The following is a 144,179-nucleotide window of genomic DNA, read 5'->3' on the forward strand; positions in this document are numbered from 1 at the left end:
TTCGTCTATGTGTCGCTGGGAATACAGCTAAGCGTCCTGAGCTGACTGGTTCCTTGATGGTATGGTTCCAATGACCCAACTACCAGCGGGGTGCGCATTAAAGGGCTGGTGTGCACATTTTTAGCAATTTCACCTATGTCTCGCTGGGAATACAGCTAAGCGTCCTGAGCTCACTGGTAGCTTGATGGTATGGTTCCAATGACCCAACTACCAGCGGGGTGCGCATTAAAGGGCTGGTGTGCACATTTTTAGCAATTTCGCCTATGTCTCGCTGGGAATACAGCTAAGCGTCCTGAGCTCACTGGTTACTTGATGGTAAGGTTCCAATGACCCAACTACCAGCGGGGTGCGCATTAAAGGGCTGGTGTGCACATTTTTAGCAATTTCGTCTATGTCTCGCTGGGAATACAGCTAAGCGCCCTGAGGTGACTGGTTACTTGATGATATGGTTCCAATGACACAACTACCAGCGGGGTGCACATTAAAGGGCTGGTGTGCACATTTTTAGAAATTTCGTCTATGTCGCGCTGGGAACACAGCGAAGCGTTCTAAGCTGACTGATTACTTGATGATATGGTTCCAATGACCCAACTACCAGCGGGGTGCACATTAAAGGGCTAGTGTGCACATTTTTAGAAATTTCGTCTATGTCGCGCTGGGAACACAGCGAAGCGTTCTAAGCTGACTGATTACTTGATGATATGGTTCCAATGACCCAACTACCAGCGGGGTGCACATTAAAGGGCTGGTGTGCCCATTTTTAGAAATTTCGTCTACGTCGCGCAGGGAACACAGCGAAGCGTTCTAAGCTGACTGATTGCTTGATGATATGGTTCCAATGACCCAACTACCAGGGGGGTGCACATTAAAGGGCTGGTGTGCACATTTTTAGCAATTTCGTCTATGTCTCGCTGGGAATACAGCTAAGCGTCCTGAGCTGACTGGTTACTTGATGATATGGTTTCATGGATATGGTTTCATGGATATGGATTTATGGTTTGATGATATGGTTTTGATGGATAAGTGTTGCTTTAAGCTCCCAGGTACAGCATGCGTAGGGTCCTTAACAAGTTCGCCCTCTGCGCAGCTCTTCTTCGGACGGCTCATCGTTCACGACCACGTTTGAAATAGCACTGAAGGTGCACGACACTGGCGCAATACGTTACTGGCCACAAGAAACACCCGAAATCACAAGGACGCCATGTTACCACCCGTATACGCGGCAAAATTATATTGCACCCACCGCACTAATCCTTTTTACTTTGTCATTTATAGCCCCGAGGTGCCTCAAACAAGCGATAACATCAGAAGGTTTCTCACAGCCTCGCTATGCGCAGACACACCGGCGTCGTCCTTGTGTCGCAGTTCAAAGAACTACAACCTTTCATAGCTTCGCTACAACCTTCTTAGTATAGCTACAACCTTCAAGGCTTACACTAGGACATATGCAGCGCTCGCCCCTAGTTCCGAAAAACGCGGCCCAGGAACCCTTCAAAGCGGTTGAAAAGGCTCCTATCGCGGTGCAAGAGCGATATCTGTAACCATATGGGACACTTTCCCACAGGGACTTCGGTAGTGTTGGCCGCGAACACCCGAAGAACGCGGCACACAGGCCCTTTAAAACGACCGGAAAGGCTCCTATCGCGGTGCAAGAGCGATATCTGTAACCATATGAGACACTTTCCCACAAGGACTTCGGTATAGTGTTGACCGCGAACACTTGAAGAACGCGGCACACCGGCCCTTTAAAACGACCGGAAAGGCTCCTATCGCGGTGCAAGAGCGATATCTGTAACCATATGAGACACTTTCCCACAAGGACTTCGGTATAGTGTTGACCGCGAACACTCGAAGAACGCGGCACACCGGCCCTTTAAAACAACCGGAAATGCTCCTTTCGCGGTGCAAGAGCGATATCTGTAACCATATGGGACACTTTTCCACGGGGACTTCGGTAGTGTTGGCCGCGAACACCCGAAGAACGCGGCACACCAGCCCTATAAAACGACCGGAAAGTCTCCTATCGCGGTGCAAGAGCGATATCTGTAACCATATGGGACACTTTCCCACAGGGACTTCGGTAGTGTTGACCGCGAACACCCGAAGAATGTGGCACACCAGCCGTTTAAAACGACCGGAAAGGCTCCTATCGCGGTGCAAGAGCCATATCTGTAACCATATGGGACACTTTCCCACAGGGACTTCGGTAGTGTTGACCGCGAACACCCGAAGAACGTGGCATACCAGACCTTTAAAACGACCGAAAAGGCTCCTATCGCGGTGCAAGAGCGATATCTGTAACCATATGGGACACTTTCCCACAGGGACTTCGGTAGTGTTGACCGCGAACACCCGAAGAACGTGGCACACCATACCTTGAAAACGACCGGAAAGGCTCCTATCGCGGTGCAAGAGCGATATCTGTAACCATATGGGACACTTTCCCACAGGGACTTCGGTAGTGTTGACCGCGAACACCCGAAGAACGTGGCATACCAGACCTTTAAAACGACCGAAAAGGCTCCTATCGCGGTGCAAGAGCGATATCTGTAACCATATGGGACACTTTCCCACAGGGACTTCGGTAGTGTTGACCGCGAACACCCGAAGAACGTGGCACACCAGACCTTGAAAACGACCGGAAAGGCTCCTATCGCGGTGCAAGAGCGATATCTGTAACCATATGGGACACTTTCCCACAGGGACTTCGGTAGTGTTGACCGCGAACACCCGAAGAACGTGGCACACTAGCCCTTTAAAACGACCGGAAAGGCTCCTATCGCGGTGCAAGAGCGATATCTGTAACCATATGGGACACTTTCCCACAGGGACTTCGGTAGTGTTGACCGCGAACACCCGAAGAACGTGGCACACCAGACCTTTAAAACGACCGGAAAGGCTCCTATCGCGGTGCAAGAGCGATATCTGTAACCATATGGGACACTTTCCCACAGGGACTTCGGTAGTGTTGACCGCGAACACCTGAAGAACGTGGCACACCAGCCCTTTAAAACGACCGAAAAGGCTCCTATCGCGGTGCAAGAGCGATATCTGTAACCGTATGGGACAGTCTCCCACAAGGACTTTGATAGCGTTAGCCCCGAATACCCGAAGGACGCGACACAACAGCCCTTTAAAACAACCGGAAAGGCTCCTATCGCGGTGCCAGAACCATATCTGTAACCATGTAGGACACTCTTCCTTGTGGGGAAAAATTTTCTTTGTGGGACACATTGGAGCAGTGTTAGCCGCGAATAAGCCGCGGGCCAGTAAAGGCACACATTTGAGGGCCGTGAGGTGAGGGCGAGAGAGGGCGTGTGTCCGTGAGGGTGAGTGAGGGCATGTTGCCCTGAGACCGTGAGGGTGTGGGCGAGTGAGGGATTGCGCTTTTGAGGGCCGTGAGGATGAGGGCGAGTGAGGGATTGCGCTTGTGAGGGCCGTGAGGGTGAGGGCGAGTGAGGGCACGCGCCCGTGAGGGCCGTGAAGGTGAAGGCGAGTGAGGTCATGTGCCCGTGAGGGCCCTGAGGGTGAGGGTGAGTGGGGGCTTGCGCTTGTGAGGGCCGTGAGGGTGAGGGCGAGTGAGGGCATGCGCCCGTGAGGGCCGTGAGGGTGAGGGCGAGTGAGGTTTCACCAAAATGCCCACCTACGTCAATACTATACAGAGTACATAATTAGCTTGTGACATCTTTGATATCGATTTTATATCAAACATAATCAGGCTGTAAAGTTGATCATATTGTCAATTTTTCGCCTCTACGAGCCCTCTTGCGACTGATTTTGTCAAACACGCTTTCTCAGTGTGCAGCAGCTTGCTGCGTCAATAACTTATTCTTCTTAAAATGACATGTAACATTGTTTTTTGATAGAAGTTATTGCGCGTGTGCTTTGTGACTTTCGTACTTGACCCACGGACCATGTTTTGAGCGGTACCTTTAGGTGGTGGTGGTGGCGAACCGGCTTGCCGTTGTTGGCCTCACGTATGTGGGCTGCGTCACGACTGTAGCCAGGATGAGATGATATGGTGTGATAACAGTGGTACCTTTAAAACCATACAAAGCCGTTGCGACCGCCAATTAAAGTATAGTGACGTTTAAGATGGCGATTTCTTTCGAAGAAAATAGAGGTGCTTGCCTGCTTTGTTTTTTTGTTTTTATGTTTCTTTTTTCAACATATTTGGGAAGACTTTAGCTTGCCTCTCGAAAGACACGCTTAGTGAACGTGAGAGAACTGATGTTCTGAGGCTCGAACATAGAAAGGACAAATACATACAAAGCCTCAATCCAAGCAGTAATCCAAAAGATGTGGGTTCGAGTCCTACAGCTGGCTAACGTTTTCAGTGACTTCCATCTTTGAACGCTTAGTGAGCCATTTCTCTTAAAGGTACTGTAATGCAGCATGCAAGCTGTTAATATTGGGAGCGGCATTTCAAAGCTTATTCCGAAACAAGCTCACACTAAAAGTTTTATGCGCGACAGAAAACTCGAAATATTTTTTTGAATCACGACTGAAATTGCGGTGAAAATGCGCGGGGAGAAGCCTGGTGGGAAACAATCGCCTATTCGTCGAGCAACAGACCCAGCCCTCTATTGGCTAAGTCATGGGCTACGTATCCGACTTCATGAACTTTCTTTGAAAAGTTTGTTCAAACGAGATAGTTCCTGACATATATTCTCTCCAAATTCAAGAACATTGGTACATCATGAAAATGAGTAACAAACTGTCAGCACAATCACCATGAGAGACACCTACGCAAAAATGCACAACGTCCTGCAAGCCCACATGGTGATGGTAGCGGTCCAGAGACTATGTCACTCTACGCTCCCATTGTCGTTGGCATGTTTATGTTCGCCGCCCTCTATGGCGGGAACTGCGGAGTTCATGTAGGGTCTTATACACAGGGTTGCCCGTAATATTAAATTTGAATTTTCCAAAAAACTACGAGGTGGATCTGAACGAAATTTGTGGCGTTTGTATACTGAGCGCACGTAACAGCCACTGCTGATGTCGGGTTGGACGTTTCAACCTCATATAAGCGATATGTTTTTTTTTCTTTTCCTTTTCGCAATTTAAATTATCGTAATGGAGCGTCACCACTCGGGAAAAGTATGGTGTATGCTATTTTCGAAGTGCCTTTCTTTACGAGTCGAACATTTTCTCCTGTATTTTCTTCTCGTGAACTCATGCCGATTTTTCATAAGCCTTCGTAACGGTGTAATTTGAGAGCCTTGTTTGACGTACCGTCATCATAGTATCATTCCAGCAAAAATGGGTAATTGGTCCAATGGAAGGGATATCCAAAAGAAGTGGACGTACACTCTCGAGCCCAGAGAACACCTCAACGCTTCCTGCATTAAGGCGGTCGTTCAACCTCTAAAACCAGCAGAGGATCGGCTGCAATCCACAGTGTTCAACTTCCTCCTTGAGGTGCAATAGAAGTTGGCAAACATACGAAAATCCAACGGCCTCGTGAGTGTAGAGTTCGACTTGGGCATCATTCGTTGGGTTTTCAAGAACAAAGGAGAGCCTCTGCCGAGAAGATGGACACTCTGCATTGAGTCAGACTTCGAGCGAATGTGTCTTCCTCCAGATTGGTGTACAACAGGAGCAGCACGTGAAGACGGCGGCATTGAAATACAGTTCCCCGTTCGAATCAGGTCAACTTGCAGCTGAAAAAATCACAACGTACTTCGGCCACGGCATTTCCTGTGGAGTCTCTCCACTTGTATTTTGTAACGAGAGGAGTTGTGTGCTCTAAACATGAAGTGGCATAAGGAAACCACAATCACAGTGGAAGATTGTCGGGTGTTACTCTCCTTAACAGGTGGAGCAGCTACTGACTTGCATAAGGAAACGCTTCGCTCTGGTCATTCTCTGGTCATTCGCTTGCTCATTCTACGAACTTGTAAAATCGAAAGTACTTCCTGAGAGCATTGAGCTTAGCATAACTACAGCAGATGCAAGCGAGAAACTGCGTCACTTCTGCTTGAGAATCATTAGTAAGAGACGGATGAAGACAAGAAGCCGTCCACGCAGTCAAGCTTCCTTTCGAAAATGTTTAATGTGCGGTTGTCCGTACAGCCATCAGCAGCACGGACTATCCTGCAGTTTGAAATACTGCGCATACACGATCAAAATAAGAATATATGCTACGAGGTCGCTAGACTCAAAAGCGAACTTTCTATAACGCTACCGAGAGCGAATGACCTGGAAAATGTTTTGTAAATTTTAAGCGACGAGGTTGCAAACCTTAAGCACTCGGCAATGACGCCGCTTCCAGCAGCGCCTCAAGCATGTTCCTCTTTTGCACCGCACCTGACTCGCCTTCCGCAAGTGAAGAGCTTTGCCATGTGGGAAGTAAGATAGAGGAGGGGAACCAAAGGACAGATCGCAGGCAGCTCGCAAAATTTGGGAGAAAAAAATGCAGGGCTCGCTGGAAGATTTGCTATGCCAGTACGGGATTTCAATCGAAGACATTGTAGTCGAGGACATTAAGGGTATCACGCACAAGGTTTCCTTCTCCTAGAGTAGGGTGTGACCAACTTCGCAACTGGAGGCAGTTGATGCCGCTTCTAAACGTAGGGCCAGATGGTATAGTTATTCCTGATGTCCTGCACATGAGGATTTGAATTTTCGATAGGCTGCTTGGCAACGTCCTGAAGGGAATTTCGGGCTATGGATAGCCATCTATGCATACAAACAGGGTCGCGGGAGAGGGGGATTCATTGGTAGAAAAAAAAAAGGGTAAGGTCAGCCATGCAGCACGCCGGCTTGCTACCTATTGGAAAAACGTCCTGAAGTTACCCCAGAAATCCTGAGGTTACCTCAGGATATCTTGAGGTTCTCTGAGGTTACCTCAAGAAATGCTGAGGCCGTACTTCAGGACCTCATACCCGGCTGTGGGTCCTCTAAGGTTACCCCAAGAAATTCTGAGGTTCTGCCTCAAGACCTCAGACCTCGTTTTCGCTTCTTTGAGGTAACCTCAAGCAATTCTGAGGTTCAATCTCAGAACCCCAGACCTGGCTGTGGTGCTTTTAAGGCTCTGCCTCAAGACCTCAGACTAGACCGTAGCTCACCTAGGGTTACCTCAGCGCATCTTCAGTATCAACATAGGGTCTCACACCTTGATACACCTTACATCTTTGGGAATTTCGGTGGGCATTTCTCAGGGACCCTTTTCGTTGGAGGGGTTCTCAAGGTGTTTGGAGTACAATCAATTTAGTTTGGTGACTTAAGTTAATCATGTTGACTTCACTAAACTGATAACGTTAACTAACCCTACACGAAACCGTAACGCCAAAACGTTACATGAAATTTCGGGTCATCCACATAGGAAGGCATAAATTCATTTATACCCGGTTAAAAATTAAAGCTCTGCTAGCACAGTAAACACAAACAAGTTCTACACCAATACGGATGTTATACAAAAATCACAATGAAAGAACTGCTAAAAAGCAAGTGAGCTGGTGATTATAATTCATATTGTAAAACCCGAGACTACATACGGAGCTACGAAAAGACACGAATACTTCCGTGCGTTTCTGTTCAGCTTCCTGGTCTCGGGGGGTTTTGGAAATGTGCAAACAGAAATCACACTACTCGTGTGAAAAATACACTTCAGATTTTTACGTGATGAATCAGCCCTGAGGGTATTATAAATCAATATTCTAAATAAAAATAATAAATTATAAATAAATAAATAAATTATCCTAAAACACAATCAACACGAATTTTATAGGATTAACGGAAGAAGTTCACGCGCTTAATTTTTGTTATAGGCCAGAAATAATAGACAAATTGCAAACAGGTGTTGTTGCGATACTCTCTGCTCCTATGAGCTTCAAACAGGTTGGCGACGCCATTACAATAAAATGGTCTGCAAATAATCTACAAAAGATGCAATATTTGGTTTACAAAAAACAACGCGGGAAACATGCAACCTCGGTGTCGTTTTTACAGCCGCACTAAGTTTCTCCGCTCGAGCGAAGCATCCCTCTTTCTCCCTGTTTCCTTGGTTCGAGAGTGGCCGTACAACAAGTTCCCGCTTTTGTGGTTCCTGGAATCGCCTCCACTCTGCTTAGACCAGTTACACGCCGGCTTTCATGCCGGGGTGTTTGTGTGCATTTGCTTTGCTCTGTCTGCTGTTTCTCATTGAGGTGCCAGGATAACGTGTGTATACCTGAGGTTCTTGACGACATTCGCGTTCTTGCTTCTGTGGAGAACGTGATCGTTTTTGCTTTGGACAATGATGCCACAGATTTTCAATCGGAACACGGAATATCCAGTGCACGCTATTTTCCAGAGGGATAGCGAAAAAACGTGTGGAGGCTTCTTTCAGCAAGGTACGTGAAGGTTATTTCTTGTATATTGGTTTGGTGGTATGTGAGTGCGTGCGTACGTATGTTTTGCATCAAAGAAAACAATTTGCTTGATTTGAATGGAAAGTAACACTTCAGGAGTAGATGCAACTTTGAATTTGAAATATTTGCGATATCGTATTTTCAGATTCCCTGCGACACATTTCAGATAGACTGCGTGTCTCGTGGTAGGTACTGAGGACGTTGCCAGTGCCGGCAGCGAACGATAGCGCTAGGAAAACCTTCAAGGCGTGAGCCGCAACCGCAGCAAATGCGGGATGATGTGTTTACATATCTTGAACAGTACGCTATCACCGTCGAATTTCTGTCCCTCTGTTGCTTTTCATATCATTCTTGATATGCATAGGGTTACTAAGCTTATTTGGAGACTACACATATACCAATGGTGAAAACCGTCTTTGTTTTGAGTATCGCAATTAACCGGTTTTTTTCTGAAGGCGGACATTTCGCACTGTGTAGGTGTCCAGAGTTTCCTATTAAGACACCGGAGAATAATCATTACGACATGCGACTAAAGAGTGCACTATTTTGACAAACGACCTTGGTGTTCCAGGGGGGGGGGCACGGCCCTTCTTGCCTCCCTCTCGGTACGCCATTGTTACGTGTATATTCGGTGTAAGACGCGTGGATTATCACGAGCTTCTTTTCATTTTGCACGGTGCTCAACCAAAATAAAATATTATGGTGCACGTCTAATGCACTCGCCATGTATGCAGAGGTTCACTTTCTCAGCGGTATCCAGTGTTACGTATATGTGTCCTATGTAAAAACATGTGTTGAAAAGCTATGCTGCCTGACATACGTCAATGCACCTTAACTGATTTGGTCTTTGTTGCTTCTTTTATGCAGCGTCACAATGCGCCTCTTGCATATATGTTCTTCTCTCATCGACGTCCTTTGTATAAAGGTAGCGTTAACGCTCCTGTACACACGTATGAGGTACACGTGACTGCTTTGCCCGCCTTTCCTCCTCACATCACTGTTTTGAATATGCAAAGTAAATCTATAATGGTTATGTGTAGTGTTTGTATCCTTCATTATGCAGTGAACTCTCATTAATATGACCACTGCCGTTTCCGCAGATTTTGATCATAAAGCGAATTGTCATATTAACGAGAAACGCACCCTTTGCGGACCGGACACAACGCTACGCACAACAAAAGCCGACGTAATTATGGTTTATTTTCTGAAAAACCTGTCAACAATGACTACGTCAAACAATTTTCGAATTAATTAATTAATTATTATTATTATTATTTATTAATTTTTCGAAGTACACAATAGCACCATCAATTGCGGACACGTTATCGACCTTTATCAGCTCAAAAAATAACGAGGGAACCTGTAGGGCTTCGCTTGCCCCCTCCGAGTACCGCCGCTCTTCTTTCCGACTGCCAAATCCCTCTTCCGCTTCGTTTCGGCCATCCTTACGTTAAAACAGCAACACAGTGTGACCTGGTCCCGTCCTTTTTAGCACTTCGGTTGTTCGAAAAGCGATATAAGTATAAATCCCGAGGTCAGCGATTTCAGGGGACATCCTAAACCTTGATGCCCTACTTTAACACGTGTCACCCTCTGAGCGAGGTACGAGATAGCCTTGCCCAGGGGCTACTCTGAGGGTCATATGACGCGGTGATAATAGCGGGAAGATAATGCCTGTGTTTGACCTTACTTGTGACAAAAATCTTGGTGATTGTCCGATAAGCGGATTGTTATATTAACAGGGGAGGATTTACATGGCGGCAGAACGGTTCCCGAGAAAAACGGTCATAAAGCGAGTATGTCAGATTAACGGGGGTCATATTAACGAGTGTTGACTGTATTTTCTCTAGCGCCCTTGCCATTTGCTGTTGTTATCGAACGTTCCTTATCATCTCCTACATTTTCCCCGTGTTGCGCGTTGATAGGCCGCGTTTGACAAGATTATCACCGGCACGCCCACTCTGAAGGGTCAAATGGCCAATTTTATCATTTTCGGCGCTTAATATCATTTGTTATAGAAGCGATATCAAAGGTGTCCTAAGCTGATTTTGTAACATGTATATGTGAAACTAAGATCACGGGGTTTAAGCCTGGGACATCTTTTCCCTGTTGCACCGTGAGAGGTCGCATTTGACAATATCGTTTCCAAAACTGCTCTCGTCAGGGTCATTTGGCCCACTTTATCAACTTCGGCGCTTAATGTCACTTGATATACAAACGATATCACAAATGCCCTAAGCTAATTTTGTAACATGTATATGTAAAACTAAGATCACCAAGTTTGAGCCTCGCACCTCTTTCCCCTGTAGCACACTGAGAGGTCGCGTTTGACAAAATCGCTTCCAAAACGGCACTCGCGAAGGTCAAATGACCAATTTGATCAAATTGAGGGCCTAATATCATGTGAAATAGAAATAAAATCAAAGATGTCCTAAGCCGATTTTGTAACATGTATATGTGAAATTAAGGTCACGGCCTTTGAGCTCCGTACCAGTTTCTCCAGTTGCACCCTGAGAGGTCGCGTTTGACAAAATGGCTTCCAAAACGGTACTAACGAAGGCGGAGTGACCAATTTCATCAAATTTGGGGCACAATATAATCTCATATAAAAATGATATTACAGATATCCTCAGCTGATTTTGTTATATTTATATGTGAACTTAAGATCACGCAGTTTGAGCTCCGTACGTCTTTTCCCTGTTGCACCCTGAGAGGTTGCGTTTGACAAAATAATAATTAATAATTCGTCATATAACAAACATCCCATCATTACCGACAACCCAAGGTTTGTTTGAGACTCTAGGCATAATAAAGGTAAATAATATGTATACCTATAAGTTACTGTCTGCATACCAATTTGGTAATGTTACATATCTACACTTCCTAAAAACTACTTCGAATTAGAAGAATTCAGTCGTACCATCCGCCACCGTGGTAACGATAAATGGAAGATTCCGTTCTTTCGCACAAATTACGCGAATCAATCACTTCGTCATAATTTACCACAGTTTCTCAATGAACAACTCAACAATAGACGAAGACGAAGAAGCATAGCGTTCGGACGTGTGTTCTCTTGGCTCTTGATCTTTGGATACATTTTCGTAGTCGCCCCTGACGTTGTCGTCATCTGAGTGACGCCTTCTACCGGGGCAGCAATGTCAGATCGCACGCCGTCGAAAGACTGGGCTTTTAATGTGTCTGTCCCTGCTGGGACGTCTGTAGATTACATCGTCGATGCAAGTGAGGCGGTCGCCGGAGATGCCACCGTTTTTAGCGTGCAACACCTGGGAGAAACGTCCTTCCAGGTGGTAGTCTACTCAGCAAGCGCCATGAAGAAGGTTCATGCGGCTGGCAGTATTAAAGTTGGGAATGAAAGTGTAGAAATCGTCCCCGTGGGTCACAGAGTCGTCAACGTCATCTGTCGATATCTTCCAGTTTTCATCCCTAATGAATGTTTTTGTAGTGCCCTTCATCCACATGGCAGGGTCCTGGATATTTCTTATTGTCGGTACAAGGGTAGGCCAACAGTGAGGAATGGGGGCAGAGTGGCGAAAATCGAGATGTCCGTGAACAACCCGGTTCCAAATATTCTTCGTGTACTTGGCCATCGCGTAACCTTTGATTACGTTGGCATGAAGAGAGTCTGTCGACGTTGCAAAAAAGAGGGTCATTTTAAGGCTGCTTGCCGCGAATAATTCTGCGACCGATGTAGCACGTTCGGTCACCCAACGTTATCCTGTCAGCGACCCTGTCAAAGGTGTGGAGCCAACCATGCTACCGCTGATTGCACGGAGAGGCGACCGTATTCTGAGGTACTGGTCTCGCCAGCGGTTGCTTTTCCGCCGCTACACGATGCCCCCGCCGATCCGCGGAAGCAGGAGGCTGAAGATTTGCCCGGTGAAGCACAAGTAGTGCTGACAGAAACTCAAGTAGCTCATCTGCCATCCAGCGCAGTACAAAAGGTGTCGCCGTGTGCGGAGAGGAATGATTCAATGGAAGTTTCATCTGATGACTCGAACACGGTTTGCTACGAATCAGAGGATGCAGCGCTGGATCAGAAAATGGATTCCGAGGGTGAGCCTCCCTTGACTTCTAGTCCTCCAGGTGACAACGTACCTGCCGGCGAGAACTTTGTGTCTCCTCCGCCATGCGCTGGTCCGCCAGCTGCTGCATCCTCAACGAATGGGTCACCTGTGGATACTGTTCAGATGGACTGTAGTCGGCCAGATTCCAAGAGAATAATGCGCTCAACGAGTAGCCCCAAAGAAGTGAAAAAGAAGAAGAAGCGAGTTGACAGCGACCACGTAATGGAGCTTAGTACGGACTCCGGATCTTCCCAGGAATGATGAGCCTTTTACTCTTCATGCGACTAAGCCTTCTCATTCTGAATGCCCAGGGATTTAAATGCCCGGATAAGCAGCGCGAGATACTGCACCTTGCTCGGGTGTCCGCTTGTGACCTATTGCTCCTCCAGGAAACGAACTTTAGTTCCCCCAAAGACGTATGTGATTTTCGTAGGCGGTTTTCTGTTAACCGTTTCTTCTCGTTGGGGTCTGCGCGGTCGGAGGGAGTCGGTGTAGTTGTCTTCCGACCGTCGCCGCTTCGTGATTGTATTTGTTGTTATGACGCTGCGGGCCGCGTAGTGTGTCGTGATATTTACATCTCAAACTGTAAAGTTCGTGTTCTTAACGTGTACGGGCCCGCTCGTCCTGGGTTATCTAACGCTTTTTTTCAAACCTTGCACTCGTTCATGCTTGAACCGCATCCACTTATATCAATAGGGGATTTTAACTGTGTTTTGGATTCCCGCAGGGATGTATCTGGCCCAGGCCCTCTCGACTTTTGAAACTCGAGGGCCCGGCTGGTGGAGGCTATAGATAGTGCAATATTACACGATCCCGAAGTTACTTCAGAAGTATAGGTGACAATCCGTGACTCTTTGCGTGAGATAGACTTCGACCCGGTCGTCTGGGACACCCTGAAGCGGCACTGGTCAGAGCTTTTGATCGTAGCTGGTAGACGCAGGAAGGTTGCTCTCACTGAACGTTTAAATGAACTTCGTAGTCGAATCCTCATAGTGAAACGTGGAGGGCCCCTTACGTTGTTCATGCAAGAGTATCTGGACATCCTGAAAGAGCGCTATTACCGAGCTTTGCGCTTTTCGTCCCGAACTGCGGCGGTTATGTTCAACCGCAAGCGTCCTATCTTGAACCCCGACGTGTTGTGCTACATGCGTAACTCCGACATTAGGCAACCTCGACAAAGTCATGTCGAACAAGTACACATGGCGGATGGGTGTGTCTCCTCTGCCCCATCAGACATCGTTCAAGTATTTCGCACTTTCTTTGTACAATTCTTCTCTTCTCAGAGCCAGGAAAGCGAGGTTGGCGAAGAGATGTTACGTTTCCTGGCTTCGTTGCCCGAACTTCCAGGTGATTTGGGATCGGCATTGTGTTGTTCTGTGACCTTATCAGAAGTTAAAGCCGCCCTTTGTGAACAAAAAGTCTCTTCTGCTCCGGGCCCAGACGGGCTGCCTGTGCCGTTCTACAAATGCTTTTTGGACAGCCCTGGGTCCGTCTATGGTCGCGTCATTCACTAGATTTCTACAAGAGCACCGTCTTCCGCCTTCTTTCAAGCATGGTCGCATTGCCCTTATTCCGAAGGGTGGCGATAGCAACTCGCCACAATCCTGGGGTCCTATTACGTTGTTGAATAGTGATTACAAGATCCTTGCTTCACTTATCGCAACACGTTTGAGGAATGCACTTCCCTACCTCGTCTCTCCTTCTTATCTTAACTATTATCTTAACTTATCTTAACTATCTTCTCGTCCTTGCTATTGACACGAGATGCCATTGAATATGCCCACAGCTTTCACCAGCCTGGTTCACTCGTCTCGTTTGATCAGGCCAAGGCCTTTGGTCGCGTGGAGCATTATTATCTTTTTGGTGTTCTGCGTATGTTTGGCTTTCCCGTAGCCTTCATCTCTCTGCTTCGGTCGTTGTACTCAGACTTGACAAGTGACCTCGTCGTTAACAGCAACATCGCGCAGCCGTTTTCAATAACACGTGGGGTTCGTCAGGGGTGCCCGTTATCCCTAATGCTGTTCATGTTGTGCATAGACCCGCTGTTACGTAGGCTTGCTGCTTGCCCTCGTATTCGTGGGTTTCCGCCCCCCTGCGGCGGTTCGGTGGTGGTATCTGCGTATGCAGATGACATTACACTCTTTCTCAGAGACAGAGATAGCCTACAGGTGCGAAGCGCTTCAGATTTTTGGCGAGTATTCGCGTGTTTCTGGTGCCCGGCTCAAAAAGTAAGGCATTGCCTGTTGCTGGTTTTAGTGGCAACTTCTTGGGCGGTATAGAGCAGTGCTTATCCCTTCGAATCTTGGGATAGTGTTTGACCAACGGGGCGTGGCACGAGAAAACTGGGATTCCCTGCTTCAGGACGTTGTACGCAAGGTTTGGATAGCCAGTAGGTTTGACCTACATTTTCAGGAGCGTGCATATCTAATCAAGAATGTGCTATGTAGTAAGCTGTGGTTCGTTTCCGGGTTGCTACACCGCCCCATGCTGTATGCACTAGGGTTTCTTCGGTGATTTTCTCCTTCATTTGGGGAGGAAGAACAGCTCTTGCTAGACGCGCGGTCCTACAACAGCCGCGATCTCACGGAGGCTAGAGCCTCCCGTGCATTTCTACTTATTGTACACTGTTTTCCCTTCGGGCTGTCCTTCGTGTTCTTGACGATACTGAGCATTCAGCGCGTGCGCTTGCATTGTACTGGATGGGCCACTTTCGCAGAGCATTAGTTCCTCGCGGACTAGGGAATAGGTACACTGAAGCCACTTCCCCGTCCCTGTTTTATCGACGTATCGCAGAGCGATTTTGCGACATACAGGCTCAGGACCCTCATGTCGATCCTCGATCGGTCCCTGCATCATGTATCTGCGAATCGCTATGTGTCTTGGATGAACCCCGATCGAATAACTTGAGAAACCTGTGTCTATCGTGGGGTGATATCCGGCCCGACAATTTCTCATGCGAAGTCTGACTTTTTGTGGAAGGCGGCCTGGGGAGATCTACCTACGCGTGATCGCTTAAATCGGTGGGGTGTTACCAATACCTCCCTTTGTCCGAATTGTCCCAACATTGAATCAGTGTCTCACGTGTTAGATGACTGCGTTGTAGCAAGGACGTTTTGGACTCTCGTTTGCCGGGTTTTCCCGTTCCGCTACCGTTTAGGGCACGGGATCATGGACAGGTTTGTTCTTCTGCTCGTTGCAGTGGCAAGGTACGTCTTGTGGAAGAACAGATGCAGAGCGGTAGCTCAAAGCAGGTGCCTTCGCGTTCAGTACCTTTCCTCATGTCGCTCCACAAGCAGGTAGTCATTTTCTTGGAGACCCAGTTTGTTACACTTGGAGAGACAGAGTTCCTCTGAAGATGGTCGACACGGTACATTAGTGTCCGCCGCGGCCGTATCTCCTTGAATTGCCACTGACACACTTGTTTACATTACACTTGTTTTAGCTTGTCTTAGAGTGTGACTTCTGTTGCGTAAGCATTTTGTGTATTTAGTTTGTGCTACATTATATTGGAACTGTATTGAACTTGTACTACACAAATTTACTTGGTTATATTAAATATCCTAATCGATGTATTAAAAAAAGATCTTCAAACTTTCTTTGTTAAGAAATAGAACTGTTATTTTTCACCATCACCAGTTATTGCACATTGTTATTTATTTCCCACGCTTGATATAAATAGTGGTTGTTATTTTTAGTTTGTGTGTATAATATATGACATGCTGTACGCTGCTGAAACTTTGGGCGGCAGAGCCTCGTCAAGTTACTTCCGGTAACTTTTAACTCTTAAGATCAATTAAGATCACGGAGTCTGAGAACTGCAGAACTGCACTCGTCACGGCAAAATGGCAAATCTATCAACTTCGGCTCTTAAAGGGACCATGAATGGATATTTGACAAGCCCATGATCATTTTCAATTTGTTCCCCTGTACTAAAGCAGTCACTCTGTGAAATATGAAGTTGAAAATGGTTCAAATAGCGGATGTATTCCATATGAACCACGTGCGTGAACAGGAGCTGCTACGGCCCGCCTCCGAGGCGAACTGGCCGTGACATCATACACAGAACATGTTGCCGATTCGTGGACAGGCTTTTGCGAGCAAACAGCAAAATTTGTAAACAAGCTTGCGTACTTCGCCATGATATATGTTTTAATTTGACCTGGAGACAAGATTGTATCTAGCCGTTGACACAGAATCCTACGAGAAATGGAATATAGCCGTTGACTGTCAGTATGCTTACCGGAGCACGGTTTCCTCTTTCAACTTCTTCTTCGTCAGAACATACCTCCGTCGGTGACATTTTACGAGCTGCTGAGTACCGTAGGATCCGTAGACGCTGTGTGTGTCGCATAATCTCCACCTCCATTGCTGGCAATTTGCCTTTCGCCATATTTCGGCAGATATACTTACAACGTCGTTCTTGTCCTTCTTGTCCAAACCGAAACCATGCACCCACATGGTCCCGCGGGGTGTGTCCTCCTCGTCGTTCACAGCTGGCTGAGAGAATTGGATGGCGATGATGTAAGCCCGCTTCGAAGGCATATATCCAGCGGTCACGCCCTGCTATTTTTTGTCTGATAACTGCGCCCCCGTTGTACTGAATACGGTTAAAAGTATATGCGTGTACGATAGTGAGAGATCATGAGAACGGTTTCCTGCAGAGTACTCGGAATTCGCGAAACTCATTTCATGGTCTCTTTAATATCATCATTACATAAAAATAAAATCCTAATGTCGTAAGCGGCCGAAACGACATATCGTGGTGCCAAAGAGATACCCTCAACGGGCTATGCCATGCCGTTCTACTGGGATTGTAACAGAGGTGAGCACAAAGTTCAGAAAGGCAGCAGCAGAGCCCTTTGAAGCGTGCGAAACGCCTTTATTAATTATGGTGCCAAAGCGTACCTACTTCCCTTGTTTCACCCCAAGAGGTCGCGTTTGACAAAATCGTCCCTGAGACATCATTCTGGTCAGTGGCGCCCCCCCCCCCCAACTCTCCCCCAAAACGCTAGGTTACACATTAGTTTTCCTCGTCCCCTCTCTAATTACGCGCTTGAAACTACCCCCGTCCCCAAAGCGCGGGTCTGGATCCGCTCCTGACCCTGATGGGTCATATTGACAGTTTTATCAAGTTGTATTGTTTAATATCAAACCGATATAAAAAGTAAAACTATCATTTTTACATAAAGCACTCCATGTTGCAAAGTTGTCTATTCGGTGAGCCCTTTGGAGATTCGCAAAGAATGTCCCATTGCTATTCAAACTCCTTCCTACCAGCTGTAGACTCTTAACGCATGCGTATTACGATAATACTGGGACTTAGTTCGTGGACCGTCCAGGAAGGGTGTAGTGTCTGGGTGACATTTTTGAAGGCCCTGGGTGCATCAGGATCAACATTCACAACGCGCGCTGCGGTTGGCATGGGGCCTGGATGACGTACTCACTCAAAATAGGAGATGACATTTCAATAATTTGACTTTTTTGTCGGAAAATAATAGTCTAAACATGGGCCGTGTGCAAAAATCGACCAAATTAAAATTCATGTGGTCAGGGTGCTCTCCTGTTAGCGCCTTTCGTGTTTGTTTCGGGTTGGTTACACGGTGTTCTTCCGTGTTAGACGATGACATCTTAAGACTTTCATTCCCTTTCGCTGTTAATTGGCATAAGCGCAATTTCCCACTGCAAGCCCGCCTTCCCGTATAGCAGCGGAGCGCGTAGAAGGGACGGGTGACCGGAAATTCTGCGAACGAGGACGCGCGGGCGACGTCTGTCTGAGAACAATGTGACATCAAGAGTGCGCGCAAGGCGGTGCCCTTCCCCGGCACCGAGATGCGGCTTCCTATCGCAAGCCCTGAAGAAACGTCATGCGAGCCGACCGCCCCCTCCCATAATATGCTCCTCCACAGGCGCTCGGCCGTGCTTCCGATGTCCTCAGGAAAATACTGAAAAATCAGAAAATACGTTCATTTCGAAAGAAAGCGATTGACGGGGAGTTATTCATTGCCTATTACACACGTCCAGCGCGTTTCCTCCAGTTTCGTTAGGGAACGGACTGTCCCTTTAAATAATGAATGGCTACAATTTTGCTGTCTCACAATTCCTGGAAAACTTAGTTACGAATTACAAAGTTAATGAATCAATTTTAGGTACTTCCAGTATGCACACACTCTCCTTGTCGGAGGATCCGCCTGGCCGCTTCACCCATTTCCAAAAAAACGGCACCTATGCTGCTGGCATAGCTTTTTTGTAAATAATCTATCGACTAAAAACAACACCCTGTGTACACATAAAAATATACATATAGATGCCAGACATAGCATGCAGCTGGGGAACTGGGGTTTTTGTTCGTGAGGCTCTCACCCTAACGGTAGCACCTCACGTTCTACGTGACCTTCTGACGCCACACCCTCAAACGTTGCTTGCTTGCGCACTGCTGACGATGGCCCAATAAGGTACGGCTGTCCTGTCCAGTGCTGATACGGCAACATTTGACTTATAAACTCCAAAGGTGCCCTGGGAGTATCCGAGTTACAGAATAGAGTGTTCAAGCAAACAGACAAAAAGCACATGTCGCCACAAAATGTGCGGTGATTGCATTTACTTGTGAAATTCACTTCAAACGCAACCATTTTGACAGAAAAAATACTCTGATTTCGTTAATGACAGTGTTCTTTATTGTATGTTAACTAAGGTGCACTACCAAATTCCAACCTTAGATATATAACTTCACCTGACACGAAGAGGCAGATTTGGCGGCTGCTGCGGCCCACCGTATCCCCAGAGCCGTACCCATTATCCTCTCCAACGGAGATAGGCGCTCCTACTTGTCTGCGTTGGTGTCACCCTTGGCCCGCGAGCAATGGCTCCATGACATCACTCAATGGTCGCTCCTCCATGCAGTGGACCCGTCATTATCATTTAGGATGCCAGGTGGCTTCCCTCGCAGCTTTACGACACTCCTGCGGCGTCCACGACTCAACGTCGCCTTCACTCCTGTGTTCCGTGTTAAGCTGGGTTACAGTAACACGGCGCTGTGCCTAGCTTGCCGCACCCCAGCTACGGTCCTGCATATCATCGAGGACTGTGAGCGGTACACGTGTGAACGCCGGGTACTTCGACGCCAACTTGAACTCCTCGACCATAGACCATTCAGCCTGTCCAAAGTACTTGGCCCATGGAGCTCCCCTGCGCATCAGTGCCGGGTTCTTCGCTCCCTTTTTGCTTTCATGCAAGCCACTGGACTCCTCGAAGAGCTCTAAACAGAACTCCGACCTGCCGTCGCTTCACTCTCACCATAATTCATCCTCTCATATAAACCACTGTGAAGTGGGGTAGGGTCCCGTGGCTACCACGGGGAAACATCCCATGTCATGATCACTTCTTCATTTATTGTTGTTGTTGTTGTCACCGGACACCTGCAACTTCTTTTCTCACCACCAGTGTCAATTCCACGAGCTGTTCAGCATTACGGTACACGTTATGATAACGGACACCATCTCGGAATCGTCTTTGATGCAGTGCACTCTTGAAACGTTCGAAGCAAACTCAACCCAATTGATAATTGATACAAGACAGAGTAGCGACCTAGACTGACAAGGGACCCGACCTGGTTTTCCATTGATGGCAACCTTGTCAAAACTTATTTTCACAAGGTTATTTTCGTGTAGTTTTTTTGTACGTAAAAACGTCTGTAGGTTCGGTTTGGTACGAGGCCAAAATTTGCGATGCTCCGATATTATGCCGAATTTTGTGATGCGGTACTCGGCGAGTAATAAACTGATAGCAACCAACCGGCTAAATCCAGATAGCTTACACGTGTAAGATGCTAGCTGACATTGCGGTGGCTGACGCAATCTCTGGGTGTGACGGGCGCGTGCGAGAGAGACGGAAATATAGCGGTACGCGTACCTTGCGGGCAGTCTGTCTCGCGAACGCGTGAAGTTAGGAGGCCGATCGAGATATCGTTGGAAACTGCTTGAGATGTTCTACCTGGACCTTCAGCGATATCGGCGTCAACAACAATAACCAGAATTTTATAAATTTCCAAATTTGAAATATCAAAATTTTGCCAGAATGTCGGCATATATGAAACTATAATATGATCAGAATCAAAGGAAACAGAAATCAGAAGAAAGGTCGTCTCGAGAGGAACCCAAAAAGCCCCAAAAGTCCAGCACCGAGTGATCGAGAGAACTACGGGAGCGCAGAAGAAGATCAGCGGCAGAACAAAATTCCACTGCCGGCGTGCACAGCGAGCCCCTACCCTCAACCAGCGGCGCAACTTCGACGCGTGCGAGTGTGAAAGTGACCCACGAGGACGGTGGAATGCATCCAGGGGGAGGGGGTGGGCTCAGCACCGTGGAGGAGCCAGAGTCGAGCAAATGAATTAGAGATCGTGACGTTTTCATGTAAAACACTACGGCTTGGACACGACTGAGCCAGTTACTAATTTTTTGGATTTGCGTATTCCTGTATCCGTTCCTTGAGTTTCTGGGTAGTACCTTGGATAACACTATATGGTGGTCCTTTAAACTTTTTGGCATTACATAATATGTCCTGCTTTTCCCTCTATTAAACAAAATTTCCAATTATTGGCCTTTTAGCTTTTCCGCAGTGCGTTCTTTGCGCATACTTTAGCACTTACAAAGAATGCGTTTACAAATGTTCACTATTGGGTAGTTTCATTTTAAATCGAAGAACGTGTGAAAGTCGTATTTTTTAATTCGGCTAGAAAAAATATATGTTAGATGACAGCTCAAACTACGCAAACCGCGCCACGTGCGACGCTCGTGCGTTGAGTAGTTTCCGCTTGGGAGAGAAGGAAAGTCCGAGGCTGATTGAGCGCGCTTTCTTCTGGACCGACTTTGACGGGATCTAGCACCGCTGATTTTTTGCGTATCAGTGCGAAGTTTTTTGTGATTATAGGCTGCACTATAGACACTGTCGACAGCCACCCACAGAATTCTGAGGGCCACAGATTTTCTGTAAAAAAATGTCAAACTTTGCGTAAACGTTCAAAAAGGCCCAACTTTGTTACCAATTTGCTTCATGACGGAACGTCTGAGGACATCGAGCTTAGTGCCATTCGATAGGACGTTGAAAGAACGTTAATGCTGTATAAAGTTCATTTTTCTCAGTCCAATGCTTTCTGTGTTATTAGCTTGAGAATAGCACATGGTAGGCGAAAATTGCCAAGTTGCATCTCAATTTTCTCAAAAAATGCCATCTTCGATTTCCTTGATTATTTTTGAAAAGGTGGCGTCATGCCTCTACTTTAGACGCCAAGTGAGATAATCTTTTATTTTTACCTGAGAAACGCGCAGCGATTTTTTTTGTCAGGCAGGGTCCACGAGGCTGCGGCCTTGCGCGCCCCACCTACGAGCACGCGAACTTCAACCTCTTCCTTGCTACAGGTCTCCCGTTGACGGAGAAATGAATGACCACACTGCGTGATCTTGTTGTAGTGTCCCCAGAGCATCACCTTACGTTTACCCAATGATCTCCCAGTCCCGTAAGGCTCATTCAAACCGTGGGAGAGTACATGAGTTGCCTGTGCGCCCTTGACGAGGAGCCCCAGTCCTCGAACATACCGACAAAGTAGTGAGAAGAAACGAAGCGCTTCGTAAAGATCTTTATCCAGTGGTAACATCGTAGCTTTTGTTTCAAATTGCCGCAAGTCCCCCAGGCAGTGTGAAAGTCACACCCTTTTCATTGGTAAAAGAACGTTATTGAAGTTTCGAAAATCGTAAAATGTGCCCATTGCAAGACCCCTGCAGATGATGGCTGCCACAATTTTATTAGTATCATCCGAAAGCTTTACAGGACCTTTCACATGATATAAGGTGACCAGGTTCAAACGCATTTTTCGTCCGCCTAGTATCGCAAAACCACGAGTGGTACGCGAAAGTTTTGCATGTTCGATCTTGATTATTTGTAAAACGCCAGAATATTTTTCACGATTTATTCCACAGGGGCAGAATTATGCCTGTACTTTGCGCTGCTGGTAAGGTAGGTACCTTTTTTTCTTTTTGATTGAGACGCTGGACTAACTTTCCGTGGAGCGATTTCTCCACACAAAGGCGCCCCTCGTATGTTTACGAGCGCGCTTTGCTTCGTAGTCTTTGCTTTGTAATTTATTGCCCAGATGTTGCATTCTGCACTTATTTTGCACTTATGGTACGTACGTTTATTTTTTCCTTTGGAGACGCAGGGTAATACTTTCGTGGGCGCCTTGAACTTGCTATTACGCGCTTTCATGGGAGTCGCACGCACGACGTGTGCGTATGCACGTGCGCATATTCACTATTCTCCCGCACATGTGCTTGAGGCAATGCACATACGAACGCTATGAGGCTGTCGTGCGAGTTAATATTAGGAAGGCAGAACTACGGACACAGGGGACAGAAAGTTACAACACGTGAGAATACAAATTTGTGGCCGCCTAGTTGCAGCCGTCTCTTAGCTTGGGCGCAATAAGTGATAGTTCCGAAGCTGTGTATGCTACCTTTAATTAGCTTTATGCCCCATCGCGTTATTCCGGAACCACGACGAGTACTATATACAAAGCCCGTAAGACCGCTGTGATGACAGTATTTTGCTGCTCTCAAGTATAACACGTTCACCGTCCACGAGCTGTGTCAGTGCCACCGTGGGAATCAAAATTACCGGCAGAACAACGCACAACTAAAATCCCTCGTTCCTGGTAGCCGTAGGTACCTTAAACCCTCGGTGTGGTCGTCAGTAACCCTTTTGGAATCCATGCGCTTGAACCCAGTCACTATATATCATGTGAAAGCTCATATCTAAACCTATCGGATGATGCTTATCCAATGGTTGCATCCATCAACTGCAGGGGTCTCGCAATGGGCACATTTTACGAATGAAAAGGGTGTGACTTTCACACTGCCTGGGGGACTTGCGGCAATTTGAAACAAAAGCTACGATGTTACCACTGGATAAAGATCTTTACGAAGCGCTTCGTTTCTTCTCACTACTTTGTCGGTATGTTCGAGGACTGGGGCTCCTCGTCAAGGGCGCACAGGCAACTCATGTACTCTCCCACGGTTTGAATGAGCCTGACGGGACTGGGAGATCATTGGGTAAACGTAAGGTGATGCTCTGGGGACACTACAACAAGATCACGCAGTGTGGTCATTCATTTCTCCGTCAGCGGGAGACCTGTAGCAAGGAAGAGGTTGAAGTTCGCGTGCTCGTAGGTGGGGCGCGCAAGGCCGCAGCCTCGTGGACCCTGCCTGACAAAAAAAATCACTGCGCGTCTCTCGGGTAAAAATAAAAGATTCTCTCACTTGGCGTAAGTAGAGGCATGACGCCACCTTTTCAAAAATAATCAAGGAAATCGAAGATGGCATTTTTAGGAAAATTGAGATGCAAAAACAAGGTTCTCTGATTTCAAGGTCGACGTTTTTAATCTGCTGGTCCTTGACTGGTTGTGTGAGCAATTAAATTTTGGTTTCTTGTTCTGACACTTCTTCATCAACAGTTTCAAACTGCGGCTGACTTTTGCTGACGTTAAAGTTATCGCCGTCATCATGGCCTCGTCTGCAATAATTCGAACCTCAATACACTATAGTTTATTATTGACAAATGCTTGACTGTTCTATAGATTTTTCAGCAATTCAATTTCGGAGCCACTAAAAGGACCAGCATTAAGTTCTACATCGCGAGAAATTAATATTGCAGCAAGATCATATAAAAGACCGGATTAGTGAAAAGGTGAAAGTGTCTACTACATCGTTGCACATATACCCTTTTGTGACAATAGACAAATACACTTATCATGGGTGGAATAGGAAGAGTAACCGAGATTTGATATAAATTTAGGAACCAATCTCCAAGATCAACAGTCGCGTTTGCTGCATGTCTGCGAGCGTGCCGGCTCCAAATCCAACGAAGCCACAGGGCTGAGCGTCTATGTAGGCGCAATTAAGGTCACAGGATCCTTATTGCTCGAAGGTGATTGGAAGGTCGATGATCCTTCCATCGAAAACTTGAAGTAGGAGTTTGCAGGCAATCTGTTGATGCAGTGTAATCTGCGAACGGCATGCCACTAGTACGCAGTCAGGATAGAAGTTTTCAAGGGGTGTGGGAACACGGCCCGCACGCCGATTCCAGTTAATATTTCAGAAACAGCAGTGATATGGAAGATCAACAGTGGCATTATCAACTACATCACGCATCTCATAATAAATTTGGAGTGGCACATTATTCATGCTACCATCACATTATCATCCCCACCAACCCCTGATGAAATTGCGCTAGTAACCACCCTTTAGCGCTACAAGTGAGCCGGAATAGCCGACTTCGCACTTGTGGAGCTATAATTCAGAATATTCTTTTAAGCGGCAGACAAGCAGTTTATGAGCAGATCATTAGAATGCAATGCAAAAAGCAATAGTGTATCGATGTGGACGGTATCATTTCGTTGAGCTTGACGGGGAGGGACAGAGACAGAGGAAGAGATAGACGCCGAGACACAGACGCACAGACGCACATGGGCAAACACAGACCACAACACAGAGAAAGAGACGCTTCTGTGCATTTCGCTCACGTCATGTCAGGTCTTCATCACGATAAAGGCATGCTACGCGGCTGTTCCCTATCTTACGCCAACGCCACCTGTGATCCAGGCGGATGACAGGTCCAAGGCCCAAGTTGAGGCTTGCAGTTTTAAAGTATCTGATTTTGTGACATTGATTTTTTTCTCTTGCAGCAATGTTTTACGCCACTGCTGTTGGACGAGCAACGCACCACTGTTTCAAGAACTGCATGAAGTACATTTCGGATTTGCATTACAAACCTGACACTAACCTGATTTTTGAGGTAAGCTGACGTTAACGGTAACGCTCCGACCGGCAGCACCAGCTTGAAAACCACCTAGAGTTACACGTGATGGCCAAAAACCAAGCGGGATAAAATCAGGCGCGGACAGTTATTTCTGATTAAATAACGTTTGTAACGTGACGTTAGCAAGTATACAAACATAAGGGCATATATCATCGTATATCATATGTGCACACCAATATCTCCTACGTTACATACAAAAAGGTAGCGTTGCGTCTGTAATATGACATCTTGTGGATTGCAAGAGGTGAACGTCCAGGCACCGCTTTAAAGATTACCCGTAATGTGAGTCAGACTACATTTGTGTGGCGACACGCTGCACGAACATGGAAAGTTTGGGTAGTCGGTATTCATGCATGGTGCATAAAAGCAGACGATGGCATAAACGCACGCAAGCTGGTTGACAAACTCCATGATGATAAACCTGACCTGTAAGCCTGTACGCATATATTGTCAAAAAATTCAGTGGCGATTTATGTTATGTTATGCGTAACTGCGAGAGAAATGCGGTAGCATTAAGCGCCTTTTCCGGTCGTACTTGGCTTTCGGGTATCCACTCCCGGTCTAAACTCAAATTCTGGTTGTCCACCTCTGGTCTGAACCCGATTTCCGGTTGTCCACTTCCCATCTATACTTTACTTCCGGGATCCACTTCCGGTCGAACTTGATTTCCGGTTGTCCACCTCCGGTCTATACTTGACTTCCGGTTCGACACTTTCAGTTACTATATGTAAGTCCATTTAATTAACCTTTAAGTAGCCTCAATTACTTTCAATTACCCTTTCACTACCCAAGGTAACCGCAGGTGACCTGAGGTAATCTTGAATATCATTTAATTCCCATTAATTACGTTTACTTACTTTATTTACTTTCAATTTCCCTTTATTTGACGTTGATTTTCTTTAATTACAGTTAATTACCTTCGGTGATCTATAATTTCATTTAATCTTTCTCTTCATTACATATATCTTACATTCATTACCTTTAAACTCAACTTTCTTGGTTTAATTTCCTCTAATTACCTTTAATTACTCTTATCTCTTACTCTAATTACCTCCAACTACTTCAATTTCAAATCACTTAGCCCCATTTACATTACCCTTATCTCTTATATCCCCTTTCCATGTCCACTTATACCTCGGCCTCGGTGAGGCTTCATCTCATACACTCACAAATACAGCTTTTTCCATTTTGACACTCTTAATTTCCAACTTGACACTTCTGTGGTGTGTCAATTTCCTATTTGATACTCCACACACTGCTGACGCATTAATAAACAGCTTTGCCGGTTTGAGCTACTGTGTGTGCAATTTTGCCCATCGCTCAGGTCTATCATCATGGAGCTTGTTGACAGCTTCTCCTGACGGGAATGGTTCTTCTAGATTGCGATGTAGATCTACATCTGTCATCCGTAGCCAATATCTTGTTCCTGTACAGCGACGTCGACAAGCAACAAGTGTCGCTGCCAGGTGTCAATATCATATATACTGATTTATAAAAGCCCTGAGGTTTGGTGAACCGCCTTCTTACGGAAGACTAGTGTTAGTGGTGTAGCGTGCCGGGGGTTCGGAGGTTCGCCCCCCCCCCCCCATCCGGAATGATACATTTGGTAGTGCATTTGGGAGCAGAACAAGAGAACTCCTACCAGTGCCCATAGAACCGTTCCCGACAGAGTTTTCTGGCTACGCCACTGTCCAGCATGTACCTCTTGGCCAGGGTTGATCTCTACCTACATGAAGAAGATATCCCAAGTTGCATACTTCTTTCGTTATGTACTAGTAATGCGGACAGCGGAGTGCAGGTAGCTCAGTGTAGAGAAGAGGCTAAGGCAAATAAGCTGCTGTGAAGCGCAGTAGTTTGGGGAGACGAGAGATCAACACACACAAAACTCAGAACCAGTACTGAATTTAATCGCAACTAAGAATTCGGACTCTATTCTACTATACTTACCGGACTACTGGGGCTTTACTTATATTTGTAGGCGGGCGCAACGTGAGAACCTAACCGACCCCAGCGACTCAAACAGCAGAGGCTTCGTGTTGTTAAAAGCATTTTGCTTGAGTATTTCGTACCAAAGTGCAAAGTTGGGGTAGTTGGTGTAACATAACTAATTCAGACTGCCAAGGGGACAACGGACAAAGAAGGCGACACACAACAGAAACAGCTTAATCTCAAGTGACGAATTTAATCGAAGGAAACAAAAAACAACCTGACCTACAAGATATGATGACGTCAACAGCAATGACGGCAGGTTTAGCACACTCAAGCGACAATATCAACTATCTGTTCATCTCTCAGTAAGACAATGAAATTCGGCAGAAGACAAGGTACTTGACGGGGAGCTGACACAATCGGGGCCTTGCTGAAAAATGTTGACGGCCTCGTGTATCTCCCTCACTGCCTGATTGGGATCCTTGGCAAGCGTGCACGTGCGTTCAAATAACGGTGTACAACCGCAATTCATAACATATACTGTAAGGTGACCACTGGGTGTGTTTTTCATCGCAGCCCCATGTTCAAGTAACCTAACATTAAGACACCTTCCAGTCTGCCCACTATCACTTGTCACATCTCAAAGGGATTTTATAAACCAAAGACTTTCAAGACATTCAACGAAAGGCCTCTTATGCTGGACATCCCAACCCCGGCGTGGCTTGGGGTTATTGATTTTAGAGCATAGCTGTTCTATAGCCTGACCGGAGCGGACAGAACCACTGGGACACCGTCTCTTACGGCTACTTTCTTGATGTTGTGCGATATTTTATGTACATGAGGAATGCAGACTGGTCTCCCTTCGGGCCGCCGCCTCTCTGTGGTCGAGGCCTGCCGCATCTCGATGATGAGAGTTTCCCACACGGAGTGGATGAGGGTGTCCAGGTACCCACCGACTGCCAACTTCCCCAGCTGTGCTTGGAAGCTATGCTGCATCTCGTGTTCACAGGACTTGTTGAGCGCATAGAGCAACATGCTTCGAACAATACCCCGCTTGACAATTTAGGTATGCCATGAACTAAAAGGGAGCACAGCCTTCCTGGACCTCGGAACCAGCATTGGAACCAGCAGTGGGATCAGCTTTGGTGAAAAACAGAGTCAACCATTCTAATGTTCAAAAACTGAATGCATCCTTCCACAGGCAGTTCGAAGGTAAAATCGAGGCCCGTGGCGTTAGCTTTGAATAGACCTAAAATATATTGCGTGTCCACCCTCGATAAATCCGAGACAGTGAAAAAAATAAAGTAATCGTCCGCGCGGCTCTACCTAAGTCGCGGTTACGACAAATGAAAGAAGTTGTGCAGTACTCCGAGTCTGCGGCGGTCAACCTATTTACGGCCGACAAAGAGGCCGAGAGTTGTTGTAGGTCCTCGACAACTTTACGTGCAGAAGAGCGAAGAGGCACTGGGCAAGAATTTCCGGACTGCTTTGGTGTACGATGAAAGGAAAGCACGGACCAAGGTGTTGGACATTTGTGGAAGTGCTGATCTGCCGCAGCTAGCAAAGAATGTTAGAAGCCGCAAGAGAAGTTCCTTAAAGTATTCTACACAGCAAAAACTCACAAAGAAGACACCCCCTTCAGCGCTATAATTTTGGAGAATGGAACCTGGCAAAAATGTGTGTCGTTTCTGCAGCGTCAGCTCTCTGGTCTCGACGTTCCAGACGTTCCGGTGTTTTCAATTGATGTCGTCGACTTGTTTTACTCACTGCCACACGTCGATGATACCATTGACCGCTCTGGAGTAATACGGTTCCAGAATAATGCGGGGGTCTCCATTTCAGGGTTCATGGAGCTATTGACACTTTATCACTCTTCGACCGTAGTTCGAAACTCTGAATGATTCTACATTCAGAAGAAAGGAACTCTCATCGGATCGTGTGTGTCACCGGTCTTTTGCGAGGTATTCCTGGCTGTTGTGTACACTCGAAGCATGTTGCGCTCTGCGCTCAACAAGACCTGCGAACATATGATATAGCACAGCTCCCAAGCACAGCTGGAGAAGTTGGCAGTCGGTGGATACCAGGACACCCTCATCCACTCCGTGTCGGAAACCACCATCACCGAGATGTGGCAGGCCTCGACCACAGAGAGGGGGTGGCCCGAAGGAAGACCAGTCTGCATTCCTTATGTACATAAAATATCGTACAACATCAAGGAAGTAGTCTTAAGAGACGGTGTCCCAGTGGTCCCCTCCACTCCGGTCAAGCTTCAAGAACTATGCTCTAGAATGACTAACCTCGAGCCACGCCAGGGTTGTGAAGAGGCCTTTCGTTGAATGTGACGTCTTTAGTTTATAAAATCCCTTTGAGCTGTGAGAAGCGATATATTGGGCAGACTGGAAGGTGCATTAATGTTAGATTATTTGAACATGCGGCTGCGATGAAATACACGCCCAGTTATCACCTTGGAGTACATGTTTGGAATTGCGGTTGTACAGCTTCGTCCAAACTTAACTTGAACACGGCGCCGGCCTGCGGAGCAAGAGGGACGACACCCTAGCGGCTCTAACTGGAATTATCGGGAGAGAGCGTTGAGGGCTGTCCTACTCGCATCACAGGGGTGTCCGTCTGAGAACTGGTGCTCCGCTTCGAACGGGCGCTGACTTTTACGTGGATACTTGTTATCTGCACATCGTTCCAGTCTGTTCTGGAGATTGCTGCGGGCAATTGAAATCTTCCATCTGAAATCCATCTGATAGTGATTGTCCGCGCCGTTAGCAACCATCCCAGGCAGCACAATGTACTGAAAGTCGAGTGCAATAGGGGTGGACGTGTAGGTGGAAGGCCTTGAACAGACTCCTCAAACTAAAGCACATTGATAAGACGCATACCGTGCACCCTTATTCCACTCGACTTTCAGTACATTGTGCTGCTCGGGATGTCATTGGTATGCGTCATATTGCTGTAGCGGCGTCACATTGATTGGAGTTAAGCAATAGAATGAAATCAATGGAATAATAATACACGTAAATGCAATATGCTGGAAAAGATTGTTGCTTAAAGCACTGCATTCCGCGCCACGCTGTATCATATGTTCGCGATGGCCAGCCAGTTGACAAGCTTGTTCCATTCTCCCAGTGATTCCCCTTGTGTCGCAGTGTGCTAGCGAAGAAGCTAAACTAAATAATGTGGAGTAGCCGGCGCTCTTATGAATGCTACCCTTTATTTCTTCAAACAACAACAACGAGGATGAGCAGCTTGCCATACGTCGAAATAATTTATGGTAAAGGAAGCCTTGTAGAAGGTCGTAAGAATGGAATTTTCCACGCTACATCACAATGTGGTTACTCGCTCGTATTATTCACGTATTCACTGTCCATTACCACTTCTACGCTGCTTCAAGAATAACTCGGGTTCGTTATGCGAGTGAAATTATCTTGTAGCCCCTGAACGCACAAAGCTTCTCCCGCGCAGTTAATAGCAAGGAAACGGCAGTTTTGAGGCAACTGATGTTGCTTCACAGCAATCAACGATATCAGGTTGCACAAGGTCACGTAACCACTACAAACAAGTTGAAGCTTTGCGTCTCCAATCATTGCCCATTCGAAGCGGAGCACCGGTTTTCAGACGGGCACCCCCGTGATGCGAGTAGGACAGCCCTCAACGCTCTCTCCCGATAATTCCAGTTAGAGCCGCTAGGGTGTCGCCCCTCTTGCTCCGCAGGCTGGCGCCGTGTTCAAGTTAAGTTTGGACGAAGCTGTACACCGTTATTTGAACGCACGTGCACGCTTGCCAAGCATCGAAATCAGACAGTGAGGGAGATACACGAGGCCGTCAACATTTTTCAGCAAGGCCTCGATCGTGTCAGCTCCCCGTCAATTGCCTTGTCTTCTCCGGAATTTGATTATCTTACTGAGAGTTGAACAGATAGTTGATAGTGTCGTTTGAGTGTGCTAAACCTGCCGTCATTGCTGTTGACGTCATCATATTGCCACGTATCGTCTTTGGGGCGACAACACGCAACAACAACAACTGGCAACCAGGCGTCGAACGACGGGCTGGGGCCCGCGACACGTCGCGCTACATGGCAAGCGGTCGTTCTGGAAGCATCTGCTCTGTCACTCGCATCAATCTCAAGGACGGGCCGACGACCTTGGAGAGGCTTCTGTATTTCTTTCTCTCCACCGACGCGTGTTTTCTACAATGTTCACCGCTGTGTATAAAAGCTTGTGAGCTCCCAGTCGGAGCATTCTTTTACCTTAGTTCTGTCTAAGAGCTACCGCTCTTGTGCTAGCGAGCTAAGCAGCTAGAATAAAGCGTTCGCTGATTATTCGCCGTCTCGCTCGTCTGTGTTCATCCGTGACATATCTGGTGGAGGGGCGGGGCAATCCCTGCTCAACGGCCTGGAAGAAAAGCAACGACTGAGTCGAAGACAGCTTGGTCTACCTGCGGAATTCGGCCCATTAGGACCCCCAACCCGCAAGAAGATGACTACGGAAAGCACCACCCAAACGGCGCAGCCGGTCACCGCGCCTGTCGCCCCTGCACGATCGCCGAAATCATTTACCGGAGTACTATGCGACGACGTTGACGACTGGCTCGACCATTTTGAGCGGATCGCTGGGTTTAACAGGTGGGACGACGACCAGAAGCTCGTCAACATCTACTTCTTTCTTGACGGGACGGCGCGGACCTGGTTCGAAAACAGGGAGGACTCTTTTACGTCCTGGAAGGTATTTAAAGACAAGCTCCGCAAGGCGTTGACTTTTGAGCAACGAACGGAACTCGCCGAACAACTACTCCAGAGTGGGGTTCAGCTACCAAACGAAAGCGTCACCGGCTTCGTTGAAGATGTCCTGCGGCTTTTCAAACGAGCTGATCCGAAAGCCTCCGAAGAAAAGAAAGTTCACCGGCTCATGAGAGGTGTGAAAGAGGAGATTTTTCATGCCCTATCCCGTAATCCACCCACGACGACAGAAGCTTTCTTGACTGAATCCGTCAGGATTGGGAGGGCTTTACTCTCTCGGTCCACCGTCGGACAGCGACCTCAGGACTACCAAGCCTTCACCGCGCCTGCAGGCTTCGACGTACACTCCCTCAGGTAATTGATCCGAGAGGTGGTTCGGGAAGAAGTTCGAGCTCTCCTCCGCCCAGAAGAAACAGGAGCTCCTATGGCCTCCATCGGGGCGATAATCAAGGAGAAGGTGCAGCAGGCACTCCAAGCGCCGCCAACCGTCGCCGAGGTACCCAAGCCAACCTACGCGGCCGCACTACGACAGCCACCACAGGCAGCGCGGTACGGCAACAACTGGGCGCATTCGTGACCCGCCCAACCCACACCACTCAGCTACCCGCCACGCACACAAGGCACTCGCAAGACAGACGTATGGCGAACGTCAGGCTTGAGGCCGCTTTGTTACCACAGTGGCGAAGCCAATCACGTCTACAGCCGTTGACCCGTACCGACGACTGGGTCTACCCGGATTTTCACCCGACGCCCCCCGCCCTCGGCGCGGTAGTCGCCCCGCCGCAATTGAAGACTATCTACGGCAGCAGAATGCTTCTGCTGGCTCACGACGTGACCTGTCCCCGAGCGTCCCCAACCGCAGCAGGTCGCCAGGAAGAGCACGTTCACCGTCACCGACAAGACGACCTGTGTGGCGCAGCCCTAACCGGGAAAACTGAAGACTGCAGCTCCGGGAGGTGAAGTTGCGGACCGACGAAAAGTTACAATTCCTTCAACTCGACGAACAGCAACGCAGCACCGCCGCGACGCTCAAAAAATTACCAATAACCTGCGAATACTCATCGACGGCCACGAGACGACCGCGTTAATCAATACCGGCGCCGACGACTCTGTTATAAGTGCTACGTTGGCTAAGAAGCTCCGCGAGGTGCAAACGAAGTGGGATGAGCCTGACATCAGGACTGCTGGTGGACACGTCGTAACACCGACTGGTCGATGCACGGCAGTCATACAAGTGCGCGACATCCAGTACGTCGTCAGCTTCGACGTCCTGCCGAACTGCACACGTGACGTCATCCTCGGAATGGACTTTCTACTTGAAAATAAAGCGGTCATCGACTTCACCAACGGAGTAATTTTCTTAGAGGAGCCAGAAGGGCAAGACGACGATAATGCGTGGCTGACGCGTATAAGCCCGGAGAAGCGCACAAATACGCATGTGGCAACTATAGCAAGTCAGCGGGTCAACCTTCCTCCCTTGTCATCACGTATTATTACTGCTGTGAATGACGCAGCCCCAAATGGCTCACTGTTGGCCGAAGGAAACATTCATCTCCTCCTACAACGCGGCATCGGGATAGCAAGAGGAATTGTGCCTGTCAGAGACGGAAAAATGCAGCTACTGATTACGAACTTTAGCCAGGAACCGCAGCATCTCACAAGTGGCACAAAAATAGCTGTCCTTGCGGACGATTATATCACAACAAGTATTTGTCTCCTGGACAGTGCACGCGCCGACTGCGCCACAGAACCCCACGACAGCCCGTTCAACGTAAACCCTCAACTAACTGCGGCGCAGAAGCACAACCTTCTGCAAGTACTACAGGCTTTCAGTGACTGTTTCGCCACTTCGTCCAAAGTGCGATAGACGACGGTGGGAAAGCATCGCATCGTAATCGACGAAGACGTCCGGCCGATTCATCGTATGCCGTATCGCGTGTCACCTAAAGAGCGAGAAGCCATCCGAGCACAAGTAGAAGAAATGCTGGACGACGACATTATCCAGCCGTCGACCAGTCGCCGGTAGTACTCGTGAAGAAAAAAGACGGAACACCCAGGTTCTGCGTCGACTACCGAAAACTCAACGAGGTCACGAAGAAGGACGTTTACCCGTCACCACGCACCGACGACACACTCGATCGTCTCCAAAATGCGAATTTCTTCTCCTCCATGGACCTCAAGACGGGGTACTGGCAAGTGGAAGTCGACGAACGCGATCGTGAGAAAACGGCCTTCGTTACTCCGGATGGGCTTTACGAATTCAAGGTTATGCCGTTCGGCCTCTGCAGAGCTCCAGCTACGTTTCAAAGAGTCATGGACACCGTACTGGCTAGGTTAAAATGGCAAACCTGCCTTGTGTACCTCGACGATGTCGTCGTCTTCGCAAGAACCTTCGAGGAACAGATAGAACGACTGAAACAAGTTCTCGAGGCCATCAGAGCTGCGGGATTATCGCTAAAACCTGAAAAATGTCGGTTCGCCTACCAAGAACTCATGTTTCTCGGCCATCTCGTAAGCAGCGACGGCATACGCCCGGATCCTGAAAAGACAGCGGCTATCGCCAATTACCCTGTTCCTTCTAACGTTAAAGACGTACGAAGCTTCCTTGGTCTATGCGAAGTATCGCCGCTTCATCCCAAATTTCTCGAAAACCGCGTCACCGCTCAACGCACTGACAAAGGATTGAGCTTCTTTTGAGTGGTGCGAAGCGCAACAACGGGCCTTCGACGAATTAATTACTCGCCTCCAGACTGCACCTGTGCTGGCACACTTCGACCCCAACGCCGAAACGGAAATACACACCGACGCAAGCAATGAAGGTCTCGGGGCAGTGATGGTTCAACTACAAGACGGCCTCGAACGTGTCATCGCTTAGGCAAGCAGAACGCTATCCAGGGCCGACAAAAACTAGTCGACAACAGAGAAGGAGTGCCTTGAACTTATATGGGCCATCACGAAGCTGCGTCCCTACTTATACGGACGCCCGTTCAAAGTAGTGAGAGACCATCATGCTCTATGCTGGTTCGCCGGCCTGAGAGATCCGTCGGGTCCATTAGCACGGTGGAGTCTTCGGCTACAGGAGTACGACGTCACCATCACCTACAAGTCGGGAAGAAAGCACAACGACGCAGACTGCTTGTCGAGGGCACCACTCCAGAGAACAGACAGCGGCGACGAGATCGGCGACAGTTTCCCGGGCCTCGTCAATGCGACCAGAACAGCACAGCGACCCAGAACTGAAGTCTCTCATCGACTACTTGCAAACTCGGGCTGGCAACGTCCCTGCCGTCTTCAGACGATCGCTCTCCAGCTTCTCCATATACGTAACGATGTCCTCTACAAGCAGAATCACGAGCCACAAAGCGCTACATGGCTACTAGTTGTACCTTCAGGGATGCGCCCGGAAATCCTCGCATCCTGTCATGATGAGCCACCTTCGGGTCACCTGGGGTACACCAGAACACAGGCCCGCATAAGAGAAAAATACTACTGGCCAAAGCTAGCCAAAGCTGTCCACCAGTACGTGAGAACGTGTAGGGAACGTCAACGCCGAAAAACGCCACCAGTGCGTCCGTCTGGATACCTTCAGCCGATTCCGCCGCCGTCGGCACCGTTTGAGCAGATGGGGATGGACCTACTCGGACCCTTCCCGCGATCGTCTTCCGGAAATCGTTGGATAATCGTGGCGACGGACTACCTAACACGCTACGCCGAGACAAAAGCCCTCCCTCAAGGGACTGCCGCTGAAGTGGCGAAGTTCTTCGTTGAAAGCATTGTACTCCGGCACGGAGCTCCCACAACCATAATCACCGACAGAGGAACAGCATTCACGAGCAGACTCACCCAAGAAATTCTCCGCCTCAGCCATACCGTCCACCACAGAACAACGGCGTATCATTCACAAACAAACGGCCTCACTGAGCGGCAACACAAAACTCTTGCCGACATGATTTCGATGTACCATCGACGTAGAGCAAAAGACGTGGGACGAAATACTGCCGTACGTCGCGTTCGCTTACAACACGGCAGTCCAAGAAACAACAGCAGGCAACGAGCCGTCGAACAACGGGCTGGGGCTCGCGAAACGTCGCGCTACATGGCAAGCGATCCATCTGGAAGCATCTGCTCCTTCGCTCGCATCAATCTCAAGGACGGACCGACGACCTTGGATAGGCTTCTGTATTTCCTTCTCTCCACCGACGCGTGTTTTCTACAATGTTCACCGCGGTGTATAAAAGCTTGTGAGCTCCCAGTCGGAGCATTCTTTTACCTTAATTCTGTCTAAGAGCTACCGCTCTTGTGCTAGCGAGCTAAGCAGCTAGAATAGAGCGTTCGCCGATTATTCGCTGTATCGCTCGTCTGTTTTCATCCGTGACAATATCTTGTAGGTCAGGTTGTTTTTCCATTGCCTGGATTAAATTCGTTAGTTGAGAGCAAGCTGTTTCTGTTGTGTGTCGCCTTCCTTGTCCGTCGTCCCCTTGGCAGCCTAAATGCTTGAGTATTTCGCTGGCGTAGGACATGTGAGTTCTCGATGCTTATCTGTGGAGCTGCTTGCCGCTGTTGCCAGTATTTCACGTTTTTTTTTATTTGATGTCACTTCAGCTGAGTAACTTCTACTGCGAGCACGGTGCATCGTGTGTGGAAGGTGTTCCCAGAGAAGACGTTCCTGAGGTAAGCGCTGTCCTTGGTTCAAATGTACTCGTAGTACGACTTCGCCAACCGCATTTAAAATGAGAAACAGGCTCATTTGTGTACCAGCCGTAGTGTTTTACATGAAAACGTAACGATCTCCAAGTCTTTTGCTCGGCTCTGCCCCTCCACTGCCCACTTTCACATGTAGAAGTTGCGCCTGCTGGTGGTAATAAGGGGTCGTGCCGGCAGTAGAATTTTCCTCAGCTGCTAATCTTCTTCTACGCTCCCGTAGTTCTCTGGATCGCTCGGCACTGGACTTTGGGGGCTTTTTGGGTTCTCCTCGAGTTGCCGTTTCTTCTCATTTACGTTTCCTTCGATTCCGATCATATTTTAGTTTCATATATATGCGGACATTCTGGCACAATTTTGATATTTTAACATTGCAAATTTATAAAATTATGGTTATTGTTGCTGAAGCCGATATCGCTGAAGATGAAGAAGGTATAACCTCTCAAGCGCTTTCCAACGACATCTCTATCGGCGTCCTAGCTTCACGCGTTCGCGAGATAGACTGACTGCAACGTACGCGTAACACTATATTTTCGTCTCTCTCGTACGCGCCCGTCACACCCAGAGATTGCGTCAGCCGCCACAATGACCTTGTTAGCTAAAATCTTACACGTGTAAGTTATCTAGATTTAGCCAGTTAGTTGCTATCGGTTTATTACTCGCGGAGTTATCGCATCATGAAATTCGGCATAATTTCGTTGCATCGTAAATTTTGACTGACCACCAAGCAGTACCTACCCAAGCAGCAATTTGTACTGAAAGTCGAGTGCAATAGGGGTGGTCGGTGTGTGTCTTATCAGAGTACTTCAGTTTCACGAGTCTGTTCAAGGCCTTCCACCTACCCGTCCACCCCTATTGCACTCGACTTTCAGTACATTGTGCTGCTTGGGTACAGACGTTTTCACGCAAAAAAAAAAAAAAAACAAAACAAGAAAAACACCAAGTTGTAAAAGCATGGGCACATTTTCGTCAAAATGCGCGTGCTACGGGCTTCAGTGGCAGGATGATGTAAAATGATGTTGAGCTGTTGAGATGTTGACGTGATGTTGATTTGTATTAAACTGCAAATTCCGTGCAGATGCCACACACACAAAAATTCATTCAGCAGAACGTTAGATAAACCAGAACAACGAACGACACGTTCACCTTTCGGTTTCGTCGCCACGTCAGCATGATATACCGCGCTCTGCCGGACATCTCCAGTGCATGTAACCAGGATAACGGTACTGAGGACCGTTGTAAGATACATTAAAACGCCGACATTTGACGTGAAAACGTCTCTAAGTTTGGCCGTGTAGCCAGTTCAACATTTACGATGCAACGAGATTATGCCGAATTTCATGATGCGATAACTCGGGAAAGTAATAAACCAATAGCAACCGACTGGCTAAATCCAGATAGCTTACATGTGTGAGATACGAGCTAACGAGGTCATTGTGGCGGCTGACGAAATCTCTGGATGTGACGGGCGCGTGCGAGAGAGCCGAAAATATAGTGGTACGCGTACGTTGCGGTCAGTCTATCTCGCGAACGCATGAAGCTAGGACGCCGATCGAGATGTCGTTGGAAAGCGCTTGAGAGGTGCTACCTGAACTTTAAGGAATATCGACCTTATCGACCTGCAAATCTGAAATAAATAAAAAATACCAGAACATCAGTATATCTCAAATCAAATCAAATAGAGTTTATTGTTAATCAAACAAAATACATACAGTACATATACAGATGGAGGTCCAGTGATGGGCAAAGTACCTCAAAATTATACTTAAAGTAAAGTACAAAGTACCCAATTCCAAATGTACTTCAAGTAAAGTACAAAGTACTAGACAAAGTTTGCATTTCACTGTTTAGTATCTGTGTCTTGTTTTTTTTTTTTTTTTTTCAAAACTTTAGCGAGTATTCTTGACAAATGCTCTGAAGCCATAAAGTTCTAGGTTAAGTGTTAACCCGTGAATATGAGTTTAATCAGATGTCATAATTTGCAGTTACATGTAGAGAGGTAATCAGTCAGCTGTGTCATGTCATTATCACGGTAGTCTATGTTCGGTGTTTGCATTTTCGTCCGGGTTAGTCTAAATTCCGTCTTGGCATTTTCCGCCCGCCACAGTGCATTTTAGGCAGCCTATTTTCAATCGGGGGTTCTACATGTCCAAACATTTATTTCGAGCTGTTTATTTTGCAACCGACATTTCGGTATTTTTTTTTTCTAGCACGCATCGGAATAGATTTGAATGCATCTGAACTCTGCCGTCTCACTTAAAGCAGACCTACGCCAATTTTCGAGTGTTACAGAACGGAACGGTGCTCACACGACGTGTTCATTAGGGAGCACTATGTGCAAAGTAGTTATCCCAAACTCTACGCGGTTTTTTGGAAAAGTGAATTTTTAGTTTCACTGACATTCTGACATGCTGCCCGCAAACCCTGTGTCGACATCACACTCGAGGTCCGTGATCTTTTGGCTTGGTTTCTTCCTGTACACTCTGCCAGGATGTCTGCTGCGGAGATTGAGGTTGAAGAAGTGATGTGCGATTAGTGAGCAATTATATTACTGTTGCTTTATTGAACCCACGAGGAACACAAGTTTTGCTCTAGGTCAGACTAGGAGGTTTCATGGTGCACTTCATGTTTCATGCTGCGTACCGAAAGTCACGAACACTTCAGCGTGCCGTTACAATGCTTCGTACCATAAGTTTCCGAAAGATGACACTACCAGCAATGGGGTAGAGTATCGCCCCTGGTGATGAAAGTCCCCATTCATCATCTCGCAATAAAGTTGTTGTTGTTTTCGAAAGACGAAAGGGGAAGCTTTTGGATTGCAACGATCAGTTACAGCTTGTATTGGGTGGAAAGCAGCGATTTGCTCCTGTTATTTCGCCCTTGGGTGGAACGGAAGGAACCCGCAACTCGAAGAGCAATTTGGAGTTTTCACACGAAGGTATCTCAACTGGGATGCAGTGCCAACTACACCTGCAGCTGGAGATTGCGGAAGAAGGAAAACACAGCGGATGGAGGTAAGTCGGAGTCACAATACTGTTCGCTCGATAAGTAGCATAACAATGATGCGGTGCAGTTGCTGCTTCATCTTATTGGCTCGTCTTCAGTAACGAAGTAGTGATAATCCATTTGTTGAATTGTTAGACACAATGGGAGTGAAGTGTTATACCTCCGTTTCGTAAAGGAATTGTGACGTTCAGCCCCCAACCGGTATATTTTCATGTTTTATTTTCAGTACTGATGTGTGCTGTACCTCATTTGTTAAATGATTGTGCCGGCATCCTGGCACAGCCAGAAAATTTGCTCTTGTCACCACGGTGGTCAGACGCTGCCTCAAAGTTAACCTGCTTTTGTTGACAAAACAGTAACACCTGCAGCTGTCACTGCAGACATTTCAATTTCTGATAAATCAGGTGGGTTGCATCACTTGCATTGCACTTCTGGTAGTTGTATACCCTTGATGTTGCTCGCTAGGTTAGAGCAATCATATCTGAGCTGTTCGTGGTTATCAAATAAAGTGCTCCAGTGCTTTCCGAGTGTACATTGAAACAGCATCATGTGTACGGCAGCACATTTTGTGCGTTTTGAGTAAGGTATAAATTTAAATATTGGTTCAGCTGTTGTATTTTGCACAAATTAGTGAAGGGGCTCACTAATAGGAAAGGGGGTCATTATTTCATTCCCCACATCACCACCAGCATTGGGGTATCGCTCCTGGCGATGAAACTAGCCAATTATCATCTCAGAATAAAGTTGTTGTTTTTCTCGGTTTTGATTAAGCTAAATCTAAGTCTGTCAGCTGTTGCGTTTCGGTCACAAATGAGCTGTTCTTCTTCCGGAGACTTAATTTGTTATATTCAAGCAGCGTTATGTGTGCAACAGCGCATTCTTCAGTTTTGATTAAGGTAAGTCTCAATCTGTCAGCTGTTGTATTTCGGTCATAAATGAGTTGTTCGTCTTCCGAGGCCGCAAGCCGTGTCATGTGTACAATAACATATAAGCCTCTGTATTGCTCCTGTTCTAATATAGTAAGTGCAGCAACATTCCTGCAGCACGTCTCGTGTACTATTGTTGGTACGATCAGCAGCAGTATAGGCTCCACGCGCTAACCAGAGGGCGCGGCGAAAATTTGACACGCGCACCACTTGTGCAGAAAATCGGTATGACTGAACTGAGCGCTGGCTGCTGTCGTGTGTTGCGCAATGGCGAACGCAGCAAGTAGCATCAAGCTCAGATGCGTCTTGCGACCTCCTAAAGAAGCAGGGTTTCTTTCTTTTTCTTTTTGTCGAACAACGGTGCAACTATAGAGCAAGGAAGGCTTTATGAGTCTGCACACGTTTCTGAAGTGGAAGAGTCTTCGAACACCCGGGGTGCGGACAATGCGGTGGTATGGGGCAGTGGGAGGTGGGAGGTGGGAGTAGGGGGATTTGGTAGGGGACAGTGCGGTGATAGCAACATGCTTTTTCTCACCTATAATCTTCCCGTTTCAGCTTCTTGCATATCTCAGACATAGGTTTTGTGGTTGCCGAAAAATGTCGAAAAACACTCCCCGAATTGTTTTCTTTTTTTTTCAAATTCGGCATATTCCGAAAAGGCGGACCGCTATGCGGACGTGGGTATGGTCATATACGCTTGAATTTAGTACAACAGAAGATAGGTTTTCCTTGTTTGCCTGTTTTGTACTGATCATAAACGGTATTGTTTATTTAGTATTTAACTTTTGCTAGTTGGTTGTTTCCCTCACTCACAAAACTTCACGTGCAACTAAATGGACGCTCGCATTCGGACATCAAGTCCGTTCAGACGGAACATAGAAGTAGGAAGAATCCGATTTTCAATAAACCATAAAAAGGTCGATAAACACACTCTGAATTCGATTAAAAGTTAATGCCGAAAACCACAAACCCTACGTATAATGAAGGGACACTGCGAGTGTAAAACGGGACCGGTCGGCAAATGTAAACACGGTGCTGCACTGGTGATATTCCTCAACCGGCACGTATTTGCGTCTGTCACCGATTTGCCACAGTGGCGGGGATCAATCCCAATTTCGAAAGAACTTACAGAAGCCTTATTGTTTTCAACACGAGTTATTTTCTGCTACGATGAAACTGCTGTGCAAACAATATACACAGCAGATGCGTGTGTACAGAAGTTTTACCTCGATGTTTTTGATACAACCTGGTAAAATAAATGATATGCAGACTGCAGAAATGAAGTCCTTCACATTTAACATAGAACAGGACGCGTGTATCACATAAGTAGAACTCGCAGGATAGATCATACTTCGCTGTCGCGCCAAATGACGTGTACCCAGCGTTTCCTGCTGCCTCGCTTGTACAGGCGGGCAGGGAAACGATAAAACCTCATACTTCCCTTGGTTCTGGAAGCTGCAAAGACACAGCAATGTGAGCCATGCGGATTTGGGGTTCCCGAAATGTACTGGTCATTGCAAAAGTAAGAAAGAAAAAAAGAAAAGAAAGCACCAACAGCAGCTGGATACGGCAGGAAGGAAACAGCGGATTCGCCTCCAGTGCAGTTTCACACCGCCTTGCCGCTTGGGTGGCTTGGGGCGCTGTCGTCTCCTCCTCGAAACACTAGCGCACGGAGCCTGTATGGATAATTTCTACCAGATAACTTGAGCTAACATTTACGTTCTCACTTTCAGATGAACCTGTCACGCTGGTTCCCTCCTTCTTGTTCTGCTCAGTTCAAGTTTACGCCGAAACAATCCACCTAGAGCACTATTTTTCAACTCGCAATGGTGTTACTATTACAGCACACCACACACTGCATATCGAAGATACATGTACAATGGATCAAACTTATTCTCATGTGGAAGTCATTTTGCCTATGCTGGCCAGCATGGGCAAAAACAGATGCCCTTGTTTTCGATCCCAAGATAAAATGAGGATGTGGGCCATAAATGCTATACCGCAACGCTACATCATGTTAACTAATAGTTTGGACTGACATGTTTGAACTTTTCATTCATGGAATTTATCTGCATGCACCATAGCATACAGCATGATATGGTGCATGCAGGATAAATCACACTGTTAAGATGTCCAAACATGAACAACATTATTATATAACATGATGTAGCATTGCTGTATAGCATTTATGGCCCGTGTACTCACTTTTTTCTTGGGATTGAAAGCAGTAGTATCTATTTCTTGCCACAACTGGTAAACTGGTAAACTACAGTACACATTTAGAAATACGGTATAATGCCGTAAATCACTACGGCAAATGGCAGTTTGAAAAACTGAGGGACACCGTCATTAGAACTGGGGAAATGTTCCACAGTGAGTTCCACATAACGCACTGTAGGCCAACCACAGTTTAGAATGATATAGCCCTGTGTACCGATTCGCTCAAAAAGGGGCTGTGTATAGGGACTGAAAAGGGAGTGTTTCTTATACCGGTTAGGATATTTAATACAACCAAGTAAGCTTGTGTAGTACGAGTTATATACAGTTCCAATATAACTAACTTATACTAACTTCCCCTAATGCAAAGTGGTACAAAAATATTTTCAGCCGATGGGGAGGGAGGTGGGGGATCATTTCGACTCTATTGACTCTATCTCGACTATTATCTATTTCGACTATCTATATCGATTATCTATTTCGACTATAGACTCGATCTATTTCGACTCTATCTCGACTACAGGTATTGTGCCATGAAGGTCATTTTGAACAGTGTAAGTGGTACAAGACTGCATTCCCATATTCTTGGCAGTGTTGACGAGTAACCAGAATATGATAAAAACTACATTTATTATGATGTGGTACGATGAAGTAGCAAAACACAGATAAAACAGTCAAAAACGAACAGAACAGGCAAAGTACCACACCACGATCTGTCACCAACTACTGCGACTCATACCTGTTGTGAACTATATTTATTGCAGCATATATTGGCGGCATGGCAAGATATTTGGAGATATATACAGCTGGGTCATACCACGCCAAGTGATCCAGGAGGGTTGCTCGACCATCAGGTATTTTTACGAACAAAAATCAGGGTAGTCCGTGTGGGCATTGGAAAGTAAAGTACGCATTATTTCGTCCAACTTCCGCTCCGTTCCGCCGCTGGAGGGCCCCAAAATTGGCACCAGGAGCAAAAACCATGTTCGGCTTCGTAGCATCTCACGGCCGTTCTGCCGCACTTAGAATGTTGAAAGTTGGTACACGTGTTGTGTTGATGCTCCGAATTGACGAGATCGATCGTCATTGATCTATCTGTGAAGGGAGCCCGGTAGGGCTCTACCGCAAGCAACGCGAAAATTGGCAAGCTTTGCGTATTTTTTAGACGAATACCGCGCGTCTCAGCGAATTGAGAGTTTGCACGCGAGAGGGGGGGGGGTATGTCTAATAGAGTGAAAGAAAATAAAACGGAAATGCACACGAGAGGGTCGGCAGCTGTTCATTCCAGGAGAAAAATCTCACTGACGTGCGAAATAATTTTTATGTCGAAAAAATTCCACGAATTTGAGAAAATCTGTGAAACATGCACATTTCAATGCAGAATTTTGTGTCAGCGATAACAGGCTGTAAGTGTGCGATCTGCGCAGAACTGTAGAGATACACGTCGGGAACATGCCTACGAAAAATAAATAAACTTTTTTCTCTTAAACGAAAGATATGATTTTTTTTTCCCTTGGAGTATCCGTGGTGCGCTCTTGGCACGCGCCGAGACTACGACGGCGTACGGCGCGCGTTTGTGGTGCCAGTTCAAATATTCGGGGCAGATTATAATTGTTGTTATTAATTGATATGATCATTATTTAGCGCTGATTATATAACACTACAAGAAGAGAAAGTTTACTTTAGCTTGAAGCAAAGAGAAGCAGCAAAAGGAGTTACGCATGATTATTACGCAGTACGACGAAAATGTCCATGTCGCACGAATTTGCTAGCAGCGTACCTTACGATTTCGTAAGCCATGCCGACGGAATTTGGTTTATCGACGGACGTCTTTGTGTGTATGGTTCACACACACTTGTGGTCGGCTTATCCACAGCCACTGCAGAGACGGCGTTTCTATCAATTATGATGGTTGGGGGGGGGGGGGAGATATGTGTATTAAGAAAAAAAAGAAAGGAAAAGTTAGCCAGACGGAGGTCGGCTTGCTATTCCAAAAAAAGGGGGAAATGGGGGAAGAAAAAGAGGGAAAGAAAAAGATGGAAAGAGAAGAAAAGGAAAAGACAAAGAAGAAAAGAAAATGAAAAGGAAACAAAGAAAAGAAACGATACGGAAAAAGAAAAGAAAAGGGGAACACCAAGAAGAGGAGAAAAGGAAGAGACAAAGAAGAAAAGGTAAGGAAAAGACAAAGAGGAAAAGAAAGGGAAAGGAAGAACACAAAACTAAGGCTGAAAAGTCACACAATCAGAAGGCGTTGGCAGGTTCGAAGCGTGGAGAAACCGGATGAGCGCAGTGGTGACTGTGCACTAGGACGACTGACGAACGGTAACGGAGTCAGTGTCAAAGTGCCGTAGCCAAGTTGGGATAGACGACGACACAGGGCCTCACAGGTGCTGCCGGCAGTGTAGGATGAGTGGGGAATATCAGCCACCACGCCACAGCTAGTGCAGAGGGGAATGCTAGACTGACCTATTTTGAACAGTTGCAGCGGTGTGCGGGCGACGTTTAGACGGAGACGGTGCAGGAGCGATTCCTCGTGACGAGTGCAGCGACACGTAATAAGGAAGTCCATTGCCGGGTCTATTGATTGCAGGTAGCTGTTGTATGAGGGAGCCTCAGCTCTGAACGCTTAGGCCCGAGCAGCACACCGGCGGCGTATGGACATACAACAAGCAGAAACAGTAAGGGGAAGATGTACCGTAGCATAAGTCATAACTTGTGCAGCACGTCGTGCAGCTGCATCTGCCCGTGAATTACCGGGTAAGCCCACATGACCAGGAATCCACTGCAGAGAAAGAGCGTGACCACTTGCACAGAGCCGATTGTATGCCTGGATGATTATGCTGGGCAGGTCATGTATGATGGTGGGGTGGGAAGACAGCAAAAGGAGGAGGGACACCCTGCTGTCAGTGAGGACAACCCAGGACTTCTCAGGTGGCAGGCCAGCAATGTACTCTAGGGCTGCGAAGATGGCATACAGTTCCGCCTCAGTAGAGGACACTGTATGGGGCAACGTGTAGGCTTGTTCGTGGTCCATATCTGTGACGTAAAAGGCTGCCCCTGATGTGTCACGCATCACAGATGCATCTGTGAAGATTGGTTGGTTTATGGTGGCTGCTAACCAAGAGCCAAGCACACGGTGCGTTAAGTTGAAGGGGGAAGGTTTAGCGATAGGTTACGCTTACGTGTTTTATGGTACCATGTAGTTCAGTGTGCTGTGTTGTCATTCAAGTTGTTGTCCGTGGTGTGCATACCGGGATGGAAGACTAGCAACTGTCTACGCCGATCACCAGCGACGCACGCTTGCAAAGGTAGGTTACTGTTCAGCTACTAGATTGGATATCTGTTTTCTCGTACAAGTAATGAATCTTGTGCCATTTCTGATCCTGTCGACAGCTAACCAAATTTAAATGTCAGCATGGATCTCTTGGATGTATCCACCCTGCAAATAACTTACAATGTATGTACACGCGCTTACAAAATCTTCCCTTCCCTTATTTCTTCCCTTCAGTCGAAAGAGAATGAAGACTCTTCAACTGAAGCTTGACGGCCAGCCGATAAGGAGAGTGTCTCATCACCGGTTCTTGGGAGTAATAATCGACTCGCAGCTCTCATGGGCTCCGCGCATTAAACACCTCAAGGAAAGAACTGACGCACGTATCAACATCCTACGGCGCATCAGCGTCTCTTCTCGCATACATAAAGCACTCATTCGGCAGATGATGGCCTACCATTTGCCCGTACTGCATGGAATAAGCTACACGTCAGAGAGGACACTGCAGAGCGTATTATCGAAAAGCTTAAAAGTCAGCCTCGGTGTACCTTGTGCAACTTCAAATGTTCAACTACAGTAGAAGCCAGAGAACTTCCATTAGATGTACTGAGGACGCAGGAAACAGTGCGGCACTACGTTCGTCTATGCACGCGACATCACAAACACCCCCTTGCAAGGTAGGTGGCACGTCGAAATCCGCAATTCATCAACGTCATAGCTCCATATCGCAGTGCTTTACCAAAAGCACAGTTGACATTAACGGCAGTCGATCCTCCGTGGACACTGCAACTTCCTCGTATCGCGCTGACTGTTCCTGGTGTATATCACCAAAAGACTTCACTACCATCTCCAGTGTTGAAACAGTACTGTCTGTCTCTGATGGAGAGCCATCGTGCTAGGACCGCAATTTTTACAGACGGGTCGACGTCAACGCCTGGGTCTTCATCAGCGTTTGTTGTACCACAGCATAGTAGAGAAGGAATGGCAAGGCTTTCCCACAGAACATCGTCGACAGCAGCGGAATTGGTAGCCATGCAGCTTGCAATGCAGTATGTGCCCGCACGCCAGGAGCCCGCGTAATGGGTCATATATTGCGATTCAAAGGCCGGCCTCCAAGCCATAACATCATTCTTGGGATGTGGCTGTATGGCGCCAATAGTACGAGACATTCTCATCGCATACAAGAAAGCAGTAGATACTGGCCACGACATACTGCTTCAGTGGATTCCTGGACATGTTGGCATACGGGGTAATGAAGCTGCAGATGAGATGGCGGATATAGCGCACCTATCGTCAACGGAACACACGGTGACATATTCCACGTCAGATGTGAAGCACATGTTAAAATTGCTGACAGAAGACATTTGCGGAAGACAATAGTTACAAATCGACAAGCGGTCATCCTTGCTTCATCAGATTGACCCGGAGCTGAAATTCCGTGTTCCGTCCAGCATACCGCGACCTATACAAACACTTTTGCATCGGTTTCGCCTTAACGTTCCGTATGGTCAACAGTTTCTCCATAAAGTCGGCAGGGCTGGTTCAGCAAACTGCCCAGTGTGTGCATCTGTGGAAAACACGGAACACATCGTTATGCACTGCACAAGATATGCATCCCAAAGGGCTACATTTAATTTGCTCTAGACCGCTTGGACAATAGAACCTTCGATATAGTCAAGGTGCTGGGTGTATGGGAACCCGGGAAGAGAGATGCGGCGTTGTCAGCGCTTGTCAACTTCATAGCGAGCAGTGAGATGGAATCTGTATTTTAGGACCGCATTCTAGGTATGTGTCGTCGAGTTCCCCGTTCCTGTCAGTTTCTTGCACTTCAGCTCACTTCTAGGGGATGTAGCCACGCATATGCACGTACAGTTCGGTGACTGGGAGGGGTGATGCCTTTCTATTTTTACCTTTTCAACTTTTCAGTTTTCTTTCTCCTTTCATTCATTTCATTTCCTTTGTGGGAGTAGCAGAATTCGTCAGTGACGAATTCAATATCTTCCGTTTTCTTTTGTATAACCAAACTCAAATTCAATCTCGGCAAAATGAAAACAGCGTCAAATCGATCACTGTTTATTATTTTTTTATTTTTCCTTACCCTATTTCACGTAGCGACGCGTCTCTGTTAGTTTTAATGAACTGTCCTCTTTTTTTTTTTTTTCTTGCAGACAGGACAGCAGGCCACTTCCCCAATCTAGCTTGGGTCCAACACACTGTCATAAACGTACGCTGGTGAGGCCAGTGAGGTTGCTGAAGTTTGATGATTTGAGTGACAGCTGCCAGAATGTTATATGTCTACGATCCAAGCAGAATAAAAGCAGCGTGACGAAGATATGTAACCATCATTACTGCGTGTACACCAAGAGGTGTATGTCTTTACTTGCCTCGAAGAGCTGCATCAATCCCTTCGATGTCCACAAGAAGCCAAACAAGGGAACGACTGTGGTCACGCACCAGCTTACCAGTGAAGCCCTTAGCCTCGACTTAGTTCCAAGTGACAGGCTGTGCCCCGGATGTAATATGAAGGCGAGGAAATTTGCTGAAGCATCACCCCCAGTACGCCTCCTCGCACAGGTGCATCAGCTGTTGAAGGCTTAGACGAATTGGCATCTCTCAATGTTTCGTCAGCAGCGGTTTGTGAAACTCCCATCACACGAAAATGACCCCTGTCCAAAGGACGGAACAGGCTCCAGGATAAACTTGAAGCTTTCTTGAACGTTCGTCTCCCCGATGCGGACTTCTCCGGATGCGGAAGGAGAAGACCTCTCAGCTGTGTACAAGACACTTCTACACGAGGTGCCAATAAAGTTTAAAGAGGGGAAGTCCCGATCCAGGCAGGTGGTCATACTTGCTACGGCACCTTCTTCATGGAGCCCCACATAGGTTGCTGACTTCTTTGATGCCAGTGAAAGCATGGTACGGGCTTCAAGACGCGTAAAACAAGAAAAATGTGTTCTCTCAGGGAAGGGTGCAAAGTTAAGTGGAGCACTGAAGGTAGACGTACGAGCCTCAATAATATCTTTTTATGAGTGCCATTATCACCAGAATGTCAAGCTCGTCTTGCACGCTCTGGGCATAAAGCATGACTACAAGGATTTACTGAGCATGATCGTGTGCGACGTGCAAAAGGAAGATGGTATGAGAGGTTCTGCAGTACGTGTCCTGGCGTTGGCAAACTCCACGATTATTTCACAGCTAAAACAGACTGGGACTATGACCTGATACGCGATGTGCCGTTCAAGCAAGGGGTACCTGGACTGCATAGCAGGCTCGATGCCATGGTTTCGCCATACGGCGACCTTCTTGAACGTATTCTGAAGGACACTGATTGCCTTAAAACGCATCACTTGGTTACGAAAGAGCAGGCTCCTTTCCTGCAACATCTGAAGCAAACTCTTCCACACGACGAAGCAATAGTTATGATGTATTTTTTTAAGGAAATTACAGCTTCCTGGTACAAAATTACCCACAGTTGTTCCGCTGGCATGACAGCCAAGCCACAATTCACCCAATTATTCTGTACTACCCTGACCCTAACACGTAAGACTCTGACCTGAACTACAAGGCACACGTCCTGATATCGCACTCCCTCTCGCATGAATATTCCACAGTGCATACTTTCCAAACGGCGTTCCTGTGACGCTTCACTGCGGATTCTACCCACATTAAGATGATTTGGTACTTCACAGATGGTGCACGTCACAATGCAACAACAATACAAATTTCGTAAATGTCTGTCACCGTGAATGGCATTTTTTTGCAACATTCCATGGCAAAGGTCCTTGTGATGGTGTAGGTGGCACGCACAAAGAGCTAGCAGCGAAAGCCAGTCTTCAAAGATCTTTCGAGGACCAAATCCTGACACCTCTCGACCTACAAAAATGGGCACAAGAAAACATGAAGAACATGACACCGATCTGGGTAGCAAAGGAGGACATTCAGGTACATCACTACATCTTCGCTCCTAGGTACAGGGAAGCGACTACAGTACCTGGCACAAGAATACATATCATTGCTTCGTCCGTGTCACGGTACGTGATGCAGCTGCAATGGCGACGTCTTTCTCGGAGAACAGAAGTTTTTTTTTATTGCATTCAACGGCTAGGATAAGTACACATTTGAAGTCTAACTTGGTGTGTCTGTTACAGTGTCTTTAAAACTTGACTGTGTGTACGTTCAATAGTGTTCTGTTCTTGCCGTGCGCCTTCCCAAAGGAACGCTAAATACAGTGTCCGCCATATGAGGTTACACGGATATCAAAGAACTGCGGGAATTAGTCCATAGGTCGGCCAGTCATGACTACACCTATCCGGCGACGTCAATCATTGAAAGTTACATTTAATCAGCGCTAAATAATTATGATATTGATTAATAACAACAATTATAATCTGTGTCGAATAATTGGACTGGCACTACAAACGCACGCCGTCCTCCGTCACAGTCTCGGCGCGTGCCAAGCGCGTCCCACGAATACTCAAAGCAAAAAAATCATGTATTTTGTTTAACAAAAACAGTTTTTTAATGTTTCGTAGGTACGTTCCCGACGTGTATCGCTACAGTTCTGCGCAAATCGCGCAGTTCCAGCTTGTTATCGCAGACACAAAATGCTGCCTTGAAATGCAGATATTTCACTGATTTTCTCAAATTCGCGGAATTTTTTCGCTGTAAAAATTATTTCCCATGTCGGTCAGATTTCTTCCCTCGAATGAACAGCTGCCGAACCTATCACGTGCAAAATCACATTTCGCTGCGAAACGCGGTATTCGTTTATAAAATACGCAAAGTTTGACCATTTTTGCTTTGCTTGCGGTACCGCCTACGGGGTTCCCTTCACAGATAAATCAATGACGCTCGATCGCGTGAACTCGGAGGATAAACACATGTGTACCGACATTCAATCTTCTAAGTGAGGCAGAGCGGCCATGAGACGCTAGGAAACATGTTTTTTGCTCCTGGCGCCAATTTTGGGGCCCTCTAGCGGCGGAACGGAGCGGAAGTTCGAAGAAATAATACGTACTGTACTTCCCAATGCCCACATGAACCACCCTGTTTTTTTTTTGTAAAAATTCCTGACGGTCGAACAACCCCAGCAACCTGTCTCAGCAAAACTGATATTTTTGTTGTGCCTAAAAATCTGGGGTCTGATGGTATGACAAATAGTTGTCTGTCTCTTGAACAACACTAACAACGTGCCAACCTCCATGGCTTCTCATGACATACCTAAGTGATTAACATCCACCATATGTATCTGTAATGCTGCGGAAGAGGGTGAACCTTATATGTCTTGTTGCAAAGAAAAGTACTGTGTGATTTGTGAACAGTATAGTACCTGGCTGTGCCTTCACAATTGTACATAAAAATATACAATGTTTTTGAAAGAAAACGTGCTCAAGGTCACTTTCATGGACCGGACTCCAGCAAACGTGCTCCCACGAAAAAGAATAATGGAAGGAGTTCAATATGATTTCTGGGCTGTGCGTGGTCATTGCTTTCTGATAAATGGTAATTAATAATTTCAGGACCATGGCTACATGAAGTGTCTTCCACGCATAGCTATCTTGGAGAATTGTTTTCTCACCCTGCGTGCTGATTTTGTGTGGTCGGGCACCTGTAATGTGCTAACATGTACGGCTAAAAATAATACGCTATTTATATTTATTTGAATATAGTTGGTACAGTGCATTGTTCTTGGTTTTTATGTGTGTCCCCTGGAAAATATAAATAAACAAATTCTCTACACTGCAAGTTTCCCGTCAACTGTACAGAACAACTTCGGTTTTCACTAAAAACCACGGGTGAGAGATTAGACAAGAGTAGCTTGATGGTCTAGTTGGTACATGACTCGGAGAACAAGGAGCAGTCAAAACAGGGACAAAAACAGAAGAAGACACACAAACAGAGCTCAAAGGAGCCTCTGTTTGTGTGTCTTCTTGTGGTTTTGTCCCTGTTTTGACTGCTCCTTGTTCTCCGAATCCGGGTGAAAGATAACCAAAGTGATATTGACGGTCAATACAGGTAATACAGGACTAATATATTAAATTTGTATCTCAGAGTACTAGAAAATTTGTTTTATTTGCCAAGCTTAGCTCCTGGTTGGTGGAAACACAAATGGTGCTTATTATAACCAAGGAGTGCGGAAAGTGACCAACGCAACTAAATACACCACCTGACTCTCACCAAATTTCATGACATTATACTGCACCTGCACTGCAGTGCTCCTTTTTTGCAAAGGCTCTTCCCTCCTTAGTCTCCTGTAACCTAAATATATTACGTCCTCAGCACCACCAGAGTTAGTTGCTGAGCACGCCGTTGTTTACGTAGAGTGTTGTAGTTTTATATCTGTTTTTCTGGACAAACAAACCCATTTTGGCCAGGTTCTTTCAGTATTGACAGTGCATTTGTGGCACCGGGAGAACATTTGTACTCTGTGTATTCTGCTACGAAGTGCAACAAGGCAGAAAACAGCCTAAAACATTTCCACCGAGGCCACTAAATTTGTGACAAACTTGATATACTTTTGTCGCTGATTAATTTGGTGGCAAAGTTGCGTCAATGGCAGTTATGCAATTTCTAATGACATGCACTAATAAAAAAATAAAGAAATAGGAAGTGTGCCAGGTTGAGCATGTCGAATACAGCACAGTGTTAATTTCCTTGTTCTGGCCAGGGATCGGAACCGTTATTTCGTTTTCCGGTTCGGTTCGGGTTCAGCTCCGCAGCAGCGCAAAATACCAGTTGCATCCGGTTCGAACTGGTTCAGCAAAGTGAAATTTGAGCAGACTTCCATGCGTTAAAGGAGCATGGAAATGATCGGAATAAAATATGACGGGAGAAGCAGAAATTACGATTCTGAGCCCTGTGATATATATTCGCACAAAAAGTTTGAGCGTAGCGCGCAATCCTGGCGCGCGAGGGAACTTTGAATCTCGCGGCAGAAATGCCCCCTCACTCGGCTGCCAGCCGCTGACGTCATGTGGCCGCGCCGTCTTTTTCTTTCTTTTTTTGCGATTTCTTCGGCGTCGCGGCGCCGGCAAGCCGACCGAGCAGGAAGCGTTGTTGTTCATCGGACGTCGTGGAAAGAACAGGTGATAAACTGAACACTCTTTAGGTGACACGTATGCTGTTCTTGACGCAACGTTTTATGGAGTTGGAGCCTATAAGCTCCGCCAGCTTCGATTTCGCCACACGAATGTACCGGAGGCTGGTAAGTGATGGTGCTAAGTGTGAACGAACATTCGGATTGAAATATAGTGCTTCTTCTTGGTTACAAATGCATAGTCATGAAGACGCGGCGCAGTGACCAGTGCTTTCATTTCGTTCGTTTAATTCGTCGACCATGACTTCTCCGTGTGGTGGTCAACACTATGGGCTCTGAACCGCACGGACACTCGCATCTCCGAGGCGAAAGAGCGGACCGATGAATACATAGCCGTGTAACATTGCGCTTACCATGTCTTACTGATACCAGGAGCGCAACGTCTCCACAAGCACAACAACATGGATACCGAAATAAAGTCAGTAGAGTTCATCTGCTAGCGATCTGTGGGAAACCCCGAAACACATGGCCAAATAAGCGTTTTCTTTTTTGAATGGTCATACGCAGCATACAATAATGGCACATGGAATAAATCTCCAACTGACAGGAATGTATTTAGTCGTATCATATATATGCTGCACACACAGGCACAATACTGCTCACTAATTAACGACACCTCAGCACAACCGCGACTCGGCTTGGGGGAGACTGTCGCCGCGGAGCGCATTCTTGCAAACTAATTTTCTCAGGAAATTCGCGCTTTTCGAAGGAAATATTTTGCGTGACAGTTTATGAAGGTAGCATGTTCATATCAAGCGGTGAAAAATATATGTTCCAAATGATTTCCATGCTCCTTTAAAAGCAAGCACATCCTTACTCATATAGCATCCGATTCTCCTATAGCACAACTGTACCTTTGTTGTTGTTGTTATTGCCGACACATCAGTGGTTCACTTCAACATTGCGTGTTACAGATTTCTGTTTTAGGTGCAACGTTACGGTAGCATACTGTACTCTCTATGTTCACTCATTATACATGGTGCCCTTTTTTTAAGCGATACAGACTTTTCATTAAAAAAACTGTAAGGGCTATAGACATGCTGTTTTCACTTCTATCATCTCTGGGCCGACGAACGTTCTTGGTCAAATGTTGCTCGATTGTCAAATGACTAATTATCTAAAAATCGTTAATTAATTTTTAATTATAAAATATACGAAGTTGTCCCAATGAGAACATATGTTATTTTCGGTGACCTGATATCGTAGCCGTTTTCAGAACAAAAATCCGTTCGGTAGATCGTCCGCAAAAAATTCGTGAAGGAACACCATTTTTTCTTTATTTTGTTCATTGCGCATCTTCGGAGACCTGTCTTTCCTTCACTTCCAATGTGAGAGGGGGAAAGAGGACACTGTCGCCTCTTGCGTCCTGGAAAAAGATTAACAGAAAATGCAGCCCAAGATAAGGGCAGTTCCGATAGCGTCGCCGATAGCGTCACATGTATGTAGCGTCACAAATAGGCAGTTCCGATAGCGTCACATGTGTTTTTGTTTTGTTTCCGCAACTTAAAGCTCATCTCCGACGCACGAGGCGGCACTGTGGCGGCATCTTCGACGCATGAGGCTCCTTCACCATCTCACATTGGGGGTGAATGAAAGACGCGTCTCGGAAGATGCGCAATGAAGAAAATAAAGAAGAAAATGGTGTTCCATCACGAATTTTTTGCGGACGATCTACCGAACAGATTTTTGTTCTGAAACCGGCTAGGATATCAGGTCATATGTCCTCATTGGGAAAACTTCGTTGCTTTTATAATTAAAGAGTTAATTAACGATTTTTAGGTAATTAGTGATTCGACGGCTGAGCAACATATGGCCAAGAACGTCCGCCGGCACAGAGGTGGTAGAAGTATAGAAGTGAAGCAATGTGTCTATAGCCCTTATAGTTTTTTAATGAAAAATCTGTATCGCCTAAAAAAAGACACCCTGTATATACCCGATTACAACCCTTTCCCTTCTATCCTTCTTTTTCCTATTTTTTTGCAAATAAATCCCCCCCTTTTTACAACGTGCTCAGGGACTGGCCTTTACTTTCACAGCCCAAAATGAAAACTTAGGGTTGCTGGACGACCAAATTTGCGTACAAGGTGGTGGTGGTGAAAGATCTGGGTGCATGAAAACCGGTCGAGAAGATGAATGGCGTGGGGTTGCTGAGCGAAACTCAGCCACAACCCTATCGAGCCTCGGCGAGGTTACCCCGATTAAAGATGGAAGTCTCTGAACAGGTTAGCAAGCTGTAGGACTCGAACCTCAGAACGTCAACCTCGACCTCAGAACATCAGTTCTCTCACGAGGATACCTCTTCGCGCCAACAGTAACGTCAGTTTCTCGACGCCCGCTACCGGTATCTCGTGCGGTGAGGGTTTCCCATGCAAGTCTCGCCCGGTTCCCTTGTTGATCAGAAAAAGGGTCTAGGGCATGGACTGCGGGAACCAGCGTGGAATCCGCCGCTCGGTCTGGAAGGCCAATGAAGTGCTTATTCAGTGGTCTCCGCCGGTCTGCGTCCGGGAAAGGCACGCCCGTGTTCGCTGTTTCCTTAGACGGGGATGGTGGGCGTTATCTCAGTTCAGCCTAAATATCTCACTGGATATTGCAGGTCTTCTTGGCGAGATCATCCATGGAGGGATGCGAAGCATCCACCTTGTAGGTATGGTTCGACACGAGGGTGACACTGGCGGATAACGCGTGCCACCTTCTCTTTTTTACGCGGTTCCGCCCTGCAGAAGGGCTCCTGCATTGACCGGATATATTCCAAAAGGCCTTATTCGCTATGTTGCCTGCGAGCTGCAACCTCTTCGCGCATACACATGACATAGTCCGGGATAGAAATTGCTCCTGGAACTGCTGCATAAGATCTGCGACAGACAGAAAGGAGACTGCGGCCGCCGCCACAAATCAACAGAGCTAGCGAGGGCTGCGGGGACGCTACGCAATACGGCGTCTTCTGTGGTCCTGACGACAGTGTGGTAAACTTCCAAGTCGATAAGGAAATAGTGATGCAAAAATATCGAACATTTTGATATCGACAAATATCAACACCGTAGAAAAATATTCGATAAAATTGATTAAAACATCAATATTTGGATCAATAAATTATCTATATATATCGGTATTTTGTCCATCTATGGGTATGTAATGCTACTGAACACTAACGAGACCAGGCAACAACATGGCGGTGGAATTGCCAGGTCAGAGCGAGAGCTCGGGCTGATCGAGGCAAGGATATTTATTATACGCACCTTGATGTGATGGTGCTTGCAATGCCGCCACAGGGCCTCCCCCCTAGCCAAGCGCTGGAAGCTGGCGAATAGAAACAAGCTTGGGAGCCCAAGTGACTTGTCGGGGCGGTCTGAATCGGGGAGACGGTGGGGGAAGAGCAGCCGGAGTAGTGAGCGGACACCTTGCCGTGGGGGGTGAGTCATGGAGTAGCTCCACGGAGAAGGAGGGCGGCAACGGTGGTACAGCGTCGACGCATGCCGGCTTAAGCCGTTCTAAGGCAACAGAGTCCTCGCGGCCGTTCAGTTGAATGAAGTAAAAGTTGGATGAACGGCGCAGCACGAGGTGAGGGCCTGCGTAGGGCGGTTGCAGGGGCTTCCCTACAGCGTCACAGCGCACAAAGACGTGTGTGCAGGAGGCAAGGTCGGGATGCTGGAAGGCCGAGGGCACACGCGAGGGCCGAGATGTTGCTGGACGAAGGGCGGCCATAGTACGGCGGAGCCGCGAAACGTAGTCAGCTGGTGAGAGAGCAGTGCTGCCTGGCAACGGGCAAATGAGATCTTCGGGGAGGCGTAGGGACGTGCCGTATACCATCTCGGCGTCGGCGCAGCCCATGTCAGCTTTGAAGGTGGAACGGATCCCCAGGAGCGCGAGCGGTAGGACTTCTGGCCAGGGTGTTTCAGGAGCAGCCCGGAGGGCAACCTTGAGCTGTCGGTGGAAGCGCTCAACGAGGCCGTTTGACGCCGGGTGGTAGGCAGTCGTTCGAATCCGCTTGCAGCCAAGTGTGTTGACGAGTCTAGAGAAGAGGGCGGACTCGAACTTGGGACCTCGGTCTGACGTGATGATAGGGGGTACACCGAAGCGCGACACCCAGGTGCTCAAGAGGGCGGCTGCAACTGTGGATGCAGTGGCGTCGGGTACCGGTACAGCCTCAGGCCAATGGGTTAAGCGGTCAATGGTGTTGAAGATGTAACGATAGCCGGATGATATTGGGAGTGGTCCTACCAAGTCGATGTGGATATGAGCGAAGCGGCTGCCTGGCGCGGGAAACTGAGAAGGATGAAGGCGGGTGTGCCTGTGAACCTTGGTCCGCTGACACGGAATGCAGGCTTGAACCCAGCGCTTGATGTCCTTGTTCATGAAGGGCCAGACGTAGCGCCGAGAAATGAGTTCTTGAGTTGCGCGTATGCCAGGATGGAATAATGAATGATAGCTCGAGAAGACTTCTCGTCGAAGTGCCGCCGGAACAAATGGGCGGGGTCGACCTTGTGACGTGTCGCACGCGACAGGATGTGTAGCGCCTGGCAGGTCGACATCCTCTATGGTTAAGGAAGACGACGGGTCACTTCTGAAAGATGCGAGTTCTTGATCGGATGATTGGGCCTGGGCCAGTGCGTCGAGGAGTGAAGACTGACAGGTTGTCCCAATGAAGTTGACGCGACTGAGAGCGTCCGCCACCACATTATCTGCACCACTGATGTGCTGAACGTCTGAGGTGAACTCCGAGATGAATGCGAGGTGGCGGGTCTCACGAGGGGTGTAGCTTGTGCTGCATGAAGAAAATGCGTAGACGAGGGGCTTATGATCGGTGAATACAGTGAATTGTCGGCCCTCCAAGAAATGGCGAAAGTGTTTGACAGTGAGATATATGGCCAGGAGCTTGCGACCGAAGGCACTGTAGCGAGTCTCCTGGGGCTTCATCTTGCGTGAAAAGAATGCTAGAGGAAGCCAAGCACCCGAGATACGTTGTTGGAGGACGGCGCCGACAGCTGTGCTGGATGCATCGACCATGATGGACGTTGGGGCGTCGTGTTGAGGATGGAATAGAAGGCACGACGAAGCGATGTCCTGTTTGATTGCCTGGAAGGCAGCTGCCGCTTCAGGGGTCCAAACCAGCACAGAGTGTTTCGAGCGCTTCGTGGTGAGCAGAGCTTCGAGGGGACTCAGTTTGGCTGCACATGATGGCACAAAGCGTCTATAAAAATTAACCAGCCCCAAGAATTGTGGTAGTTTGGTCACGGAACCCCGGGCTGCGGGAAGTCTTGAATGGCAACGACTCGGGATGGTAAAGGCATGATGCCCTGGCTGTTGACATGGTGGCCAAGGAAGTCGAGTTCTCCGACTCCAAATTCGCTCTTAGCGGCGTTGATAATGATGCCGCTCGGTTTCAAGCGGGTAAAGAGCACCTGAAGATGTTGTTCGTGCTCTGTTGGGGAGCGGCTTGCGACGAGGAGGTCATCCATGTACGCGTTGACAAATGGTAATCCGCGAATGATGTTGTCGATGAACCTCTTAAAAGTCTGGGCAGCGTTCCTCAAGCGAAAGGTCATTCGAAGGAACTCAAACAGGCCAAATGGGGTCGTGATGGCGGTTCTTGGTATGTCCTCCTCTGCCCTAGGAATCTGATGATAAGCGCGGACGAGATCTATTTTTGAGAACGTGTTGGCGCCTTCGAGATGAGCTGAGAAGTCCAAGATGTGCGGAATGGGATAGCGGTCGGAGATGGTTGCTTTGTTCAATGCGCGATAGTCGCCGCACGGGCGCCAGTCCCCGATCTTCTTTGGCACTATGTGCAGCGGCGAAGCCCACGTACTGGATGATGGCCTGATGATACCAAGTTCAAGCATGTGGTCAAATTCTGCCTTTGCCACGCGGAACTTTTCGGGTGCGAGGCGCCGCGGGCGGAAGTGAACTGCAGTTCACCCGCGTTCGGGTCACACAACAGGCGTTCGGGTCACCACTGTAGTGCTACTGAACACTAACGAGACCAGGCAACAACATGGCGGTGGAATTGCCAGGTCAGAGCGAGAGCTCGGGCTGACCGAGGCAAGGCTATTTATCATACGCGCTTTGATGTGATGGCGCTGGCAATGCCGCCACAGGTATTTGGAAAAGAGATATCGATATATCGACATTTAAAAGCTGTCATTCCATTACTTGACTAACTTAAAACACTTGCCTTTGTTTTATTTTCTGTGCGTATCACCACTGCCGCACATGATGAAGACGTTATCAGGTACAATATGTTCGTGTGGTTTATCTTACTGCAACACCGTAGTCTCTCTACAAGTTTCCAAAGCAGCACAATGTACCGAAAGTCGAGTGCAATAGGGGTGGACGGTATGTGTCTTATCAATGTTCTTTAGTTTCACGAGTCTGTTCGAGGCTCTTCCACCTACCCGTCCACCCCTATTGCACTCGACTTTCAGTGCATTGTGCTGCTTGGGTTCACTTGTCACATGTCACCGACCGAGACACATCTCGTCTCGAAGGAATGTAAAAGGACTGGATTCCTGAGAGTCGTCTTACGAATAAACAATCAGTTTGTCGAATTTGTTTCTAAAAAGCGGCATCTCAAGTATTTGCATAGATAAAATAGACATAGTAATTCGTAAATGACTGAAAGTAATATACACGCGAAAAAGGTGCACGCGTCTAATATACCAGACTTGGCGGTTGCTGCCCTCGGCTCGAACTCGACACGGTTCACAAATTTTACAACATCAACACTGATACGCCCCTAACGTGCATCACATGTTTACATGAAATATCGACATCCTGTTGTTTAACCGTCTCCCCATTCCCGACCCTTCTTCAGCGCCAAAGCAAAAGCAAGTCGGGAGGGGGAGATGGAAAAAATCTGTCGTTTGGTTAATAAATTCGTTGACCCGCTCCTTTTTTCACGTCCTGTTAGGGCGCAGATGCCGCCACACTACTGATATTTCAGCATGCCTATCGATATCTACAGGCTTTCCCGCTCATTTTGATCCATTGATCACTCAATTTAATCAAAGTGCTACTCCAATTAATCCAGTGGTCAATTAAATTAATCCAAGGAACTAAATGTAATATTCCAATGTATTTCGCCAAGGAAATTGTCATGACTGAGACATTCATGATTACGTCAATGTATCATGCGTTTATGACCGCCGATCCAATCAACTGGTATTTCCAGTGTAATGCGGTGTTTTATGGCTGCGTTTCTCATTGTGACATTTCATGACTATTTTCATGATATGTGCCATGAATTGATTTTATTGGGCAACTGCTGCTTCAAACAGTGTCATAGAGTGTTTTGTGCCTACCGATGGCCATTATGACATTTCGTGATTATTTTCATGATGTGTGCCGTGGATCGATTTTAGAGGATTAACACTGCTTGAAACAGTGTCATATGGTGTTTTACGACTACAATGATCATTATGACACTCTCTGACTATTTCTACGATGTGTGACATGAATCGACTTTATGGGACTGACTTCGATGAAGAATCGACTTCTTGAAGCGACTACCGCTGCTTCAAATAGTGTCCAACTAGTACTATACTTGTAATACTGTTATGACTCAAGATGGTCATCATGATATTACAATACTATTTTCTGATGTGCCATGAATCGATTTGATGGGACTACCAGTCATTCAAACAGATTCGTGGAGTGTCCTGTGACTACCAACGGTTATTATAACGTTCCATGACTATTTTCATGATATCTGGTATGAGTGAATTTTATAAGACTACTGCTGTTTAACAGTGTTTTATGACTACAGACGGTCATTATGACATTCCATAACTATGTTAATGATATGTGCCATGAATCGATTTTATGGGGCAACCAGTGATATTAAAAACAGTGTCATAGAGTGTTTTAGGATTACAAATTGACATTATGACATTATGACTATTTTCATGATATGTGCTATGAATCCATGTTATCGGACTACGGCTGCTTCAAACAGTCTCATATGGTATTTCATGATTATCGACAGTCATTATGACATTCCATGATATTTTCATATGTTCTATGAACCAATGTTAAAGGACTACGGTTGCTCTATGACACTAGTTGAAGCAGCAGTAACCCAGAATCTATTCGTGTCACATATCATGAAAATAGTCATGGAATGTCACAATGAAAATTGGTAGTCATAAAACGCTGTATGACACTGTTTGAAGCAGCAGTAGTCCCGAAAAATGGACTCATGGAACATAATGATCATGGAATGTCATAATGGCCGCCGGTAGTCATAAAACACTGCATGCCACTGCTTGAAGCAACTGTAGTCCCATAAAATCGATTCGTAGCACATATCATGGAAATAATCATGGAATGCCATAATGACCGTCGGCAGTCATCAAACACTGTATATGACACTGTTAGAAGAAGCAGTAGTCCCATAAAATCAATTCATGGCACGTGTCATGAAAATAGTCGTGAAATGTTATAATGTCAAGAAGCAGTCATAAAACACCGCATGACACTGCAAAAACCTTTGGTTGTTGGATCAGTCATATACTCATGATACGAGGGGTGTTCAAGTCAAACCGGGACTTTCTGTCTCCTGAGTGTACAAATGCCTCGCGCTACTTCTTTTTCCACACGCGACAGGCCTCCGCGTTCACCACGTGGTGGTCCAAAGTTTGTGCATAACAGAAGACACGTTCTGGACAAGATGGCCGACAACGAGGTGAGCGTGCACACCGAACAGCGAATTGTCATGAATTGTCATGAAGTTTCTGGTCAATGAAGGCGTAAAGTCATCTGAAATCCATTGAAGACTTCAGGCTCGGTATGACCACGATACACTTAGCCGCAGCAAAGCGTTTGAGTTGTGCAAACGGTTCCGAGACGGCCGTACATCAGTGCAGGACGATCCCGGCCGGGGCGGCTCAGAGCCCAGTGTCAGAGTTCCTGGGAAATTCCAACTTGTGGAGCGCGTATCTGACCGACAGAGAAGACTGGAAATCTTCCAAGAGCAAAGGTACCGTTTCGACACTGAAGGACAGCCGTTCCTTGATCGGATCATCACGTGCGATGAAACGTGGCTGCACCATTTCACTCCTGAGTCTAAACGCGCATCAAAACAGTGGAAGCCTCCGGGCTCGCCAGCTCCCAAGATGTTCCGAAGCACATCGTTGCGGGTAACGTCATTGCCACGGTTTTCTGGGACAAGGCTGGCGTTGTTCATGTTGATTTTCTGCGCAGTGGTACCACCATCAATACTGGTTCTCAGGGATGTGCATAAGGAGCTGAAGCAAAAGTGGCCGGCCCTCATCACCAAAAGAGTCCTCCTCCTACAGGACGATGCACGCCTGCATACCGCGCATCTCACGACACGCACCTTACAGGAACTTGCCTGGGAGTTGCTGTCACATCCCCGTTACAGTCCAGACCTCGCCTCCAGCGATTTCCATTTCTTCGGGCCGCTGAAGGCGTTCCTTTGGGGCCGCCACTTCAGCTGCGACGACGAGGTCAAAAATGCGGTCCGATAATGGCTGCTACGCGCCGGTAAGGATTTCTACGCTGCTGGCATCCAAAGCCGTCGTGAAACGCTGGGACAAGTGCATTAGTAGCTGGAGATTACGTTGAAAAATAAAAGTTTCTCGCCTGTAAGTTCATTTTACTTTTGCGAAAAATGAAAAGTCCCGGTTTGACTTGAAGACCCCTTGTACATTGGCGTCATCATGAAAGTATCAGTCATGTCAATTTCCATGACGAAATACATATGCAATATATTTACACGTGTTGCTTGGATTAAATTGGGTAGCGCATGGATTAATTTGGTTGAACAGTGGATTAAATTGGGTAGCGCTTGAAACGAATTGAGTGACCAATGGATGAGCAGGAAAACCTGTATATCTATGTACTTTCGATACCTACAGAGTGTCCCAGAAAATGTGTCATTGAATTACAATTTTAAAAAAAATTACGCCACCTTACGCCAATCATGCGGGTAACGGCATTTGATATCATTAGGATTTTGCCACCTCCTGATGTGAATGTCATGTATCGTAAGTTTAATTATGTAAATATTTGCGAACTGAACTCGGAAATTTGCCAAGTGAAGGTCACTTTTTTTTACCCCACCAATAATAATAATAACTTTATTTTTGTTCAGATGCCCAAAAACAACCCCTAGGGCCTTCTTATTGGTGCGCCACAAAGGTTATACACGAAAAACAAAGACACTCAAATATACAATAAGGCAACAAGGTTAACAGAGAAACACGAAGTTAAACAGAAACAATGGTACTAATACTTATAAGAAACTCATGAGAAGGAGCGAAAATGTCAATGTCATAATGTTGTGACGCGGAGTTCAAGATTAGTTGATTAGGTGAAGCTTTGCAAAAGAGTGAGGATGAAAAACAAGATGGGACCTCAGAGAACGTGAGGGCGCTCGGAAGTTGATGCTCGATAGTAATTCGGGGCAGTCAATGACAGAATGTATGAGCTTGTATAAGAAATGACAGTCACGAACCGTTCTGAGATGAGAGACAATGTGGGGATAGCAAGTTTGTTCAGAATATGGTAACAACAACTTTATTTTTGACTTTGGAGAGTGGGGAGGTTCATCGCCACAGGCGATACTCTACCCCATTGCTGGTGGGAATGTGGCGAATAAAATAACGAGCCACTTCACAATAACGATCGAAGTCCGATGGTCTCCAGAAATGTCAGAAGAGCTTTGAGCGCAGAGCGTTGCTGGGCTGGATTAGGCCAGGCACCAAGCAATTTCGATAGAGAGAAGGAGCAAGAGTCCAGCTGACGAAGAGACTCGGAGAGTGTGGTTCGGGAAGGGTGGTAGTGGGGGCAATGAAGAAGAATATGCTCCAGATCCTGAAGAACACCACAGTGGCAGCAGGTGGGAGAGTCAGCTTGTCTCAAGCGGTAACGCCACTGAGCTGTAAAGGCCACATCGAGGCGCATTCGGTGGATTAATGCAGCATCTTGACGAGAGGTGTTTCGTGGCATACGGAAAGCGAGCGTTAGATCAACTCTGCTCAACATAGAGGAGGGAAGAATGTCGGTTGTCCATTGGCGGGAAGCCAGGGGTGTCACTAGGCGTAGCAGAATTGAACGGCGGTCGCCTCTCAGCAGAACAATACTGGTCCGTTTCCGATACGAGAGTGCTGCTTCTGCGGCGCTGTCGCCCTGCTCGATCCCCACGACCCAGCAATGGGCTGGAACCCACTGGAGAACTAGCCTGTGGCCTGCTGCGTAGATAGTGTGGTAAGCCATTAACACATTTGTGACTAGGGGTGCGGATGGGCCTCGTAGGCCGGAATTTTCAATAGCTTGAAGTGCAGATTTGGAGTCTGTGAAGACTGCCCATTCCCGCGGTGTAAAATCAGCGATGTGTTGTAGAAAGAAAAGGATGGCATAGAGTTCCGCAGCTGTGGAGGAGGTTGGATGTGAAAGGCGTCTTCCGTGCACTACGCCTTCAGATGGTATGACGAATGCTGAGGGGGACTTGTTGTTCCGGGATGCGCCATCGGTATATGCTGCCGTAAATGTAGAAAACTTCTTGTCTACCAGAGCATGAAAATGGGCTCGGAGGACTTGAGGGGGGACCTGATCTCTTCTTTCCAGAAGGTTTGGAAGGCGTACAAATGTGGGCGGTACCGGTAGAGACCAGGGGGCTTCCGGCGGTATAGTGTCCTTAGTTACGAAGCCAGTACGAGAGTCCAGCGTGTCCTCTGGGCTACTCGATAGAAGTCGCTTTCAGGGCGGTATCCTCCTGAGGAGCCTCCTATATTCCTGAGGAGCGGGTGGCGGGGAATGTGAGCACGCAAACGGAGGAAGTGCCGACCCGTTTCACGTTCACGGAGAACCTCAATCGGGAGCTCACCAGCTTCAGCCAGTACTTGCCGTGTTTCAACCATTCTTGGAACTTCGAGGCATTGACGAAGGCTTCGAGCAAACAGGGACCGAAGTGTATTTAATGAAGTTGTTGATAACCTGTGCAGAATAGGAAGGCAGAAGGAAGCACAGTCGCCCTCACCAATGCCGCGTGAACCGCGAGAAGGGAACGCTGATCACAGCCCCATCCTGAGCCAGAAAGATGTTGAATTGCGGGGAGCCATCGCTGCACTTTAGTTTCAAGGTGTTTAATGTGCCGAGCGCAGCGCAAGTCCGAGTCGATTACCACGACAAGGAAGCGGTGGAAGCGTACCGGCTCAAACTTCTTTGTACCAAGCCAAAGAGGGAAATTGGCCATAGCTCTGCGTTCTTGCGTTATTGAAACGCTTTCAAGAAATGGAGCAGCAGACCCCTCAAGGGTGTCACTCAGTTCCAATGTTTGTAAATAAACAGGTATTATCTCTCTCTCTCTTGGCCATAGCTTTTCGCGTGAAAGGGAGCTCGACACACTTTTAGGGTGAAAGGTCCATCCCAAGGTGTGTGAGGTACGTATGGATATTATTTAAAGCGAGCTGCAGGCGGCGGTGTATGGCTGGGCGTGATTTGCCTACTCTCCAAAGGGCGACGTCATCTGCATACACGGAAAATGACACTTTACGAGGAATTACGGACTGTAGACCCGCCATCACCACGTTAAAGAGTGTCGGGCTGAGAATGCTTCCTTGGGGGACTCCTTGTGAAACAGGATGCTGAGGGCTTTGGCCTTGGGATGTACGGACAGCGACAGTTCGGTCCGTAAGGAAGTCTTGGAGCCAGATGAAGAGCCGACCGGATACCCCAAACGAGCGCAAGGCGTGCAGCACACAAATGTGCGAGACGGTATCATATGCGCGCTTGATGTCGAGGAAAACCGATAGGACGATCCGTCGATGGGCACGAGCATGTTGAACTGTAGAGACTAGGTCGAGAACTGAATCCATGGAGCTTCGGTGGCGACGAAATCCAGCCATTTCGTGAGGGAACACACGTTGTTTTTCGAGCCACCAGTCCAGGCGATGCAAAACCATTCTCTACATCAGTTTCCCTATACAACTTGTCAGGCTCACAGGGCGAAATGAGGATAGGGCCAAGCAATTTCGATAGGGAGAAAGGGCGAGAGTCCAGCTGACGAAGCGGCCTGGCCAGCTGGCGAAGCCTGGCCCAATCCAGCCCAGCAACGCTCTGCGCTCAAAGCTCTTCTGACACTTCTGGACACCATCGGACTTCGATCATTATTGTGAAGGGGCTCGTTATTTTATTCCCCCCATTCCATCCAGCAATGGGGTAGAGTATCGCCTGTGGCGATGAAACTCCCCACTCTCCACGGTCGAAAATAAAGTTGTTGTTGTTGAGGATAGGGCATTTGGGGGCTTGCCTGGTTTCAGGATGGGAACAACCAATGCCTCCTTCCATGTATGTGGTAAAAATCCTTGTTGCCAAGACGTATTATACACATGAAGGAGAGCTTGGAGTGACCGCCCGTCAAGGTTTCACAGGGCGGCATAGGTGATTTTATCGGGTCCAGGGGACATGCCGGCGTTCACAAGCTTCAGCGCTGCCTTTACCTCGATTAGTGTGAAGTCGCGGTCTATAACTTCCGGGGGACGGGGCCAGACTTGGTGAAGTTCAGCTGTCAAACTGTGGACAAAACTGCGGTGTAGTGCCGTGGTCGAGGCAGCCGCCGGAGTCGTTAATACCACACAGAAATCCGTCGCTAGCGTGTTTTCGTCTACACCCTTAACGATAGCCAAGGCCGCGAGAGGATTCTTTTGAGGGGTAATAATACTACCATAATACCAGAATATGGTAGTAGTTGTAGTATGTGCTGCAACCAAGATGAGGAAGATGAAAAACAGAGATGAAGCGTTGCTGAACGTTTTCTATTTCAGCGGTCTGAGTGATATTTAGGCAGTTCCATGCCACTGATGCAAATTTCAGAAGAGGGAATACAGTGGAGAAGAATAAGCGAAAGAAACAAGATGGATCCCGAAAGTTTTATGTGATCCGCGAGATGATGCCAAGTTTACGCATCGCAGAGGTGCACAGCTGAGTTACATGCGTGTGAAAAGTTAAAGGTCAGATATGCCGATTTTGAAGTACCGCAAAACTGAGCGATACTCGCGCTGTGTGTTCATTAGCGAACACTGAATATGTGTGCGAAATATCTTGGTCCAACTGTTTGTAGTTTTTTAGAAAACATTTTTTTATTTCCCACGCCCGCCCGTCAGACCGTCGGCAAACCCTGCGCACGGGAGCACCGACGTCACTGCTCTCGGTTTATCTGTCTTTGGCTTGGCATCGACTCTTGGCTTGGCCGCTTGGCTTTTTTCGTTTCGTCGCCTGTGCGTCGTACAACTCGTCGTCGAACAACTGTTATGTTATTGCTAAGCCCGAAAGAAAGCATGTCAATATTTTTTGGCGCGGCGTGGTTTGGAAAGTGCACTTCCTTGTGCTGACCTTGCGTTTTATGGGCTGGAGCGATATGATACGTGATATGCCAGGACGAAGTTGTCGAGAATGTGACGGTGCTACGCTTTTAGAACAATCCATAGGAGCATTCAAGTGTTACCTACTATAAGTTGCCAAAAGACCAAGCAGCGCGAAGCTCTTGGCTGACAGCGACAGCTGTGGTTGCTAAGTTCCACTCCAAGGATTTCGTCCACGAATGTTATCATAGGTTATGCGCGACTCCAGAGGATATTTGGAATCTCGGCACGAAATCGTCTGATGAAAATCTGAGATGCCTGACACACAAATTTTGAACGTGCCACGGAGGATCAAGGCAAAAACCGGGAGCCAACAGGTAAGCCGTATAGTTCATATATAAAAATAGCAGGCTTCATGAATTGATTGTGCAGCTGTCCTACTGCGCTTACTCTGATATAGCCACAATTAACAGCAAAACAGTATTGATAATCTAACTTGTGAATTACCACAGGTGCACGCTGAAGGCGGAAATGAAGTAGGGTGGCTTGCATCTGGTGCATGTAGAAATTGCTGACATGTTAGTTGCAGTCTAGCTGCCACCAACAGGTATGACAATATCATGTTATAATTTTAGTATTCACCTGTGTTCCACTTTCCATGGGCGCTCTCATGCAGACCTCTTGACACCACTCTTAAATCTGCCCTCAACATTACATCCTGTGCTTTCAGGGTGGAAAACAAAGGTCGCCATTCTGTTTAGCTGCTATCTCCCAGTTCAAGCACTTTTGTTGTCCGGACACTGGTTCCTGTTGATGAGGTGGTACAAACTTCTGTCTGATATAGAAGCTACGTTACATTAGTTCAGTTAATTTGTCTTTTGCACATTTTTGTTGCTGTTAGCTGGATTTTTGTTGGACATGCAATCCTTTCTGACACACAGAAGCTGATGTCGTCTCTGATAGCGTTTTATAATTTCCACTCTCATCAACGTCCATTGAGGAAGATGCCTTTACTATCTACGAACGTTTGATTTAAGAATAGCCCAGAATTCATGTTAATATTGTCTACTCATATAATTCACTGTCTGTGTTCTGAGAGCTAAGAAAATGGGAACTATTTCTTTGTCACAACTTCACACTAGATAGTAGTACTGGATTGGCATGTAAGCTAAAATTCCTGGGTTCTACAATGGTGTTGAACTTGGTGCATTACTGTGGGCAATGCCACATTCATTACATTTTTAGTGGGTCCACTACAAAAATACTGTGCGCATACTGCATACATGTTGTTCACTAGGCAAAAATACCTGGGCAGTGCTGTGTAGTCTTTTTATCCAAAGTCCATAATCTTACTGCAACGTCACAATACGTAGAACAGCAATGTGCAGCTATCCTGCCATAGAGATTCACAACACAAAGAAGACTGTTGAGAGCATCTAAATTTTAATGAGACGAGACTTTCATGCACAAGGCTGCTCTTGTTAATGTCTAACGTGAAGTAGCAAAATACCAGAATATATAAAACATATTGTAAGGCAGAGAGCGAGGGTTGGTAAAGACAAAAATAAATATACAAACATATATAAGAAAATAAAAAGGGGGTACAATTTCATCAGTTTCAAGCCTGTAAGGGATGAGTTGACAAGACACTGTAGCACTGTTCCCCTGAATGTGTCGCCCGTGAATGCTTTTTGTGCCAAGTACTTATCTGGCCGCCGTAGCCATTCATGTATTATGCTACAGATCTCATCCCTTGTCTGTTTTAAACTGATGGCGTCGTACCCTCTTTTATTTTATTATACTATGTTTGAATTTTTATTTGTATATTTGTACCAACCCTCGCTCTACTTTATTTATTCATCACCTCATGAGGATACAGTGGTTGAGGAATGGTTCATGTTCGCAAGCACATCGAAACTTCAACAAATAATTCATGAAAAAGCCAGTCAGTGCTAGCACCAGGAATTGAAGGTGGACCGTCCTGCTACCAGTCAGAGATGTTACATTTCAGGCACTCTTGACTTTTGGTGAATTACTTGTTGACTTTGTCCTACGGTGGAGCTCGCCACAGCTCATTTGCATATCTGTTAATGTTGTGGCGTGTGTTGCGTTTTTCTCTTTGTGCGTTCCAGACTAAGAACGGTTACTTTGGTTCAGGTCAGCTACGTTTCATTTAGATATGGCAAACGGAAAGTGGTGTTTCTCAACACAACTTAGCAGGGGCCTTCATGCATTACTGCTGCGTCCATTAAGCGTGAATGGAAAGCTGCCCATTATGTTCGCTCTACTTTTATCGTGTGCTATGTAATATTGTTCAAGTTCTGTCAAACGAGCGTGTAATGCTATCAAAAAATTCAGTACACTCTTTAAGTGGGGTGAATATTAGCGCATGAATGAAGGAAGGAAACTGTTATGTTATGGCAAGTGTTTAGGTATTGTACATTCAACTACTAATTTTATTTCTTAGCTTTCGCCGACGTATCGTGTCAAGCCATGTTATATTAATTTGGAACATGATTTTCTTAGTAGCCAGAGCAGCTGATACACAGTGAGAACATAGCCCGTGTGTCGTTGTCTTTTCCACCACAGCCCTTTGTTTTGCTCCCTGATGGCTATACACAGGTCGGGGATAGGTTTCAGAACCGGTAGCTCCAGCCAAGTGCGAATTGCTTTTCAGGGGATCATCATGCTGGTAGATGAAACACATGGTTTAAATTATTATTATTATCATGGTATTATTTGCAGGACAGGAATTGCGTAGCTTTACACAAATACTACTACAACGACGTAAGAGTGGTTTCAAATCTAGCTTTTTTGTGTTCCTGACATTATCGCACAACATGTAGTATCCACTATGATCCTTTACATGGGGGGGGGGGGTACAGTGAAATCAACAGATATGCTATTTACAAATCTATGTTTCTTACTGTGTTGAAATGGGGTAGTTTGTATCTGAGAGCCATAGTGAAACGCAGGCAGCCAAGGACAGACTTTCGATGCCTTGGCAACACGTTGCAGGGACTCAGGATGCTGCCTAAATTTCCAGAACACAGAGCTTAATGTAGCGTTTAAACAACAAGTGGTTAGAGACATCCAAGACAGTTGCATGTGTAAGCAGTCCACTGTTGGATTTCTTTCTGTCCGAGATACGTGATGTCAAATGGGAAGCACGGGCATACTCAGAATGATACTAGGACTGCCTGTGAAATAAAATGAGGAGAGGGGGAAGATATATAACCCTTTTTTCTTGTCTGTTATTCTGTTGGTTAAATTGTCATTTGCTTAGCAGCATATATGTATATATTCCAGAGTCTGCTAATAAATATATCAGTTGAGAGCTAGCAGTCGCATTGTAGATGTCTCATTCTGTCCTTGACTGCTTGTGTTTCACTATGGCCATTTTTGCTATTGCAAAAAAAGAAAAACGAAAGACCATAGAAAAACACGAGAAGAGCGACCTGGAAAGCTGCCTGTTCTAATGATCACATGGAGGCAATGCACTGAGGTAACATGTTCGATTCATGAACTATACATAGTAGTACATATCACAATGGCAACCGATTATTCAGATTTTTCTTGAACTACTTTGTCTTTTGGAGCTTTGATTGCCCATTCTATTATTGGAGCTTTATGTGATTCCCCTGTGCAGTTCGTTAATTTTGAAACTGTACTGTGCTGAGGTACAAAAAGAGAATTGTCATATCTCCATTTGAGTACATACGAATAATTTGTAAGTACTTTCCTTGTTGACATTAACATTTTCACTAGGTCACAACATTGTTTATTGATGGAAAATGTAAATAAATATAGTTATTTGCTTGCCAAATAATGCACAAATATCGTCTTTTCTAGTGAGATACTCCCTGTTCACCAGACATAAATGTGGAAAAGTTAAAGGGGCACAATGATGGTAGAGTCTAGCATTGTTTTTTGCCACTTCACATATATTCACTGTTGTTCGTGTGCACATGCAGGACTAGCAAGGTAGAGCATGAGCATAAAAAATATTTTCGTATGCAGCCACACATATGGTTCAGAAGATTGGATAGAGAATAGATGTCCAAGCATATATAATTGTGCTTCATGTGCAATGGGTATGCTAACGCATTGCTTCCATGAAGCCTTTTTATTTATTTTTTATAAATTATATAAATTCAAAACTCAAGTTACACGGCCCCTGAAAGACTGCGCTTTGCGAATTGGGGGGGGGGGATATGTTTATTAAAGGGACAGTCGCATCGACCACAGATCGATTCCGAAACCACAGTGAAATGAGATTCCCCGTCCTTCACTGACCATGACTCCGAAAGTCCCATTCCGATCGACGGAATACTTTTTGCATAATTCGTGTGTAAGCGGCGCTACAGCAGACGACGGATGCGGTCGTCAAGCGGAACTCCCTGCTGAGAATCTTTAGCAACGTCACAAGGAATCTGACCAATAAGAACGCGGCGAGCCAGAGGAGTCCCCGCGCAAGCATGAGCAAGGTCAGGGAGACGAAGGCGAAGGCACATACGGAGATGGCGGACTCGGAACGCGGAAGTGGCGAATCATGCTGTTCAAATGCCTTTAGTAATAGGTCCCGTGACGAATATACATGTTTGATGACGGCCCATATTCGACGGATCCGCTTCTTCTGCAAGTCGCTGGTGATGTACGTGCCGCAGCTGCGTTAGCGCAACAGAACGAGCCTCAGGACCACTGCTTTAGGTACGTTCATGATCGGAGTGCTCAATACTTAATCCCGTGACATTCACACTGCGACGCAGGAAACAATCCAAGTGTTTGTGCGGCGTCTGTGCTCCCCAGGAAAAGGATGAGTGCCTGTATGCTGCAGTGCTGGTGAAGTGGCGGAGTTGTGCAATGAGGGCACGCACCACACGCACGCATCACAATTTGTTCCCAGCTCGCTGTCATCGGCCAGAACTTCTGGTGGTGTATCCACTGCAGTATTGCAGCGACGATCACAGTCTTCGCCTACTGTGCCCACGATAGATAAACACGTCGAGCAATCCTTATTTTCGTAGTTGTCGTCGTTGTTTGCACACACGACGAATGCCCTATGCAAGTTACGAAGGCTCTAACCAACTGTGCAACTCAAGGGCCGGGTTAGAATTAGAATGATTGTCAGGAAATTACTGTGCTACGTGTCGAGGAAAGTGTCCTTCCTTTTTACGGCTACGTCAGGTTCACTGCTTATTGTGTGGTTACAAGCTGAGTTTGGAGATTCCTTGGACAGAGAAACAGACGACAGATACCTAGGTGTGTCGTCCGCATGATTCGCCAACGTTTTTCCATCCTGGTCCTATCAGGACTATCATCTTTTGTGTGCCTCATTTCCTGTTCACACCTACACCATAATAGACTTGCGTAGTTTCGAATTGAGAAGTGTGAAACAGAATCTGTGTTACCACAGTAATCCCGAGAAGTGCAGGGGAATAGGCAGGAGCAATAAGTGAGAGTTATACTTTTAATGGTAGTGAAATGCTTCTTATCGTTGGCAGTATTATAGCATGTCAGGGATATAACACGTCAAATAATTTCAGGTAACCTTTCATAACTCACTAATGGTACACTTACACCTCATTATCATAGTAAGTGATGCATCTGTCTGGGAATGTCCACAATTTGTCATTCCCACGGAAGATTGTTCTGCCTTGATACAGCAAAACAAATTTTGATACCTGCCATTGATCCAATTTTTTTAGCACCACTGTTTTGAAAACAGCTTTCAAGACTGTAACTTCAGAGATCCTTGGCAGAGCATTACCTCTTGTCTATGTATTATAATAATTATTATAATGACAAGCAATAAGTTACGAAAATGTGAATAAATCTTTGCGTGGACTGAGTGTTGTCCATTCAAGAGCCATCGCACAAGTCCACATCCAACTCTTCACGCACAGATATTTATTATTTGCTATGCACAGACAGTTATCAGCGTGCACCACACGGGCAATGTCCCTTGGGATCTGAAGCGGGGACCCACAAAAACAAAAAATAAAATAAACAGTTTCGTAAGTACTAGTAAGCAATGAAAACGGGACGGTTGGACAGTAAATTGGACGGTTTCATTATAACAGTGGTGCACAGGAAAAAAACTCGGGGTGTTGGGGGGGATCTGGATCGATCTCTGGGCACAACCAAGTGTAAAATTTTGGAAGGGTTAGTACATCCTGAAATGACCCTCACGCCTCAGACCCCATTACTCGAATAATGCACCTCCCTTTTACAGTAAGAGGCCTCTTACTATCTACGGCATATCCTATCAAAGCTCACAGGACAGCAAATTTGGCCAATGCTTACGTGACAGTGCCTCGTAGAACATGCAGCTTTTCTGTTGAATTGACACTACATCTCTGGTAGCCCTTTTAATGTCTGGAGGTAGGTGCATCATTTTACATTTAACCAGCAGTAATGTATAGCATTGCAAAAAAGGAAACAAGGGCTTAATCTCAACGCTGCATCAGCATCATTCATCATCTCACAATAACGTTGTTGTTGTCAGCCTCTGCACAAAGATTTGGGTGGACCTGAAACGAACTTTTTTTTTCTTTTCATTTCCTGTTTTCAAGTTATTTTGTCTTGGCATGTAGCTGTGAGATGTCAGTAGAAGCCATGAAGTCATTCTCTTTACTTCTTGAACTTGGATGAAGAAAGCACTGTTCTGGAAGATCCGAATTTGTCAGAGGCGTCGTAAAGGCATTAGTGTAAAAACCAGGTCTCTCAGCAAAATTGCCGTGCACACACGTACATTGTTTGATGCCGTTTCATGGATGGATGGGACTTGGATCAGCAGCACCTGGTCCTTCTATAACACAGAACGTCAAAAGTGCATCTCAAGTGGGCTACGACAACCGCAAAAACCGTCGCCCTACAGCACACACACAGTTCACAAACAGAGACATAATAGGAAACTGGGAAGTGGTTTATGGCGCTTATGTTACGGACAGAGGTACTGTTTGTATATAGTACCTGTTTCTAACACCAGCACACAAACAGCGTCAGTTCTTCCTTTTAGTGATCGGGGTTCATAGTTTGCGAATTGTTCTGTGTCCAAAAATTGTAAACACATTATATGTATTTAAGTAATATTCGTACCACTTGCGCTTGACCCTGTCGAGCTGCCTGCAGCTGTAATACACATGAAAACCAATCATGTCTACCACATTCCACAAAAGTCACAAGTTCAGTAACAGGGAAAGTTTCATGATAACGCGTCCGACAACGAGAAAAGCCAACACGTTCATATGAATGGCATCATGTTCTTTTACTTGTTTATTGTATTCTATTTATCTAGTTTCGTCTTTTTGCGCCCCCTGACGGCGTCGACAGTGTCATCTGTCGGGTGCACTTTGAAGCCGCGATCCAGCGAAGAGCATCTGGTGCGCGGTGCGGGTAGATAGGCAGAGATAGGGATAGGCAGCTAGGAACGTTACGATTCGCGTTTCTTTGCTTTTTTGTTGCTTCTTTGCATATACGTATAGTAGAGTTCGTGCAGTGGTGCACGCGAGCCCACTGGTCGAGACTAGACATGCGCGAGATAAACCGATCGGTACGGACAAGCAGTACGTGATAAGTATGGACCGTACAATTCGTTCAACTTCTGTGGTCCAAAGTTTTGCAGTCAGATATCCAGTTTCGACTGGAAAATTGCGGCAGGATGTCCGCAAAGTTGGGACCGTTTGCATATTGCAGCGTATGCACGCCTGCATGGAAAGCAGAGCAACATATTGTCTTGGGCAGTGTTTATTAGCTGCGACAGGAACTTTACTGTGAAACAAGTGTGACAACCAGCTCTTTGTTTTTCTTTCCGTTTCGATTGAAGGAGGCTTTATTGTTACAGGTGCATGGAGGACCGATGCATTTGAAATGTCATTGCATGCACAAGTTCGTTCAGGCACTGTTTCACACCCAGGAAAATACATAAAAAATGTCTAAGAGAGAAAATTTGGGCTAAAACTTTCACTAGGCCTGCACAAGACCGCATACAGTTCCTAAATGTTGTCTCTTTCACTTGAGTGGTGCACCTGCACTGCTTGGACTTCGCAGTGAGTGGCAGAGCAAGGAAAATACATTATGAAATGTTCATGAGGGCTAACATTTCACCGGTTGGGGTAAAACTTTCACATAGCATCCTGCGCAAGACCGCATACAGTTCCTAAATGTTGTCTCTTTCACTTGAGTAGTCACTTGCACTGCTTGGACGTCGTAGTGAGTGACAGAGCAAGGAAAATGCATTATGAAATGTTCATGAGGGCTAAAATTTCACCGGTTGGGGTAAAACTTTCACTTAGCATCCTGCACAAGACCGCATACAGTTCCTAAATTTCACTGCCCGAGCTACAACTTTCACTGGGTAGAGGATAAAGCACCAGAAATTCCTTCATATAAATCTTTCCGCAGTCTTGAATGTGGTCCCTTGTTTGAAGTAGCTTCTTTACTTCACGTTTGCTGCCAGTTTTGCCGTCCTGAACCTGCTTCTTGAGGTGAGTTGCGTTTAGTTTCCTCAGGTGTATCCGAAGTCGCAATAACATGTAGGCATTAACTAACTTCGATTATACGGCATGGCAACCTGGGAGTGAAACCTTCGGACAAGTTGCTAAGGCGACGCTGACTACACGTTCAAGCGAATGGGACAGCAACAGCTTCTTATGTTGGAGAAAGACCTTCTCTGCATGGTTTATAACTGTATAAACGTCCTTCGAAGGCACTATCAGTGGATTTTCCTCTTCTTGTCGTCGGTAGGACTTAAGAGCAATCAGCCTGGCATTCTGCTGTATTGCGTTCAACCTCAGGGCACTGGTGCAGACGGTGCACAGATCAAATTTCTGCTGTACACTTTTGCAGACATAACCGGCTAGGTACGCAAGCGACTGCTCCTCAACATCTGAAATATCCGCACTGTCACATGTCAGGTCCAGGGGAACTTCGCACACGTCCGACGAAACAGTAGCTGCTGTGGTGATGCAAGTGTTGAAATCTAGCAGGTCATCGATATGCGTAATTTCCATTACAGCTGGGATTGAAAAACTGCGTCAGCAAGATGAGCCTAAGAGCAGCCTTGAATTCCAGAGCCCTGGGGACGGGGTTGTGCATGCGTACAGTGGAGAACAGGTTTTCCAGCGCATCTTGTGAAAGCCTGCTTAAAAGCACAAAGTGAAAACCATGTTCTTTCCTCAAATATTCCTGGAGCTGCAATGCACTTTTAGTGGTCAACAGGACTCCCGTTTGGACCGGTTTGAAGCAGTCTTTCTGATTTTGTCCCCTGATTTTTACATTCCGGAACAGTTCGACAAAGCTGCTAAGAAAGTTGACTGCCTCTTCATGCTTTGTGGCTTTAGCAGAACTCAACGCAGTGGAGAAACTCCTTGAGGTCATTAAGCAGAACCACTTGTTAACCTGCTCAGCGAACCAGGCTGTTGTCAGTGCTTCCTTCTCTAGTCTCCCTAGTCTAGAGTCTAGTCTTCAGAACAGCTACTGCTGAGGCAACGTTCATTTTCTCAGAGTGTTTCACATCGAGATGCTTGAGTTTCAAATGTGGTGCAATCTTCAGGTCATGACTGTCCTCAAGCTCCGCCAGCTCTTTTATGTGAGAAACTGAAACCTGAAAGTAAACAGTACCATATATTATTACAAAGCACCTGGAAACTAAGTTTCGCAATGTGAGCATTCCAGCGCAGGACAACGCAATGTACGAGAAATAAATATACAAGAGAAAATAAAGAAATAACTATGACCTACTTCTGGGCACTTGGCAGGCCATGCTTTTTCACAACATCTTGGGGTACAAAGATGGTCTGCCCCTTGACGAGGTGGTTGCGGATATTCTTGAGAATGTGGGGCGCGTCTGCGATGAAGTATAGGTTCCTGCCACCTGTCGCATTCGCTTCGCCACAAGGATGGGGGCAGCTCACGCTGGGCTCTCCATTACGGTTTGCCCAGATACCACACTCCCTTCGCAAAGCGGTGTTGCAGGGGCCCATATCGAAGACGACACCATCAACCATCAGCGCAACAGACTCGCACTTCTTGATCAGTGAAAGCACAACGTCTTTCAGTGCAGCTGCTGACACGGAGTCGCCTGAAAATAAGTATGTGGCCATGAAAAGTCTACAGGCAGTTGGATTGTTGAACAGTGTGTGCTTCTATTTACCTGAAAAGTGGTAACCAACAGTTTGCTTCCATCTTGTTGACAGACCTGCAACCATGAAGACGAGTGCATGCGTGGCAAAGGGAAAAGTGCTGGGAGGCACGGCCTTTTTGCTTGCGCTTGGTGCTATTGTGGCCATCCCAATTACTTCCTTGTTGCTCATGTCAAAGCCAAGTCCTGTCGTAAGCTGCATCTCGTCCACAAGTAAGACACAGTGTCGCTCAGCCGGTGTCAGCGATGCCACCTTGCATTCTAGTGCGGGCAGCAGATCTTCGAGGATGCCTGAAACGTTTTGTGTGCACTCAAGAAAGCTCTCATGTGTATTACTTTCTAGCTACATTGATGGAGATAAAGGCAAAATTTTTCTCAGTTCAAGCCCCTTATAGAATGTGAAAGGGGCTTCCTCACCTGGCTTGAACTTGATTCCTTCAATTCGTCTTTGAAGAGTGCGCTCAGAAGGTAGCGGCATTTCGCCATGAAGGAAGTTATACCCCCTCCTGCCACACGCAAGTCGGATTCAAAGGCTTCGCTTTGTTGTTGCAGCATTCCATCGGTTTCCCCTAGCATCCAGGTTTGCAAGACTTGCCAGCTGGTCTGGTGACAGCATGCCTTTGGAAATGCAAGAGGAACAAAATATTAATACGCTCTACACTTGCAACTATAGTGCCTTACTTCGTAGGACATTCAACTCCTTTTCCTGCTCCGCTATCTTCTCCTCTGAAAGGTGAAGCCTGGACTGAAGCTCCTGGACTTGCTGAGACTGGGTCAGTTCTTGGTCCATTGCTAGCCACGATATGAAAGCATACACGGCTATTAATGACAGCATTACAGATCAACCAAATTATGCTTCACAACAGGAAGTTGAAAATGGGCACCCACCAACAATTCCTGACTCACCAGCTTTATGAACATCCTCTGCTAGTGGGCTTGTTTCCCTCTGTGCAACCGCATGGACATTAGCTACCAGGGGCATTTGGGGTCCTTCATCACAAGGGGAGAAAGCTGCAGTCTGTAGGGTTTGAGTGCCTGGATGTACAATGACAAAGACCTCGTGAGGTACAGAGTAATGAAAAAATTCAAGAGCTCACCATCTTCATCGCAGGGTACCACTTCTTGCCCATCATTTGATGGAAACGCTGCAATGTCAACAAGACACGGTCATGTCATGTTTCTGGGGCCTTTCTATTGATTTTCTTACTTTCATCAGTGATATATATCTCATGCTCTTGCGGTGCATAGCCTGAGGATGGTATCTCAACTTCCAGCAGGACAGTAGGAGCTGACAACGAAGTAAGCAACTGGACATGAAGTTCAGTTATCTCCGTCATTTTATGAAAATCAGTTACAACGATACACACTTTTGACAACAGGGCTGTCCTCATAGGCGGCGCAATTCTCTCCCAAAAGCGGTGGCTCTGTGATCACCGGAGTACATCCACAGTGTAGCATCTTGCACCTGTCACAGCCTTTGGGGATTGCAGAGGTCTTGAATGTCGGCACAGCAAAAGGTCTCAGAAGCAACCGCCCGTCCATCCTGTGCGTCTCGAACTGTTCCGGAGCAAAGTGATCCTAGAAATACTCGGACAGTTAAGCACAATAGCAAAGGCCAAACAACTACAAGAGCAAATAATTCAGCACCACACTCCGGCAAAATCTTTAGTTCTATCATGTTAAACGAGTTGAAAAGAAATACTTACTATGCACAAGCGAGAAAAGGCAGTTGGTCGAAAGCTTTCGTCGTGACGATCGACGATGTCGAGCCATGCTTGCAGACGCCGCTCATCGTTTCTAGATAAGGGAAATCGGAAACGTCGCTTCCCCCGTCTAGTCGAACCTGAACACCCTTTCGCACAGCACCGCGACATAACGGCGGTCAACACTTGCACACAAATTTTCAGCACAAGCAAATAGATCAACAGGATGCGCGACAGAAACAGAAAGTAGTACGATGCCGGCGTACGAGAGACAGATCGACAGATGCACCGAAGGTTCGATGTGTACCCGACAGATGGCACTGTCGACGCCGTCAGGGGGCGCAACTGCGCCCCGCGAACAAAATGGCGCCCCGTTCTCTCCAGTACCTCAGTGGCGCTACTCTGAAGCGTAGCTTATTTAGTGGCTCTAATAGAACCCTCACTCGCCAAGGATTAGTACACACGGGGCATGATCTCTAAATGGGGACTTCCAAGAAGGGCCAATGTCCGGGTCAAGTCCGAGGGACTCAGGAAATTTCCACTGAACAACCAAGGTAATGGAAAGACGAGACGCAGAAAGTTTGAGAGGGAGATCCAAAATATGTAATTAGAGTATTGAGTAGAAAATACCATAAAATGTATTTTAAATAGAGTACAAATACACAAAACCGAAAGTACTGAGTAGAGTACCAAAATACCACAAATTGTATTTAAAATACAATACTCCAAATACGAATAAGTCTGGATATATCCCATTACCAGTTGAGTCCTATCGTGCTTCTATACTTGTGCCCATGTTTGGATTATTTTACTATTAAGGAGCTTCAGTCATGCTCGTAGTTGAAAACATGATGATCCCCCAAGCCACAACAAAGTGTGTTCTCCTGCAACAAACATTTCATACTGTGCTACCAACCAAACACGGCACATAACGATATCGAACAACTCAGGGAAAAGAGGTACCGAGGCCTCGGCTGCCGTGCCCTTTGGTCTCTCTTGGCCATTTCTCCTTGTTTACGACACTTGCGAAAACAACAGGAACGCAAAAAGCTTGGCGAGCATTTTTACGCCTTGAGCGTTTGGACGGTGAGACTACCACATTGATAATTGTACCACCTTCGTCGCGTGATTGGACATGATCTGACAGGTATTTGAGATGTCATAAATTAATATAGTTCTCCGTATATTTTAAACTGACGTGGGAATTTTTGAAACCGTGGTTGATTTCTCTGTTCTACTCGGGAAGAGTGATTGAGGTTCTAGTAGAACGGCATGGCTCCTTGTATTTTACAGAATATAATAGAGAAAGTCGCAACGTGCCACTGGCATGGTGGTTGTCACTGGTGGCATATGACGATGCATTTTGTATTTACAGCATTTTAAATATACGTCCATGACGTGGTCGACCCCGACCACTTCTGGAATTCATTCACCCTGATTTTAATGTTCTTTTTGTTTGCCTTCTTCTTTGCGGTAGCAAATTAGTATTTAAATTAGACGCAACAATGTTTTATTACATTTATATGTGAAAGGCACAAGGCGTAGACAATTGTATTTTACACATGCTGTAAGAGATGTATGTGCTTTTCCTAAGTCATTGCAAATGCATGGCTATACCTCAGAACTATAAATAATATAGACATAATTTGATGGTGTAATTTTCCTGTGACGTACACTACCTAAACATTTCTACAGGCCTTCCACGTGACAGAGATTGTAGCCCAGTTCCCCGCGTCCCAACTCCCAATGAAGAGAGAACAGGATGCACGGACAATGCCATTCTTAGGTTGAACACGACAACGGAGGAATGTCTGACTCGCCAGGAGAAGCAATGCGACGAGTGAATTAGGGTCGGTTGAAATGAGCCGGTTGTTTCTTGCCAAAGGAACCGAGACGGAGAAGTTGAAATGAGGGAATTGTGCACCCCGCTGGACAGTTTGCTCTGGAACCACAAAAAGGAAGCAGCAACCTTCTTCCCAAGTCAGCTGGACATACTTAACCCTGAGTTACATACTCAAAGCAAAGGCATCCCAGGGGAATTGTTAGTTTGGTTTTCTGCAGTACAAGCTAGAAATAACAAGTGCCATGCAACAAAGACGTGAAATGTACTATTTCAGTGTTTTCAAATTCGTGGCCTGATGCGGGCCAGAAAATTGAAGAGTCATGTGCACGTACGAAAGCCGTGTGGGCGTCTGCACTTGTTGTATTGTATGCTATTCGCGGAGTTGTACGCGTTGCCATTCCCAGAAATCCGGGACAGGGTTTCTTAAAGTTGGCTTGACCGGCGCACTCGCTGCCCTCCATTGAAGCAATGCATTCCACCTGGTTTTGTTAGAATATCTGTTGACGCTGAGCTTTAGAAAGAAAAGCCCACACATGGGTGTTGCTGTGAGAGGCCCATCGATGGTGTAGTAGTGGAATGGAAGCGCAAGAGCGTCGCAGTTTTGTTCCTGGAGGACCTATTTGCGCCGTGTTGGCTTTATGGCAGAATGCACTGGTGTGCTATTTTTGTTGTACTTGGCTAAAACAGTGGGTTCTCCAGAAAATGCGCATGTAGGACATGAAAGTTGAATTTGTCTAGTACGCTTTACAACTTTGTGCGCTGTTGTGGGACGCTGCAATTTTGTTCCCACGAGAAAAGAAGTATTGACAAGCTCGGTGTGGCTTGCGAAGCGTCTGTACATTCATTCCTGCTGGCAGCAGGTATAGGCAGCGTTGGCTCAGTGGTAAAGATATTAGTCATTGCTTTCGGGGGCCGTGGTTCGATCCGCGGTCTGCTCGGGTTATTTTTTTCTTCTTCTTTCTTTTCTTTTCCTTTCTTTTTTTTTTTTTTTTTTGTAGAGGTAGGTATGGGAGTAAAGGCAGGGCGAGAGCGTCAGAGTTTTGGCTTAATAATGCCGTACTGGACCTATGCCACACTGCATCGCGTTCAGTTTGATTTAGTTGCCCTAATGCTGTGCGATCGCCTGTGCAGTTAATATGTGAATAGCAGATGACTTACCCTTGCACTCCCACTTACTTCACCGCTACAGGAATCCCCGTTTTGAACAATACCACGCGCGTTTGTTATAATGTAGATTATTGTCAATCATTTAAACTAAATTTCGGACTTGTGGCATAAACGCCCTTTCTTGACTGTAAACGCCAGGTCGATGTGACAACGGAATCAATTATGTGGGTCAACTTTGACGCGCTCTAATGGTAAGGGTATTTAAGATGAACGAATTACCACGCGTGTTTGTTGTAGCGTTGATACATGATACATTTACCACAAATTTCGGACCTGTAACGAATGCAAACATCTCAGGGAAAAGAGCTGTAGCTTAAACGTCCTTGTCCCTGTCAAGGTGGAACTCATCAAATTTTCATGGATAGAGGTCGACCTGACACGGAATCGTCGTGCGGGTACACTTTAACGCGCTATAATGGGGAAACTAATTGAAATGCACAAAGTGCCACGCGTGTTTGTTGTAGTGTAGATGCTTGTCCATCATTTGCCATCAATTTGAAACATGTGGCTTAAACGTCCTTCGTTCTCGGTCAAGGCGGAACTCATCAAATTTTCATTGATAGAGGTCGACCAGACACGGAATTGTCACGCGGGTACACTTTAACGCGCTATAATGGGGAAAGTAATTGAAATGCACAAAGTGCCATGCGTGTTTGTTGTAGTGTAGATGTCTGTGAATCATTTACCATCAATTTCAAACATGTGGCTTAAACGTCCTTTGTTCCCTGTCAACGCGGAACTCATCAAATTTTCATTCATCGAGATCCTTGTGACGACGGAGTCCTGGTGAAAGCCAACTTGGACGCGCTCTAATGGTGAAACTAAATAGGATGCACAAAGTTACAAGCATGTTTTTTTGTAATGTAGATTTTTTAATGTAATGTATATCGAACTTTTGGCTTAAACGTCCTTTGTTCCGTGCAAAGACACAACTCACCAAATTTTCATTCGAGGTCAATATGACGACGGAACCAATTATGCGGGTCAGCTTTGACGCGCTCTAATGGTAATTGGAATTACAGTGAAGAAATTCCTACGCATGCTTTTCGCAGTGTAGATGCATTTCAATCATTTAACATAAATTCCGGACATGTGGCTTAAACTTCCTTTATTCTCTAACTCGCCAAATTTTTCGTTCTCATGCAGCATTGTGCAAGGCCGTAACCTTCTTACGGGTTAACTCGTTCTAATAGCAAAATAATGAATATGTTAATATACCATGCGTGTTTATTGTCATATACATGGTGTCCCCGCTAAATCTGACCATATTTTTTAAAAGTATATTTATCACTTTTTCCGAGATGAAATCAATTGCAATATATCATATGCTGAAGGACGCTCTCTAGGTAGGCATTAGGAGACTCCTAAGGCAATGTCTTAATTAAGTTTCAATAATTAACTTTTTAATTATGAATGCTACGAAGTTGTTCCAATGAGAACATCTGACCTCTTCGGTCACCAAATACCAAAGCCGTTTTCAGCACAAAAATTCGTTCGATAAATCATTCGCAGAAAAAAAAACCGTGAAGGAACACAATTTCTTTCTTATTTTATTTATTACACATCTCTAGAGCCGCGTCTTTCCTTCGCCCCCAACACGAGAGAATAAAAGAGCACACTATCGCCTCTTGCGTCCGTGAAAAAGATAATAAAAACGGAAAATGCAGCTCAAGATAAGGGCAGCTCCGATAGAGTCACCCGATACATTTGTTTTTTGTTTTCTTTCCGCAAGTTAAAGCCAATCTTCGACGCATGAGTCGGCACTGTGCTCTTTCACTCTCTCGCATCGGGGGTCAACGAAAGACGCTTTTTTTAAGATGCACAATGAACAAAATAAAGAAAAAAAAGTGTTCACGAATTTTTTTCATACGATATATCGAACAGACTTTTGTTCTGAAAACGGCTTTGGTATCTGGTGGCCGAAGAGATCACATTTTCTCATTGGAACAACTTCGTAGCTTTTCTAATTAAAAAGTTACTCATTGAAAGAATTAAGACATTGCGTTAGGAGTCTGCTAAGGCCCTCCTAGAGAATGACCTTCAGCATACGCTATATTGCAATTGATTTCGTCTCGGAGAAAGTGATAGATATATTTTTAAAAAAATATGGTCACATTTAGCTGGGATACTCTGCATACAGGGTACGTAAAGTAAGACTGAATGAATTTGATGAAATCCACGAATGACTTTCTTTTTCGCAAAAGTCGTTCAATATATCTATTCCGGACGCGACCAATTGAAAGGTGGTGGCGTATAAACAAAGAGCGCAGCCGTTAACTAACGTTCTCGATTAATCATTATAATTAGTGAAAATACGTTGACTGCGTAATTGCAAAGATGTAGAGCGTAACCCTGAGGGGCCTACCATGCAAGAACCGAAATCACAGAGCCTTTTTGCACTCTAGTAAAAAAAGAAAGTGCGAACATACAAAATAATTGAACACTATGCGGGTTTTGCGGCAATTTCTCCTCTCCCTGTCTCGGTGTCACCACTTCTCAACTGACAACAGGTTGTTCCTGAAATCATGGAACAGCCCGCTTTGTCCCTGGAATGAGGGAAATAGCGATGTTGTTTCTCAGTCTACATTATCATAAAAAGTGTCGTACTTGATTTTCTTTTCGCGTTATCTCGTTTGATCTGCACAACACAGTTCGCGATGTGATGTGATAATCGTCAGGCAATAAAACTACAAATGCATTACTGTAAAAACCTCGCAGATAACAAAAACACAATCACCCATTCTGCTGCTTAATAAATGTCTACGTTGTATCATATTTCAACAAGAGAAAAACAACGAGGACGCTTGGAATAGGGGGCCCCATGTTTTGAGGAACAGCGTGATGTCAGTATCGTCAAACGGTGACAGTGAGGGTGATAGGAAAGAGCGGCTGCCCGAACTCGCGCAACTCTCGACGATAGTGCATTTTCGCTCATTTTTTTAAGGGCACAGAGAAGTGTTACTGTTCCGATTCCTGCTGACAAGACTTCTCAGGGTTGTGCTCTCCAAATTTGGAATTGCGCGCTCAGCTTGTTTTCCGGAATTATGAAGATTCATTACAAAATAATTAACGGCCGCACTAATTACATTGATAAGACACATGCCGTCCACAACTATTGCACTCGATTACATTGTGCTGCTTGGGCATCTCTCTTCCTTTTGTCGTTGATTCGAGCGCCTATTTGAGCAACACCTCCAGGATATGGAAAAGGCCTGTGCCTTGCGTCACACTGGAAGGCCTGCTGTTACTATTGTGGATGCTGCCATGAAGTAAATGAAAGAACGAACGAGAAGAAAGCTCGAAGCAGGTCGCAGGCCTCCATATAGGTGACGTAAGCGTGCATGCCGGACATTATTTAGGAAGTGTGGGTTTTTCAATCACTTTTGTGTGCCGAACGTGACTGCTTTCACCGCTAGATGTTCTGAAAATAAGCAGTCTTCCGCTTGTTTATTTTCTTATTTTTATTTCTGTAAGGGAGGGAGTTGATAACCGATAAGCATTCTTGAGGGTGCCGGGAAGAGACTAAGACGCAAAATTTTGAATTAAACATTGAAATGTCCTCATGATAAGGCCAAGAACAAACTGAAGCGTACGATACAGTGATCATGGAGTAACAAGGTGCAAGTACCAAAGTGAGGTGCAGTTACCGAATTCGCTTTCTTAGCTTATAGAGCATAATTTCTTTTCAGCATAATGTAGGATAATTTCAGGGGTTTTCCTCAGACGCGTTCACACATACGCCGGCACATTTCTCTCAGAAGTTGCCCCAGGAAACACATTGGTCATCCTCGAAGGCATCACCATTCCCCACAGAGAGAACAAAAAATGGACCAGGGCTAGCCTTACAAGTGGCAATCACCCCGTTCTACACGCTACGAGCAGCAGCCCACAATTCTGAGCAGCAGCACAGCGAAGAAAAGTTTGGCTAAGCTTATCAGAGCTGATTCATCACGTTTTCATTCTGCGCTGGGCAATTGCTGCTGATAGCCGGGCTCCGCGCGCGATATCTGATGTACAAATTCCCTTCCTCGTCTGCCCACGTCTCTTTCCAGCTTCCTTCCTCCTCGCCGCATACTTTTCTTTCAAGTTGGCTTTCTTACACGTTCTCCTGCTATCAGGCAGAACCTGAATCAGAGGAGGTGTCCCTGAATTCTGGTCATGCTCTAAAAACGTAACTGTTACTATAACTCTAGTGGCAGAAGTTATTTTTACTATGTATGCACAGTACGTTCTCCTGAGACAATAGTTTATTATTATTGGGTCTAGGACATTTCGGTGCACGGACATTTCAGTGCAAAGCGTTACAGCAGCGGAGGCGGAAGATCACTGCAACGTCGGTTCCGGGAAAAATGGTTCCAGGAATGGCGGTCATGATGTCGACATATCGTAATAAAACAAAGATAAGATGGCAGCTTGGCATAAAAAGTAGTGCTGTCAAGGAATTTGGTTTACATAGAGACGAACGTGCTTTCTGGTGTACTATTATAGATTTAATACCTGATCTGCATGTGATCGTGGTGTGTCGTGGCTTTTAAACTTTTGGGGCATTTTCTTTTTTAATATTTTGCGCCCCGTGTTCTAGTCGGTGCTGTAAAGATATTCATTTTTTTATGGCCTCTTTCCAAGAGTAGATGAAGAAATGCTTTGTCATTTTGTCGTATTATCTTGAAGTGGGTATCTTCAAGGTACTGATAACTCAACTCAACTCATTTTATTAAAACAAACAATGTGCAATTATGATATTATGCAATTTGAACTCCATTTGTTGATGACGGACTTGCCGGTTACAGCTTTGGTGTAAGCATTTGATTAGAGGTTATTTCCCTTGTATTCCAAAAACTTACCAAGTTACCATGTCCCGTTCCTGTGTTCTCGTTTCGATAAAAACTCTGCACCTTCTCGTGGCCTTTCATGTTTGCATAAATGGAACAAAGGTCTTAAAGCATGGAATAAGCCGTTTTATCACATTATGGCCATCCCTGGAGTGATTCATTGTGATGAATTATGTTAAAAATAATGCGGTCCGCAGTAAAGGAAATCCTATACAAAAAAAAATGACTTGAGCGACAAAAGTAACACGTTTAATGCGCTCCGACTTGAACTACGCATAGGTTCAATCAGTCAGCTTCTGCTCTCGATTTAAGAAAACAAAAGATTGGGGTGAAACCACAGAAGCAGTACACACAGGGCACACAGGGCAAACACAGGGTGTTTGCCCCGTCCACAAATCATATCTAAAGCGAGCGATAAAAGAAAAGCAAGTAGTACTTTTCACAGGTACAGGTACTGCTTCACTATAGTAGCACCTGTTCCTTAGTCAAGTAGCTCAAAAATAGAGCTCATTTCTCTTTTATCGCTCGCTTTAAATAAAGTTTCTGAACACGTTAGAGCAAACACCCTGTATAATTGTCAATCACGTAATTTATTATTTGAAATCATTTTATTATTTTAAGTCGCCGCAATAATTTTATGGCTAGCGAGTCTAACAGCTTGGGAGGGGCACCAGGTAATTCTATGTCGTTCTTGAGGCCCTGAAAGTACGCCGCCATCATCGAGGAAAAATTATGTAGAAATACAAGGGGAATAACGTCTAATCAAATGCTTCCACCAAAGATGTAACAAATGGAATTCAAATGTCATAGTATCCGTACCTTGAGGATACCCTTTCCGAGATAATACTCACTCCAAAACGACAAAGCAATTATTCAGCTACTTTTGAAAAAAATAAATAACAAATAAATATCTGTACAGCACCGATCAGAACCTGGGGAGTGTCCGCCCATTTGGTAGAACGCCGTTTGATCGAACGCCGCTTAGTGGAAAGCCGTTTGATCGAAAGCCGGTTGATCGACGCCGTTTGTGCGAAGGGAGTTCAAAGCTCGCAGTGTGTCCTTAGCACCTCTTTTTCTGTAACTTTTGGCTCGAGCATACGGAGCAGGCAATCAGTGTCCTCTGCTTTTTTGTTTGTTTGTTTCTTGCTTTTTTTTTCAGCTAAGGAGGGTAGACCACTGGTTATTTGCAGACCTTTGTCATTCACGAACAGCACAGCCTTCTGGCTCTTTACTCTCTCCCATCCGAAAGAAAAATAACATTAAATTAAATTGAATTGAATAGAACAATGCGGAAGTATCCCTCGAACCAGTAGGACACATATTGAAGAAAATGGCCTCAAGTTGGGAGCAGCCGATAGTCTGTTCTTCTTCTGGGCACACCTTTCATTGCTGGCGACAAATTTAAAGTGAACGATCCGACATGGGATAGTGATATGTGCGCGAAAGGCACTCTGTGAATGCTAAGAAGGAAATTCCGCCATAATATAAAATAAAGATATTGTATTAACAGCCATATAAAAGATCAGTTCAACCTTGTTTTCGTTTTTCATTTTTCATTTTCATTTATTGGAACATTTGTAAAAACATGTACATCACAGGGTGGCCAAAAAGCAGCAAAAAAGCTGCCTGACTAGGGCACGACCCTTTATCACTCATCATTGATGGTTATATCAAAATCTAGCCGTAGAAAAACATAGAAAGGAACCTATACCCGAAATGCATGCACTGCACATTGGAAACAAATCAGCATAATCAGCTACACAATGCACCACGTATGCTTAGTGTCCTTAGGAAGGACAATGACACATCATTAACGTGCAAATTCAGTGCGGAAAACCTGTTTAGTATATGTGGAAGGCTATAGGTTAGCGACTGGCGTCCGTAATCTGTCCTCAACTTAGGAATCTTCCATCTTGCAGCGTGGCGCGTACGCTCGGTGAAAGATTGAAGTGAAAAAAGCGATAGAAAAAAGGTATTATTTTGTTTTACAGCAGTTACATAGGTTTTTAACAAAAAGTAACTATATAGGTTTGTTGCCTTGATGATGTTAAGTGTAATGAACAGTTCGTCAGTGTGACTGTCGAAAGGTACATCAGCTATAATTCTAACAGCGCGCTTTTGTGCTATGAACAAACTATTAATGGAAGTCTGGGTTCCCGTACCCCAAACCAACAGGCCATAACGCAGTACGGAAAATATCAATGAATTGTAAATGATCAACTTAATCCTTTTTGGCAGAGCAACGCGAAGCCGATTCATGAGCCCAATTGGTTTAGAAATTTTTGCTCTAACATAAGATGTATGATAGTCCCAGGACAAATTTTCTGAAAAATGTACTCCTAGCACTTTCATTGACTTCACAACCTCAATGCGATGATCCCCAAGAAATATATCGACAGGGCAGAAAACTGGTTGTTTAGAGTATGCATCTGCAGTCCGAGGTACCTACACATGCACGCCATGAAAAAATAAATAAAAGAAACAAAATAATGAAATAAAAATATAAAAAAGACAGTACAAATATCTGCTCCCTGGCTTATATCGTGTAGGTTTCGAAGGACTTCCTCGGTTACATGTATGTTGGAAGAACCAAATTTAGATTCACTTGCACATAGGCGCAAAGTAAATAAACTAAACCACAACAAATAAGTAATTGTGATGTAGTAAATAGACTAAAACTATTATTTCTCCAAACCAATTTACCAAGGGCTAGAAAAAATATTTTCTAGCCCTTACCAAAAAGTATCTATCTCAATTTTTATATGCTTTAGTATAGATATTGATCTGTCATCTTCATCTATTTGGATTGTTCTCGGGCGACCGCTTCATTTTCAAAAATGCCGTTGAAAACGGCCAGCTTTACCAAAACTACGGCATTTGGGATTACGAGGGGTGTTCAAGTCAAACCGGGACTTTTCATTTTTCGCAAAAGTAAAATGAGCTTACAGGCGAGAAATTTGTTTTGGTTTTCAACGTAATCTCCAGCTGCTCTAATGCACTTGTCCCAGCGTTTCACGAGGGCTTTGATGAAAGCAGCGTAGAAATCCTTACCGGCGCGTAGTAGCCATGATCGGACCGCATTCTTGACCTCGTCGTCAAAGCTGAAGTGGCGGCCGCCAAGGAACGCCTTCAGTGGCCCCGAAGAGATGGAAATCGCTGGGGGCGCAGTCTGGACTCCAAGGGGGATGTGGCAGCAACTTTCAGTCAAGTTCCTGCAAGGTGCGTGACGTGAGATGCGCGGTATTCGGGCGTGCATTGTCCTGTAGGAGGAGGACTCCTTTGGTGATGAGGCCTGGCCGCTTTTGCTTCAGCGCCTTTTGCACTTCCCTGAGAACCTGGCAGTAATATGAACTATTGGTGGTGCTACCACTGGGCAGAAAATGTACATGAACAACGCCAGCCTTGTCCCAGAAAACCGTGGCCATGAGCTTACCTGCAGACGGTGTGTTTCGGCACTGCTTCGGGGTGCTTCCTGCACTGATGTACGGTCGTCTCGGAACCGTTTCCACCACTCAAACGCTTTGCTGCGGCTAAATGTATCGCGGCCATACTGAGCCTGAAGTCTTCTGTGAATTCTCAATGGATTTCTTCAATGAATTTCAGATGACTTTTCGTCTTCATTCACGAGAAACTTCATGACAATTCGCTGTTCGATGTGCGCGCTCACCTCGTTGTCGGCCATCTTGTCCAGCACATGTCTTCTGTTTTGCACAAACTTTGTACCACCACGTGGTCAACGTGGAGGGCTGTCGCGTTTGAAAATGACGAAAAAGAAGTAGCGCCACCAATTTGGACACTCAGGAGACAGAAAGTCCCTCTTTGACTTGAACGCCCCTCGTAAATTGGACAAAAGGTATTGTGTGGTCGGCCTTCAAAACATGTGATTTTGAAGTATGGAAGGTACTGCCACGCTGAATTTATTTGTCCCTTCCAGCTTGTGCGAAAGGTGCCCTTAGCAAGGCGCAAAGTTGTAAGAAATAGCGCCCAAAAGCAGCCCTGCTTCGCTGGCCGAAAATGAAACACGAGGGAAGAACTTAATATTGGCAGAATGTTAGGGTCACGCTCTTTCATTCTATATGTCACTAAAGTCCACCTAGATGCAACCCCCTGGTCAGTAGGTAACTTTTTTCGTAGCATGGTTTTCGCGATTCTGACGAACTTTGACCACGCCTAAATCGACAACGGTTCAACATTGTCCAGTAAAACTCGGGAAAATATATTTATTTGCAATAAGGGGTCCATGATAATTTTTGGAAGCAAAACCGAGGGGATCGAGCACGACCTTTGGGTGATTTGGCCTGGAATGACCCAGCTGTAAAAATATGTAGAACTATTTTAGTAGGGTGAACACAGCGAATTTTTCTCTGTGCCCAGGCCTCGCCCTTGCGGCCTTGCACTCCAGCACCACTTTTGAGTGGCACGCCATGGCGCGTTTCCCATTTCACAGGGCCTTCGGTATCCCTGATGTTGCATTGATTCCCGCCGCTGGCACTTATTTGTGAACATGTCCACGTCGGCATTCTTATTTACGTGCAACCCTTTTATATGCCGTTGCGAGACCAAGAGATGGCGTATCCCTATTATGTCGCAGCTAGTCAGAGTGGAATACTGTCTCGCGATATGTAGCTGATATAGCAACAATTTTCGCAACAGTTTTTTTCAATACTGCACAGAGTGTGCGCTTCAAAAAAAAAAAAATCTGTACCGAGAAGTGCTATCAAATGGCTTATTGCTGAAGGTGACGTGTTTATTACAGCCGCAAAAAGGAGTAACAAAAAACTCTCCGGATACAGTGCACACATAGCATATGCATCCCCTGAGCCCCGACCTTATTTGGTCAATTAGATAGGATTTGGTCAATAAGAGGAAGTTTGCACCACGCCGACCAGGCGGACACTTGTCGTTAGAATGCGTCCCTCATTCGTTTTTAATAATATATGTCACAAATAGATGTCACGATAATTTCCACCGCAGAAAGGCATGGTATATGCAATGTAGGCTGACAGTTTTTGTTACTTCCTTTTGCGACTGTAATAAAGACGGCACCTCCAGCAATCAGCCACTGGAAGCGCTTCCTAGTACGTAATTTCGTTTACAAAAATTCACACCTTGTGCAGTATTGACAAAACTGTTTCGAACGTTGTTGCTATACTCAGCTACATATCGTCAGTCAGTACTCCACTCTCAGTCGCTGCGGCATAATAGACAGACGCCATCTGTTGGTCTCGCAACGGCATATAACAGGGTTGCACGTAAATACGAATGCCCACATAGAGATGTCCATAAATAAGTGCCAGTGGCGGGAATCAATGCAACATCAGGGAGACCAAAGGCCCTGTGAAATGGGAAATGCGCGATGGCGTGCCACTCGAAAGTGGAGCCGGAGTTCAAGGCCGCAAGGGGGAGACCTGGGCACAGAGAAAAATTCGCTGCATTCACCCTACTAAAATAGTGCAACATATTTTTGCAGCTGCGTTTAGGAGACACGCTGGCCTTTCAGTAATCGCAAAATTATGGGAATAAGTATTGCAGCGGCTGAGGTATGCCATACCAAACATCGGCAATTTTCTGCTCCGACCTAACTTTGCTGACATCTATTTCGGCAACAAAATGGGACAGAATGGGTTTCTGTATCTTGAACGATAGAGGAAAGATTGCACATTAAAAGCATACTTCATTTATGGATATCTGACCAGCCGTGGAAGAGCTACGAGCCCTAAAAAATGTGCAATTTTTGTCATAACTGCTGACTGGCATTTTGTCTTCAGCGTCCCTTTAAAGTGAGATCCTTTTCACTCCGTACATGTACAGTGAACCCTCGTTATTATGACCATAGTCGTTCCGGAAAATTTTGGTCATAATGCGGAATTGTCATATTAACGGGGGGATTTGCAGAGGTTTCACTGCATTGTTCCGAGGAGTATGGTCGTAAAGCGCGTATGTCAGATTATCGGGGGTCATATTAACGAGGGTTCACTGTATACTAGAGTGCCCACAGTTTACGTGTACTAGCTATGAGAGCTGTGAAGAGGACAAAATGGTATCAGTAAGGTTGCAAATTCGCGAGAAAAAATCGCGTCGCGAAGTCGGCGCCACCTTACCCCCTTTCCATCTGTGGACTGGCTCATCGTAGGAAGCTCCGGGAACCTGCTTTCGTCTTCAGCTAAGATCGTTTCCAACATATATTTTTTTCACTGAAATCAAAAATGTCATCGGCGGACCTTGGTCGATTTAAAATGCGATTACCCAGTTAGAAAAAGTAGCACTTCCTAAAATTGGGAGAGGGAAAGCATTATCCCAGCGAAAGTCGGACGCGATAAGCCATGCCTGTGTTATCTCTTTCTCCGATGCCGGGGTGGGCTGGGTTTCCAACCTCCTTTGGTCGGACTGACAAAGATTTCGCTGAAAAATTCATCGTGTGCTATCCTGTGGGAGTTCCGTAGAGCATGATGTTCGGCTATTTTTTCCGATGGGATAGCTCCTGAATATCCCTGTCAATTATCATTAATGTGAGTAAATTAGACACGCTCTTCACATTGGTGCGGTAGAAAAGTGACTTTTACTTGGCAAATTTCCGACTTAAGCTCGCTAAAATTTACATAACTAAACTTACGTTACACGATATTTACATCAGGAGGTGGCAAAAACCCAATAAGAACAAAGGCCGTTGACCGCATGACTCTACATGATGTAGTTTTTTTAATTATAATTCAATGACACGTTTTCTGGGACACCCTATATATCGACGTGAATATCGATATTTTTTTCGACAAATATCACTATTTTAAAAATATCGATACATCGCATGCATCGCATGTACCGATGTACATCGCATGTATCGATAACATCGATAAGAATATCGATATCGTATCATCCCTAGGAAGTCCACCACGGAAAAGGGGGGGGGGGGCGCTGCAGCCCAACAATGGCAGAATCGTTGGAACCCAGGACGACTGAGCCGAGGGCATGGGGCTTCTCAACTGTTGCGCTAGCAGCGTGCAGAGCAACGCCATCTGTCGAAGCAAGTCCTCTGCCACTGGTGTGGGGTGTCGTCCTCGTCGCTCTTGTGGGCATACGGAACCGTGTCGTCTACATGCCCCTTCTTGGGTGGCATTACCGCGAAGAAGGAGCGCAAGCAAGCACAGAAAACAGCAAGCACAAAAATAGCAAAGAGTAGGGACGACAGGGCACGGCGGAAAAACAGAAAAACAATGTGGAAAAGAACAGTTATATCCGCTAATTCTAGTCTGTGTTGAGTCAGAGAAAAGACTGCAACGGAAGGTTCTTTATTGACGGCTGGGTGCCAACTGAACTGGATCAGGGTGGCCGAGTAGAATGGCCAAAGGGTGGCGTGTAACACGAGGGGCGTGCAAAACTCGATGTGCTTGCGCACGGCGCACGCCATCTGTGCCATCTGTAGTACAGCTGGAGATTACGTTGAACAATAAAACTAATCTCACGCCTGTAAGTTCATTTTACTTTTGCGAAAAATTAAAAGTACCGGTTTAACTTGAACACTCCTCGTACAATCATGTAAATTTTAATAAAAATAATACAGCACATTGTACCTAAGATGCACCTGAGTTCAAGTTGCATCCTTTTCTTTGTACGAGCTTATTTGCATTGCGTCCATTTTTCCACTGCAGACTTCCTCTTATTCTGTGATATAGATCAATACAGAGAGCGAGCAGACAATGATCAGCGCTGCTGCTTGCTGTGGCACTGAGATTTCATGCTAGAACAAGCACCTCTAGGTGTACCTTGCTTTGATATTCCACTGTGTTGTTTCTCAAGAAATAGCATAATCTCTGTACAAAGGTGTACAGTCGAACTGCATAATCACACAGTGCACAAGTACAGCCTGTGCAATAGTTTTTCATAGCTTTACCATCTGTGTAAACAACGAGAATTAGTCGAGGCAGGCCCCAAACATGGATGATACAAACATGTAAGTTTCGAACGTCCAGTTGCTGAGTTGCTTGAATTATCGTCTGTATTTCAGGATGTCTGCAATCAAGTAAAGCATGGAAACCTGGGAATAGTCTGAGAACTATAGCATGACTAGAAAACTAAAAAAAATGTCAATAAACCGGTGAAGAGCTGCTGAAGTAAAAATTCACTAAATAAGTTTACACAATTGTACAGTGGAAATTATCTTTCTCATGGCACCACACACGCCTCTTATGTCATTTCACAGTCAAAGTTGAGTGATCTGTGTCAGAGCGAATTGATAACCGTAACTGCATCACTATGCTAATTCTTTCTGAACAAGAAGCCTAAATTAAAAACCTAAAGAAGAAGTGATTTCAAAGATCGTAGTGCATGATGCAGTCGTCCGTGTCGTCGTTCTTCTGTCCGCTTCATTTTGTTGTCTACACACCGTGAACTCCTGCCAACTACCCCGCCTTCATACGCTTGTGTAGTACATGATATGCTGTTGGCAGCAGTATTATAGCATGGCAGGAGCTGTGGGGAGTTTTTAGGCATTGGTGGTAGTGATGGTTTTGCATATAATAGTGCGACGATAATGCTAGTGAAATTGCTTACAATGTCATTATGAAGTTGAGAGAGAAGCTTGTAAAGAATGAGCATGGAAAAATAGATAAGTCCCCAACCAGGTGTGTAAAAGTGTTTCCTCAATAATATGTTGCTTTGAACAAATAAGCAAAATGCAATTATTGATCAAAGTGGCAGCACAGGCTTGTTTGTAGCTGATGTTGCCGCTGTTGTTGTGTGTGTTTTCTTTGCTCCAGTCCTGTTTGCTCCATCCTTGAAACACAACTATTGAAACCGATATAAGACTTCCTTCTTTATGAGGTATTTGGTTAATTTTGACATCTATATTTTGTGTACATGGTCTCAATAAACTACAAATTCTGAATGGCTCGGATGCAGTGAAATGGCATTAAAGTGTGGCCTTTTATTTTAGCAATTATTTCGTCTGTGATGTCAAGTGCATCATAGCAGATGACAAGTACGCTCAATAACTGTAAGGACAAATATATACATTAGGTATGTTCCCATTTTGTGAAATTTCATTAGAGCAACAGACAGTCACAACCTAATGATGAATCTTTGTTTGCTGAACAGAACAATCAATTTAGTGCTTAATGATTTGTACAATAATCTTATATGCTGAAATGCAGAAATAAAAGAGGTCAGAGATAAGCACAGCACCGCAATGACAAGGAGTCACGACACTGGCAACTTCCACGCTCACAAGCAGGGACGCCCTGGGTAACTTGACGAAAACAGCGCTAAACAAAGAAAAGCAAAACACGCACACACACAGGACGAGGACGTAACGAAGGTAGCACCGTGAGTACGTTTTCCGTGTGAGTCGCATTCCAAAGAAACACAGCCAGCAAAGAGATCGATGTTCTAACGCGTTGCAGATTTGTGACACGTTGAAGGTACCACGTCGATTTCTTAAAACTATAACACCGTAAAAGTTATGCGTGTGGGAGTTCCTTGCAGGATAAGGCCAGCCTTGCATCAATGTTCTTTCTGTTTACATAGCCTACATTGACGAAGCACTTGCATACACGTTGCGAACATGACATCAGTCTCGAAAGCGTATAAAGGACGCTGCTGGAATGCCCCAACAATCGAGAGGCTATCTTGATCGTTGCAGTTCACCAAACAGGTCGCACAACAGACGATAAAAAAGCGATGGTCGATGCGGATTAAGTTATTATACGCAACCACAGTCCACGACCGAACGCCGACAAAAGTACAACGATCACCTGCGCGAGAATACGTAGTGTTGCCTTTCAACAAACATGGCAAACGCTCTCTATGTACACTTTTTTAGCGACCATGTTAGAAAAAAAGGTATAAATAAGGTATAATAATGTGTTCTTATACCCCTTTTATACCTTCTGCTTCAGATATATACCTTTGGATGGTATAGAAGAGGAACAAATCTCCTATTTATACCTCCAATGCTTCTCAAGGGTATGAAAGAGGTATAAAGGAATGCTAACGTACCATATTTATACCTCACCAACACGCGTTTATATCCTGTACCAGGAATAGATCACGAGGCTATGCATTTCACGGTATAGATGAAGCTGCTATACCTTCTGTTTCTTTATACCTTTACGGCTTTTTTATACCTTTACTTCCGCAACGTGCTGTATCACATCATTAGTATTTTGGTTTTGGTGACGGTACCAGCTGAGTTAAATGGATGTTTGATTAAGAAACACAGACATTAGTACAGTACTATCTGAATCCACATGGCTAGTTTATGGCTGTATGATATCTACATTGCCGGAATGTTGAATCTAGATGTCCTCACCCTTAGAGTTGCGTACCAGAAGAAAACTGCTCCACACGTTGTCAAGTCGCCATCGGTACATCAGTATTTGTTGCTCTGTCAATGTCTGTCATCGTGATATCGTGACTTGATGACTGCGCAGAGCAATCTTGCTCCTTGAAATTTTTCTTTAGTTTTTGACTCCATCTTTGCGTGTTTTTTTTTACATGGGGAGTAATGTGCACGAGCTTTGCTTTCTACTTAACAACCATATGCGTTTGCGTGTGTTTGTAGTACGTGTGTGTATGTCAAAAACTTGTCTTCCCTCCAAAGGTGATAGTTCTAGTTCCCTCCTCTAAAAATGTCTATGCCTGTGATTTAATACCATGATGGTACTCGTGCAGACATCGCACAGGGGTATAGAGCTGTACCCCTAAAGGTATGACATATAGCTCTTTGTTGAGGACTATTTTTTTTATACCTGTAAGCAGGGTATAAAATAATACCTAAGAAGGGCTAAGTTATTGAGCAGGCGATCTATACCTCTAAAGGTATAGATTTTTCTCTGAGTGCATATCAACCAGCAACCACCTGCAGCAGCGCTACCGCCGCCTGAACATTTCTTCCGTTAACAAGCTCATAATCAAAAAAAAAAAAAAAAAAAAAAAAACGGGAGCCTTCCTCTTCGCAATCCTGTAGTCTCCTACTTTCTCCCTCCCCTCAACCATCTCGTGACAATGTTAATAATGCGCATGCGTTGTGGTCAACCCTTTGAACAGCGTTTCATTGCGGGAGAGATCACGTGATTGATTTAAACCCGACGTCACTGAACCAATGGTTTAAATCGGCTGGTGAATACGGGTGTACGTGTATTCGTGTGCACAGAGCAACACACCTTGCCTAAATACGTATGCACACGATCTTGTACCTTCCAAACAGCAAGTCACACATCAGTAGTGAGAAACACTTGTGTACCGGTGGATTGGTCGAGGTGCCAATGAAAGTATATAACTGACCCGATTCAGCACTTCCACGGTGAACAATTGCCGAGTGAACATGTACGCGTCCTTACATATGTAGGCTACCAGCCAATCGTTCTTCTTATGAAGCCACAAGAACATGATATTTCAATAACCATGTCAACTGTTTTAGGGACAGCGTGGAAACTGTGTGATTAACGACATTTGTCTGTAGGGAAGTTTGGAATGAATCTTCATTCCTTGAGTTCTTGAATTGTACTCCAAAATTCGCCAAGTAATCCCAACATTTCTGCCATATGGCCCATTTACACTTTATTAGCAAATCCATTCCTCGCTACGATGGTAATAGACAAAAGGTAATCATAATAATAAACAAGAAGAAGCAAAACGAGAGCCCCGGCTTCGAGATACTTCATGTGATAAAGCAGCAAAGGTATACAAAAAGCGGCAGTTATTTGAAATAACCGTAAAGCGGAATGAGGAAGAGGCCTTGCCGCTGTTTTCGGAATTTCGGTTGTTCTGTGCCGAACAATCATGAAGCCGAACTATCAGAAGGCCGAAGAAACGGAATGTCGAAAACTCAAAAAGCCGAAACCCGGAAGAGAGTTTGGAGAATTTGCGAAAAAATAAAAAATAAAAAAGCCAACGAAGAAACTGTACAGCGAGCGCCAGCACCGTGGTGAACCACACTCTCTCGCAAAAACTGTCTGCCCGCTCCCAACACACGACTTAGCGACAAAGGAGCAACCGCCATGGCATCGTATTACCAAAACAGCTGGTGCTAAGGGGTTGACCAAATAGACTGTGACACATTTTCGTGGTAGGTGGTGCCCCTTCGTCCCTCCATCTCTGTTTTTTTTTCCTGCAAAAACAACTACGGTGCTGCTCTACGTGTTTAATGCCGCCTGTAAAGTTTAGGTGATAGTTGTGATAACTAGTAGATACGTTAAGTAGCAACAACAACGTTTATTCCAAGGTGAAACCGCGACTGGAATGCAGCGCGTACCGGCAACCAAGCACACAAACATCAACCACTCTGCGCGAGCCAGAAACAACCTTAACTTCGTCACCTGAAGCTCTATCACACTTCCCCCTTTAAGAAACACTGTGTCTATCTGGTTCACGACGACTGCGTAATGGGTAGCGACGACTGCCGTGAGGTCGTTCGGACGCTCCGCCGAAGAGCGACTGTCGTTGTAATCCGTTTCTGTCGGTAAGAGATGAAGGCGATCGGAATGAGAAAATGACGAGAAAGTCCCACTTGACATCCCTTCAACCTCCGGAAACGGCAAGAAAAACTCTTAATTAGGACGTCAACCGCTGCCGGGCAACGTCGCACATCGGAAGCCGAGATGTTCTTGGAACATCTCCAAGTCTGCACGGTTTCTCTCCGTTTCAGATGATCTTTATGGACTCTGTGAACTTTCCCAGAGGCTCACTCACAACAGAGGCCTGCTCACAATCGTCCATGTCCTACCGTGTCCCTTCCTGGAGTGGTCCAGCATCTAGACTCCTTGGTCGACAGAGAATTGTGTGTCTTGAGTTCGTCTGTCATAATTTCGCTTTTGGCGCTCTCGTGCCAGACTCTCTTTTTCAGAATACGTCGACTCAGATGGACGGAAGAGATCAAGTAGGGAACCATACTGTCTGTTATTCAACAGCTCACCAGGAGGACGGCCCTTGGCCCCTCGGTCCCTCGGTATTTAAAAGGAAAGTCACGAAGTCTGTCCTTGTCACCTCCCTCTCCGAACCGACGTAGAGCAGTCTGCAACGGGCGGGCTGCGGGCTGCAACACATTGTCTATGGTTACCCTCCTCTGTCCCGTCCCTTGGCATATTTAGTGGGCCATCACCACAGCCCTGCTCCGCTTCTTAAAGGACTCGGGCCGATGCAAAAATACTCCAAAAGCTCGGGGACGACATAACTAGACAAAAAAGTAGAGAACTCCGACTTAACGTAACAAAATAACAAGGTTTACTCAGACGTTTCCTCCGTCATGCGACGGACATCATCAGTGCAAAACTGAATGAGAGATTACAACCGGTCGCTATTTAAGGAGATTTGAGTACTCCCATCTCCTTAAATAGCGACCGGTTGTGTCTCTACTTTTTTGTCAAGACTCGGGCCTTGCGTCTGCCTTCTGACTGGAAATTCGTGGAACTTCCTTTCGTGCCTGTACTGCACTGCACTGCGTGCCTGTTTTTCTTTCATTTTTTTCATTTCCTTTATTTCTTTCCTTTATTCTCAGTTCATTTCTTTTTCTTTCTTTTTGTTTATTTTTCAGTTTCTTTTTTGGAATAGCAAGCTTGCAATAGTCTGGCTGACATTTCCGTTTTTTTTTTCATTCTATTAAACATATCCCCTCCTTGAAAGTTCTCACAAAATTATCCGGCAGACCATTTCACTGCGGATGGTATGGCGGAGTGAGGACGTGGTGTATCCCTCGTTGTTTCCAGAAATCCTCCTAAGACCTGAGTCGTGAATGGCTGTCCATTGTCTGTGACGAGAACTTACGGTAGTCCGTCTTGGACGAAAATATCTTGAAAAGCACTGATCGTCTTCAGAGCATTGGTACCAGTCATCTGGATGATGTCGGGCCATTTGCTGAAGGCATCAATAACAATCAAATAGTGCTTCCCATGAAGCTCTGCGAAATCCGCGTGAAGACGATGCCAAGCCTTGTCAGGTTGCTCCCACTGATGTAAGGGAACAGGGATCTCCTGCGCAGCCACTGCCAAGCACTGCTCGCAGTTCCTGACCCTGGATTCAATGTCCTTATCTAGACCAAGCCACAAAATGTACGAACGAACAAGCATCTTAATTTTGGACTGGCCGACATGGCATTCAAGCAGAATATATAGAAGCTTGTGCCTCAACTAGGTTGGCACAACCGTGCGCATTCCCCAAAGTATGCAGCACTTGTGCACCGTGAGCTCTGTCTGGCGCTGGTAAAACGGGGATAGATCCGGTGCAACATGACCTGGCCATCCAGGTGAAACGTATTTCGCAACCTTTGTTAGCACAGCCTCTTCAAGAGTGGCAGCGGGAATGTCTTTAGCCGTCACTGGAAGGGTTGGCATGTGGTAATCTTGGAGCGCAAAAATTGCGTGCGTTCCAACGCTCAAAACACCCTCTTCAGCAGCCTTGTCAAATTCATGGTCCGGTCCTTCCGGAAGCCGGGAGAGACCGTCTGCATTCGCAATTTTAGATGATCCGTTTAACTGGATGTCGACACTGAAAGACATTAGGATGACTACCCAACGTTGTAAGCGGCTTGCTGTCGTTACAGGGATACCTCTTGATGGCACAAAAATTACCGTAAGGGGCTTGTGGTCGGTGTACAATGCGAATGTCTGGCCCCACAGGTACTGGTGGAATTTCCTAACGTCGAAAATGATGGCCAATGCCTCTCCTTCAATTTGGTCATACTTTGTCTCTGCAACTGTGAGTGTCTTTGAGGCGTGCGCGATTGGTCTATCTACCCCGTGGAGCCGGTGGTAGATAACTGCTCCGAGACCTTTTGAAGACGCGGCGACTGCCACAAAATTTCCTCAGTGGGATCGCAGTGTGTTAATACCTTCGCTTAAGCTAGCATGCTATTGATGCCCTCAAAAGCTTCGACGCACGCAGAAGTCCAAAACCGCGACGCTCTCTTCTAGAGTAAATCATTTAAAGGTGAACACACATCCGCCAGACCCTCCAAGTACTTGCCATAGTGCTGAACCATGCCTAAGAAGGAACGTGGTTGTGATACTTGATTGGGCGGTGGCATGCTGAGGATCGCTGACACCTTCTTCAGAGAGGGGCGAAATTCGTCGGCACCCACGATGCGACCGCGATACTCAACTTGGGTTTGCAGGAAAGCACATTTCTCCCGTTTCAGAGTGAATCCGAATTCTGGCGGTCTTGCTAGGACCTTAGCCAGATTGCTGACATGTTCTCCATGGTTGCGGCCCGTGACAATAATATCGTCGAGATAGGAAGCCACTGATGGCAGTCCTGAGATAACTTGCTCCATCGTGCGCTGGAATACAGCAGGTGCCGACGCTATCCCGAAAGGCATACGGTTGAATTGGAAGATACCTTTGTGCGTATTAATAACCTGCAATTTGTTTGCCTCTTCGTCGATTTTCATTTAAAGGTATGCCTCTGAGAGATTGAGCTTCGTGAATTCCTCACAACCGTTGAGGACCGCCAGGAGCTCTTCCGGCCTTAGAATGGGATACTGTGCAACAGCCAGCTGCGGGTTAACTGTGACACTGAAGTATCTGCAGACACGCACGGCCCAGTTTGGTTTGGGCACGACCACGAGTGGTGTCGTCCATTCTGATACCTCCCCCGGTTGCAACACTCCATTCTTCACTTGACGTTGTAAATCGGTCTCTAGTGCCTGTCTTGTGGCAAAAGGTATAGGACGTGGTTTGAAGAACTTCGGTTGTGCTCCCTCACGTACATGAAGATGGACCAGCAACTTCGTGCACCTTCCGAGGCCGAGTCCTGAAAATTTTCCCAAAATCTCGTTTAGTGACTCCCTCGCCATATCGACGCTCCCGACAAACAACCTGTTGAGGTCGATATTGAGTAGCGCAATCCACTCTCTTCCAAGTAAATTCGTGTGTTCCACCCGTGTGAACAACACCTGCAACCTTTGCATCCAATGGAAACACACTTGGAAACATCCAATTCTGTTTGTCCACGAAGTGGAATTTCGCCCTTATTCAAACCGCGTAGTCGATAAAGCGAAGTCTCTAGCTTCGGCTTCCCAAGCTTTATAAATGTACGTTCATCCAGCAACGTGGCTCCTTGAACCAGTATCCACTTGCAGTGTGATATCCTTGCCAAGTAGGTGACAAGTCAGGTTTCGTCCGTCCTGTTCATCTGCCAGCAATACGTCCGTAACTAGCTTGACTCTGCTTGAGTGCTTGGACTTCGATTTTCTGGTGGACATCGATGCACGTCCATTCTGACACAACTTAGCTATATGACCAGACTTCCCACAAGAGTGGCATTCTTCTTTCTTGAATCTACATGCATCAGGTCCGTGGTTGGTATTCCCACAGTGGAAACACCTGCGACGGACGGTCTCTGGTCCCGCAATCTTGTGGACAGGAACTTCAGAATGAAGCTGGCGTGATCTGCTTCTGCCGCCAACGAACTCTCCGCCAAACGAATGGCTGACTGCAACGTCAACTCTTTTTCCGGGACAAGTCTTGCTCGCGCCCTCGGATCCCGTAAGCCAACGATGAAGGCTGTCAACAATGAGCAAGCCCCAGTGTCCCTCTCGCCTTCGTATTCGCAGTGGCTGACTATGGCTGAGAGTCTCTCCACACAGTCGTTGACCGACTCGTTTTCCTCCTGCAGGGACCAGAAAAGCTTGAAACGCTAAATTCTTTGAACCGCTTCGGTGTGTAATGTTCCGACAGCTTCGTCATGATGTCATTGGAAGAAACTTCCATAACGTCTTTGGGTTGCGGTATATTGTACAGGCGCTTGAAAACTTCCGGGCTCAATGCAGAAATAAGATCTCTCTTGTCGGAGTCGTCGGTAACTCTCCCTACCCGAATAGCAGCGAAGAAGCTCACTTGAAACATGTCCCATGCTTCCTTCGAATGATCGAACGTTCTCGATCCACGAATGCCGTGAAGTCCCGGAGGTACTCCACTCATCGAGCTGGATGACTCTTCGTCCGCTACTAGCATCATACAAGGTCAGACTCGTCGCCAGTTGTGATAACTGGTAGAGACGTTGAGTAGCAACAGCAACGTTGATTCCAAGGTGGAACCGCGACTGGAACGCAGCGCGGACCGGCAACAAGCACACAAATATCAACCACTCAGCGCGAGCCAAAAAGAACCTTAGCTTCGTCACCTGAAGATCTATCACAATAGTGTGGAAAATAGGCGACAAAAGACGGATGAAGAACCTCTCTTTAGTAGGTGGGCCAGTCGCCAGGCCATAATTAATGAATATGCAGCCTACTATTCAATTGTTTTCCGCGTTGTGCACCACTCACACAGAGTGTTTGAGTAACAATATCAAAAACTCAACAGAAGTTAAGAGAGAAAGCGCGCCGCGAAAAATGTGTGATCAGCGACATTTGTCGCTAGAGAATATCATAGGTAAATTTAATTTCAATATTCCAACTTCAAAACGTGCGAGTTAACACGTCGTTCTTTTGTCTTTTTGTCACAAATAGAAAGCGCATGTAGGGTTGACCACACCCTATTATAAAGTACATTTCCTGCTTCGAAGGTTATAGCTTGAAAAATTACACGGAAAGAAGCGCGCAAACTGTCGTTCAAATTATATTAAGCAGCGACACGAGGAAGGCTCACTATCTTCTCAATGCTTCAGATGATGAAGACAGCAAGGTAACAAACAGGTACACTCCAAACTAAGTGACGGATATGTGCCGTCTGATCAACTGACACATTAAAAAAAATGTGCCAGATGACTTCAAGAGGCACGCGGTGCCTGAGAAAGCTGGAGGAGCCCTGTGCCCCCTCAAACAGCTGGTACGACGTCCCTGCTAACGCCAGAAACCGCAGTCTACCAGACGCACTAAAGGGTTACCTGTACCCACTAATACGCGAGACACATTGTGTCTCTCGAGTTCCCTAACAGAAAAATGACCACATGGCTTCGCAACAAAAAAAAAAAAAGAAAGAAAAAGAAAAGAACAAAATGCTCCAAAGCCATCGAACAAGAAACACCAAATTTTATTGGCTTTCACATACCTTTAAATTGCATCCAGTACATCATCGTTTGCCGAATGGAAAGCATACACGGTTCACTAATCCCAACACACACATATGGAGCACACGTTGCACGGACACACAACCTATTCTATACACCAGACAGTCCTCCAAACGTCGAACGTAGAATCCTCGAAACTTCGAACAAGCTGGCACTGCAAAGCCCAATCAAGATCATCCTTGGTGACGAACACGACAGTTCCTCAAACGAAATGGCCGACGAAAACAAATGTCCAGGCAAGCGGCACCAGACACGCTTCGATGTGAGAAGCAGTTGCAGTTTTGCACACGTGTGCGTGACCGTTGAGGCTGGAAACGACCTCTAAAGAAACCGGAGTGAATATCACGCTAGCATTGTTCCAACGTGAATGCTGGAATAGTACATCACTTTGCAACTCACGTCGTTGCGATCGATACAGTTCCGCCGTCACCTATAACGAAAAAATACAACTAACCTCGCTTGTAACGTACATCGTCGCTTCACGGATGTAGCCGATCCTCGCCTGCCGCCATTTGCAATGCGTCCACCGTCTGCAACAGAATGTACTTCGATGGTTAAACACGAGTAACACGCAAGCGTCAGACGATGCATGACAGCTAGGTTGACTTAGCTTAACCAAACATTAAACCTGTACTTAAAAAGCAATGTTGTCATCCTTCACAAAGGCGAGGTTGCACCGCAGACAAGGGGCAAAAACCTGGGAAGGAATGTACTGCGGAAGAATACGCCGTGCCATGTCACTCCTCACCGGCGGAGCGCGCAGCAACGTAGTACGCTCCAACAAAGACACGCATATTCAGCCGGAGTAGTATAGATATGGTAGCTAGAAAGGGTGGTACTTCGACCGCGCCGCTTCTCTCGTACATCGGAGCACGCCGCCGCTGGAAGACGGCGCCAGCGGGCGCTGGGAGTCTGAGGACCAGCTCCGGTGGCGCAGCGGTAACGCGTGCGCTTGGAGACTGGGAGGTCCGCGGTTCGAATCCGCGGGCCGGCTGTGCCGTCTGGGGTTTTTCCTGGGTTTCCCTCAGATGTGTAATAGGCGTATGCCGGCACAGTTCCCATGAAGTCGGCCCATGGACGCAGCTATCCTCCCCCCGAGCGGATTCCGCTCGGTCTTCCACTTCACCCTTTCCTCCTCTCCACCATCTTTCCCTTCCCGAGAAACATGCCGCCTAATCAGGCAGGCAGACCTCTCGGGTTCCTCCCAACGACACTCCTCCTCCTCCTCCGGAGTCTGAGGTATGCTAGGTTCGCCGCGTTCGCGCGTACGTTTTGCTTGCGTCCCCGGCCCGCTCGTCTATTTTTTTGCCTTTTTAGCGTTTTGTGTCTCTCAGCAAGTGACCACTTGGTTCTCTCAGCGCACAGGGATGACACCTGAATGCCTGGACAACGTAAGCAGCATGTAAAACACTGTTTTGTGCCCGGCTGCAACACTGGATACCGTTACGCAACTGGAAAGTTCGCGCTCTTCGCCGTTCCGCAGGACCCAGAAAGGTTTCAAGAATGGAATCAGCGTACACCAAGTGCAGACATGCCTCTCCAAACGCATTCGGCCGTTTGCGAAATACACATCGACGATTGCGCTTTTACGCCAACGCACCTGTCGTGAACGTCAAGATCGAGCCGATGAAGCGTGACCGGCCTACCCTGAAAGATGGTGCGGTACGTACAATACTCCCGGACCCAAAAATTTCCGGACAAATTCCAAGAAACTGCCCGCTCAGCGCAACAGCAGGAACGGCAGCGTGGAGTCGCCAGTGCCTTGCAAAAGAAGGAATACATCTGACCCTGACATGGGTGATGAAGCTGTAGACGCGGGGAATACGTCGGCAGAGAAGGACCCTTCCCTTCTTCCCTGCTTCCTTTGAAGCAGCTTTCACTAGATTTTTCAACATGTACAAATTACATCCTGACAGCCTCCATGAGTTGACCACCGGTGCTCGAGCCTCAACACACCAAGTTGGTTGGGATCTCCACAGAAATGAACTTGCTGAGTGCAAATTTTATTTCATCACAAGGCTTTATTTTTACGTAAAAGGCGTAAACCTCGACAGAGAAGAGTACGCAGGAATATGCCCAAACAGTCTCGACTAAACTAATATAGCACGAAGGAAGACCAGGCCAAGCGCTTTGTTTATTTATTTATTATTTATTTAAACAAGCTTTATTTATGTTATTTTATATTTATTTTATTTTCGTTGCGGTAGCTGCTATGCTAGTCGCCAAGACTTCAGGGCAGGGCTGTATGATTGTCCAAGCCATAAATAGTCAAATGTATCCTGTTTGTGCAGTAAAGTGCCGTTATTGCTGAGGAAAGGGCGGATAACGAAAAGGTATAATATGTAATTGGAGCAGCCGCGGCAGCTTTTTGCGCTCGCTAGAATCCGTCGGCTGCTATCGTACGAATTGCGTTTTGTTGTTATTGTTTTTTCGTGTGAAAGCCCCGCAATCGTTCAAGAATACACGTAGCCCCTGTTCGTAGTGTCTCGGCTAAGAATAAACTCGCAAGAAAATGCTTCCGAACACAATTATTGGCGAAACTCATCGAAATGCGCCGGTCGGGGTACCACTCCAGTCGGGGTACCATTCTCTCGCCGGTCGGGGTACCACCCTTTCTAGCTACCATAGTATAGATATATTAAGAAACTACGGCCATGTTAAACGCCGGCTCCCCCGCCAGGGCAGCGCCACCGTCACGCTGACTTTTTTCGCGTATTTTTCCTCGCGCGCGGCAGGCGGCGCTCGGGTGGAGGCTCTTACCGGTGGGCGGAGCGTGGCCGGAGGCAGCGTGCGCGCCTACCCGCTCACATTTTTCAGCCTGGGCCGATTTCTTTCATCATTTTTCAATCTGTGTCGAATTCAATCGCAATTTTTCCCCCGCTACAACAGGTGTGCAGTAGGCAGTTTACATGCAAAGGATAGCCATACACAAAAGTACAAGTGAAAATATATTTATTAAAGTCATTAGTGTCGAGAATTATGTTATGACTCTGTGTGAAGGAGAAGAAATTAGCCAAAAACCTGATGCAATAGCATTGAAGGGGTATCACAATTTTTTTTTATTAGCGATAATCACGCAAGTTTTCAATTAAGCAGAAGGAGTGGCACATTTTAATCAAAGAAGATATTTTTAATCACTATGATTACAATCAAAATCAAAAGTTTTATTACAAAAACTCTAACATGACCATGATAGTGGAGTTTTAATTACAAAGTTCTGATAGATGTATGTAACTTCAAGAACAATAGCTGGGCCGACTTCTCTAGCGATTTCTTATTATTTTTTTCAGCGCGCGGTGGGTGGCGCGCAGGTGAGGGGCTGTCCGGGTGCTTACCAGCAGGCTGACAGGCTCGGTGCGCCTGGACCGACTTCTTTGGCGATTTTTCCGCATGGGCCGACTTCTCTAGCGATTTTTTTTTCAGCGCGCGGTGGGTGGTGCGCAGGTGAGGGGCTGTCCGGGTGCTTACCAGCGTGCTGAAGAGCTGAGCGTACACTTATGGTTGTACACACTGGGCTGACTTCTTTGGCTATTTTTCAGCCTGGGCCGACTTCGTTCGCATTGTTTCATGCGGCGCGCAAGTAGGGGCATGCACACTGACAACATCGGGCCACATCTTTGGTGATTTTTCACCCTGGGACGACTTCGTTTGCAAGTTTTTTTTCAGGTGGTGCGTGTATCAAAATTAAAAGTTTTATTATAAAAAGTCTAACATGACCACCCTAGCAGAGTTTTAATTACAAAGTTCTGACAGATGTACGTAACTTCATGCACAACAGCTAATATTCCATTATGACACATTTAATCAAAGAATATATTTTTAGTCACTATGATTACAATCAAAATTAAAAGTTTTATTATAAAAAGTCTTACATTATTATACGCGACCACCATAGTGGAGCTGTAATTACAAGTGCCGATAGATGTATGTGAACAGCAGAGAACCTGGAAGACCATGGGACACACATGACACGAACACAAAACGAAATAAGATCTATAACACTACATTGGTTAATCAAAACAACAAAGGAGGAGAATAATCTATCATTTTAACTACCATAAAATCATCCTCGTGACTTAATCTTGTCGAATCCAATACAATTTTCATTCTAAGAGACACTACAAACCTTATTTTGTTTTATGAATCCAACACAGAAAATATATTAAAAAATGAACTTCACCGCATAGCGCGCTCCTAGTCAACAACCAGCTCTTATAATATCTGCCCAGATTTGTTGAAGACGGGAGGCGTACGCCTGTTTTGTCACAGTTATGAACATTTTCGAGCGCAATAGGGAAGATTATTCCAACATTACACAATTAATCAATTTCTTATTAAGTAAACAGCATAGGCATACGGAAATAATGAGAAAGAAAACGATCAACAGCTAGCATTAATAGAGAGCCAAAACAATGCACAATCCAACATGTAAACAACAGACACATGCAGGAAAATAAAATCAAGGAAGGAAAAAGAATCTACCAAAATGAGAAACATGCACGGATGAATAGCAGAGAAACATTTTGAACAGCACACTATCCAAACGTAAACAATAGCACACACGCAAGGAAATAATGAGAAACACGATCAACAGCCAATAGAGAACCAAAACCAATCACATCAACAAGAGGTACACAAAGGATAAATAATTGAAAAAGAATCTTTCAAAACGAGAAACATGCACGGAGTTAACGCTGAATAGCAGAGAAACACTCAAAACTGCGCACCTGCCAATGTGTAAACAACAGAGAGGAAAATATTATTGAAACAAGATCAACAGCTAATAGAGAGCCAAAATCCAACACGTAAACAAGACGTACACAAAGGATAAATAATTGAAAAACAATCTATCAAAACGAGAAACATGCACGAATGAATAGCAGAGAAACACTCTAAACGGCGCATCTAGCCAACGTGTAAACAACATGCAGGAAAATAATTGAAAAATAATCTATCAAAACGAGAAACATGCACGGATGAATAGCAGAGAAACACTTTGAACGGCACACCATCCACGCGTAAACAATAGGTACATGCAATGAAATAATGACAAATACAATCAACTGATGGAGAACCAAACAAATGCACCAAAGCAAACAAGAGGTACATAAAAGAAAATAATTGAAAAACAATCTATCAAAATGATAAACATGCACGGATGAATAGCAGAGAAACGCTTTGAACGATGCATCTGCCAACATGTAAACAACACACAGAAAAATAATAGCGAAACAAACTATCAAACATTACAAATTGAAATGGAAATAATATATCTTTTGAACTATCATAAAATCATCCTTGCGACCTAACAACATACAATTTTCGTCCTACTCGGGCACTATAAACATTACCTTGACGGATATATCCAACACACGCAGTACAGACAAGCTTTACACAGTACAACCAGTTTCGAGCACGGCGGGGTCACTCTCTCCCTCTATACAGCCCAAAGCGAAGAATCTGTTTATAGGGTGGGGAAACCCTCTCTCTTTTTCACATTATTTCCTCCAAAACAGTATAGACATACGGAAATAATGAGAAACAAAACGATCAACAGCTAATAGAGAACCAAAACCCATCACGTAAACAAGAGGTACACAAAGGATTAATAATTGAAAAAGAATCCATCAAAACGATAAGCATGCACGGATGAATAGCAGAGAAACAGTCTAAACGGCGCATCTGTCAATGTGTAAACAACAGACAGGAAAATATTATTGAAACAAGATCAACAGCTAATAGAGAGCCAAAATCCAACACGTAAACAAGATGTACACAACGGATAAATAATTGAAAAAGAATCTATCAAAACGAGAAACATGGACGGATGAATAGCAGAGAAACACCCTAAACGGTGCATCTAGCCAACGTCTAAACAACATGCAGGAAAATAATTGAAAAAGAATCTAGCAAAACGAGAAACATGCACGGATGAATAGCAGAGAAACGCTTTGAACGATGCATTTGCCAACATGTAAACAACACACAGGAAAATAATAACGAAACAAACTATCAAACATTACAAATTGAAATGGAAATAATATATCTTTTGAACTATCACAAAATCAACCTTGCGACCTAACAATGTAGAATTTTCGTCCTACTCGTGCACTATAAACATTACCTTGACAGAGGTATCCAAACACGCAGCACAGCTAAGCTTTCCACAGTACAACCAGACTGGAGCCCGGCGGGGTCACTCTCTCTATATATACAGCCCAAAGCGAAGAATCCACACATCATTGGCAATCTATGGAGTGGGAAACCCTCTCTCTTTTTCACATTCTTTCCTCCAACAGGAAATATTCTTAGGACCGGTGTACAGAGGCGAAATTTTTTATTGATCGCAAATAGACATTGGAATTATTCGATTTTCAAGAACACAATAAGAATTCTATCAAAAAACAATATACATAGTGTCTCCTTAGCAATCTTCAATCTAATCAAAAGCTGTTTTCGTTGCGATGTGTTGAATACATTACAGTGATGACAAAGAATACAATTATTATTTCATTTATACACGTGTTTATTTCGATAAATTACAGTTCTATCCAAACTCTGAAGTTTTCGTTTGTTGTCTTGATTGATGAATTCCGAAGACATCAAGTAGTTTATTCTGATTATTGGACACTTGAATCCAGCGTTCATTAACGCAGGTGATATGTTGTCGCCGTGTTTGTATTGCTTCAACAACTTGCACTTCGTAGCGATGAACTTGCACAGCCTCTTATTGATGTTTCCTTTCTTTGTATGAAGATTCTTGAATGGCGTACAAGAGAGTATTAGATGAAAATCGTCCGGTGGTCCACCGCAATTGATATGTTTCTTGAGTTTCAATAAGTGATGATACATCAGACCTTGCACGACAATATTGAAGTTCTGTTCATTCGACACCCTTGACTGGTAGAATAAAATGAATGTGTAGAGGTTCTAGGGTGGAATATATCACATGATAAGATTTTTTATGTACTTTCCATTTCAACCGTAATTTCAACAAATCCATAATGAATAGTGCGATATAGACTGCTTGTATATGATAATTTGATCTGATTGCTTTCTTGATTAACGCAATGCCCATTGCAATGATTACAATTACATCTGTGTATATCAATTCTTCGTTAGCAAACCTCAAAAACTCCACCATCAATCCCAGTGGTCCTTCCGATGTTGACGTGCAAATATTTTTATAACTACTGTAGATTCGGCATACAAGTTCTCGCATCTTGAATTCCATGATTTGCCCCATATCTCCGAATACGACCATGTCTAGGACGCACCGAAATACAGCGATAATTGAATCGTTTCGAGGCTCCTCCTTTTCGAAGCAGCTTTTTATCAGGTCCTCCCATGACCTATGGTAACAAGTACAAAATCCGTCCATCTCTTCAATGTATAGCACTTGTCTGTTCTGTTTTGTAGTGTGCCTCGACACTTAATTAAATCATATTGGTGCAAATTTTATTTATTAAAAATTTATTATCGCGTTTAGAATGTTCCACCTGACGTTAGAATTATGAAAATCAATTTACAAAAAAGATGTGATGTCTAAGGAAAAAACGCGTGCTTTCAATTATTCTATGTACAAGACAGCGCTAGAGACCCTCCTTCCCTAACTTGACTTGCAGGAGTCAGTTTATGCCTTTGCATACCAAGACCATTGCTGGATTCCCCTACTCCCTGCGGGCGTAACCTTAACGAAAGTGTACGGGAACTCAGCTTCCCTCTCTCACTTCGTTTCCACTAGTGGGCCCTGAATGAAAAATACATGTTTCTGTGATGTATATTTGCGCTGCGTGGTTACGAAAAATGTTTGCCTAAATTAATTACTGATTTTGACTTTGTTTCAAATGATCACTCGATTGATATTAATAAAAATATTCTACTTTTGGGAAAGTTGTGCGCGTTGATTTTCGCTGTAGCAAACTTTTACATTAATTTGCATTTCAGATGAGTTGTTTGTGGCTTCTGTGTGTAGAAATTACTATTGCAAAGTTGTCATAAAACGACGTAATTAAATTTGATTCTCGTTTTCGAATGAGTATTGTGTCTATCATTGAATAAATTTGACTTTCTCTTTTTGCTTCAGATATTCACTCTTTCGATATTTTGTGAGTTGAGAATAATGTATGCATAATAGTTGTGTCAGATTTGAAATACATTAAAATGCATCGTTTCTCGTTTTGGTTGAGTATCGTTTGCGCCAATAATATTTCTCATTTGCTTAGATAATGTTTCTCTAAAACCAGTTTGCACTGACATAAAAGTCTATTCTTACATTTTTTGCGTGCTATTGTTTTTTGATAGGATTCTTATTGTGTTCTTGAAAATCGAATAATTCCAATGTCTATTTGCGATCAATAAAAAATTTCGCCTCTGTACACCGGTCCTAAGAATATTTCGTTTTGGAGGAGAGAATGTGAAAAAGAGAGAGGGTTTCCCACTCCATAGATTGCCAAGGATGTGCGGATTCTTCGCTTTGGGCTGTATAGAGAGAGAGAGTGACCCCGCCGGGCTCCAGTCTGGTTGTACTGTGGAAAGCTTAGCTGTGCTGCGTGTTTGGATACCTCTGTCAAGGTAATGTTTATAGTGCACGAGTAGGACGAAAATTCTACATTGTTAGGTCGCAAGGTTGATTTTCTGATAGTTCAAAAGATATATTATTTCCATTTCAATTTGTAATGTTTGATAGTTCGTTTCGTTATTGTTTTCCTGTGTGTTGTTTACATGTTGGCAGATGCATCGTTCAAAGCGTTTCTCTGCTATTCATCCGTGCATGTTTCTCGTTTTGATAGATTCTTTTTCAATTATTTTCCTGCATGTTGTTTACACGTTGGCTAGATGCACCGTTTAGAGTGTTTCTCTGCTATTCATCCGTGCCTGTTTCTCGTTTTGATAGATTGTTTTTCAATTATTAATCCTTTGTGTACCTCTTGTTTACGTGATGGTTTTTGGTTCTCTGTTAGCTGTTGATCGTTTTGTTTCTGATTATTTCCGTATGTCTATGCTGTTTTGGAGGAAAGAATGTCAAAAAAAGAGAGAGGGTTTCCCCACCCCATAGATTGACAACAGATTCTTCGCTTTGGACTGTATAGAGGGAGAGAGTGACCCCGCCGTGCTCGAGACTGGTTGTACTGTGTAAAGCTTGCCTGTACTGCGTGTGTTGGATATATCCGTCAAGCTAATGTTTATAGTGCCCGAGTAGGACGAAAATTGTATATTGTTAGGTCGTAAGGATGATTTTATGATAGTTCAAAAGATATATTATTTCTATTTCAATTTGTAATGTTTGACAGTTTGTTTCGCTATTATTTTCCTGTGTGTTGTTTACATGTTGGCAGATGCATCGTTCAAAGCGTTTCTCTGCTATTCATCCGTGCATGTTTATCGTTTTGATAGATTGTTTTTCAATTATTTTCTTTTGTGTACCTCTTGATTGCTTTGGTGCATTTGTTTGGTTCTCTATTAGCTGTTGATTGTATTTCTCATTATTTCATTGCATGTACCTATTGGTTACGCGTGGATGGTGTGCCGTTCAAAGTGTTTCTCTGCTATTCATCCGTGCATGTTTCTCGTTTTGATAGATTGTTTTTCAATTATTTATCCTTTGTGTACGTCTTGTCTACGTGTTGGATTTTGGCTCTCTATTAGCTGTTGATCTTGTTTCAATAATATTTTCCTGTCTGTTGTTTACACATTGGCAGATGCGCAGTTTAGAGTGTTTCTCTGCTATTCAGCGTTAGCTCCGTGCATGTTTCTCGTTTTGAAAGATTCTTTTTCAATTATTTATCCTTTGTGTACCTCTTGTTTATGTGATTGGTTTTGGTTCTCTATTAGCTGTTGATCGTGTTTCTCATTCTTTCCTTGCGTGTGTGCTATTGTTTACGTTTGGATAGTGTGCCGTTCAAAGTGTTTCTCTGCTATTTATCCGTGCATGTTTCTCGTTTTCATAGATTATTTTTCAATTATTTTCCTGCATGTGTCTCTTGTTTACATGTTGGATTGTGCATTGTTTTGGCTCTCTAGTAATGCTAGCTGTTGATCGTTTTCTTTCTTATTATTTCCGTATGCCTATGCTGTTTACTTAATAAGAAATTGATTAATTGTGTAATGTTGGAATAATCTTCCCTATTGCGCTCGAAAATGTTCATAACTGTGACAAAACAGGCGTACGCCTCCCGTCTTCAACAAATCAGGGCAGATATTATTAGAGCTGGTTGTTGACTAGGAGCGCGCTATGCGGTGAAGTTCATTTTTTAATATATTTTCTGTGTTGGATTCATAAAACAAAATAAGGTTTGTAGTGTCTCTTAGAATGAAAATTGTATTGGATTCGACAAGATTAAGTCACGAGGATGATTTTATGGTAGCTAAAATGATAGATTATTCTCCTCCTTTGTTGTTTTGATTAACCAATGTAGTGTTATAGATCTTATTTCGCTTTGTGTTCGTGTCATGTGTGTCCCATGGTCTTCCAGGTTCTCTGCTGTTCACATACATCTATCAGCACTTGTAATTACAGCTCCACTATGGTGGTCGCGTATAATAATGTAAGACTTTTTATAATAAAACTTTTAATTTTGATTGTAATCATAGTGATTAAAAATATATTCTTTGATTAAATGTGTCATAATGGAATATTAGCTGTTGTGCATGAAGTTACGTACATCTGTCAGAACTTTGTAATTAAAACTCTGCTAGGGTGGTCATGTTAGACTTTTTATAATAAAACTTTTAATTTTGATACACGCACCACCTGAAAAAAAAACTTGCAAACGAAGTCGTCCCAGGGTGAAAAATCACCAAAGATGTGGCCCGATGTTGTCAGTGTGCATGCCCCTACTTGCGCGCCGCATGAAACAATGCGAACGAAGTCGGCCCAGGCTGAAAAATAGCCAAAGAAGTCAGCCCAGTGTGTACAACCATAAGTGTACGCTCAGCTCTTCAGCCCGCTGGTAAGCACCCGGACAGCCCCTCACCTGCGCGCCACCCACCGCGCGCTGAAAAAAATAATAAGAAATCGCTAGAGAAGTCGGCCCAGCTATTGTTCTTGAAGTTACATACATCTATCAGAACTTTGTAATTAAAACTCCACTATCATGGTCATGTTAGAGTTTTTATAATAAAACTTTTGATTTTGATTGTAATCATAGTGATTAAAAATATCTTCTTTGATTAAAATGTGCTACTCCTTCTGCTTAATTGAAAACTTGCGTGATTATCGCTAATAAAAAAAAATTGTGATACCCCTTCAATGCTATTGCATCAGGTTTTTGGCTAATTTCTTCTCCTTCACACAGAGTCATAACATAATTCTCGACACTAATGACTTTAATAAATATATTTTCACTTGTACTTTTGTGTATGGCTATCCTTTGCATGTAAACTGCCTACTGCACACCTGTTGTAGCGGGGGAAAAATTGCGATTGAATTCGACACAGATTGAAAAATGATGAAAGAAATCGGCCCAGGCTGAAAAATGTGAGCGGGTAGGCGCGCACGCTGCCTCCGGCCACGCTCCGCCCACCGGTAAGAGCCTCCACCCGAGCGCCGTAGTTAACAATAACATGGCCGTAGTTTCTCAATATATCTATACTACTAGCCGGCTCACGCATTATTCAACAAGCACACGGTTCAGGAGGCACACATATTACTTAGCGGGCAGAAAGCCGTTTCATACCGACGTGACGGCTTTGTACCTGCTGAAATTTGGCGATGGGGATCGCTGTGCTTTCTATTTGATAACCGTTACGGCTGTTTCCAGACGGTTACGGCTGTGTACCGGCCGCACTTTCCGTGGAAACTTTTTTAACGGGCACGTGTCCGTGGATCCGTCAGTGTTTAGAGTATATCTGAAGCAACAGTGAGAAAAAACACCAAGAGGAGAGGTCATCGTTTTCGGGCTATGATGTGCTACACAGTTCGGGTGTACCTCGCATAAAGTGGTCTAAATCCCTGTTGCAAAATAAACTACTGTAAATAAATGTTATCTGACTATAAATACACAGTCGTGCGCGGGAAACTGCCAATGGCGAACTTGGACAAACCTAATAATAAAATAACAGGCTGTACCGTCGCTTCCAGCCTGCTGAGCCTAGCGGCCGCTAAAATGTGGTTTTCGTTCGATAAAACGACCTGGACAGACATCCGAATTCCGTGAATTGCAGTGGTTAAATAGTGATATCGTGCTTTTAAACACGGCATATAATCTTACGAAACAATAGAGGATTCTCCTTGATTTTCCTTGTTTTGAGAACGGGAATTTCGAGATCGGGGATTTCGCAACTGGGTATATTGAGGTCCTCCCCGCATTTCTCTCTCTCTCTCTCTCTCTCTCCTTTTTTTTTCAACAGTAACTGTGTTCTTTTCTCATTGAATGGGGAATGTTGGACAAGTCCTTTTATATGGCAAGAAGAAAGAGAAAGAAAGAAAAGAGAGAGATTGAAGATCGTGAATGAATTTACTGTTTGTGTGCTTGATAAAATTACATGCGGCACGTGCTATGATACTGACTCAGTGTAAAGTAATCTGGTCCTTCGCGTTGCACGCTCTCGGAAACCTTCTTGCTTGTTTGGTTCGTAGAGGATACGACCTTCAAGAAAACGATCCTCCCACTTCTCAAGCCTTGGCTTTCGCTTTTGTGAAGGGATAATAGGCTTGCGCAATAACCCAAGTCCGAAGGGCTATTTTGGGAGCACGGATTTTGGAGAGAACCCTTAGAGAGACAACCCATTGCTGCTGGACACCAACTGGATAAAGGGAGGTGGCGCCCCGTAGTGACACCTTTTTCGACGCGATTGGGCAGGGGGAAAGTGGGACCGTAGCCTCAACACAGCGGGCACTCCCCGTTCGCGAACGAGATTACGCACTTCAAGAAGGATCGGCGGGAGCACCGAGGCTTCCGGTCTCCCTCACCCTGCCGGATGCCGTCGGGTAAAAAGTCGGGTCCTCGATGTCGAGTGCGGACGGCGTGGGTTTCCCTAACCGGGTAGCCACGACCAATGATCGAGTGCCGATTCAGATTGTGTGTGGCAGTGTGTACGGGTTATAAGTTTACTAAAACAACAAGAAAGTTGATAGATTTAGATAGCCTCGTCGCTATCTAAACACTGTCTCTGTGTCAGGCCCTCAACTGGTTTTTCGCACCGAATCATTCCTTTTTAACTAGTTCTCGTGAGGGTTTCCTTCACTGACTATACTGCACTTGCCGCGTTCTGGTGGTGACTAGAATTTCCACGACAACGGCTCCCCACACCTTTGACATATCACTAACAGCAGTGCTACAGCACGCTAAACGCTCGTAGCATATATCCCTCATATTGATCAACCACCAAATCATATTTGGGACCTTGGGTGGCAATATTGGCCGAGTTCTGTAAGCGAAAACTGTGCTGCACTGACGGCGGGCTGTAAATGTCCTTCAAATGTGCAAATGCGCGAATAACTGGTCCTTCCTTTTGCAGATTATAGAATGTCTTCTGGACTTCATCGTGGCAAACTGGGTGAGAACATCGCACATGCTCCATCATAGCTATATTACGGTCATGCGCTGTGTAATTATTGTGTGCAATCGAGGGAAATTCCCAGCTTCGTCTGCACCGCCAGGAGACAAAATGTCTCCGAAGGGAACATGCTTGCAGAAGATATCAGCCTTTTCTCGCCAGGGTACTTGATGAAGTCGTCATTTCGTGATGCTAACTAATTCAGTAATCTAAGCTTTATCATTGAACTCGAGAAAGAACGAAATCACGTAACAGAAACAAGTGAAAGTTACGAGAGCACACAGTGAAGTACTCCGTAGAAAATGCATAAAATGTAGCACGAAAACACAAAGTACCGTTAAAGCTCAGCTATGCCGACTTTTTAGTGCTACAGAATTGAACGATATTCATGCAGAGTGTCCATTAGGAAACACTAAACACCTGTATGAAAGATTTAAACCGAAGTGTTTGCCTTAAAAAACGTTCTTTTTAATTTCACCGAGAACCGTTCTAAAAGGTCGGCCAACCCCAAAAAGTATATTATGTAATTCTATTGGTTCTGTAACTCAAATATACTCAGCTTAGTCGCAGGCTTCAACGTGCTAGCACACAAGGGGGAAGGGGGAATATGTTTATTGAAAAAAAAAAAGGAGTAAAGGTTAGTCAGGCGTAGCACACAAGGCTTCATAGTAGCCTTTACGACCGTCTAGTATCGTTCCTAGTAACGCTGAGGCATCAAATATGAAGCCAAGAAATGAATAAGATATATGTGTTAGTATTGTGTCTACTTCCAGTCTAAGATCCACCTATTCGACGACCATGATATCGAATGCGCAAGGACAGCAATGGTAAGGACAGGGCTGGCTTGTCATCTGAGGTTACTTAGTTTTAGGTATCACGTGGATTAAACACAAATTCTACCAATGAAGGCAGCGACATTTGCGTTTCGGTGTGGGCAGAAAGGAAATGAGCCATCATAGCGCTTCCGAAAGTGAATAGTCCTTTTCTGTTTCGTTGATGAGATGAAGCAAGAGTGTGTGTGCAGAGCCTCAACCATATCCGTTATGTTATACTGCAAAATATGTTCCCAGAAATCTTGATCCGTCGTTGGTCGTTTGATGGTTGGTGGTTTGAAATTGGTCGTTATGATCTTTATGAAAATGGGTCGTTATGATCAGAACAATTTACGTTGTACAATGCGAGTACAGAGCGAGTTCTTCTGTTTACTATATTATTATCTTTACTATACTGTTTACTATATTACATATCGTGCGTTTCAGAGAAACTTCTCATCAATTCTCAGAGAAGAAAAGCTGCATTTTCCACGCAGACTTTTCTGTTGATAAACGAGCAGAATGTGCACTGACGTGATTACTGCATTATTCAATCCAAATGAACCTCTAAGCGTCGACTAGGATAACACTTCTTTGACTTTGAGGAGGTTCGAAGAGGATGATAGAGCTCTCGTAGTGCGATCTCCCCGAAGCTTGTGAGAACCTCGATATTCGTGTTTTCACACATTCAGGTGTCAAAGAACTAATGTTGGATTTATGTTCGGTACCATGGGCCTGAAATCGCGTCATGGTGTGCAGATCTGCCTGCGGGGCGCAGCGGAAAAATGAACCTGCAGAAAGTCACAGACCATCACAGTCTCGTTCCTCGCACGGTGAACAATACCACAGAAACAAGCGGAACGGGAAGCTCTGAGAACGAAACCGCATTGCACATTGTACTATTTTAACAAGAACGACAGGAGAAACGTTAGTAAACGGCTAGCATGTGTACAATTTATGTAAGCTATTAGCGCCCTTAGCAGTATCGTAATATTGGGCGAGCACTGTGAAAAAAAAGGGTGGCGTCACGACTCCCTTATAGGAGTAAATGGCTTGTCCCAAGGAACACTCCTTTTGGAGTAAAAGTTACACCCCGTAAGTGGAGTAACATGCTACTCCATTTGTGGGGTGTAACCGTGACACCCATTGCAGTAGCTGTAACAACACCACCAAGGGGGGTCATGCCGCACCTGTAGATGTTGTCCTGACCACCACCTTTGGTATGGTCCAAAGGGAGTTCTCTTAATACCGGGTAAGGTATGAACACTGCCTCCGCTGTGGGAGCACACTCTGAGAAACAATGGTGTCGTTACAACTCCTTTACGGGAGTAAATGGTTTGTCCCGTAGAACACTCCCGTTTGGAGTAAAACTTAAACCCTCCAGCTGCTTTGGAATCATGTGTGAAATTTCTGATTTCGGAATATCTGTGCATCCGCTTATAAGCGATTCGCAATAGTACATACTCGATGGGGATGGGAAAAGTTGTGCATAAAAGAGAAAGGGAAAAGTTATGACAGTGTACAAAAGGTATGGGGGTGGTATCTCCATCGCAATTCGGTGATCCCACGGGACAACCCACTAGAAAAAACATCCGAACTTCCCCCAGGAATAAGTATGACAACTTCCTTCATTGGGAAATACTCTCGAACGCGGTAAACTCCGGGATAAGTATTCGACGTAATTAGTGTGTGAGGGTGTCACAGTCCACGATGTGCTCTCACGTAACGGTGAGAACTTCACCAACTGAGAGCCTGAGTGCAAAACCATGGAATATAAAAGAAAAATGAGGCGATTATATGGATGGTTGCGCTGTAGTACACACGTTTATAACTCGAAAGTCGCAGTACGATGAGGAGGGTGATGTCACACATCACTTCTCCATTAAAATTTGGCCGGCAAGAGGGAGTAACTATTTTAAGTGATGGAGTTACATGGTGAATGCTGAAACAAAGCGGGAGTAAGCGACTAACAGGTGGAGTAGAAATTGTGTAAATTTATTATGTTTTATGTGTGTATGTATTTGTATGTAAATTTATTATTATTTATAAATGTGGGAAGTTACTTCCCCGTTCCTCCTTTTTTTCTGAGAGTGCAGCAGTAACACTACCCTATGGAACCCCATTAATGCTGTGAAATGGAGTAACAGTAACGCCCACTAGAGGAGTTGATAAAATGCCCTATGGGGATGTAACTGTCATGCCATGCAGAGCTTCTGGCTTACGTTTAGGCAATGTTTGCGGACTAGTTTCTGCAAATTTCTCTCATTACATCTGTGTTCACTTAGAAATTAAACTGATATCAGGCCAAGGGACTGATTAATTGCTCGTAATGGAATTTGCTGCCTACAGGCACTGTTTTCTTTCGACACCAGCTGACAGGGTGCCAACTACACATTTTGCCCTGCAGGTTATCTCACGTGTTCTCTGTACAAAATATTATTGCCCATTGCGAGATGACAAACTTCAAAATGATGAACAAATACCCGTCCAGCTTCTGGCTTACGTTTCGGCAATGTTTGCAGACTGGTTTCTGCTAGAGTCACTAAATAAGCTACGCTTCAGAATATCGACACTGAGTTCCAAGAGCGAGCATGCACCATCTTGTTTCCGCGTCACGCTACCCATGCGCACTTTAGCGCACGATGCCATCTATCGTGCGCGGGTGAAATGTTCCTTTCGTTTGCAAGCAGCAGTTGACGCCCATGAGTTCATCTTGACATCCTCGGAACGCTCTAGTGAACAACGCATGGATTATCGCACAACAATCACACACGCTTCTCTATCCCACACGGAGCATTATGTTAGCCGCCTTTGATCCTCAAATGGGGAAGATACCGGTGTGGTGCGGAAACAAGATGGCGCTCCACCTCTCCCTTGGACCTCAGTGTCGGATACTCTGAAGCGAAGCTTATTTAGTGACTCTAGTTTCTGCAAATTCCCTCATTACATCCGTGTTCATTTGCAAATTAAACTGATATCAGGCCAGAGGACTAATTAATTGCTGATATCTGGCCCCACTCTCACCCCAGACAGGGCTCGCTGCCCCTGAAAAAAATCATTGCGGAGTCCATGGAAAACTTGAAGCAAAGTGTCTCCGCAATAACAGGCATTGTTAAGCATTGTCTGGACGGACAGTCATCCCCATATCATCGTCATCATGTATTTCTCTCTCTCTCTCTCTCTCTGGACGGAGTAAGCAGTCGGAGTACAGGGGAGTGGGAATATAGTGCATGGGAGTAATTTTCAAGTGGGCAGGGTAAGAGGAAGCAGCCAACTTATAGGGGGAGTAAGAATTCCAGGCAAAGGAGTAAGTTCTAAGTGTGGAGAGTAACACAGCAAAAAGGGAGTAAGAGGAGGGAGTAAGAATTCTGGGCGACGAAGTAAATTTCAAATGTGGGGAGTAACAGAAATTAATGGAGTAACTTATAGGGAAGGGGGAGTAAAAGTGAGCAGTTACTCCCCCGTTACTCCCTTTTTTTCAGTGAGTACAAACGTCATTGCATATTGGTCCAATGCATTCACCACTGCACCCACTGTGCATTCATTCTGTTGTCTCTTCTCACAGCGATGCATGTACCCGGTACTGCCCAACTTGGATGTCTTCATGTACGTCCGAAGCTACTTCAGAAGAATTATAGGATAGGCTGCGGAGCAGAACACACGTAATAATCCCGGAATTAATAAATAAATATTCCTCCTGAAGCGATCCAATCGGGTTGCTCGATCAACCAGGATCTTGTTAAAGTTTCTTTACTGGTTGACACCGTAGAAAAATTATCGCAACAAAATATTTGCGCCGAATTTGGAGGCATTTTCACGCTAGGTGGCGCTTAACATCCGTGCCCGTATTCACCAGTCCAGCTTGGGACAAAAGTTTACGGAACACCGGGGTGTCGCATTTCTCCAATGGAGCGGCTATCTAGCAGCAAACCGAAGTCAACACACATACTGAGAAATGGATGGAATTACCGGCCACCTGTTTCTTATTCGATCTCTTCCTGGTAGCTAGCAGGGGGCCGCTCCGCTGAAGAAATACGCAGGTACTGTGTTCCGTAAACTTTTGTCCCAAGCTGTCCCACTTAGTCACTGGTTTAGTGACGTCTGGTTTAAGTTGATCACGTGAGTACTTCGTCCGCCAATCACGAACAACTACCCCGCTGGTCTAACCCGGCTACCGTGAGGCCAATGGCGGCCTCCATGGAGTTTGTGTGCACAACGCATAGGCCTAGTCTATGCTTCGCCGGAAATTTTTCGGCGAAATATAGGTAAGTTTTGACTTGTAAAGCTACTAGAAGTGTTTGTAAGACGAATGTTGTTGCACTCCAATCAATATTTGCCCTCAACATCTCACTTCGTTCGCCGTTCACACGACGTAAACCCGGCGGCCTAGCGATGGTCTAACTCCCATGTATTTGCATAGGACTGATTTAAACTAGGGGTGGGGGTAGTTTAAAGCCGGTCTACCGCGGAGCAGCTGTGAATGAGCCTTTCGAGAAACAACCCAAAAATAGTTTTTGCTGGACGCTGTTTTCAAGTTTTCAATAGTTTTCAAGTCGAAATTGCGCAAATTAAGCAAAAAGAACGTTGTGAGTAACAGGTGAGCGAAGTAAGTGAAGTAATAAACCCGCCAGTGAGTTAAAAGTTAACGATCGGTATGAAGTGAAATTTTGAAATCCGCTCTCCTAATTTAGGACCGACATCGTCAAAGTTAGTGATGTCAACATTGACAGCTAGACACAAGTCACTTTCCGATCCAAAGCTGACAGGAGGTCGTGCACAAACAGCTGTTACCTCCAGCAACAAAAACGACGCTGATTGTGCGTGGTACTTTTAATACAGCCCCTAGTGCCTCTGTTATACATCACTAACAATAGTTCGTACTGTGCTGCCGTTACTGGTTCTGATTGATACATTTAACGACTTGCTGCACACTACAGTGATGGCCGGTACTTGTGAACGAGCTTTGTGTCCCTAGATTACTGTTAAGTGTTTCCTGTTAAAAATGCATCCATCATGTTTGTCTTCTAAACTAAACGGAGGTCACAAGAGGGAGTGGAGGTTCCATGAAGCAGTTATACCTCCATGTGCCTTACAGCTATACAGCGGAGTATGGTACATGTTACCCAGCATGTAAAGGCACAAATATCAAGCACGTAGCTCGCCTTTGAAATGCTATGAGTGACATTCCAAAATAGTAGCATTGAGAGGGTACCTGGAGTTATATGTTGGATGTCCCAGTGCATTAACAAGGTACAATATTTCAGATCTGACTCTGGAAAGGGCACCATATGGAGGAAGCTCTACATCCCCTTGGAAGCTTGATTTGCTTGCCCAGAAAGATGCAAGCCCCATAGGAAAGCACTATTGTGTTCTGTCATTATGAAAGCGCTAATGTTTTTTGGAAATCACTATGAGCATGTTTCTTGGCACAATTTTGTGCTGGTGAGATCGGGCTATGCTTATCGGCTTCAATGCAGGGTGCTGCTGTATATGTCGACTGGGAGAAATTTTGACAAAAAAGCGTGTCTTTAGGATATCAGACTTGGTTATTCGATAAAAGTACAGGTAGAAATATCCTGCACAAGGAAATATTGTGAGCAGTGTTTTGTGTCGACGAATTTGTATGGACAAATGAGAGCCTTTATGGGGGCATATAAACACAACACTAGAGTGTGAAGCAGCCCATGTAGTCATGATGTCGATACCACTGTCAGGTGTGTGCAGATGCTGCGTGCAAAATTGTGTGCAGGTTTCACCTTGCCGGTTCAGGAGAAAATCCACAGAGAAGTGAAGGTCTCAAAATTTTATAAGGATGCACATGTAAGTACATGTGTAGCTAAAATGTGTGCTCTACCGCTTCCAGCACACCACACCAGACGGGGAGGGCAAATATGCCAACAACCAACATTTCTGCAATGATGATGTACCGTAATATTAGAAAATATTTAAGGTGACAGCTACTTGCTTTTATGCTCACATTTATCATCTGCTAACAGTAGATGTGGCTTTATAGACTGCCACCGCAAGAGACAAAACACAAGTGACGTAGCTGCAGACTTTATCAAAGCAACATATTTCTGGGATGCGATTACTGCCAATACAAGCCCATGACCATGATTCACACAGTGTTCCCCTTCATTGTGTGAGCAGCACTGTGTATGCCCAACACTTCGTTTCTTTTCTTCCAAATTATCTGTTATGGGCACAGCTGTGCCTGTACCTCATGCTTTTGAGTTGTTTCTTTGCATTAAATCAATAAAACTTGTTATGCATTTCCACAAGGATTATTATTATCAAGGATGTCAACTATTAGTTGTGAAGTACAGATGTTTGTCCCATGCCACATGCTATGGAAAAAAGAAATATTTACTACATTGTGCATGGAGACTCAACTCCTGTGCATTGATAGTGCAGCAGAGCGAAATTCTATTGGGCAGGTTAGCATGAAAAGCAGAACCACTAGCTGACACTCTTACTGCACAGGAAGTACCAACACTGAACAGCTGAAATTACTGCTGTACATTGGACATGAAGAATGATTGAATATCGGAAATGCTATCTGTTACACATAACGAACAAATAGAGAGCATGAAAAAGGGAACTGTGATGGAAGGACATGTAGGGTGTGTCTGAGCCAGTGCAAAGAGAACCAGTAACACAATTACCAGTACCGTGAAATATATGTAGATCACAGGGACCTGTTGTTATTGGTAATGCTGTTTTTCCACCTTGTACTGCGGCGCACAAGTACATTGATCTGTCTGAAACGCAGCTATGCTGAGGACAGTCACCACGTGGCAGATTGACATTTGTATCATCTATGCTAAATCATGGTTATCATTATGATGTGACTGCAGATGTACGACAGATCATGTGATCTGAGAACACAGGCATGCTCATTTGTTGCAAGATTTCCTGGCAAACCTCACATGCTATGCATTGTTGACAGCTGTCATGACACTAAAATCATGACATGGTGGCGACACTGATGTCAACGACACTCCAGCTTTACACTTGTGTGATCTGTGCACTTGTTGTGTATTCTCATATGCTGTAAGGCGCAAATCTTAAGAATAGAAAAACACGCCCATGTGTAATCAGGTCGCAAGATTTATTCTATACATCTGCATTCACATCCACATTGCAACCATGCCTCTATTTATCATGAATGCCCAAATGCCTGTAATTTTGTTCTGTTGTGTCTGTCTTCAATGTGACAATGAGTTCGAGCAAAAAATATAGAATAGTAGAAATTGTAGTAATACTGCATGAACCAAACCAATGGCCACTTCTAATGTACACTTCACTTCACTGTACTTTCAATTATGTTGCGACTTCGTTCTCCTTACACCAGTACAGGTACGTGCTAAGTGCCCCCGGTTCTTCCATTTTGACATGTCCTGTATATTACCTGATAGGAACAGGTACTCCCATTGCATACTAGCTCACCTCTGCCTTGACTCACACTCCACCCCTAAATGCACAGCAGTGAATGAAGGATGAACACAATATGGGCATACTACCGTCACAAAATTCTGATGTAATTAATGGTGTTGTTATCAGCATCATTACAAATGACTCTAATATGTATGAATCTGTCATTCGAAAGCCCACAGGAAAGAGTGCCTAGATGCTGTTACAATGCAAGACACTACTGCACTCATTTACATTTTGAAAGATTTAAGCTTCCTTCCTTCACATCATCACCAGGAGAATGCGTGGCGCCTCAAGCGTACTAGTTTTACTTCATAACCGGCACAAAATGCCTGTGACATATGTTACACCTTCTTATTTAGTTTGTTTCAGGAAAGCAGTTCTTCAATGCAATACGTGAAGAAAAGTAATTGTCGTACAGATATGTGGCTGAAACGTGACTAACCCTGCTTAAATGCATGAAAAACATGTAATTGTAAGAGTAGAAACCATTGCTTCAGGAATATTGTGGTTGTGTATGCAGAATTTTTCCTTTCTTCTAAAGAGGAGTTTCGCACTACCTCTACCTCTGTTTCTTTTTGTAACCCTGCCCCCTCCCACATTTTTTTTTTTTTTTTTTGTAATGCACCCTTATGGGTACATAAAGTTCAATAAAGTGTAATGAAATAACTATATGCCCTTCATGTGTGCCAACATAGATGTGTTCGCAAAAATATCTATGTTATTTTTCTGCATATTAAGCAATGTCCCACATTTCTGCTCCCAGACTTTGTCCTTGATGATGCAGTACACCGCGTTCACTACCCTAATATACTGTCTGGTTGTGTAGCTTTGTGCTGACACAGCTGAATGAATATGTCGGCTTTTGCAAAGTTACAACTGCCAAAGTGTCTCAAAAGATAACAGAAAATGTGGAAGAAAGATATACAATCCTGTATTTCCTAAAAAATAATAGCAGCACATTGTAGATAAGATGCATCTGATTTCAAGTTTCATTCTTTTCTTTATATGAGCTTATTTGCATTGCATTCATTTGTCCATTGCAGCATTCAACTTACTGTCCATTACATATCAATGCAGAAAGCTAGCAGACAATGATCAGTGATGCTGTTTGCTTTGATATTCCACGGTGTTGTTTCTCAAGAAATGGCACAATCTCTCGGCACACAGCTGTGCAGTTTATAACTGCGTAACTACGCAGTGCACAAATGCATGGGGCACATGCACAAATTTTTCAGAGCTTTACCATCTGTATTTCAGGTTGTCTGCAATACAGGACAGTGTAGAAAACTGGGAACAGTCAGAGAACTATAGCAAGACTTAAAAGCTAAAAAAGAAAATTCTCAAGAACGCTGTATAGAGCTGCTGATGTAATCGTGCAATACCTCAATTTGCACAATTGGACAGTGGCAGTTCTCAGAGCAGCCTTGCCAAAGGAGAAGCAGAGGCAGTGATTTCCCCAGAAATTCACTGCTGGGGGGTGCCGAGCTATCAAGGGGGGGGGATGCTTGGTGAAGGTTCTACTTACGGAATTTTTCATAGACACGGAAAGAATCGTGGCACAATGGTGACATATCTGCACAGCTTTCCCGTTTTATTTGTACATGTTATCACATTAGAACACAGTACAGTAGAATACAGATTCATTATGAACGGCATTTCAACATTAAGATGCATAATCACACGACCGGCAAAGAAAAAAGCCTAGCACATTGTCTCACGAAGCTCAATCAACACCTAGCAACCAACGATGAAAACCTTAGACGAAAAAAGCAGAATACTTCGCTTGATTGAGTTGGGGGGAAATGGTTCTTGATGATCCACATTGAGTTTGCGTGCCCGCACGCATTTTTGCTGGTATATGCGCGGAATATATGCATTGAACAGTCACTTCCAAATTATTTTGGAGAAATGCATGGTACGATCATCTGCATGACTGTGGTCCTACAGCCCAAGTTTGACCGTACAGGATGTAATTCGCTGCGCCGGACTCACTACCAGAACGTGTTGGTGGCCGAGCTGGGTGGGGTTACCTGAGAAATTTCAGGGGGGGGGGGGGGTTGCAAAATTGCAGGGAGGGTGTACACCCCCCCTGAGGGGGGTGTAGGGAAATCCCTGAGCAGAGGTCACACGGGCCTCTCATGTGATTTTACTGTCAAAGTTGAGCTATCTGTGTCAGATTGAAGTGGTAAATGCAACTGCATCACCATAGAAATTTTTTCTGAACAAAAAGCCTAAACGAAAAGCCTCAGCTGGCATATTATAGCATGGCATCAGCTGTGTGGAGTTTTTATGCATTGGTGGTGGTGATTGTTTTGCATGTAATGGTGCAATGATAATGGAAGTGAGATTGTTTACAATGCCAGCATGAAGTCAAGAGAGGAGCTTATAAAGAATGAGCGCAGAAAAAGACCCTGACCAGGTATGTAAGTGTTTCCTCAATAATATATGACTCTGAACAAGCAAGCACAATGCAAAGAACAGCACGGATTTGCTTGTAGCTGATGTTGCAGAGCTGTTGTTGTACGTGTTTGCCTGTGTCCATTGTATGTTTGCTCCACCCTTGAAACACCATTATTGAGACAAATAAGACCTTCTGTATGAGATATTTGATCCATTTTAACAGCAAAGAGAAGATTGTTTGTATTTTGTGTATGTGGTCTTAATAAACAACAAACTCTGAATGGCTCGGATTTATTGTAACGACACTAAAGTGTGCCCTTTTATTTTTTCAGATATGGCGTCTGTGATGTCAAGTGCGCTTAATAGATGACTGTAGGACAAGTGTGTACATTCCCATTCTATTAAGTTCCAGCAACTGACAGTCTTTGTTAGCTGAACAGAATAAATCAATTCAGTGCTTGATGATTTGTACAAGAATGTTATATGCAGAAATACGGAGACAAAGGAGGTCACAATTAACCATAGCACCGCACTGATAGAACGACTGGAGGTCATGACACTGGCAACTTCCACACAACTCACAGGCTGGGGCACCCTGGGTAACATAACGAAAACTGCGCTAACACGCACACACACACAGGACGCGGATGTAAACAAGACTGCACAGTTCGTTTTCAGTCGTGCGCCCGAACAAACGCAGCCAGCAAAGCGATGCTTTAACGCGTTGCAGATTTGTACCACCTTGTAAAGTACCACGTCAATTTCTTGAAACCATAACACTATAAGAGTTATGCCTGTGGGAGTCCGATGCAGGGTATGGCCACCCTTGCATCAATGTTATTGCTGTTTACTTACAGGCAGCCTACCGTGATGATGCGCCTGCACACACGCTCCGCACATGACACCAGACTTGAAAGCGTAAAAACACGCTGCTGACATGCCCCAGTGATCGAAAGTCTGTCTTGATCGTTGCAATTCACCACACAGGCCGCACAACAAACGATAAACAAGCGATGGTCCATGGACGTGCAGTTATTATACGCAACCACAATCGACGACCGAACACTGACAAAAGTACAACGATCGCCTCCACGAGAATACGTACCCCTGCCTCTTCAATAACATGGCAAACGTGCTCTTTGTTCATTGTTTTACCTATCTTAACAAACACAAAGGCAGGCTTAACCGCCGGCCACCCACACACCATCCGCAACCACCTGTAGCGCTGCCTGTAGCAGCGCCAGCCAGCGCCGCCTGAAATTTTCTTTATCAACCTCATAACAAAAAATATATATAAAAGAAAAACGGGGGCTTCCTCTTCGCGGCTCTCCCGTCGTCTGCTAATTTCTCCCTCCCCTCAACCATCTCGTGATAATGCGAATAATGCGCATACGTTGTGGTCAAACGGCTTCAGAGCGGGAGAGATCACGTGATCAACTTAAACCAGACGCCACTAAACCAGTGGCTAAGTGGGACTGGTGAATACGGGCACCGGAGTTCTCGCAAAAGTGAGGTGCCTTTAAAGGCTTCTCCTACCAAAGTGGTTAAGCATATTTTAGGTCTGTAAACATCACAGTGGCCGTAAAGGATCGCTCTTTCATTCTATATTAAAAAACTCTCACGTTGATGTAGATGGGTAGAAATCCAGCGAACCGGTAGAGATGTAGGTTGATGTGTCTTTCTCTGATGTGTCTCACGTTGATGTGTCTTTCGTGCCGTACTACAGGCCTATAATTTCACGTTTGCGCGGTATGTTTGCTATTTTTTTTCTGAGTCATTGCCTGCACATACGGACATAACACGTGGCAGACATGTATCTGATCGCCTGAAGAACACGTGAAAAAAAATGTTTCCCAGGATATATAATAAAAGCTTATAAAGCATTGTGAATTATGCGGAATTTGAGAAATTAGCTATATTGCTGGCCGAAAAAATGGATGTGGCCAACGCGATATAGCATTCTATATATAGCATTCTGTCAACGCTAAAATGATGGTGAATGTGTCGTCTTGAACATATAAAAAAATTGGGATGGTACTTTTTCTTGTTTTTTAGCAATGGTTTCTTTTTGAATGTTTAGCATTTCAGTCGTCACTTTTCCGTTCCACATGCCGATTTATGACACCTCTAGTCAGACAACGCTTAACAAATCAATATTACATCTCATACGTCGTGTTTAAGGTGTCCCACGGACTTCCTGGAGGTCAATTTCAGTACCTGTTGGCAACAAATAGACGCAGTATAGATATCAGCGGCGTAATCCAATTAGTACTGCGTCTGAACTCACCCCGATTTGAAGAAGCTGCATTATCTTTTCCATGGTGTTCTTAACAATAGAAAAAAAAAAAAGAAGAAGAGCTTCATAAACTTGCGCTTTCACGAACTCCATAATGTAAAAGCCTGAGTCTGGGGAAACAGAGGGACGACACACAACACACGACTCAAACAAAGTCGATTTTGGGGTACCAGCGACATGGCACTTCTTCGGGACCTCGCACAAACATATGACGGGATTGGAGGTGCGGTGAAGCGACTTGCAGCAAAGGCTAGCCTCCAGAGGCCATTTTAACACTATACTGTAACTCGTCGGGACCTTTTTATTCTGGGCTGAAGAATACATGCGAAACATTGCCAATGTGTACTGATGTGTCATTGGAGCAGGTTGCGTCGAAAGCACGATACCAAATGGCCAAAGTTATTCCAGGCACACATGATTTTCATTACTTCGAGCCCCTTTCCACGAGAAAAGTGAAGATCCGTGTGACGTCACTGTCTACACTAGCCAAGGTGTAACGTCAGGACGAAGGAACGTTATGGAGTTTCATCGCCGCCGATGAAACTCCCCAATTATTATCATAAACTAAAGTTGTCGTTGTAATGTAGTCTTGTTTACTTTTTCTTCTTCCTAACTGCTGATTCGCTCATCAAGCAATTTTGATACAGAGAGGGGGCGAGAGTCCAGCTGATTAAGAGACCCGGGGAGTGCAGTTTGGGTAGGTTGAAAGTGTGGGCAATGAAGAAGAATGTACTCTAGATCTTCTAGAGCACCGCAGTGACAGCATCTGGGAGGGTCAACTTGTCTCAAGCCGTAACGCCCCTGAGCTGTAAAACCCACATCGAGTCGCATTCGGTGAATTAATGTGGCATATTGACGAGAGGTGAAGCTTTGTATGTTGTATGAAAATCAGAGAAATAAAAAATGGGGGTAGGCTGTGTTTAGAAACAGGCGCATGTTTTTCACGTGAATGCGTGGTCTGAATGGAAAGAGTTCAAATAAAGCTAGTAGACATATTAACGATAGTAGATTTAATGAACTGGGTATAATTTCAATACAACAATATTACTTTTGTTCGGGTTTAGTAGATATTTATTACAGTAAACGAAAGAAATGCGTTATGTTATTGTGAGGTTGCTGAAAGAAGTCGGTGAGTGAACACTACAGATACAGTCTATCGTCTTGCTTACGAGAGGAGGGTACCATGGGCGGCACTGCGGAGGGTGGTCTCACCACTCTGTTCAACACCGCACGATGGTACGAGAAGTAGATGTAATCGAGGATTGATGTAAACAGGAGCCGTTAGCGTCATTGTCATAGTCAGTTGACGTGCCAACGGCCGTGCGCCACGACTAACCCAAACGTACCATCACGTGCCATGACCCAAAACGTACCATATTTTACAAATGAGGCAACTTTGAGAGTTTTTATCTCCTCAAATGCAAACCTTAGGATCTTCAGAACTCAGCATGCAATGCTACCCAACCCAGAGAATATGTGAAAAAAAAATTCAGCTGAATATGTCAAACAGTTATGAAGATACGTGGCGTCAAACTCCGTAGGAAGCGCAATAGTCGCGTAGGAAGCGCATGTGGATGACAATTCATTAAAAAATAACCACCAATTATTTTCAACTACTTTCAGTGCCAATTTGCCTCCTAGGGACAAGGCTTTAATATATGTTTGAAAAAAAAAAAATTGGAGAGGTCGACCGGACCACTCTGCCTCATCCGGCGTGAAATCACCCTCCTTTCTCTGCGCGCGCTTCTGGCGGCAAGTGTTGCTTCTCTATTTCGGTTTCGCTCTCATTTCATTTCGCGTGTTTATTTGACAACGCTTTATAAATGGAACGCGCACTGCGCTTGCGTCATCATTCTGAGCAATACGTGGAAAACGTCAAGTGTGGTCTATTCTCCTGCGTTTCTCGTCTTCGACAGGAAAAGACGAAAAACGAAGAACTTCACGAATTTATTCGCGGTATTGTGGAAGAAGCCTTTCAAGTTCACCACCTGGAATGGTTGCAAGCACGTCAAGAAATGTGCCAGGGCAAGATGAAGACGCTCGACCGCATCTTAGCGGCGGACAGACTGGCGAAAAAGAAGTCCAACTTTAGCCTGGCTAATCTGTATTGGAAACGCAGTTGAGATCGAGAGGACGATGTGTAAATAAAGGAGATGCATTTCTATACGAGACTCAGTCTCTTCTTTTTCTTGACGCAACGTGTTCACACGTACCATGTCTTCCCCCCGAACCTTTTCGCTTCCGATATCCTTTTCGTTGTATTTTAAGTGGTCCCTCCATGTGCGGTAAATCCACGTTCGTAGCGAACGTGTTCAGGAACCTGAATGACGTCGTGGACAAGCCACCGTCACAAATATTCTACGTGCTGAAATATGCTTTGCCAAGCATGCAGGGCGAATTTGGGGACTCTGTTAAATACCAAGGAGCTACCACGAGAGTGGTGCACGTCTCGCGCTACGCTCATCGTCGTCGACAATCACATGACCCGCGCCTATTCTTTGAAGGAGGTTACCAATCTTTTCATTCGAGGTTCTCAGCACGCCAACGCGTCGATCTTCTTATACCCCAGTCAGACGGCATGCTCGAAGGACTTCGGGGAATTTTCATTTGCAAAAAATGACCTCTCAGAGCCGTGTCAGACGGCAGCTCAAAGGACCTTTCTAAGAAATGACCATCAACGCAAAAGGAGGCCCCCAACAACATTTGAAGTGCAGAAAGGAGCAATCTCGACAACAGTGTTATGCCATTGTACCCTCGCTACCTTCGCAGCTGAATGCAGGAAAATCTATAAAATGCGGATAATGGAGTGAAACTGTGTAAACGTATTTAGATCCTATTTAGAGAAGTGCATATGACTTCTGCATCTTGATTTGTGGCGCACAGACCAACTTCAAACAAAGTCGATTTTGGGGTACCAGCGACATGGCACTTCTTCGGGACCTCGCACGGAAAACAAACATGTGACGGGATTGGAGGTGCGGTGAAGCGACTTGCAGCAAAGGCTAGCCTCCAGAGGCCATTTTAACAGTAAACTGTAACTCGTCGGGACCTTTTTTATTGTGGGCTGAAGAATACATACAAAACATTGCCAATGTGTACTGATGGGTCATTGGAGCAGGTTGCGTCGAAAGCACGATACGAAATGGCCAAAGTTATTCCAGGCACACATGATTTTCATTACTTCGAGCCCCTTTCCACGAGAAAAGTGAAGATCCGTGTGACGTCACTGTCTACACTAGCCAAGGTGTAACGTCAGGACGAAGGAACGTTATGGAGTTTCATCGCCGCCGATGAAACTCCCCAATTATTATCATAAACTAAAGTTGTCGTTGTAATGTGACTACTTTACAACGACAACTTTATCGTTTACTTATCGTTTACTTTTTCTTCTTCCTAACTGCTGATTCGCTCATCAAGCAATTTTGATACAGAGAGGGGCGAGAGTCCAGCTGATTAAGAGACCCGGGGAGTGCAGTTTGGGTAGGTTGAAAGTGTGGGTAATGAAGAAGAATGTACTCTAGATCTTCTAGAGCACCGCAGTGACAGCATCTGGGAGAGTCAACTTGTCTCAAGCCGTAACGCCCCTGAGCTGTAAAAGCCACATCGAGTCGCATTCGGTGAATTATTGTGGCATATTGACGAGAGGTGAAGCTTTGTATGTTGTATGAAAATCAGAGAAATAAAAAATGTGGGTAGGCTGTGTTTAGAAACAGGCGCATGTTTTCCACGTGAATGCGTGGTCTGAATGGAAAGAGTTCAAATAAAGCTAGTAGACATATTAACGATAGTAGATTTAATGAACTGTGTATAATTTCAATACAACAATATTACTTTTGTTCGGGTTTAGTAGATATTTATTACAGTAAACGAAAGAAATGCATTATGTTATTGTGAGGTTGCTGAAACAAGTCGGTGAGTGAACATTACAGATACAGTCTATCGTCTTGCTTACGAGAGGGGGGTATCATGGGCGGCACTGCGGAGGGTGGTCTCACCACTCTGTTCAACACCGCACGATGGTACGAGAAGTAGATGTAATTGAGGATTGATGTAAACAGGAGCCGTCAGCGTCATTGTCATCGTCAGTTGACGTGCCAACGGCCGTGCGCCACGACTAACCCAAACGTACCATCACGTGCCATGACCCAAAACGTACCATATTTTACAAATGAGGCAACTTTGAGAGTTTTTATCTCCTCAAATGCAAACCTTAGGATCTTCAGAACACAGCATGCAATGCTACCCAACCCAGAGAATATGTGAAAAAAAATTCAGCTGAATATGTCAAACAGTTATGAAGATACGTGGCGTCAAACTCCGTAGGAAGCGCAATAGTCGCGTAGGAAGCGCATGTGGATGACAATTCATTAAAAAATAACCACCAATTATTTTCAACTACTTTCAGTGCCAATTTGCCTCCTAGGGACAAGGCTTTAATATATGTTTGAAAAAAAAAAATTGGAGAGGTCGACCGGACCACTCTGCCTCATCCGGCGTGAAATCACCCTCCTTTCTCTGCGCGCGCTTCTGGCGGCAAGTGTTGCTTCTCTATTTCGGTTTCGCTCTCATTTCATTTCGCGTGTTTATTTGACAACGCTTTATAAATGGAACGCGCACTGCGCTTGCGTCATCATTCTGAGCAATACGTGGAAAACGTCAAGTGTGGTCTATTCTCCTGCGTTTCTCGTCTTCGACAGGAAAAGACGAAAAACGAAGAACTTCACGAATTTATTCGCGGTATTGTGGAAGAAGCCTTTCAAGTTCACCACCTGGAATGGTTGCAAGCACGTCAAGAAATGTGCCAGGGCAAGATGAAGACGCTCGACCGCATCTTAGCGGCGGACAGACTGGCGAAAAAGAAGTCCAACTTTAGCCTGGCTAATCTGTATTGGAAACGCAGTTGAGATCGAGAGGACGATGTGTAAATAAAGGAGATGCATTTCTATACGAGACTCAGTCTCTTCTTTTTCTTGACGCAACGTGTTCACACGTACCATGTCTTCCCCCGAACCTTTTCGCTTCCGATATCCTTTTCGTTGTATTTTAAGTGGTCCCTCCATGTGCGGTAAATCCACGTTCGTAGCGAACGTGTTCAGGAACCTGAATGACGTCGTGGACAAGCCACCGTCACAAATATTCTACGTGCTGAAATATGCTTTGCCAAGCATGCAGGGCGAATTTGGGGACTCTGTTAAATACCAAGGAGCTACCACGAGAGTGGTGCACGTCTCGCGCTACGCTCATCGTCGTCGACAATCACATGACCCGCGCCTATTCTTTGAAGGAGGTTACCAATCTTTTCATTCGAGGTTCTCAGCACGCCAACGCGTCGATCTTCTTATACCCCAGTCAGACGGCATGCTCGAAGGACTTCGGGGAATTTTCATTTGCAAAAAATGACCTCTCAGAGCCGTGTCAGACGGCAGCTCAAAGGACCTTTCTAAGAAATGACCATCAACGCAAAAGGAGGCCCCCAACAACATTTGAAGTGCAGAAAGGAGCAATCTCGACAACAGTGTTATGCCATTGTACCCTCGCTACCTTCGCAGCTGAATGCAGGAAAATCTATAAAATGCGGATAATGGAGTGAAACTGTGAAAACGTATTTAGATCCTATTTAGAGAAGTGCATATGACTTCTGCATCTTGATTTGTGGCGCACAGACCAACTTCAAATTTCCACAGCAGACAGTAGAAACGAAACCGAAAAAGGGAGCCGGTGAGGGCAGTCAGTTGAGAAGCACTCCTTTCCCGCCTGTCTGGCAGGCGCCTTCGAACAAAGGTCATTTGAGAGGCCGAAGGCCATTTCTCGCAATTGACATTTGAAATGCTGTCTGACTAGGGTATTACTCGTTCAAAACATCTTTTTCAACAGTAGCCATTTTAGAACTATATCCTACAACGCCAGTTACATCGTCCTGTGGCGTAGCGTCCGCAGCGTCCACCAGATGGAACATTTCGGGCAACAGCTATTTGGAACATTGGAGCATTTTCTGCACGCATATAAAGAAGCGATGTCGTCGCCCCACGCTTATTTACTCGTGGATCTTCACAACTACACGCACGAGGATCACAGGTTGCGTAGCAATACCTCTCTGGGAGAATGTCAATATATCTACACTCTGAAATGAATCTCTGTCGTCACATCAGTTTACTCAAAGCCCTCTCCACTCTACCCCCCACCGCGCTGTCACGACGTCTTGAGACGTTCTTCCTCATCCGACATGAAACACCCCTCCGACATTTGTCTCAATGTATTAACGGAAGGGTGTCGTTAGCTCCAGATACGTTCGCACGTTTGAAGAAGAACAAACGCTTTTTATGTCGGCTCGCCTACAAAAGGAATCACAAGAATGGGCAACGTTTGAAGCGCTATTTGTCTCAGCAGAGAGGGCAAGGCGTTCTTTCGTTGGTGGTTAGTCTCCTGTTTTCTGCCGTTTTGGACCTTTTCGCTACCCCCTTCAATGGCCTAGAGAATTGAAGTGACCAGCTCCATCGGAAATATTCTTTTCTCGAAGAAGAATGACGACGTCAAAGTGAAACGCATAATACAGGCCCTGTATCGCATACGCAAGCAGTACGGATCGCTAAGACAATAAAAACAAGGCGTCTGACGCTACAAATGACTTAGACCACACTCTTAAAAATAAACTTCACCGCACAGCACGCTCCTAGCCAACCATCATCTCAAATGATATCGTTAGCTGCCCTGATTTGTTGAAAACAGGAGGCGTACGCCTTTTCTGTGACAATTATGAACAGCATAAGTGTCACAAAAAAGGCGTACGCCTCCCGTTTTCAACAAATCAGGGCAGATAACGATATCATTCGAGATGATGGTTGGCTAGGAGCGTGCTGTGTGGTGAAGTTCATTTTTAAGAGTGCATTTGCTCCTCTCTGCAGAGGCTGACGAAGACGAAACGGTCGTCTCGGAATTAAAAAAAAAAATTATTTCCTGGGATCATGAGGACAGTGTCTTCATCTAGGCCAAGCCCATGAGGCACTCCTCCGTTTACGAACTCATCAATTATTTGTTGCAGCGTAAGACGGGGAAGAAACCTTCCTGGGTCCCCAAAGTCTGGAAACTGTTGCGCCTGATTTCCCTGCCCAAATCTCGCTAGCCTCAGTGCAGCAGCAGCAAGCCTCAATAGCGTGGACGTGTTATGGAGGGATATGAGGAACCAGAAGGGCGCTTGGCGGGAATGGAACGCTATAGAAAAGCGCGTCACTTGAGCGAAAAGAAGGCTCTCGCCATTCTTAGAAAGTTGGACGCCTATATACTCTCCACCATCCGGCGAGAAGAAAGTTTAATAGGAGTCGCATCATCGCCCTCAAGATAGACGACGTGTGGCAAATGGATCTCGCCGACTTTTCAAGGTACAAGAGGCTCAAGGCTAGCTACCGCTACATTTTCGTGGCGATTGATTCCCTCTCCTGTTTTCTGCGCACCCTCCCGCTAAGGACGAACCGTCCTACCGAAATGAAAAGGTCATGATACCACTTTTTCGGGGAGGTAACGTTCCTACACGCATCTTTTGCGACAGAGGAGGGGAATTCCACAACAAGACCGTCAAGGAGTACCTGGCACGAAAGAAGGTCTTCATGCATTTCACCTTCTCTCCTTTAATCAAAGCTTCACATGCCGAACGAGTCTTAAGGACGTTGCAGGACAGAATATTCCGTTATTATAGACTAAACTGGAAAGTACCACTTCGTTTCCGCGCTTCCCAAAATCGTGCGCGACTACAACAACGCCAGACACTGAACCTTCGGCATCAGCCCGTCCGAAGTTACGCACGAAAACGAACTGGAACTGTTTAACAAAAATTAATGAGAAGCCCGCCGTACCCTCCGTGAAGAAACTCAAAGTCAGAGATAAAGTGAGGGTCCTACTGCACAGAAAAGGTTTTCAAAAGACCTCGGAAGGGAGCTGGTCGCCTCAGAGTTTCACCGTCTCCCGCCTGAGAGGCCCCTCCCCTGCCGTCGTGCATCTAGAAGATTATCAGGGTAAGGAAGTGGACGGATCTTTCTACCTAGAGGAGGTACTCGTCGTAACCCGCGACGCCGACCAGCCTTGGCCAGTAACGAAAGTGCTGAGAGAGAAGAAAGTGTACGGTCAGAGCTTTTCCTTGATTCGCTGGCTTGGTTACAACAAAGAACACGACAGTTGGGTTCTGAGTAGCGACGTGGTCAAGATTCGGAAATGACGTCAGGCATCTACGTCCACCTCGTCTCGAACGCCTGCATGGATAAGTTTCCATCGAATAAACTCAATGCCTTCACGGTAGCTTTCGAGAGTCCGCTTCAGCTCTCGGATCACTATAAAAGTGGCGTGATGGATCTCATCATAAGCAACGATTTTTTAAATATCGGATACAAAAAGCAAAATGCGAAAATCAAGGTTTCTTTCGGGGACACGGTCGAAACCGAGAGAACTTCTCGCGTCACCTCGGATCTAGAAACGCATTTAGGAAAAGCCCTTTCGGAAGTTAACGTTTCTTTCGCGTACAATAAATCACGATACGACTTCGTCTTACACGAAGACGTGAAAGCCGTGGAATACGCCTTATTCATAAGTACTGCCATCTCGTGGCGGCGGCTGGCGGCGGCGCCATGTTTGAGTATTCGGGCGGTCGCGCTATGTGCGATTTCCTGTAACGGGACCAGCTAGAAAGTCGGGAAATTTGCGATTCAAGCTTTTTAGCATGGCAGGCGAGCAGGAAGAATGTACAGCCGAGCTCACGAAGCTAACGTTATACGAAAGTTTCGTTCGGACAACTTCGTTGTCGTCTTCTACAACGAGGAAACAGCATCGGATAAGCACGCTCGGCGTAGCTGCAACTTCGTGACTGAATCTCATGTCGAATTGCTCACTTTTAGGACTCTGTCGCTTTTGTACATATGAATACTCAAATACTTGCCCGAAGTTTACAGCAGAGTGTTCTGATGCGGTGTGTTACGCAGTTACGTAGCGGGTCCCTAAATGCGCCTTTGTGCAACATGGGGTGGCGATGGATGATCTTACTACAGGGCTCTTTGCTTAGCTGCTGGTCCTGTTCAGTAACTGAATAAAAAAGAATTTGAGCACCTGTGGCTAGACACATCTTGTGTACCTTCAGTAAAATATCAGATGTACTTTCATACTCGCAGATATAGCTGTTTGGTATCAGAAACCCAACAAAAGGTGAACGGATACATACTTTTTGAGATGGAAGTCATGTGGGGCTGACTGTTCCCACAAAGAAAGAGGAAGAGCCCCTTTCTTGGAGACACAGAAAACGAGACTTTCTGTGATTATTTGGCGATTTCCTCGCATGTCATGCTGTTTTCTTTGCGATGCAAAGGCAACGGCATACCAGAAGGAGCACATGGCCTTTGCTCTGAAATCTGATGTGTCGTGCTTGGTTATCTGCTTGGTACACAGCTTCTTTTAAAGAGCAATGATAGCAACAATGTCCCAAACAGACATGTACTACAAAGAGAGACAGTGCACAAAGCTCATTTTCCCAATAATCTTCTAAATGCTGGTCTGGCAGAACGCTTCCACTGGAAATTCAGCACTCAGCTGATCTAAATTTACATTTGCTGCACATAAATGAAGTCCTCTGTAGCTCGCGTTTAGTATAGACCAATTTCTGAAAGAAACTGCCGTCCTGTGACACGCCAAACAACCTAAATCTAAGCATGTTCCGACCGTGAACGTGTCACGTGCCTTTTATTTATTTTAGAGGCAATAATAGCGAACTGAGGATTTACCTTCTCTGTATTCGGGCCAATATTGCCCTTTTAGGTGCACAGTGGCACGAGAAGTAATGGGGAGTTGCCGGTCGACATCCTGGGATGTCGCGTTGTTGGCGATAGGCGATGCGGCGAAAACCGAAACCACAGGCAGCTATACTCAAACATGGCGCGTAAACGTAGTCTCCGTCTCCGCACATAGATGGCGCGCACTTATGCATAAGGCGTATTGGGTCGTCGTCTCGCACAGGCACTCGACGCGACGCTCGCATCGCGCTAAGCAGGTCGTGCAGTGAAGCCTCCCAAACTGAGCGAATGTGAAGCCTCATCTGTCTTATTGGAGCACGTCGCACCCATTGCTTTTGGCGACGTAACTTTGAATTCGGAAACCACGTCCCTACGTAACACACTCAACAAGTATTTCCAGTCGCACAAGCTGGACGCGTCGCTAGAATTCACGGATAACGTCTACGCTCTGAAAACGCCGAAAGAGTAGCACGTTCTAGAACCCTTTTAAAGCTGCTACGGTTCACGCCTGTCCAGGGACTCAAAGAAAATCTACGCATCTCTCTCCCCGTAACTCGTCAATTTTCTTTCGCGATCAAGACGGAAATCCCTCGATCCTTGCAAGTACATCTGCCTCCCGGCTATTATACTACACCCAAAGCACTCCTGTATGAGATAAGTATGCGCGTTGGCGAACGCGCGCGCTTCAGCTTCGACCGAACAGAACAGAAATGTAAAATTCGGCTTTCGGAGGGCGCCACCACCTTAAGACTTTCCGGGTACCTGGCTGTGCTTTTGGGCTTCGAATCGCGTACCGTAGTCGCGGGGCAGGATGCCACGAGCCACATAATCGCCTACACGGATATCGTGGAACCCACCTACGTGGGGAGCGAAAACAAAAACGATATTAAAAATACACTCTAAAAACAGAACTTCACCGCATAGCACTCTGTGCGCCAACCACTGCCACGAATGATAGGGTTATCGCTTGTGACTCGAGGAGAGAAGGGGGCGTACGCCTTTTTGTGGCAATTTGGATATATGAAAATTGCCACAAAAAGGCGTACTCCCTCCTCTCCCATCGAATCAGAAGCGATAACCCTATCATTCGTAGTAATGGTTGGCGCACAGCGTGCTATGCGGTGAAGTTCTGTTTTTAGAGTATACTACCCTTTTATTACGAGAAAGAGAAGTACGTCATCACCTACACGTTAGATATACATCCAGTATTTTAACCTGTCTCAATTCGAAATTCCCTCAGTGACGATTGTTCTCGCGGACGAAACGGGAAGACGTTTACCATTGCGATCCAAAGGTAGAACCAATTTAACGTTGCACGTTAAGTATGTACCGAAATTCCCCCAAAATAATTCCCGCGTATACGGGACCCCTTTTCTAACGAGGAGACAGTGTGTTGAGCAACATATCAAAATTTATCGTTCCCATCTGGCAACAAATAAAACCGATCGCCAAAAAAAGTTGAAGCGCTTGGCCGCCGGCGAAGGAATATCGGGCGCAGTAAAAAAGACAGCCATAGCAACGGGGAGAAACGTGTAGGATTCCATGCAGGGCTCCTGAAAGAAAAATGGAAAGAAACGTCGCAAAAGACATCAAAAGGCACAGACACACGACGCATCCGCAGATATCTTATGTTCGCCGTGAGGGTCACACATTCGCTGCGCTCCGGCCATTCTAAGCCTACTTATCCTGATTGCTCCTCCTATCCACATTTTCCAGACTTCTAAGCCCCCTGGTTGGTGGAACCCAGCTCCGTCCCCATTCTAAGCCTACCGATTGGCACTTCACGTTGAGTAGCCTGTTCCAAGCCCACTGAGTGGCTGGCGTAGCTCCGTCCCTCCTGTATGATAATTGGCTCCGCTCCTGATTTCAAGCCCTCTGATTGGTCGGCTCCATTCTAAGCCTACACTGTTAAAGCAGAACTTCACCGCATAGCACGCTCACAGTCAACCATCATACCGAATGATATCATTCTGTGCAATGATTTGTTGAAAATGGGAGGAGGCGCCTATCTGAGACAGATTATCTTGTCCCAAATAGGCGCCTCCCCCCTGTTTTAACAAATCAGGACACAGAATGATATTATACGGAATGATGGCTGGCTAGGAGCATGCTATGTGGTGAAGTTCTGTTGTAACAGTGTACTGAACATAGCATTCACTACGGCTCAGACGGTTCTAACCCAATTGGGCGGCTCTATCTCAGAGAGACACAAAAAATACATTTCAACGTTTATTGAGTACATGTTTGAGAAAAATCACGGCAGTCTTGGAGAGATTGATTCCTTTGATGCTGGGCGTTGTTCCTCGGAAGTGACGGATCATGTTGACGTCTCCGGGACAGCGGCTAAGAAAAATTTCGTCCTCCGTGAGTTGACACTTCGACGTGCACTGGATATCTTCGTGTCCTCTATGTCCTCGTATATCTATGTCCAGCGACTGAAGGCACGTGCACAGCGATCCAGTAGCGTTCCTGTCCAGGTTAATGTCGGACCGCATAGGTGCCACGTGCACTCTCTGACGGCCAAAATATTGCCCGGGCATTCATGCGCGTAGGTGTGCTTACCCTTCACCAGCTTGATGCTCGCAGTACAGTTGCCAGCGTCCAGCGCATACGTGCACGAGACTAGCGAGAAGAGAACGAAGTACCACATGCTTCCAGTGACACATTCCAAATGACGCTACTCCCTCTCATCCTCCTCATTATCTGAGGGGGGGGGGGGAAGAATGCCAGGTGAAATCCCGCTACCTACGTCATCCACTCAAGC

General features: G+C 45.5%; 1 long non-coding RNA gene across 1 annotated transcript; it reads left to right on the plus strand.

The window, feature by feature from the left end:
- Nucleotides 1–25,175: 25,175 nt before the first annotated feature.
- Nucleotides 25,176–119,533, plus strand: LOC135368692 (uncharacterized). The gene is made up of 4 exons (XR_010414853.1): nt 25,176–25,282; nt 36,585–36,653; nt 118,668–118,706; nt 119,480–119,533. It is a non-coding gene; the product is annotated as an uncharacterized LOC135368692 (long non-coding RNA).
- The last annotated feature ends 24,646 nt before the right edge of the window (nt 119,534–144,179 follow it).

This window comes from Ornithodoros turicata, chromosome 1 (assembly GCF_037126465.1).
Source record: "Ornithodoros turicata isolate Travis chromosome 1, ASM3712646v1, whole genome shotgun sequence".
NCBI lineage: Eukaryota > Metazoa > Arthropoda > Arachnida > Ixodida > Argasidae > Ornithodoros > Ornithodoros turicata.